The sequence below is a fragment of the Alosa alosa genome, chromosome 11 (genome assembly GCF_017589495.1).
Source record: "Alosa alosa isolate M-15738 ecotype Scorff River chromosome 11, AALO_Geno_1.1, whole genome shotgun sequence".
NCBI classification, from domain to species: Eukaryota; Metazoa; Chordata; class Actinopteri; order Clupeiformes; family Clupeidae; genus Alosa; species Alosa alosa.
This window is the reverse complement of record NC_063199.1, coordinates 2,644,491-2,771,056: the sequence shown is the minus strand read 5'-3', so window position 1 is coordinate 2,771,056 and position 126,566 is coordinate 2,644,491. Positions and strand designations below refer to the sequence as shown.

Sequence of the window (126,566 nt, the reverse complement as noted above, 5' to 3'; positions counted from 1 at the left end):
TGCTTTGCGCAGCCTAAGTAACTAAAAGACCCCGGCCATAATTTGAGGATTTATGATAGTCTGTCTTAAACATTCCTCACCCGTTATCCAGACATGCACGAAAACATTTGAAAACAAAACTCAGCCATAGGTTATTTTGAGAATGACTTTCTCTTCAGCATTGTCCTAACCATTAAAACAAGGCAGATATGACGAGGCATTGCAACAATTATTATGCAAATAATTATTATGCTGCAAAGATTATGCAGACTATTACAATTGACTGACACAAGCGTGCACACACACAAATTATTGAAATCATTTAGACTATAGCCTTTCTACATGAGTTTAGTTAATGATCGGGCTATAATAAGTGGTTAATAGTGGTTGCGTAAACCGGGACACACAACTCAAAATCTGGACTGTCCCGGTTAAACCGGGATGTCTAGTCACCCTATTCTGTGTGGTAGTTGAATAACTTCGCTTTCCAGATTAAATGTCCGTACTGGTTAAGAAAAGCATGTGAACAGTCTCTAAAATAAGGGTAGCTTCCTTAGTATGGTCGTTGAAAGTTCGCACATTCTTTACACCGCTCATCTTTTTTCACTCTCGCTCTTTTTTATTTTTTATTTTATTTATACTATTTGCTCTGCTGCCGGCGTGTGCCTCCATATCATTTATTCTCCACATTTTAGCTAAATTTTCATGTACCACATCAGCATTTTTGCTCAGTGAATCTTTTGTAAATTGCTTTACAATTACCGTCGGGCCCTCATTGGCAGCCTTCGTTATCGTCTGGCTCGCCTCAGCTTGCAGCCATTCACTCCTTCATCTGCATGTTCTTTTAAAACGCGTATCTTTTTCTCTCTCGTTCTCAGAGGTAGCCTCTGCTCTGTTGTTTGCTCTGCTGCCTGAGCCTCCACATAGCCTAAAATCAGGGGCGCAGGAGATATTTTCAAAGTGAGGGGGACCAAATTGTGAACACAAACCCATAGTGAGATCAGACTTCCAGATATCGGATCGCCACCTCTGGCCCACTTTCGACCATCATATTTTAAACTTAAACTTAAAAATGTTAAATTGTCAAAACTGTGAGATGAGCACAACGGGGCAGCCGTGGACTACTGGTTACCACTTCGGACCTGTAACCGGAGGGTTGCCGGTTCAAACCCCGACCAGTAGGCACGGCTGAAGTGCCCTTGAGCAAGGCACCTAACCCCTCACTGCTCCCCCAGCGCCGCTGTTGATGCAGGCAGCTCACTGCGCCGGGATTAGTGTGTGCTTCACCTCACTGTGTGTACGCTGTGTGTGTTTCACTAATTCATGGATTGGGATAAATGCAGAGACCAAATTTCCCTCATGGGATCAAAAGAGTATATATACTTATACTTATACTAACGCCAGATCTGCCCTCAGACCAGCTTCTTGCTATGTGGGAGGTCTCAGCTTTTAAGATTATGCAATTCTACTTTTGTTTTGTTTTTTTAGATTTATTTTACACTGCTTGCGCCAATGGTAGAATACTCTATAAGCAACATGGGATGTTGATATTTTATGAAGCCATGAATGAACAAAAGTTCTATATCCAAGCATACGTGATCAAATAGTTAGGTCTACTTAAATTGTCTGGTATAAACCAAATCAACATGCACTCTCCACTGTGTATGTGAACTTACAACATTTGCCTTCTGACAATAAAATTTGATGCATTTTTGTTTTTTGCTGGATTCATTGAAGAACTCCTCACGTTTGCGACAGGCAGAAGTAACACCGCTAAATTCTCAGCTTGTTTAGGACCCCACACGTATCCTCCGCGTCCCCCTTGCCACTGGCGTGCTTGCCCAAAATGCTTGACTGCATTGCATTCTCCACATTTCTAGCTACATTTTCATGTACCACATCAGCATTTTTGTTCAAAGTCAAAGTCAAAGTCAAAGTCAGCTTTATTGTCAATTTCTTCACATGTTCCAGACATACAAAGAGATCGAAATTACGTTTCTCACTATCCCACGGTGAAGACAAGACATATTTTACCAATTTAGGTCCACAGACAAACATAACATTCAAGTAAACAAAAAAGTAAGTAAATAAGTAAATAAGAGGGCACATATAATAATGAAAAAATAAGAGCAGCAAAATTTGGTTGAAATTGTGCATAGACAGTCAATAAAATACTAGTGCAAAGTCAGGCCAATAAAAGGCTTGGGTAGTTCTGTTTGACCTAAGTAAGAAAGAAAGTGGCATAGTGGTGCAAGTTATGTAAGAGCAGCAGAAGTGTTGTGTTTTCAGGACAACAACACCAAGTTGTAAAGTGTACAAGTGTGCAAGTGTGCAAGTGTGCAAGTGGAGTAGTGCAGGCGGCCATTGTGGGTCCAATGTCCAGGATGTTATGTAGCTGAGGGTGGAGGGGGGAGAGGAGGGAGAGAGTTCAGCATCCTTACAGCTTGGTGTATGAAGCTGTTGGTGAGTCTGGTAGTGCGGGGGGCGCGGAGGCTTCTGTACCTCTTCCCAGAGGGCAGTAGATCAAACAGATTGTGGTGGGGTGACTTGCATCACTCGCAATTTTGGTAAGCCTCTTGCGGGTGAGGTGGGTGGTGTAAATGTCCTTCAGGGGGGGGTGAAGCACCAATAATCCTTCCAGCTGTGTTCACTATGCGCTGCAGGGCTTTCCTGTTGTATTCAGTGCAGCTTCCGCCCCCACACAGCGATACAGCTGGAGAGGATGCTCTCAATGGTGCCTCGGTAGAATGTGGTCATGATGGCTGGTGGAGCACTTGCTCGCCTGAGTTTCCGCGAGGAAGTACAGGCGGCGCTGAGCTCTCTTAAGCCAGTGATGCAGTGTTGGTGGTCCAGGAGAGGTCTTCACTGATGTGCACCCCCAGGAATTTGGTGCTGCTCGCTCTCTCCACCACAGCACCGTCGATGGTCAGTGGCAGGTGACCTCTCCGGAAGTCAACAACAATCTCTTTGGTCTTGCTGACGTTCAGCAGGAGGTTATTGTCCCTGCACCACGTGGTCAGATGGTCGACCTCCAACCTGTATTGGGTCTCGTCGCCCTTGGTGATGAGACCCACCAGAGTTGTGTCGTCAGCAAATTTCACTATGTGATTCAGTGAATCTTTTAAATTGTTTTACAATTAGACCCTCCCACCTTTGTTATGCCCAGCTCGCCTCAGCTTGCTGCCGTTCACTCCTTCGTCTTCATTAACATTCCCGGTAGAATTCTTAATCTTTTTGGCCTCTATGTGTCCAGTTACATATAGTCTGTCTGTTCTTGGTCTTGGATTTTGTGAAATCAATTTCTAAATAAATGTAACTTATAGTCTACTTATATATGTTTTTCCTCTTCATGATGCATTTTTTGACTGATGCGACTTATACTCCGGAGCGACTTATAGTCCGGAAAATACGGTACATAAATGGCAGGAGTTACAGATATTTTGTCTGGAATCATGGTCTATTGTCTGATGAAATGAAAATGCAGCTCTTTGGCAAGAAACAATGTGGGATTAGACTATACTGAAAAGAACCCCATGCCTAATGAGAGTTGGTGGCGGGGCTGTAATATTGTGGGGTTGGGATCCCTGTTAAGGTGCATGGTATCATGAACTTCGAGATAACCAAAGATAACCATCAATGAACCAAAACACAGATCAGCCATTGCCACCTCCGTCCCCTTTTTCTAAATTCCATAGAGTTTAGTAGTGGGGTCAAGAGGAAGATGCTCAAGTGATAACCTAGGAATCTGGACGATCTGGAGAGATTTCATAATGTCCAAAGCGGCCCTCAAATTGGCCCGGTACACCTAATACAAAATCCTTGCATTACTCTTAAATATGTGTATCTTTTGAACTAAGTGTCGTGGAGCACTGAAAGTGGACAAATGTTGGCCTCACTTACTATCTCTCTGACTCACTGGTGATCAAAGGTAGCCATAAAGCACATTATCTCCATATCCAATTATAAATACTGTAGGCCTACAAGCAATTCTGAAGGAGTCTCTGCTAGAACTCAAAGTATCATTTTCAAACTATTCAATACATTTAAACTAGATACAATGCTCAATTGATTTCATAATGTTACTGTTTCTGTACTACAGTGGTACTGTTACCACACTGCACATAGCTGTACATACTGTACATATATGTGGTTTATACAGAATATCCATACTTCTTCTGTTTTTCTCATAATATATTTTGTTAATACTGGTACACTGCATATATCTATATTATTGTTACTGCTATTATATTGTTACTGCTACTACATTGCACATATCTGTACATGTTGTTCATACATTGTTCATATTACATAGCCATTTTTGTTCTGCTCTCATAGGTAACTGCTAATACACTGCACATATTTATATTACTCTAAACCACCTTCTGTAAACCAACTGCATACTACTGTCTACACTGCATTATATTTCTTTTCTTTCTTTCTTTGTATATCACATTGCACTTTTCTGCTCTTTTGCACTTCTGGTTAGACACAAACTGCATTTCGTTGTCTTTGTACTCGTACTCTGCACAATGACAATAAAGTTGAATTTAATCTAATAGCAGCACCAAACAATTACTGCATTTGCAAAGAGCTAAATTATCCACAGGTTGTGGTAGGCCTTACTGTAATTTATACCATATGCCTATCCAGTTACCACTATAGGGCAACAGAAACAACACAAAATAAACAAAATCCTGTTGCTGGAAATATGTTATAACTGTAGGCTATGTACTACCTACATTGCTGGTACATTTTGGAACAGTAGAGCTACATGAACTCTTTTGCTTTGATGTCTTCAGTAGCCTTATGCATGATAATGACTTGAGGTTTTGTAGCCTAATCTACAGTACATGTCCGTCAGTCTACATTCTTTTAGCCTTCTGGAATCCTTCCGAGATACAACCCTTTTGACGCTCTACTACCACTCATGTCGTCGATTCACTGTTGAATTTTGACGTCTGTCGGAAACTGATCAATCTGACCAACAGTTAATGTCGATTTGACTCTCGTTTGCTGTTCGGGTTTGCAAATCATTCACATAGCAAACTTATGTTGTGCTATTTGTTAGTGTGATCACAGCTGTGGATGACGGTCTTAGGCCTACTTTATGCTATAATTACCATACCATGAGCCTATATTATCTTATCACAATTAATTTGTCATCATAATTATCATTGTCAGCATGGCATGTCACACATACCTGCCCCGTTTACACGTACATGGTTATTTTGAAAAACTGAGACATTTCCCTTCGTTTGTGCACTTCGTTTACACTGAAAACTGAGAATTTGCCTCTGAAAACGATTCTTTCTAAAAACTCCGGCCAGAGTGGAGATTTTGGAACTTTGGTTGCACGTTTGCAAACTGACAAAAACGAAGGTTTAGGCAGCCAACTTCAGGTAGGCCTATGCGCCAGAACTTAAATCTGCGCCAAAAGTGCAACCTATGTTTAGCCTGCATTTTCTTTTGGCTATATGGTGATCATGGATGCATTCAGAGTAGCAGTCGCATTTATGTTGGTGCAAACTCTTTTCATCAGTTTGCAATTGCAAATACAGTTTAAAAGAGAAAGAGGAAGTGATTTGTTGCTGTTGTTGCTATTTTCGGGATTCTGATTGGCTAACATGGGCTTGAGCTTCTTGTTACACTGCCACCTACAGATTTGGCATGCTCTTGACGGCATATATGGGTTGGTGTAAACGAAAACTTTTCTGAAAACTGACAGGTGTGCACAATGTTATTTTTGAAAACGGAGAGGGTGAAATCTCCGTTTATGAAAATAGCCGGCCACGTGTAAATGTAGCCTGAGGTCTTGTTTTCATGTAGCCTCGACTACACTCTCCACCAGCTGCTCACCATCCGTCTGCTCTGCTCTGTAGGAAGGCTTAAGAAGGTATTACAAGCAGGGCTGCAAATAATTGTGAGAGAAGTGGTTTTGTTAAAAATTATTTATTTATTTATAAGATTTTCCTTTTTCTCAAAATAAATTTGCTTCCCTCCATTGTACTATTTTTGTATAATAACAATCAAGATTTCTGATTTTCTCATTTCATCATGACGGGCCATATGCCTAGATGCACAAACTTGAGCAGCTTCATGAGCCACTGTTACACTGAAGTCATAGTGGTGCAACTCTCTTTCTACATGACTCTGCTCCAGCTAGTTCATTCTATCAATAAACTAGCAAATGACCAAAGAGCCCTCATTCTTGAATTTCCCCTGGGGATCAATAAAGTATCTATCTATCTATCTATCTATCTCTGCATGATCAACTTGAGAGACTGGCCACACAAGCCAGTGTGTGGGGCAGCCGTGGCCCACTGGTTAGCACTCTGGACTTGTAACCGGAGAGTTGCTGGTTCGAGCCCTGACCAGTGGGCTGCGGCTGAAGTGCCCTTGAGCAAGGCACCTAACCCCTCACTGCTCCCCGAGTTGTAGCAGGCAGCTCACTGCGCCGGGATTAGTGTGTGCTTCACCTCACTGTGTGTTCACTGTGTGCTGTTTGTGAATTTCACTAATTCACTGATTGGGTTAAATGCAGAGACCAAATTTCCCTCACGGGATCAAAAACGTATATATACTTATACAAGCATTTTTGGCTGGCTAAAACAGCATGTCCCGGACTCCCAGTGGTCCTGGTCCACCCGATCAAGGCCAGCTTAATTGCAGGAGGGGTAGTAAAGCTTGGACCCTACAATCTCACTATAGCGAACCTGAGGATCACTGTATGCGAAACGCGTTGTTCGCTCTGAATAAAATCGAGTAAAAGTCAACAATGCGGTAGAGCAATCTTATTTTTGCTATATATGTATAAATACGATTGCTCTACCGCATTGTTAACTTTTACTCTGGTATATATATATATATAGGCTATATATATATATATATATAGGCTATATATATATATATATATGTAAATGAATCTAGATCTAAAAAAGAAAAAACAACCTCCACCCCATTGAATCTATCCTTGTCTGGTCTAGTTCCCTTGCGTTTTTTTCCATTAGCCTATTTACATTTCATCATTGCAGCACTTCCTCTTTTCCTTAAGGGAGCATTGAAAGGAAATGAATGATAAGTGGGAATCCTCTCCGGTTACTCCTGTTACTCCTCCCTCTCTCTCTGCATCGCAGGAAGCTGGTCTCGCCAGGCAGCAAGCCCCCATGTGAGGGGCGACCATGAAATTTAAGTTGGGAAACTAAAACTATAAGTTTAGTCGAGGTCGAATGAAAATGGCACAAGCACGAAAAGCTATTTTCTGATGCATGGCCTGTCCGTCTTTAACGTAGGCCTACAAACTTTGAAAAACAGGAAAGGAGAAAAAAAGAAGTGCTCGTTTCCTACATTAAACCTCCACTGTTAAGCAGATTTCAAGACGGATGTAGCCGATGGTTTGCAACTAACGTTAACACGAAAATGGGTTGGTTGTAGGGTAATTTAACTGCGACGTTTGATTACGCGACTGTTACTGTGAGACATCAGTCACATTTAACCTAAAGGGACCATCTTTACGTCTGTGTGGAAACGATTGATAAATCTGTGAACAACGTAACATTAGCTACATCGAACGAACCGCTGTCAGGCCTCATAGATAACTATTTTGACATGTTATCCGGGTTATGTCATGCCAGCAGATTTGGCATAAGAGAAAGTAAACTTAACCTTAGGGGTAGATGTTTGCTAGGAAAGACATTCACAGCTTTCTGTAAGAAGTAACGTTAGGCAAGATTGCAACGTTAACGTTAGCTGACACTACCAAAGTGAAGGATGGCAACGATTTTAACGGCAGAAGAAGAACAGGTAAGTTGGTTAATGTTAGCATGTCTAAATGGTTAGCTAATATTATTGTATTTAACGTTGGGTTAATCTATTACTGGGTTACCATTTAGTTAACCGATTCCGTTTAAAATCTGTTCCGATTATAGCTGCTATTCACATAGAAGCTAGCTTGTTGATGTCTTTTTTATATTTTGTCACAGTGGTTTCCCGTAAATATTTTCATGTTCCACAGGAGGGATTTGGATACGTTAGAGTATACTAGTCTAGTGTCCTAGTCTAACGTTAGCAGCAATCTAAACCAGTTTGCTGTAACAGCTAGCCGTGCGATGATCGATTATAATTTAGGGAATGCTAACGTTACCTTCCTATAATGTGTAGCGCTACGTGACGTTTCGAGATTTTGCCATGATTGAAAATGCCTGCTTGGCTGGATTTATGGTAATATTATCAAGCTAGCCTTAGCTTACAAAGGTAACGTTGACTTAACGATATAGCTTGGGGCCCCATAAAAACTGACGTTAACTTGTAGGTTAGACGCCATCATGTATGTATCTGTTAACGTTATTGCTATTTCTTTCAAATGCGAACCTAAAGCTGATGATTTTATTCTCGTAACTGGTAAAATCAGTCTCAATATCGCAGCGGATGATATCCGCTGAAATAACGTTAGGATGCGAGTAGCTGATACACTTCCCAACTTAGGTTGTCTTTAACCCATTGGACCAACGGTGCCAAATGGGTTGGTCCTACACATGGGTCCAATAGATAAGTTGCTTGATTGGGCACTGTGGTAATTAGGATCAGCCCAATGCTGGGTAGAGAGTAGAGACAGATTCTGGCCATAGGACATAAGCATTTAAGTGCTACCCACTGTCTATGGTGCTACCTATGGCTGACTTTCAAAAACAAAGTGTATGAATGTCCGTCCTCTCCAGCTCATAGTCAGGTGAACTATGTGTTTTTGTGGGAAGTTTTTGGGGATTATGTAAACTATACATTTTTGGAAAGGTTATTGTAAAAGGAGTCAGAAAATCAATGTTTGCATTTGCCCAGATGTTTATGTGGCTGCCATATTGATTTTTTTTAAAAATGGCTGCCGTAAAAATTTTGTTTGTAATATCTCGGCTTCTGAATAAGCTAAAATGTTGATTTTAACTGCTAAACCTGTATTTTTAGGGTCACTTAAATACAGCAGAAACAGCACTTACAGCAGAAAAAGTAATATACATATAAAAAAAACTCCACTGTACAATAGAGACAGTAGAAGATAAACATGATACTAAAATACTAAACTATATAAACTAAATCAAATATCCACAGAGTGTGCTTAAGGATGATCAAGCATGACAGGGGAGGGACTGAGCCTGCAATTCAGTGTGCATTGTAAGGTGCTCTATGAGAGTCCGTGTCATGGTGATGGTGCAAATAAGTAAGTCCAACAGTGCAAGAATAAAGTCTAGAGACCAGCATAAAATAAATATGGACATATAAGAGAATAATGTATAATGTAGACAAGGTAATATAAAAAAATATATTAGTGCAAGAGTAGGTTGAGGTAATAGGGTTACAGCCATTGGTGAAGTATTAAGTATAAGGTATTAAGCATCAAGTACGGCCACAGTCCAGGCTGAGGGAGGGGTTGTGCATATGTGCTAATATTGCATGTAAACAGTGTGGCAGTAAAACAGTAGGCTAGTGGACAGTACGTACACAAACATGGAGAAGGTGAAGAGACAGACAGACTATGCAGAGAAGTCCATCTCTCCTCTGCCCTTAAGTGAAGCATTGAACAGTTCAATGGCCCTGGGGACAAATGACTTCCTCAGTCTGTCAGTTGTGCATGACAGTGAGCGAAGTCTCCAGCTGATCAAGCTCTTCTGCTTTGTAATAGTGCTGTGGAGTGGATGACATTCATTGCCCAAGATGTTGATCAGTTTGTTCAGGGTCCTTTTGTCTGATATTGAAGTGATGCACTCCAGTTCGGCTCCCACAACAGGACCAGCTTTCCTTACCAGCCTATCTAGTCGCCCAGCATCCTTCTTCTTTGTGCTTCCTCCCCAGCATACCACAGCATAAAAGAGGACGCTGGCAACAACAGACTGGTAAAACATCCTGAGGAGCTTACGGCAGACATTGAAGGACCGCAGCCTCCTCAGGAAGTACAGCCTGCTCTGCCCTTTCTTGTAGAGTGCTTCAGTATTGGCTGAACAGTCCAGTTTATTGTCCAGGTGTAAGCCCAGATACTTGTAGGTGTTTACCACCTCCACATTGACCCCATCAATGGAGACTGGTAGTAGAGCGGGCTTTGACCTGCGGAAATCCACCACCATCTCCTTGGTCTTTGAAGTGTTGAGTTGAAGGTGGTTGAGTTTGCACCCTTGCACAAGTACTCCACCAGGCTCCTGTACTCCTCCTCTTGCTCGTCCCAGATACACCCCACAATTGCAGTATCATCAGAGAACTTCTGCATGTGGCATGACTCATTGTTGTAGCAGAAGTCAGATGTGTACAGGGTGAACAGGACTGGCGAGAGCACAGTTCCCATGTGGAGCTCCGGTGCTGCTGATCAGTGTCAGAGAGACAGTTCTTCAGTCTGACGAACTGTGGCCGCTTGGTTAGGTAATCTGTAATCCAGGCAGAGCCGGACAGTAATGGAGTACATTTATTTGAGTACAGTACTTGAGTACAATTTTGAGGGATCTGTACTTTACTCGAGTATCATTTTTGGGGAGTACTCATGACTTTACTCAAGTACATTTGAGAGGCAAATATTGTACTCTTTACGGAATCTCGGAAATCCTCAATTTGTTTTTTCCCTCTCAAACGTGATTGGATTGTGCAGGCACCACTGATTGGGATAGCCCATCAGCAATCACCTTCAGCTTTCCGCCAAAGTCAACTCCATGTTCAGATTTAGATAACGAAACCATGGACGAAACAATGTATGAAGACGCAGCAGGTCCATCCCGGGAATGTGCCAACCCGTGGCCTCACCTCGCCAGACTATTTCAATTTTCTGAACAATTTCATGATAGTTTTCGCTTCAAGTGTTTCAATTACAAAATAGTATTTTCTATTTGAAATACGTATTTTAAATACATGTATTAGAAATACTGCCCATCCCTGGCAACATGGTAAAAAGATGAAAATGACTTTATTTTACTTTCAATTCCTTTTAGATTCTCAAAGGTATTAAAATTAAAATTTTTCAGGACGTTTCTGTACATAAATGTAAGCACTGTGGCAGTAGTAATGCAGTATTTAGAAAATGTAGGCTACTCTTGATACTCAAGTACTTTTAAAAACAAGTACTTTAGTACTTTTACTTAAGTAGACATCTGACTGTTGTACTTTTACTTGTACTTGAGTAAAATTTACCAAAGGGTATCTGTACTTTTACTCAAGTAATGAAGCTGTGTACTCTGTCCGCCTCTGAATCCAGGATACCATGTGAGCGTCCACACCCATCTGCAAGAGCTTGTCTCTCAGTCTGAGGGGTTGGATGGTGTTAAAAGCACTTGAGAAATCAGAGAACATGATTCTCACAGCACTTTTCCCCTTGTCTAGGTGAGAATGTGTCCTGTGTAGGAGATATGTGATGGCATCGTCCACGCCCACTTTCTCCTGGTATGCAAACTGTAGCGGGTCTAGTGCATGGCGTACCTGGGGTCTGAGTATACACAAGACCAGTCGCTCCATTGTCTTCATCACATGTTGTGTTGATGTTAGAGCGAGATTTACACTTGCATTGAACCAACTCAAGGATGGCCTTTGGGGCTGGGAGGACCTCTGTGGTCACTGGTTTGAGCATGCCATCCGAGTGTTTGAAGTATCCATTTTGCAGAGGATCCAGCTGTGGATTCTGCAGAGCAATGGCTGCCTGTGGCCATACTCCTGTGTCCTTTTTGCAGAAGAAGCACTCTTTCTTAACCAGTGGATTTGTGTGGGATCGTGTGAATGGCAATGAAGAACCAGATGTTGAGGGGTCAGGCTCAGCGGTTTCTGTGCTTCTTTTTGGCAGTGTAGTGTCCTGTAGCTAAAGCATGTGCATTGCGATCTCTTGCACGAAAAATCACTGCAAATAAAATCTATCAACAGGAGCTACTTTGTAATGTGCATGTCTTTGTAATAATTCCCACAATAAATATTAAATGTTTTCATGAGTGATATGGGTCATTCCACGTCAATTGGGTAACCACTGGGTAACATAGGTACACCTGGTAATTTTTTTCAGAATTTATTGAGACCTAAGTGCGTGGGCCCTGGTTGAACTGACGTGGAATGACCCATATATAACTTTTTATTACAAAGATATTGCAAGAAAACAACCAAACCACATGGGGTCATTTTTTACCTACTCATGCACTGAAGGGTTAGTAAAGTGTAAGTAGCACCATTGGATTCCTTGACCCTTACAGTGTGGGTTTAGCAGTAAAAATCAACATTCCAGTTTATTCAGAAGTCGAGATATTACAATTTTAAATTTTATGGCGACCATTTTTTAAACTTCAATATGGCTGCCATATAGACATCTGATCAAATGCAAACATTGATTTTCTGACTCCTTATACAATAACGAAAATGTAAAAAATTTATATTTTACCTAATCCCCAAAAACTTCCCACAAAGGTAAAAATCTGAATATAAGGAACCTGACTATCAGGTTATCTGCCTCAAACTTTCACAAAGTGCGTACAAGCAGACATATTTCCCGGCATGTGCACGGAATCCGAATGAGGAATTATCTGAATGAGTTTGGATTCTTCCTAAAAGTGTTATTGTCTGATATGTAAAATGTACAGTATACCAAGTAGGCTACTATGCAATTCTTTATTGAACGCTTCCTTCACAGACTAGACAATTCGGATGTGACATCATTCCGAATTAGGAGAAAACTGGAATAGCACAGCGGCTAAGGCCAGATTTTTTTCCTGAATCGTTCAGTTTTTGCAGAAAGCACGAAACTTGGTACAGGTATAGTAATACCCCTAGTGATCAAAAATTGAAATGGACCCCAACACATAGCGCCCTCTAGTGGCCCCTATCTTGACTTCAAATACGGCCATCCAAAATATGCCCTTTTTTCTACATTTAAAATGCTATGCTGCTTTTAACACATAATATGACGTGTCTATAGCCATCTTTCAGCATTATGAAATACATAATGAGACAATCATGCATAATTAAAATGGCAGACATGTTGGATTTTAAGGAAGTAGCCATACATTCTGACACTTCCTACAATCAACAGCACCGCTGCTGGAAAAAATTCTAGGGGAAACACTGAGATAAATTAGTACATACACCCAGTCAGAGTTAGATAAATTAGTACATAATCAGTCCAAAACATCCTACTGTCCTACAGCCTAATCCAATTGAGGTGGGTGGGGGCCAATTGGCATATGCTAAAGTTTCTTTTAAGGCTCATAGTGATTGTTTGAAAAGATCCATTTTGTTTTATTGTAGTTTAACATTTTGCATCCCATAAAATGATTATGCCTGTCAATGAAGCTAATTTAAATGCGTAATACCTTATAAGTTTAGCTCCCTCCTGACCCATTAGGGCTCATGCTAGTCAGTGAATCAGCACTTTTAGGACACTGGCTAGTGCGTTCAGTGCCCAGTCCTTGGGTGTGCTTTGTGGTGGAAACACCAAAAGCTCAAGACAGGTAAAGTTGAGTATCGTCCGCATAGTAGTGATAATCAAATTCATGGGAGCGAATGGTCTCACCCAAGGAAGTGTGTAAAGTAGGGGCCCTAATACTGATCCCTGAGGCACACCTGTGGTGAGGTCATGTGCCCTTTAAGGTAGGATTTAAACCAGTCAAGGGCTTTCCTAGACATCCCAGTTCAGATAGTGTAGAAAGGAGAATGTCATGATTAACAGTATCGAAGGCTGCAGATAAGTCTAGTAGAATGAATACTGATGACTTAGCAACTTAGATGAATACTTAGCTACTCTCAATGCTTCGGTCACAGACAGAAAAGCAGACTGCATAGGGGTTGTTCTGATATAGTAAGTCCAAGACTTGCTTGAAGACCACTTTCTCCAAAAACTTGTCGGTAAAAACAGGAATGGTTTTAGAGGTGGTGGCAAATGATACATTTTCCATCTTTATCCTCCTTGACTGATTTTTCTCTAGTTTCACATTTGGCTAGGGTCAGCCAGTACCTGGAGCCTACAAACGTTGCACAGGTAGTCCAACTCCTCCAGAATGGCACACCAATGCGTTCCATTGCCAGAAGGATTGCTGTGTCTCCCAGCGCAGTCTCAAGAGGTGATTCCAGGAGACAGTTGCTTTAGGAGAGCTGGGCAGGATGGTAAAGGGTCCTTAACCCAGCAGCAGCACCAGTATCTGCTCCTTTGTGCAACAACAAACAGTAGGAGCCCTGCCATAGCCCTACAAAATGACCTCCTCCAGGCCGCTGGTGTGAATGTCTCTGACCACACTGTCAGACTTCATGAAGGTGGCCTGAGGGCCCGATGGCCTCTGGAAGGACCTATGCTCACTGCCCAGCACCGTGCAGCTCAATTGGCATTTGCCATAGAATACAAAATGGGCATTTTCACCATTGACGCCCTGTGCTTTTCACAAATGAGACCAGGTTCACCCTGAGCACATGTGACGTCTGAAAATGTCTTGGAGAATGTAATGCTGCCTGCAACATCATTCAACATGACTGGTTTGGTGGTGGGTCAGTGATGGTCTGGGGAGGGATATCCTTGGAAGGGCACACACACCTCTACGGGCAAGACAACTGCACCCTCACTTCTCTTAGGCATCAGGATGAAAACTTCAGACCCATTGTCTGACCCTGTATTGGTGCAGTGGGCCCTGGGTTCCTCCTGGTGCACAGCAATGGCTGGACACACTCCCCTGACTTAAATCCGATTGAACACACGCTGGGACATTATATTTTGGTCCATCCAACAGGTTGCACGACCGACTCTCAGGGAGCTCAGTGATGGCTATGTCCACATCTGGGAGCAGATCCCCCAGGACATCATCTACCGTTTCATTAGGAGCATGCCCGATGCCATCAAGCATGTCGGGGCCATACAAACTACTGAGTACCACCATGAGTTGCTGCGCTGAAATTCAAGCAAAATGGACGAGCTTGCCGCGTAATTTTTTCCACTTAGATTTTCAGGGGTCTTTGAATTCAGTCCTCTGTGGATTGATAATTTTCATTCCCAAAAAGTGGCATCCATTTGTTCCTAACATATTACCCAGTCTATATCAGTTTGAATCCTACCTCACAGGATGCTCGTTTAACGTATTATGGCTTGGACAGCTGTCCGCACCTTAGCTTCCCACCATAGGGGTCCCCCTGGGCTCGGTTCTGGGCCCCCTTCTCTTTGCTATCCACACCACTTCTTTGGGACAGATTATCCATTCCACCACTGCTATGCAAATGACACACAGCTTTATTTGTTCTTTCCACCTGATGACCCCTTGGTCTCGGCACGGATCTCGGATTGCCTCTCAGACATATCTACATGGATGAAGACACACCACCTCCAGCTAAACCTCTCAAAAACCAAACTGCTGGTCCTTCCAGCTAAACCTCATACAGGCATATATGCTACCCCCCGACCGTTGCGCTCTTCAGACAAACATTGTCTAGCTCTGCCACCGGTACGCTCAGGTCAATCCAAACTTTTTTCATCTGTTGTTCCTCGTTGGTAGAACGCGCTACCAGTTCCTACTAGAGGAGGGACATCCCTCTCCATCTTCAAAAAACTCCTGAAGACCCAGCTCTTCAGAGAATATCTCCTCTCATAGCATTACTTACAACTAGCTAATTCTAGCACTTACCACCTATATAAAAACAGCACTCACTGATGCACTTTTCCCTATTGTACTCTACCTTTTTGAATTGTTTTAAATTGTTCTAGAATTGTTGAGAGATTGTTTTAAAAGCGTTAAACTGTTTACCAGGTTGTAAGTCGCTTTGGCTAAAAATGCGTCAGCCAAATGTAATGTAGATATCCAGCGTGATGTTTTTTCCTCATTGAGATCTGATGTGTTATTTTTTTAAGTATAAGTATATATACTCTTTTGATCCCATGAGGGAAATTTGGTCTCTGCATATCCCAATCCGTGAAACACACTCAGCACAGAGTGAACACTCAGTGAGGTAAAGCACACACTAATCCCGGCGCAGTGAGCTGCCTGCAACAGCTGTATTTCGCCGGGGAGCAGTGAGGGGTTAGGTGCCTTGCTCAAGGGCACTTCAGCCGTGCCTACTGGTCGGGGTTCGAACTGGCAACCCTCCAAGTGCGAAGCGCTAACCAGTAGGCCACGGCTGCCCCTTAAGTGTATAATATTTTTGAGCAGTGTATAGTAAGAGTTAAGGTTTGCTCAGAAAGAGAAGAAGGTAGAATAAGAATTTATTGATGATGTAGGTAGTTACTTCAATTAACCAAAATATAGAATAATTGGCTTATTTTCTTACACAGTGGCCATATTGGAATCTTATCCAACCCACTTGGAATCTACAGATTATACTTGATGCCTCGTTTATTATTAAGGTTGTCATGTGATAAAATGACTGTTCAAACTTTGAAATTGTTTTTGAATGTTATTTCTATCATGAATAACAATAGAGATTAGGGATGCACGATATATCTGCGGCCGATATATTATTGGCCGATAAGTGAAAAAATTAAAATATTATTATTGGTCCGATAACAGAATTCTGGCCGATAATTTGCGCCGATATTTTTTAAAGTCCTAATTTAGGCCTACGTAAGGTCCGTCTGGCTACACTGAGCTACTTGAGTTTGGTTGGCTATACTTTTTCCTCAATATAATGTCAGCGGTGTGATTTCACCACTTCAATGTATTTCACCACTCTAACAAAATCTGTGGATATGCGTTCATTTGGGAATCTGTGCATCTCAAAATCGTCTCGTGAATGATCCGCCATTTAACCTTACCAGAGCGGAGCTCAGCCCTATCTAGAGCCGTCTTGTGCTGGTGTGTTTGCACTTTACCGCGCTGATTGGGGAAACAAATAAGCAAACTCGTTAGTGGGACGAGTACATAAGTAGGCCTAGTTCTAAGTTGTGTTTTAGTATTATATTTGCATTACGTTAGCTTGGGTTGTGTATTACTACCTAGAAATATGCTAACCATTCCTGCTTCAGTTCCAGACAGGTCATCATAATAAGTTATTAAAACCTTCGGGGCTAACCCCTTTCATTTCTGCTGCAGCAGGTTGTGCGCAACAGAGTATAGACGGACATAAGATACAGTCTGAGGAGTTGCAGCTTTATTCAGTTGAAACTAAACATAAGTTTCCCTCACAAACTCTGATTTAGTCACTATACTGTAGCTTATTCCCAGCTGAGCCGTTTATGAGCGCTTAGTCCTAAATTAAAACGATTCATACTCTCTAGCCACTCATTCGCAATTCACTGACGTCAGGTTCACTTAAAGGAGCGACACATACTGTAGGGCTAGGCTACTGTTATGTTGTTGACTGCCGCACTATTGAGGACTATTATGAGTTCTGTCCTATCATTTAGTGGTAGGTAAAATTACTGCAATAAAATTATGCTTATTAAATGCTTTCCCCAAATCACTTTTCACAATTTCTTTTCAAAAGTAATATTATCGGTTATCGGTATCGGCCACAACAAACTAATAAATATCGGTTATCGTTATCAGCCCTAAAATTCCATATCGGTGCATCTCTAATAGAGATGGTCTATATTTTCACATTTGGTATCCGCCATATTGGATTTCAACATCAAGTTTGTTTGGAAATCATGTCAATAGCTTCCTTGACCCTAAAAATTGAGTGTTAGAACTTAAAATACTTATCTTAAATACTTATACTTATCTCTATCTTTTTTTATCTTTATACTTTTTAAATTTTGAAGTTGTATCAACAATTCTATTAAGAATGGTAGCCATATTTGAATTCAAGATGGCGGCCACTGGGGGCGCTATGTGTTGGGGTCCATTTCAGTTTTTGATCACTAGGGGTAGTAGTATAAGCCTAACTTTGCCAAGTTTCATGCTTTCTGCAAAAACTGATCGATTCCGGTGCTTAGCCGCTGTACTAGAACGCAGCATAAGCAGAGACTTTCTAATGAGGAGACAGCACTCAGAATATCCCATAGAAATGTATGCGGTTAGTTCATAAGGATAACGCAAAAATGGCAGTCTACACATAGCCGCCAAAAGTTGACATGTGAATTAGGGATGGGCGATATGGCCTAAAATCCATATTGCGAAATATATTGAAGCCTCTTGTGATAATGATGCATATCGCGATATAAAAATGATAATAGAGCAAGGTTGGTGTGTCAAGATTTGTGAAGCCTTGTGCACACGCAGTTCTGCCCAAAATAGATGCCTGATTGTGCTCAAAAATATGGCCGCAGAGTGGAGGGACTCGGGAAAACTTCCAGTTTCTGAACTGGTTGCAGTTCCTTCTCTGGCTCCACGTGAGGGCGCTCGTCCACGAGTGCAGAATGAATGGAGGTCTATGGAGCTGTACCCCTCAAAATCCGCTTTTCTCGGGATACCATTTTTTGTCAAGTAATTTGAATATTGTATTTGAAAGGGGAGGCAAAGAAAATACACTTGGTTGATTATTATATTTTTTAAAGTCACTTAATTGTTCTAAAAAGCCTTTCACACGTGTCAATGACGTCATTCATTAGCACCATGCTAGCGTGTTATGGGCAACAACGACCCAACCTCTAAGAAATCAAAAGGACATAAGTACTCATTCATTCAACTTTTGACCTATATCCCATGTTGAACTTATACAAACTACAATCAAATCTGAGATTTCTCAACGACAATCAGGGGAAAGAGACTAATTTAGCCGTCTAGCTCCATTGTCTCCCATTAATTTTGCACTCATGGCGATCGCCCCCAGTGGAACTCTGGTGGAACTGCAACCACAATTCGGTACAATGGGAATTAATACGGAGTGGCCAGGCTCTCCGTAGACGGGCTCTGAACCTACTGGCTTCAACAGTCAGCATGCTAGTTATTGTTCTTATTTTGATTTGAGTGCTTGCAAAAACGATGACTGCCAAACCACAATAAATGTCTGATCGTGAATGTGTAATTTACGTCCATGTTAATAAGTTCTGACGATATAATGTTGGCAATGCACACATTTCACAGCACTTTTATGTAGGCTACAGTGGTAACAGATAATTTCGCTTCTCAACTGTCAGGGGACTGTGAGCAACTCTTCTTTAGTGCTGCTTTAATGTGAGTATTGAACAGTTTTATGCCATTGAATAGAAACTGTCCCGGTATCTCATTTTGCCCATGTGGAGAGACCTGAGCCTCTTATCAGAGGGCAGAGAGAAATTGTAGGATGACTGCATTCTTTCTTGAGGTGCCTTGTTTTCCTGTGGCAGCATGTGTGTCCTTAATCATATTAAGGATACATAGAGTCTAAAACTCTAAACCATTGAGTGTTTTATAGACCAATGGGCTACTTGCTCGAAGGGCTCTCAATGTGGCCGTTTTGTTTTCCGGTGGAGTGTAAACTGTTGTAACGGCATCTTCTGTTATATTCTGCTTCTTACATCTTCACTCTGACACTGAATATCTTACACTGATTGCCCAATAATAAATATTTTGACACGCATAAATCCTCCTTTATCGCAACGTGTTGATTGACTAGGTCCAACATCCAATCGGGTCTGTGTAGACACTAATTTCATTAACAATAGCTTCAGGTTCAAACACACTTGGCTCCACCGGTTCACAAACAAGCCGCATGCAAATAGCCTATAGAAGCACTGTAAAATGTAGGCCTTCAGTGTAAAGGCTACTGTAAAACCAATGCAAGGACCTAAGAATTGGAGGAATGTGCTCTGTTTTCTTGGTCCTGGATAGAACTGGAGCATTTTAATGAGCTGTAGTTGTGGGAACTATGCAACATTTTCAACTTAATAAATCAATTTAGAAATCATTGTGATGGTTAAATGACCTGTTGTGGCAAAAATGGCGGCTTTCCCTGATCCTAGCGGAAAACCAGCCTTGCAAGATCTGCACTAGCGTCCCGGCAAAGTCTGAATCAGGAAGTTTTGAGAGAAGCGAGAACGAGCAACAGAGAGCAACAGCGATAGATTCATTTTTTAGATGTTCATCATGGCAGAACTAGCGAAAAGAGACGGTTGTGAAATATGCAATCCAAAGCTGTAGGGGGGAGTCCTGTAGAGAAAAATGCAACAACAAAGGTGAGAAATCGGTAAGAAATGACTAGAGTTACAGAGCCTTTAAAGGAGAATTCCGGCCATTTTTCACACAGATCTGTTTCTCGAGGTCACCTTAGCATAGCTTGAATTGCGCTGGCTGTATGTTGTCAGTGAAGGCAGTATTGAAATTCAACATATTTCCTTAATCTCTGACATCATGGTAATTTTGCATGTACAGTAGCTCCTTTCAATTCCACTGTGGAAATGATTGGGTTAAAAGACAAAAAGGCAGATTTTGCTTAATTGTAAAGAAATTGGAAATCCCTGATCCCTGGAAATTCCCTCAGAGAGGCTGTCGTAATGATGCAGAAATGAAAGACATTGGATTTTTTTTGTCAGGCCTTAGCAGTTGAATTTAATGTTATAATCTTTGTAAACTATTCAATTAATATGCAATCTTCAATTACAGTTGCAGTTTAAAGATCAATACCCTCTGAAATACAATTGCATGGTACACTACATGTATGTACTTTTTGTAAAGTCTGCACAAATTTGTGTCCCTTTATTTAGGCTACAAAGCAGTTTCTTGAGGAGATCAATAAATGGACCACGCAGCATGGTGTTTCACCTCTATCTTGGGAGGTGGCCATCAAGTTTCTCATGGCTCGAAAATTTGATGTTTTCAGAGCCATAGAGCTTTTTCACAGCTACAGGGTATTTGTTTATTTCTATGAATTTGGGATTTTTATGAATGTATTAATATGCTTATTTCAGTATGAATACATTATGGTTACAATGAATATGTTAAAACAATGGTTCGGAGTAATTTCACCCTAGGGTCCTTTGCACCATGACCTTGAGCTAAACACCCCCTCAGAAGCTTTTTTCCCTTGGCCGAACAAGTTAGTGTCAGGATAATAACTTAGAGTAGGCGCTAACGGAACCAGCGATGCCCGGAATGGTAACAAACTTCTACAGTAGTACAAATATGTTCTGTACTCATAAAACAAGGCATTGGAATGTTTGTAAGTACACCAGGAGTTTATTTAAATAACACTTCTTGATGGCTTCTACTCTCCTGCTAGCTACTGCTGCATCAACGTTACTTCCGTGATTTGGGAAAAGCCCGTAAAAGTCCTGGCAGCAGGGTAATTTATGAGGTACATCGTTGGTTCCGTTAGCGCCTGCTCTAAGCTATTATCCTGATAGCGCTAACTCGACCAATGTTTGACCAAGGGAAAAAAGCTTCTGAGGAGGTGTTTGGCTCGAGGTCATGGTGCAAAGGACCCTAGGGTGAAATTACTCCGAACCATTGCTTTAAAATATCAAACCTACTCTTTGTTTGTTTGACCAGGAAACACGTCTAAAGGAGGGCATTGTGAGACTTCAACCACAAGAGGAACCTTTGCGTTCAGAACTACTCAGTGGGAAGTTCACAGTTTTGGTGAGTTGTTGTGTACATATGTAAATGAGTAGTGACATTTTAGAATTTCAAAACAGGAAAAAAAAAAATCAAAACCAAATCAGTTTTAACACATTTTGTGTGAATGTACTTGTCATTTTTAATTCAGTAGGTGCCCCTTACCAGTGGTGGTGCGTTCAGTGGTTAGGCCTTCAATGACGAAAACATTTTTTGACCGAAATAAACCCCCCCCCACCCACCACCACCACCAGAACATTTCAGCGTTTAAATTTACAATTTCCCAGCATTTCACGGTGGGGGAAAAAAGCAACAGAGCATTTATAGCCTACACATTTTGTCACATAAGTTGGTGAACTAAAATGTGCAATTATTTGAGTGACTCTCACTGTCTACCATCGCTATAGCTTCACTTGATGCACACATTTTTTTTGTGGGAAATTGCTGATGAATTGGTCAGATTAAGCGAGCATACTAGTTAATGGTGACGTTAGTCATCATATTAATGCAATGCTGTTTGGCGAATGCATTTTTTTCAAGAGAGCTCAATGTTGTTTGATTTTTAATGCCACCAAAGTAGAGGAATTGTTACAGTCAGGCTAGATGTTTTGAACACATCTGTGTTTTGACTAGCAGGTGTTTTATAGGAGGAAGAAGTACAATTGGAGAAACGAGGTTCTAAACTAATCGATTTAAAGTGTGAGCAATTACATCTGATATTTTGGGGATATCCCGTTAGTTGCTTCGAACAGTATGATTTGTGTTCGTTTCCCATAGGCTAAACGAAGCAATTCTAGATATGGAGTCTTGGTTGAGCATGTTCCTTTGATCCAAAAAGTCCTCCAGTTGTGTTACCAATTTATTTTAACAATGACGCATGCACAGATGTTGCATGCATCCAGGTATCTATTAGCCTGACACCATCATACTCAAACTCTAGTCTGAATATGAGTCTAATACTGCTCCATTGGGATGTGATTATTGGGCGTGTTTCAACCTATACAGGGGTTGAAGTTATTGCACTGTCAATATCCTCTACAACAGACGTGATGGCAATCTAAATGTCGACCTTCTAGCAACAGCATTTTTGTAAGAGAGAACCGGGGATGAATGAAACACTTTGCTCCACAACGAACAAGTTCAGACCCTCAAATGTTGTGGGCGGGGCTAAGTTTGGCTGGCATCTAGGCTAGTATCTATACAACTTATCATAGCCTGAGTTGGTGCTACATATCCTAGGTGCTACATTGTCACCACAACACAGTCAGGAAACCATTCTAACTTCAAAACTGCCAAATCCAGTCTTCACTCAAGTTCTCTTCTCGACACCTATTAATCTCATATCGCTAATTAGTTTTAATTAGCTAATTAGTTAGTATTAATACAGTGACTTCAATGACCTAAAGTAAAACATGTTTAATCTTCTATTAATAATGAAATAAGCATAAAATTCACATATGCAATTGGGCCTACAAGTTGACAGTCAGCAGGCATGTCGCAACGTGTGGAGGAAGAATCTACTGCACTAAATCATAGAAACAAGGGACTAATTTAAAGTCAGAACATGAAGACATGGCCGCAACATGCATGTAGATCAGTTCTATGCCTTTTTTCAATAGTGACAGTTTTGTGGCCGGTAGAAAAAAGATTTTGGGCCGGTAAATTTTTCTGTTTACCCACCATTGGCAGACAAGCCAAAAAGTTAAGTCAATAGGACCCTGCCATCATCCTTATCAGCTGCAAAGTGAACAGGTTAGGCCAGGGGTGGGCAAACTTTTTGGCTGAAGGGCCACATTGGGTTTTGAAAATTGGCCGGCGGGCCGCACAACAAACAACCAATCCCCCTGCCCCCCCCCCAAACGAGACAGGCTATAAATTTTTTTTTATGTGTATCATTTAAAAGTATTTGTTTTAAAGTATGAATTGCTTAAAAATTACTGCTAATGATGCTGTTTAACACGCTTTAAGAATAATTCGCGTTTATTTCTCAATGATCTTCTGCCCGCTCCGCAATGGCTAGTCCTGTACCTATGGCTGGGCCCTCTCACAGTTTTTAAATGGTCAGTAGTGGGAACTACCGTTGCCTTCATGATTTCCTTTTAAAAGTTTCTAATAAGAAGGAGACCTCAATTCTCAACAATGACAAGCCAGCTGGAACCTGCCGATCTCTTTCCCTCTCGTGAGCGCAGGCGCATTCCCAATTAAATGGATTGCATAATGTTCACGTTAGATCTGCTGCAAAGGAGACAACTAAGTTAGGCTTATCTCTATTTAACATGATGTTTTGACATCCCGCGGGCTGCAGTTTGCCCACCCCTGGGTTAGGCTATTTATTTACCACCAAGATTCATTACTGGAAGGCAGCAGGCAGCAGTTTGTAAAGATGTGCAATTTAGGACGGGTCTTATTGAAAGTGAACACCAAGTGCACTCAAACATCGGTTTGTGCAGACTACTTTCAAATATTTAGGCTAATGGTTGCCTACTAACTTTATGTTCATGACTCGCATGCACACCACTGGCATTGACATGGGTCCACAATGATGTGTCCAAATCATTTATCTTTATGGTTTAATCTGACATCAGCGAACTTTCTTCGGACGGTTTGTAGGGTTCTCCGATTTAGCTGTAGTGCAACTGTTCTAAGTTTTGCCACTGCTCTAATTGCACAAAAGCTAATGTGGAACTACAGTAGGCTATCCTATAGTGTTTGCCAAACATTTTTTGCATTACATCATGAGAAAATGTCACAACACACCACCATAATATTAAACATAAAAGTCACAAAATGTATTTCCCCAATGCTGAAAAAACCTCAGTATTTTGAAACATTTTGGATAGTGGAGTTGGAGAGAAACAAAGAAATTTCACCAACAATTTCTAAAAGCAGGTTTACTGGCTTAACTGGGTATGTAACTGGGTAAAATCTTTCAAACAATTCTGTACATTGGTCAATGAAAATGATTTGAGATTTATATCTCTGACCAATTTTTCTATACAATTGTAAGTTTTACAGCAGGGGTCTCAAACTCAAATAAGCTGGGGGCCACTTCTGCCAATGTCATCTGATTGGAGGGCCACGTCAGTGTTAAAGAATAATTTAATAAAAAGAATGGCTATTTCCTAAAATGCAATGTCACCTGTGCTAGCAACCTTAGCTTATAAATAAAATAAATATTAATACAAATTATAAAAACAAACAACAAACATAAAAACAGGTAGGCATATGTGTGTCTTTCACACCAAATAAAAATATTTTCCTCTCATAAATTTTTTTAAACCTGACAAACTAGGCGTCAGGGTTAAGAAAGCAACACCATTGGATTTTTACATCAAAATTTCAAAAGGCCATGGCTTGAAAGTGGTCAGAGATAAAGTCCTACTGTAAATGTAAAAATCTTTGAGTATAAACAAAAGTTTATGAAGGGGGTAAATTTACCCATCTAATTTGCCACTGGAAGGCAAGCACCTCAAATTATGCACCTTTCAGTAAATACTGGATGAACATATTTGAGCAGGTTTACTTTCTTTTTTGTCATATTACCCACATAACAAATTAACATGAAAACACCTAAGATGTATTACCAACAATAGTAAACTATTACTAAACCACAAGGCCTACAATAAAGTATCCTGGTCAAATCAGTTCCTATCGCGGGTAATTTGAGTACCCAGAAGTTCGCATCATATTGCGGGTGACTTTGTAGTTCTTTAGAGCCCTATTTCTACTAGCCCTGCTTTCTGTAGCCTACCACGTCCATTACGAACACTCATCACGATTACCACTGCAACCTCCAAGCTATGTTGGGCAGAGGGTCGAAATAAGCATGGTATGCTTAGTGGACACCGTCGTATACACGCAAAGACGCACCTCCATTCACAGACGCACCGTGACTATGATCGTTCGTCTATTGACAGTGATAATCTCCAAAAGGATATTCTCCTTCAGAATCAGAATAGGTGAATAACATAGCCGACCTAAGACTTCATGACACGTGTTTTTTTTTGTTGTTTTTTTTTTCAACATTAGGTGTAGGCCTATTTCTGCTTCAATTTGTGCAAAACTATGGCCTGCCTCGCTTCCGCATCATTACAAATGCATGTCGGTCTTTGTGTTTCTCGCGTGTAATACAAGTATTTCCTTAAAACTTCGCGCAGCGATTTTGGGTTTGAATCAAGCTCTGGATGTCTAGCAAATAGTGGAGCAGAGTACAAATGAGATGAGACAAATTGTCACCGTACTTGAATCTGTCGTCTATTTTAATCAGTATCGTTGTTTGTCGCAATTAAAAATAGCCTCAAGGGCCGGATTACATTATTATTTTGACATGCGTTGCGGGCCGGGTGTTTGAGACCCCTGTTTTACAGCTTGCGGAAGTAGAAATGTGTGTGTCACGCCATTGACCCAAATATGTATTCGTGTCATGGTAGAATCCCTCATTTTTACGTTTGATTTTTCTACACCTGCCCAAAGGGTGGTTTGTCCTCCCTTACTTCCATTAACCATCATATACAAAGCCAGAACTTTTAATAGGTTAGCCCTCGGTAGTGTTAATTTTGTCACCTATTTTTAATTTAGTCTTAGTCTTAGGGCTCTGTCTCGGCGATCTAAAACGCATGGTCACTGGCGAATAGCTTAGGTGTTTGTCCAGTCCACATTGGAGGTGGTTTTGTTATCAAATGTTATCAAACATCGGACGCCTGGCGCAACAAGGTGGTTCTTGTGTTTTTTAATCAGTCATGGGTGTGTTTTGGGTGTAACATCCTTTAAACCAATGAAAATGACATCTGTCATTCCCTTAAACAGCAAGCAGTGCGACTTCAAACAGCGCATCGGTATTTTAATAGTCAGAGGCGCATTTGAATGAATCTGCTTGCACCCTCGTCTATTATTTGAACTCATTGGCAAAGTGAAACTAACTTCACCCTGGTGTCATAGTCAACAACAAAACAGTTATACACAGTTACCGTATTTTCCGGACTATAAGTCGCTCCTGAGTATAAGTCGCATCAGTCAAAAAATGCGTCATGAGCAGGAAAAAAACATATATAAGTCGCACCGGACTATAAGTCGCATTTATTTAGAAATGTATTTCACAAAATCCAAAACCAAAAACAGAGACTATGTAAATGGATTATTGAGGCCAAAAAGATTCATGTTAATGAAGACGAAGAAGTGAAGGCAGCCAAGAGGAGGGCAGGAAGGTAATTGCAAAGCAAAAGATCCACTGAAAGAAAATGCCATGTGGTAGACCAAAATGTATCTAAAATGTGGAGAATACAATGCAATCAAGCATTTTGGGCGATGTGGAGTCACAAGCTGGCAGCAGATTAAATGCTCACGAGAGAGAAAAAGATTTTAAGGTTTTTTAAGGTTTTAAAAGGAGGTGACCGAAGCAAGCAGGCGATAGGCCTATAGGCCCGACGGTAATTGTAAAGCAATTTACAAAATATTCACTGAACAAAAATGCTGATGTGGTACATGAAAATTTAGCTAAAAATGTGGAGAATGCAATGCAGTCAAGCATTTTGGACGATGTGGAGAGACAAGCCAGCAGCAGATTAAATGCTGGAGAGAGAAAAAGGTGCGGTTTTAAAAGGAAGTGCAGACCGAAGCTGCTGCAAGCACGTGATTTTTAGAAATATATTTCACAAAATCCAGGACCAAGAACAGACAGACTATGTAACTGGACACATTGAGGCCAAAAATATTGAGAATTCTACAGGGAATGTTACTGAAGACGAATGAGTGTATAGTGGCAAGAGGCAAGCCGAAGGCTGCTGACAAGGGCCTGACGCTAATTGTAAAGCAATTTACAAAAAATCACTGAACAAAAATGCTGATGTGGTACATGAAAATGTAGCTAAAAATGTGGAGAATGCAATGCAATCAATCACTTTGGACAATATATTGGCACAGGCTGACAGCAGAACAATTGCTTGGCTGGCCTCCTCCGAGAGAGCGAGAGAGAAAAAAAGATGCGCATTTAAAACCAGGGTCTAAATTCCAGCGCGGGATTGCGGGTATTGCGAATAAATTATTATTTAGTATTGATCATAATCTCATCCCGCAAATCTAGCCATCATAATGCGAGAAATTCCCACACATTTTACAGCGCTGTCTGACATTAATATAATGATGGAGCCTGAATGCGGGACTATTGACGGACCAACTCTGACTTCAATTGAACTTTGAACAATTGGATTTGTCACCGCTGAAGTCAAATTATAGCCTACAGTGTAGGTGCTTCAACATCAATCGCTATCGACAGGAAAGGAAAACAAACGTTTAGCGATCAGGAACCGTCAGGAATTTTGCAAACACAGAAGCATGACCGCCTATAACGTGAGAGAACATGGATGACTTCTCCATTTGACGTTTGATTGCGGACGTGAACAGACAGCTACAGACACGGAGCGCACAGTAGGCCTACTTTCACTTTCTGTGCGTATTCATTACGTGAAAGATAATTAGTAGCAAAACGGCGATCAAATATTACATGGCAGTGAGTTTTGTTTTCAAATGTTTTCATGCATGTCTGACGGGTGAGGAATGTTTAGGAGACTCGTAAATCCTCTGCGCAAAGCACATTACCTTTATTTGGCCATGTCTTGTATTCGAGTCAGCTATATAGTCCTTTATTTCTTGCGTTTTATTGTGAGACATAGGCCTACTTTTTGTTTAGAGCGGCATGGGTAGGCTATCAAAAGCAGATGTTCAATTTGAGATTTAATTTACTTTTGGACTGTTTGATTATATTGCTAAATAAAAAAGTGGACTGATGACCACTGAAATCTGTGGGGTATTTAATGGCTTACTATTAAGTTTCATGTAGTGTCGGGATTTTGATTGCCATCCACTTATTGCGAGATAAGGTATCCGCGCTTTCATTCATTCATACGTATGCTGTGCTGCAAGGGAAACCTTATTCCGTATAGCCAAAGAGGTCTAAAATAGCCTAAATGTAGTTATTTTTTTAAATTATGCATGATTTACTTTTTTATCAAATTTACTGCTTCAGCCTCTAGCTCAGAAGGGGGCGGCATGCGACTGGTAGCTTGAGAGCAATGAGAGCAACGTGTTGGAGACTCATGGTGTAGGACAATAACTTTTCATTGGCAACAATACCAACCAACAATATAAAATATTGCGAAGAGCTCTTTTATGAGTTAAATTGAAACAAAATTATACTGGCTTTTATTTGTCCAAATCTGAGGCCCGGCTATAAATAGAATCCTGGCCATAATTTGACGATTTAGGTATGCACGTGTGTTTCAGGCATAGTACAAGCATTAATCTCTGACTGAAAGTGCACAGGACATTTGAGAGCGCTCTCTCGCGGCTGTAGACGTAATGTTTCACATAGGGTTCATGCCAGTTAATATAAATTAACATTTAAAAACATGTTCAATTATATATTTTTTCATATATAAGTCGCACCTGACTATAAGTCGCAGGACCAGCCAAACTATGAAAAAAAGTGCGACTTATAGTCTGGAAAATACGGTAATTACTTTCACTATTGACTAACAGTGGGTTAGCATCGAAAAGATAACACTTACCCCAATAATATTCAAATGACTGAATAAAAAACCTAAGGACATTTATCCTGCAGAGGAGTTGCTGCTTACATCTCGTGACAGTGCGTCTTCAGCTGTGCTTCATATGCACCTTTCGTTATAGACCTTTTTTTTTTTTTTGGTTAGTGGGGTAATGCTTTTTAGATAGTGTAAGATAGCAATTTTTAGATAATGCTCCAAGACCAGACCTTAGGTTAATTGCCACACCCCTGAGCGCATTGTTCAATGAAAGAGACGCGCATGCTAAAAAAGTGTACGATAGGAATACACTTTGCGTTGAGTTTTGATTGGATTAGATTGCCAAGATAGAGCCCTTTGTCTTGTGGTGAAATGTACCTTTTACTGTAGTCTTTGTCATATGTAAGGGATAATGTATAGAACGCCGGTCATTATTGGGAAAATAAGTCCCGACAGTTCCGCCCTGAAGGGACTTATTTTCCCAATAATGACCGCCGTTATATACATTATCCCGCTTATTACACGGCTACTTGCCAAAACAAAATAATAAACTCCCCACGATATTCTTCAGCCTACATAGCCTAGCCTATTTGTTACCGTTCATCGTGGCATTTGCTGAGAAACGAATAGTTCGCAACAACACACGCTGAACTTGAATCAAATATTCTTTAGAACACAGCTGATCAACCGTCTGCTTTCATTTTTGAATTAAGTTCCAGTCCTTCCGTAGTGATATGAAATACCTGAATTGGAAGCACAAACTCCGTTGCCATTGACAGCGGTAATTATTTTTTTCAGAGGTCCTTTCCTCAGAAATAATGACCGCTAGAACTTTGGGAAATCCCATTCAAGTCAATGGAGCGTTCTACTTGCCTTGTGAAGAGCCGTGTAATAATTAGTCATGAAAATATATTGTTTGTCAAGTTTTAGTCGACTAAAAGTCTCATCATTTTAGTCTAGTTTTAGTCAAAAGAGAACTCAAGTTACCTTAATCAAGTTTTAGTCAAAGCATTTTAGTCTTTTTTTTTAATAACAAATTATTTCTGATTACCATTTCACTCAAATAGGGTTTCACATATCTCAATTTTTCCCCAATATTTTATGTCCACAGGGCTTCTCGTCAGTTATAATTACCGTTTAGGAGTTGTAATTTTTCCTTACTAAGAATAGGTCTGAAAGGCTTTGTGAATAACTTTTAAGAGAAAACTCCTAGCTAAAATCTTTTAGTGCGATTTAGGAGTACTCCTAGTGGTAAGATAAAAGGCTTTGTGAATACGACCCCTGGAGTCTAATTGCTGAACGGTAGAAGTTGTTGAGGTGCGTCGTTCCAGTCTTCAGAGATCTATAGCATCTTCCAGAGGACAGAAGTTGGAAGGGATCATGGCTCGGATGTGAGGTGTCCCTGATGATCTTGGTTGCTCGGTTCAATCTGCGTATTGCATACAGATAGTGGACTGACATATACTGACATACAGTATAATAGATGGGGCTTTGGTGTTAGGCCACCTTCTCATGTCCACAACCATTTCTAATAGCCTAATAACCGAGATACTAAAGTGCATGTAAACAGTCATTGTGTGACGGTCAATGTTGATATTGTGGCGGGCCGCCACAAGTAAGTAAATGACTGTTTGAAACGTTGAATATCTAACAGGGGAGCAAGGCAACAATTGCTGTTCGAAACCGATCTAACTATCTTTTCCTGCCTTCTAAGATATCTTACAAAGTCTTATCTTATGAGAAAGCTCTTAGTGAGGCAACAAGGCAGCAACTTTCCCTTTCGAACGGACGCAATGTATGGGAAACACTGATCAGGACGGGTAAGGAAACCGCTATCCAAAAGACTACTGTTTGTCCAAAGTTTGACAGATCTTCCTCGCATAGAGAACATTGCTAATATAGGATTGGACAATAGCAGTCATTATTCAAATCTACTGTGGGAACTTATGTTGAAGCAGAGACTGATCAACAGGATGACTTACAGTAAGGCCCTTTCGCACTGTAGGAACTTTATGCAGAGTTCCTTTGCCCGCAGTTACTATAACTATTTGAGCTCCTACTTTGGGGTAGGGTCTTTTCCCTGTGCATAGGAACCATGACTGATGTGCATGGCAAGGCAGCAGAAGCACCATTTTTAAAAAATGTAAAAAAAAAAAATGTATGGCCCCAGCTGTGGCGCAACTGGCTGGGGCACCTGCACCGTACGCTGGCGACCAGGGTTCGATTCCCGCCCTGTAGTCCTTTCCGGATCCCACCCCTGCTCTCTCTCCCATTCGCTTCCTGTCACTCTCCACTGTCCTATCATTAAAGGCATAAAAAGCCCAAAAATATATACTTAAAAAAAATGTTTAAAAATAATCCACCTTCTGTTTAAATTTGCTTACATAAAAACTGCATGAGAAGACTGCAGAGACTGACTGGATAGAGAACAAGAACATGTTAATTATGCTTTCTGATACCATAAGCTTCAATAAACTTCAGTAGCTAGTAACTAAATAGCAATGCTGTCCATTGTTCATATAATAATTGGGCCAATAAGTCAGAGTTCCTACTGTATGCGATTGCAAGCAGAAAGAAAATCCTAGGAACTGTGTAATTCTAGTTTGCCTCTCCAGTTTAGCAGTGGAGCCCAGAACAGGAGCCATGCCCACAGGAAGCAGAAAGAGTGGGCGTGACCGAAATAGTCATTGACAAATCAACTAATCGAAAAAATAACTGACAGATTAGTCGACAATCAAAATAATTGCATCCCTTATCAACAGTGGATACTTTGGTTGGGCTACATGCTTCATATTTTATTATTTTTTTTACAGCTTTTGTGCTGAAACACTTAAACTGACTGCATCTTAATTTCTTCTTACAGAGTGTGCGGGATCCTTCTGGGGCTTCCATTGCCCTTTTCACCGCAAAGTTGCATCACCCGAGCAAAACTGGCAATCATGTTGTGCTTCAGGCACTCTTCTATCTGTTGGACCGAGCAGTTGAAAGGTAAAATATTTTTGTGTGACTGGTTACAAGAGTTTCTTTTGCAGCACTTATGGTAATTGCAAACCATGTGGCACCACATTATTCAGCATTATGACAAAATTATTTTCTCTTCTATGTATTACAGCTTTGAGACTCAAAGGAATGGACTGGTCTTTATCTATGACATGGCTGGCTCAAATTATACCAATTTTGAGTTGGACCTTAGTAAAAAGATACTCAACATGTTAAAGGTTAGTTGAATCAGTTACAGTCTTGATAATTAAATAATAAATGGTAAATAATTGATAGCTTTTTTTGCAAAATGTTAAGAAATCAATGAACTGTGAGTGGATTTTTTTTATTATTTTAGAAATTAGAGCTTCTGTTGCAATTTGTCTACTGCCTGGTAGTCTCATTTTCTTTATTCACATTGATTGGAATCTATCCCAGCTCAATGGCTTGCTGGTGGCAGAATTTGTATCTTTTCTTAGCAGTCGCAGCTGATGGTTGAAAGAAAATTATTAAGTGCAAAGTTGCAAACCGAACAATGTTGAAGGGGTCTGGGCGTGCCAAACATGCACAGACGGTTTGAATCCACGGGTGTCGTTTGAGATTTCTTTTCTATTAAGCACTTATTCATTTGCTTAAATGGATGAGCTCTCTGCTTCTTAGATATTCACCAAGAAGTGGGGTGAATGCCATTGGTTCTCACAAAACCAATGCCACATTTCTCCCATACAGAATTTGAAAACAAACTCACTTCAGCTTACATCAGACCACTTTGCAACAGTTTCCTCCTGTTGTTATCTAATGTTTTGTAGTCCCTGATGCCTGTAACTCTATAGCCAACTATATGATCTATCACCATGCACTTTTGTGCCATTTAAACAGCAGCGTTTTGTAGGGCAATAGACAGACACACTTGTGTTTCAGACTGTTCAGAAGGTCTTTCACTACATAGTTTTCTGCTTACAAGCAAAACTTCCAATAAAAGCTTACAAAAAGCTTTTTCATCTATTAACGCAATATACAAGCTAACCTCCCTAGCCTTTCTCCTTTGCTAACATGGCAGAAGCAAAAATTACAATAATTCCCAGAGAGAAGAGAAAAAAAGCTAAATAACCGATTAATCCAGGTAGTGGTGTTCACTTGGCAGATGCTCTGTGATATTAAGACTGAAAGAAGTTGCTGAGCTCTTCTTCACTTCACTTCACTTGTAAGTAACATTAGCTAGTTTGGTGTGTTTGATTTCCTTGCAGTAGCTTGCTGTTGTAGCTGTTTGTAAGGCTAATGGCTGTTGGCTGTATCTAAACGATTTAGCTCGCTGGTATTAGGCAGCCTGGATAAGATCCTTGTGAGAGTTGTCATCTGCCTGCCATAGCTACCAAAACTCACCTGGTCAATAGCTTGCTTGCTTATGAGAACTTCCAAGTCTGGTGTTATACTTTGTTATTTTACCTAGCTAGCAATTCGCCCAAGTTTATTGCCAGGATTATTCTGTTTCAGGTATTTTGTGCAGCTACGCCAACCTCCTCAGAGGCAATTTTACAATAAAAAAGTAACAACTTTAAGACCTCACAAATTACACTGTACAGTATCTAATTTACTAAATTACAGACATAGTTTTTGATACAGCCTCCAAAGGCTTTTCATTTTATTATTCTTATTCTGATAGTCTGACCATATTAAAGATTAATACAATATGTCTGTTGGCAAATTAAGTATTATTTTCATGAAACAAGTTCATGGAGCTCATCTTTATTCTGGATTAAGTCAAGGTTTATCTATTAATCCAGTTGCACCAAAATATTCAGGCCCACTTTTAAATAATTATTTTAATCTAGGTTTTAGTTTTCACAGTAAATGTAGATTTATCTTGTTTCACCACTACGTTAAACTCAGACACACATCTGTTTTGAATTCACCTTAAACTGGGGGTAGTTTAAATATCTAAAATGGCATTAGATGTTAAGACGTTGTCAGACCACACCGCTATGAATACAGTTATAGGAGCTACCCACTATAGAAGCTTTTTTCAGTTTGCACTGTCAATAGGAATGCAGAGGTGATGTAGCACATACAGTACATTAATAGATCACTGACTGATGGAGGACCAGACTTTGTACAATTTGTGTGTCTTTCCCCCCTTAGATTTCGCTATAGACCAGGTTTTTCTTGGTCAGTGGCGTAATGCTTTAGATAATGCGCCAAGACCACACCTTAGGTCGCAAATTGCCACACCCCTGAGCGCATTGTGTAATAAAAGAGAAGGGCATGGCGAAAAACTCGAGTGTGCGATAGGAATACGCTTTGCGTTGGGATAATAATACGCTTTGCGCTGGGTTTTGCGTCGCGAAAATAGGGCCCTATATCTTTATAATCACATGTAGAGCCATCGGTCTTTCGCTCTCTACGGTTTAGATCAGCTGATTAAAATGTTCACCTAAAGCATGGCTATGCTGCAGTTCCTGTTGTCCAATCAGCTGCTTGGTGGGCTTTCCGTTTTAAAGGATACGGACATAAACTATCTCACATTCCTTATTCGATGCTTCGGTTTCTCCATCAATCATCATTGGCAGGTAGCAGCAGGCACCAAATTTGTCTACGAGGTTGGATGACTCAGTTTTTTTGCTACTGTGCATGGAGGACAGACCAATTATAAGTTCTGTCCATCACTGATGGGCTTAGAAGCATTTTCAGCAGTGCAGTACAGTACTGTGATAATACTGATAACCATGGTAATTTTGGTCACTATAATCGTGATGTTACTTTTTCATACTGTTACATCTCCATGTAGCCAGCTACAACATTGCCTACTAAATACTTCTTCCCTCCATTCGATCTCCAAGACAGACTAGCGGTCAATGTGGGCAGCCGTGGCCTACTGGTTAGGGCTTCGGGCTTGTAACCGAAGGGTTGCCGGTTCGATCACCGACCAGTAGGAAAAATGTGTACTGCTCTCCCATGCCCACATCCACGGCTGAAGTGCCCTTGAGCAAGGCACCTAAACCCTCACTGCTCCTCGAGCGCCGCTGTAGCAGGCAGCTCACTGCTCCGGGTTAGTGTGTGCTTCACCTCACTGTGTGTTCACTGTGTGCTGTTTGTGTTTCACTAATTCAAGGATTGGGATAAATGCAGAGACCAAATTTCCCTCACGGGATCAAAAGAGTATATATACTTATACTTACTTATACAATCAATAAGACATCAGTGGTGGGAAAGACAGTCATTTCAATGTGATATTACAAATCTACACATGCTACTACCTCAGTCAGGGAAAATGTGCTTTTGTTAAGAGGAGAGGAATATAAAATGTCTAGCCTAAATGAAGAGGCACTTATCAGGAATCAAATAAGATATCAGGTTGGAAATTTCATATGATAGCCATAAGACATGAGGGAATGTTTAGACAAAAAATGGAAAAACTCAGAGACCATGGTATCAAGGCGTGAACTGATATGCAATGACCTATAACAGGGATGGGCAACTTTGATGATCGAGAGGGCCACACAATTTTCTTGTCGCTGTCAGAAGGCCAGATGTGACCGCACACGTCCACCACTGGGATATCAGGAATCAGTAAATATATATACAGTAGCCTATGTCTGTACGGTTTATTAAACCAACATGCATTAATTAAATATTTTCTATACTCAAATGCATTTTTAATAGGGATGTAACGATTACCGGTATAATGGTAAACCACGATAAAAATGTTGACGATAACAATTACCGTTTTCATTTCAAATATCATAATTATCCCGGTTAATTACCACAGTGTGGAAACTGTGTATTTAATCCTTCCCAGCTTCATCCAAGCCTGCTTTTGACATACAGTAGGCCTGGTACAATGAAACAAAACTGGCACCCTACTGATTCTGTTGTCTAATTGATGGATTTAACTGAGATTCGGATTAGGCTACACCTGATTTTAAAAGGCGGAACATTTTCACAGCAAAACATGCACTATATCATGTAGCCACTCTGTCTTTGTATGTTCTCACCCACATTAAATCCATTCCTCTCACGTTATCAGGAGAATAAAGTAGCCTTAAGTTTTATTTCAAACACTTAATTTGGTCTCACTCATTGGATCCAAATAACAGAAATATCAAACTCAGAAAAAGTTAGGGTAGGTTAAGGTAAGCTATAAGCACATAACCAGCTAAACATGACACTTTTTGAAACTATTTCAGCTTGTCTAGGCCTATCAGTGCTTTCTGAACATATTGAACACACTTCAATATATAAAATACCGCGATAATACCAAAAACCATGATAATTTTGGTCACTATAACCGTGGTTAAATTTTCGTACCGTTACATCCCTAATTTTTTTTAATATTGCTTCTATTCACCAATGAACTTGAAATAAACTAAAAAATATTACACATTCACAATAAACATTTTTTCCAATAGTGACTCTTGTAAAAAGGCTCTGTTGTTAGTGTATGTTTACCAGGGTTCCCACTCTAAGTAAATGTGAAATTCCATGACTTCCCTGACAAAAATCCTGAATTTCCATGACCAATCAGGAATTAAAAAAATGGGCATTGAAAAAACAGGTAGGGCTAACTACAACCACTCAAGCAAGAAGTAGTAAGTATGGAAAAAGCTAATAACTCAATAAACACCAATGCTGCGTGTAAATATACAGTTTGTATTAATGTATTTTGTCAAGTCAATTTTAAACTCCTACAACAAAGCTCCCTGATATTCCATGGCTTTGCCCCCCAAATATATAATTCCCTGACGTTCCATGTCTGGAATAAGCTTTATTAAAATGCTTATGGTATTCTTGAAATTCCATTACCCGTTGGAACCCTGCTTGAGGTCAGCTACGACAGCGGCTCTAGCAGCGCCGATGTAGCCTACTTTTAGTTTTCTTCGTGCATGGTGTTGGTGGTGACTTAAGTTGAAATCTTTCACGGCTGATTTAGTTTCTAAGCATAGCCTACTAAACACATAAGTTGAGCAGCTAAAATGTGAGCAACCGGTAGTGAGAAGTGCAATGCTGGTCTGCAGTACGCCAACTTGGTGACCGATTATATCAGGTTCTGCATGGACTTGTGTGTGCCTTCCCAGACCATCCGAATATTTCCAAACCAGAAGGAGGTTAACAACGCTGTTCACCTGAGCCTGAGGGAGCGGACCGCAGCTGTCACAAGTATACACTGACATCTTTAACTTGTCCCTGTCCTGGTGCACAGTGCCTTTGTGTTTAAAAAAAACAACAACAATAATACCAGTGTCAAAGAAAAGTTCGGTTTCTTGCCTTAATGACTACCGGCCCATCGCCCTAGCATCCGTGGTGAGGACGTGCCTGGAGAGACTGGTTGCAGCTTACATCAACACACACCTCCCTGCTTTCCTGGATCAACTCCAGTTTGCATACAAGCACAACAGGTCTGTGGATGATGCCATCTCCATCGCCTTGCATACTACTCTAGCTCACCTGGACAAAAATAACACCTATGTCAGGATGCTGTTCATTGACTACAGCTCTGCCTTTAACACTGTTGTACCATCAAAACTGGTGTTAAAGCTCAGAGACCTGAGTCTGAGCAGCCCCATATGCAGTTGGGTGCTGGACTTCTTGACCAACAGGCCCCAGTTAGTTAAAATAGACAACAAGAAATCATCCACGCTGATCGTCAACACCGGCGTCCTTGAAGGCTGTTGCCTCAGTCCTCTGCTATACAGTCTGTTCACTCATGACTGGCAAGGCAAGAAAACAACAGCATCATCAAATTTGCAGTTGATACTACAGTGATTGGCCTCATTAGCAACAACAATGAGGCCTCCTACAGAAAGGAGCTGAGAGACCTGACTGTATGGTGCCACAACAACAACCTCTCCCTGACCATCAGCAAAACTAACGAGATAGTCATCAACTAAAGTTGATGTATCCTCAAGAAGGCACAGCAGAGACTGTTCTTTCTCAGGAGGCTAAAGAGCTTTGGGGTGAGAGAACAAAAACCCTGGTGAACTTCTATCGCTGCACTATTGAGAGCGTCCTGACTGGATGCATCACAGTGTGGCTGGGGAACCTGTCTGCTCACTATCTCAGTGTTGTCAAGGACTGTCAGGATTACATCCAAAATCATTGGGGCTGACCTTCCTCAGCTTCAAATGATCTACTCCACACGCTGTCAGAGGAGGGCTGAGTCTATCATCAAGGATGCCAGCCATCCAGCTCACTCCCGCTTCTCTCTGCTTCCAATTCAGAGACAGTTTTTTTCCACAAGCTGTCAGAATCCTAAATGTCCCATGTCATGAGGTTTTATTTATGCTTTGCATGCAAGTATGGTGTATGTGGTGTGTGTATATGTATGTATATTGTGTGTATATATACTGCTCAAAAAAATTTAGGTAACACTTCAATCATACACTGGATCGGTACTCTGATGCTGTTTGGTTCTGAGCACAAGTAAAACTTTTGAGGCTTGCAAAAAATTTATATATAATGTAAATGTGTGCATGTATGGATATACATGCACACATTTGGCTGTGTGGTACTGTACAGTCCTTCTTCAACTCCCTTTATTTAAGGTCCCCCCTACTGCCCCCCTGTGTTTATTATGCAACTGTGGTACAAAAATTTTGCTATATTGCAAAGTATATGCGACAACAAAACTTGAAACTGAAACTGAGGAGGACCAAGTAGAAGCCTACTAGGAAGTGTCTGTGGCAGTTTGAGGATAAAAAGGGTGCATTAAAGGGTCAAAATAGTAGCAGCTAGGGTGTAAAGCGTCACCAATACGTACTGGTAGCCGATTTGAACTTTAACGATGCGAGTGCATTGAAAGGCAAATCCCTGGATCGGTTTAAATGTACTATGAACTGGTCGATGGCCCGATTTTAAAATGACAAATCAGTGCAGCGGAAGACCTACCGTTACCTTCAAAATCATATACCCACCCTGATTCGCTAACACACATCAACAGAGTGCCTAGCCTTCTCCAGCGAGGGTAAATAGCCTCACTGCTACAGTGGCAACAAACTAGTTGTCGAGTTTAGTGAAACACAGCATGGACTAATAGCGTGTGTGACGTTATTGTGTTGCAGTATCCTGAATGAAGTCATATATTGCATAAGTTAAGACACCCATGATAAAGTTGACTAAAAAGAGGAATGAAAATCATCTTTTGGAAATTGATCTTAATAAAAAAATGAGGAAAATCCAACCTTTAAGGACACCAATTTTCTTTGTGAATGAATCGTGTATTGTAAATAAATAAATGTTATTTCTTAAAATACAGTGGAAAGTAAGGAACCCCCTATGTTAAATTCCCATAGAGGCAGGCATATTTTAATTTTTAAAGGCCAGTTATTTCATGGATCCTGATAAAGTTCCCTTGGCCTAACCCTAACCCTTAAAAATTTGGGCATATGATGAGGGAAAGAGAAAACATGGCAGCTGCAGGTTTCGCGGCTTCCATTTGGTGACCACAACCTCCCACCAAGGAAGTAGGTAAACAGGTCCATGTAACACTTATCAGTTCAATTTTCTATTAAAAATTGGAAAATTTGGATTAAAAATTTTTTTTGCTCGTCAAATAAATGCATATTCAGGATTTTGGAGTTGTCCTGATTCTGTATTTGTGTAACGTTGGATAGAAAATGGATAATTGAAAAATCTGAAAGAACTTTGTTTCTATTTGTGCCAGGGGCTGCCTGAGAGGGGCAGGGTCCAAGCGCTCGACTCAAATTAAAGCTGATTGGCTGCTGAGGGCCGAGTCCCACTCCTCATGCTTGCATTCAATAGACCTTGAAGTTCGCCTACAAAAAAGAACCAAAGCTGCCATCTTTGCCTATATAAGGAGATCCGGGTACTAATTGATGCTAACTAGTTAGCTCCGAGATAGCAAAAATCTAAGTTTGCTGTCTTAACGTACCAAAGATCTCAGGAGCCACTCGAAGGCAGAGGACAAAAGTGTGTTGAGCAAAACGTCTGCATTTCAGACTTCTTAGTCCCCGCGAGAGTAACAACAGGTATGATCATTCAAAACCCCCTTGTTATTTTCCCATAGGAAAAATCGCAAGATACCGGATCTCAAAGATGGCAGCTTTTTTGTAGGCAAACTTCAGAGGTCTATGGTTATGGGTCGTGCAGAATACAGAGAGTCTGCTCCCTGCTTGAGCATTCAGGCTACTGGCAGAGCATGTAGTACCGTGAAGGAGGGCTGTGATCGATCCTGGTAACAACATGTGGCACGTGTGCGACCGCTGCTAGCCAACTGTGCATTGTCTTAGTATGCTGTGTCATGTTGTGAAGTGTTGTGAAATAGACTTGGTTGTTTATTGGTCACTGTGAGAAATCCCCTACCTACAGAATAAGCAATTTGACCTGAAAGGGTATATTGAAATTTGTTGGCATAAAATTGCAAATTTGGCAGATGGGGACCGTTAAAATTGTTCAGAGTAGCCACATATGTCTGCAGACATGGTTTGTTTTGAACAGCCTTGTGAACACTAAAATCAGCTATAGCCAATTATGGTAATAAATGGTAAATATTAATAAATGGTAATATTCTGCCTAATTGATAAGTTGCAAGTTTGTTCCTCTGTTTGAGATGTTTTTTTCTTGTTTAGGGGGCGTTTCCGGCAAGACTGAAGAAAGTGTTCATTGTTGGGGCACCAGTTTGGTTCCGTGTTCCTTACAACCTATTGAGTCTGCTGTTGAAGGAAAAGCTAAGAGAACGGGTAAGTGCACTCAAAAGGAACAGATGTCCTGTTTTTATGAAGCAACACATTATAAAATATAAGAGAAATTAGGGATCCAAAACCTGCTTGGACCTTTCTATGACTATGACTGCTCTTGGGGACCAGAAAACCTGACCATGATTGCATGCAAAGACAAATATTTTTAATGATTGCTGCTATTTAGAAGTCTGTTATTGATATATGTGAAGTTTTAGCCTGTACTTCAACAGCTTTTACTTACCTGGGAATATTGGGGCATGTGGCATCATCTGGAGGCACTTATTATATCTTCACATATGGACACTAGATGAAGTACATGCTATGACGGAAATCCGTCAATTGGGTACTGTAGAGGCCATATCATTGTAGATCCCAAAAATATGCGTCTCTTCAGGCGCATGTGGTTGGCCTAATAGAAAATAAATAAACTATGGCTTTTATTTTGAAACTTGTCTTCACGGTTCTCATGTCATTCACGCCATTGCCTTGGAGAATAAAAGTAGCCTTTCTTGTGTGAGCGCAGATAGATGAGTCTGAAATGTCAGCTGGAATAGTGATGTGAGGCGAGGAGAGAGGTGCCTAGGGATGTCACAGGTGGGCTAGTTTAAGCTTTCAAATTCTGTTAGACAAAGACGTTGGGATTAGCAAAGTAAAGGCATAGGCATTTTCTTCTAATATATGTTGTGGACATTAGAAGACCTCCAAAAAACGCTAGCGATATTAGACATAAATATAGACATGTCATAACAAGTTAATTCGATGAAGAATATGTGCATATTGAACCATTTAGATCAGCGAAAGGTAAAGCAAATAGGTAGACTTTATCAGTATGGCAAAGGCAACTGTATAGCAAAATAACTAAACAGTTGTAAATAACTAAACAGTTGATTAATTGCTCCTAAACTGGGCTGGCACGTTTTTCACGTTTTAAGACTAAAGCAGTTACATGTAATGTACATGAACATTAACAACTTTAATCTGTAAGTACATTTCAAATCAATTTTACAAATAAAAGACTAGTCTACCTTCTGGCGCTGCAAGTGCCTGCACACGCTACATTACACAATAATAACACAAACACAAACACACAGCGCCTTATTTATTTATTTATTTATTTATTTTTTTATTTTTTTCTTTAATCCCTGGAGTACAGTTGGTGAAATAACAGTCGTTATCTTGTATACCATTACCATTTACATTGAAAGCTATACTTTTAATGTTAATGCCACATTAGCTTCATGCTGGAGCAGGAACTGATGTTTATCTGACAGAGTTGATCCATTGCTCTACTCTCTTGCAAACTAGCAACAACAACAATAATCCTACTTAAAAGCATAAGGGGGTCATTTTATGTCAAATCAGATAGAAAGGTTATAATAAGCACTGTTGCTGAAGTCAGTGCATTGCCTTACTTCCTGTTCCGATAGCGTCAAATCGGTGGACACATTTGACTTCTTGCAGCACTGTGCGGATCTGGCTGAATCTTACAATACAAACATGCATCACGTTCAGTCTTACTTAATGTCTACTTTCTCCCCCCTTTTTATGGCAGACATTTTAGCTCTGTTATCGTTTGACTTGCATGACTGAGGCTTAATTTTAAATTTTGTTTCAGGTGCAGATGGTCAAAATGACCGATCTTCCTCAGCACCTTCCACGGGACTGTCTCCCTGAACATTTAGGAGGAATACTGCCACTGGATGCTTGTGGCTTGAACAAACAGTTACTAGCAACCCAGAATGGAAAGTCTGACCCTGTGGATGAGCTGGTCAGCATCCCAGTGGATTGTGTCTCCATCCACACTGCTGGCCCAGAGGCCTTGAGACTTCAAGACCTGATGGCCCATGTGGGGTCGTTGCAGCGAGCTGGCATCCATGCAGAGTATGAGGAGATACGCAAGGAGCCCCCACCTGGTACTTTCCACTGTGCTCTGTAAGTATGTTACTTATGCCAGTGGATGTGTTGACAAGAACAAGCCCATGGATTTGATATGCATACATACTGATGAAAAAAAAACCCCACAATATTTACTTGGCTGCATAGTTACTTTGGTACTTATTACAGCATAGGAAGTCACTCTGGATAGAAGTGTTGTAACAACACATTATGTAATAACACTGTATTATGTAATAACTTGACAAAATGTAATACATTTTCAATTCATTATATAATAACTGCCGCATTTTGTAATAATCTGCCGCATTATGTAATAAACTGCTTGAACGCAATATGTAATAAATGTCACCGCATTATGTAATAAGTTATTACATATTGTGGTTGTTAATACAAAATGCGGGTGTTGCGAAATTTTTTTTTATAATATGGTGCATTATGTAATAACCAAATTTGACAGCTGCATTGATAAGAACAGCATAACAATGTGTATTTTAATCAAAATTCATTGTAATCATAGGTGAGGAGTTGTGAAAGTGTTCAATATATATAGTTTAGATAGTTTAGAAACAGTACCGTTCGTTCACGTATACAGGCTGGCATCATCTTGGGAAAACAGTCACGTGACAATTCAGCTTGCTTTGCTCCAGTCCAACGCTATGGTCCAACGTCGTGCAACGGAAGTGACTGTTTTCCAAAGATGATGCCACTAATGTCGGGGATTCACTGTTCACTGTGCTTTCTGTAGAGGCGTAGGCCTACAGAAAGACTAATAAACACATTTCTTATTCAATAGCACTATTGTTTTATTTCTTCATTCAGAGCTCATGACAGCCAGTCAGCCTTTGCGTAAAGAAATAGTCTATAGCCTGATTTTGAACACTTTCACAACTCCTAGCTATACGATTACAATGAATTATTTGTAAAATACACATTGATATGCTGTTCTTATCAATGAAGACGTCAATTTTGGTTGGTTATTACATAATGCACCATACTATTACATTTTCATCCATTTTTTTTTTTGCAACACCCGCATTTTGTAACAATAACATTGTACATATTGCATTCAGGCAGTTAATTACATAATGCCGCAGATTATTACAAAATGCGGCAGTTATTACATAATGACGTGAAAATGTATTACATTTTGTTTAGTTATTACTTAATGCGGTGTTTTTACATAATGCGTTGTTACAAGTGTCTACCAAATAAGTACAATACACAACCCCAATTCCAAAGACATTGTAAAGTGTTAATAAAAACAGAATGATTTTGCAGATTGATTTGTGATAATTTGCCAATCATGTAAACAAATTATAATTAATTGAAATATATAACATAGACAACATAATATGCTGAAAATTACATTTTACTGAAGTGTATGAAGAATATAAGCTCACGTTTCAAAAAAATTGGAATGGCAGTATAAAAAGCTTGAAAAGTTTTCTTATTCTAAAAACACCTGGAGTGACATCTAGGTTAGTTGGCAACATGGATGGGTATGAAAGGAATATCCCTGAGAGGCAGTCTCTCAGAAGTAAAGATGGCGAGGTATGCGCCACTCTGTGAAACACTGCATGGGCAAATGGTGCAGCAATTTTAGTCAAATCAAGTGACCTTTACAGTATATAGTGCATTTCATACAAAGAGGTCATTCAATGTGCTTTACATAAATACAAGCAAACAGGAATAGCTACTAAAAGCATAAAAGGGCAATAGTCCAAGAATAGTTAAAAAAAAAAAAAGAAAACGAAAACATCAAACACACAAGTACATAAAACACCAAATGTACTGGTACATAGTACATAAAACACAAAATGTACTGGTTTTGGAGCAATACTTGCTGCCATCCAGATTTCTTTTTCAGGAAATATTTCATTAAGATAATGCCAAACTGCATTGTGCATGTATTGCAATAGCATGACTCCATAGTAGCAGCTAAAATATTCTGTGTGCATCCCAGGCCTGTCACATTTGCTGCATCATTAAACTAAAAATATGACAAAGAATAAGCCGGCTGAAATCTTACAGTAGGCAAGAATGGGACTACATTTCATTCTCAGAACACCAGCAATTGGTCTTCTCAGTTCCCAAAACATGTATTGACTGTTATAAATTAAGAGGTGATTCAACACAGTGGTAAACATACCCCTGTCCCAGTTTCTTTCAAATGTGTTGCTGGCATCAAATTCGAAATATAACGAAGTGCAAATATAACCAAGCCTGGGTTTTTTAACAGAGCCGCATACAATCAGGACAAGAATCGGTATGCAGATGTTCTTTGCTTAGACCAAACACGTGTTTGCCTCAAAGCCCGAAGAAATGAGGTATGTAGATCAAGCCTTTATTTCTGTTCAACTTGGAATTTGTGTTGAGTTGCTGTTGATAATTGCATTTCTGTATTTCTTCACTGTAGTGATAGCCCATGTATTTATGGACCATTCCATATCAATTCAAACAGACATGATCTCAGATTTCTGTCCAAAGTGTCTACTATGTTGTATTACTATCATCATAGCCATATATCTTATTCCTTTCTTTAGATATGTCTTTTCAATCATGAAGAGACATGCCTAGAACATTGCAGCCAGAACCAGTGTTTCATGCGCACCACTTGAATTCCTCGATTGTTTTCTTTAAACCATATTTTTTCTGGAAATGGGCACACTGGGGTAGGCTTATCTGTAGATATCTAATATGTAATTGAAATTCCCAGTGATGAGGTCCGAGTGGTTAAGGCGATGGACTGCTAATCCATTGTGCTCTGCGCACGTGGGTTCGAATCCCATCCTCGTCGGTTGCATTTGCGAAGGGGCAGCCATGGCCTACTGGTTAGGCCTTCGGGCTTGGAACCGAAGGGTTGCCGGTTCAATCCCCGACCAGTAGGAAAAAATGTGGGCAGGGGAAGTGGTTGAGCCCTGCTTTCCCAGGCCCACATCCACATCCAATGCCACTGTTGCAAGGCAGCTCACTGCTCCGGGTTAGGGTGTGCTTCACCTCACTGTGTGCGCATTGTGTGCTTCACCTCACTGTGTTCACTAATTCACGGATGGGATAAATGCAAGTCAACAGCATTGCACCAAAGTGCTTTACATAAAATAATAATATATAATAAAAATAGTAATAAAATATGAATAGTAAGGAAGATAAACTTAAAAACTCAAAGATAACAACAGATGACCCATTATTATTATTATTAATATAATAATAATAATAATAATAATAATAATAATAATAATAATAATAATTATTGGGGAAGAGGTGAAGGGGTCAGGGAGTGTTAAAAGCTAGGGAGAAGAGATGGGTCTTTAGGTTGGATTTAAAACTACTGATAGTGGGGCAGGATTGGACATCATCAGGAAGGCTATTCCAGAGCTGGGGAGCATAGACAGAGAAAGCTCTGTCACCTTTAGATTAAAGGAAAGCAGAAGGAACAAAAAAGATTTAAAAGATCAGAGATATTGGGGTGCTAAGCCATTTAAAACTTTGTAGACAAAAAGCAGAATTTTCAAATTAATTTTGTGTTCCACAGGAAGCCAGTGCAGTGTAGCCAACACTGGTGATATGTGGTCACGTTTCTTAGATCCAGTTAACAATCTGGCTGCAGCAGTTTGGACGAGCTGGAGTCTATTTAGGGTGTATTTAGTTAGACCTATATACAATGAGTTGCAGTAATCAAGCCTTGAAAAAATAAATGCATTGATAAGAATTTCTAAATCACTGTAAGCGAGGAAAGACTTTGCTATCATTCTTAGCTGGAAAAAGCTTCCCTTGACAACACTTTTGACTTGCTTATTAAAAGTCAAAGAGGAGTCTAGGAAAACACCTAGGTTCTTAACAACACTGTGATGGTTAACAGATAGAGGGCCAAGAGCCTTGCTTACAATGTTGACCGTGTTTGGTGGTCCAAAGATGATTACTTCTGTAATATTGTCATTTAGCTGTAAAAAAATGTTAGCCATCCAATTCTTAATGTCATTGAGACAAAGAAAAAGGTTGCTCAATGAGCAGGAATTTTCAGGGGCCACAGGTATATAAAATTGGGTATCATCTGCGTAGCAGTGGCATTGAATATTCTATTGATTAAAAATGGAGCCCAGGGGAAGTATGTATAAAGAAAATAATAGAGGCCCTAAAATAGAATGATGATAAGGCATTACCTAGATGCACTGAAAAAGATCTATCAGTTAGATAAGATCTGAACCAGTTTAACATAGTGCTTTGCAGACCATCTTCAACTTCCAGGCGTTTTAAAAGGATCTTGTGGTCGTTGGTGTCAAAAGCAGCACTAAGATCTAGAAGGACCAGGAGGGCACGAGCCAGAGTCAACGGAGAGCAGTAAATCATTATGGACCTTAAGTAAAGCAGACTGTGCTATGAAGTGGTCTAAAACCAGATTGAAACTTGTCAAGGATATTTGAGTTTAAATAGGAAGAGACCAGCGAGCGAACAACTTTTTCTAAGATCTTTGAGAGAAAAGGCAGTTTAGATATTGGCCTATAATTTTTCAAATCCAAGGGATCAAGGCTAGGCTTTTTCAGGAGAGGTTGCACAATAGTGTGTTTAAAACCAGAGGGAACTACACCATTTGCCAGAGAACTGTTAATGGTGCTCAAGACAAAAGTGCAAATGGCTACTTCTTTGAAAAGGTGAGCTGGATGAATATCAGAGTGGCAGGAAGAGGGCTTCATATGAGAGACCACATCTGACAGCTGTGCGGAAGAGACTGGTTGGAACTGTTAGAGGCGACCAATTACAGACTGATACAAAGCAGGATCAGAATTTGAGGGTGAGATATGAGACTTTATGTTGTCAATTTTGTCAATAAAGAAATTGAGAAACATCTCACAGGTTTCTGTTGTAGCAGGCAGAGAGGATATTGTGGAAGGAGGATTAATGATAGAACTAATTGTGTTAAACAACACTTAAGGTCTGTGAGCATTGATGCAATGCAAATGCAGAGACCAAATTCCTTGTATACGCAAGTATACTTGGCTTATAAACCTGATTTACATTTACATTACTGTCCTACTGACCTGTGATGCTGATCAATAGTCAAATTGGAGAAATTCATATTCATACCAGTCTCTCTCCTTTTATGCCCATAGCAGCCAATGACCCAGAGGTATTCTTTGCAGCATGAGATGGTGCATTGTCATGCATAAAGATGATTTTGCTACGGAAGGCATGGTTCTTTTTTTGTACCATGGAAGAGTGTGGTCAGTCAAAAACTCTACATACTTTGCCGAGGTCATTTTCACACCGTCAGGGACCCTAAAGGGGCCTACCAGCTCTCTCCCTATGATTACGGCCCAAAACATGACTCCGCCACCTCCGCCGTCTCAGCCTTGTTAGGACATGGTGGCTATTCACCAACCATCCATTACTCCATCCATCTGGACCATCTAGGGTTGCACGGAACTCATACGTAAACAAAACTGTTTGAAAATTAGTCTTCATGTATTCCTGAGCCCACTGCAACAGTTTCTGCTTGTGAGCAGTGTTGACTTAAGTTCCTGGCTGATGAACTCACGTTTCTAAGCATAGCCTACTAAACACATAAGTTGAATTTGAATGTTGTGATAAGATCAGCTGTTTCCCACCTTGTCTGAACCTTTCCCACCTTGTCTACGATTCTGAGTTTTCTTTACCAACCTCTCTCTGTGTCTCTTCCTCGCTCGCAAGTGAAGAAAGCTCGACTCCCATTTTTTATATAAGAAGCGCCGCTATCGGTGAACCATATCATTACAATAAGGATCCTGTTACGTGGTAACCATGTGAAACGAACATTTTAATGACATTTAAAAATTGATCCGCGGGCCGCACTGAGTGAGGAGGAGGGCCGCCTGCGAGCCGCCAGTTGCCCATCCCTGATCCACACCAAACTGGTGCACAGTCATGTTGGAACAGGAAAGGGCCATCCCCAAACTGTTCCCACAAAGTTGGGAGCATGGAATTGTCCAAAATCTCTTGGTATTCAGAGTTCCTTACACTGGAACTAAGGGGTCAAGCCCAGCTCCTGAAAAACAACCCCACACCATAATCCCCCCTCGACCAAACTTTACACTTGGCACAATGCAGTCAGACATGTACGACAGTTTGGTGTGGATGAAATGAACTGACCTCGAGTCCTGACCTCAACCCTATAGAACACCTTTGGCCAATTGTGTTAAAGCAACACCAAAGAGTTTTTTATACCTTAAAATAATGTTTTCAAAATCGTTTCAGTGGTTCATCAACTCGTAACAGGGTGAACGGCAATTCTGCATTCGCTTCGCGGCCCTCTATTGGCTATAACCGCACTATGTAAGTTTGCCAGATCGGGTAGCGGATCTGTAGTTCGATGGAATGAGACATAAGAAACTACAAATTTGACTTGCGCCTGATGTCGCAATACATCGATACTTTATAAGTCATGCAAAATATTCTACCTTGTCTGTGGACATCGTTATTTGCAAAGCCTGTGCTGGATAAACAAATAGCATGCGTGCGACAGAGGGAAAGTTATTTGGTGTTGCTTTAACACTTTGCTATCCAAAGGCAAGGCAAGTTCATTTATATGGCTCATTTCGTACACAGAGAAAAAATAAAATTGTTTTAATGAGTAACCTACATTCAAGCCAACATTCAGAGCTTCTACCTCTTGAAGAAAACAATGTATCATCTTCCAGTTTCTTCAGTGTATTTCTTAATGAAATATACACTTGTGGGCCACTGGTTAGCACTCTGGACTTGTAACCGGAGGGTAGCCGGTTTGAGCCCTGACCAGTGGGCCGCGGCTGAAGTGCCCTTGAGCAAGGCACCTAACCCCTCACTGCTCCCCGAGCGCCGCCGTTGTAGCAGGCAGCTCACTGCGCCGGGATTAGTGTGTGCTTCACCTCACTGTGTGTTCACTGTGTGCTGTTTGTGTTTCACTAATTCACCGATTGGGTTAAATGCAGAGACCAAATTTCCCTCACGGGATCAAAAAAGTATATATACTTAGATACTTATACACTTGTGCAAAGTTTTGAAATTGATCACTTGAGAACAAAAATATATATTTTTTTCAGATTTCTGAAGATTTATTTGAACTTATTGATGAACTTTCAAATAAATCAATTGGGCACCAATGAAGGGTAGGACAGTCATTTCAATGAGAGATTCTAAACTTTTATGAACCAACCTAGTGTCTAGCTATAGTTTAGTTAATTCACCCTACACCCTCAACAACAAAATTAGATCTGACTGAAATGTTTGTATGATAGTGATGAAACGGTAGACCCAAATCTGAGACCATGCTGTTGAATCCAAGATCTTTGTGTTAAGTATAATTTCATATCAACTCATCTTATTTCTCACTGTTGATATTTCCTAACAGAGATCAGACTACATCAATGCAAGCTTTATGGATGGATACAAACAGAAGAATGCTTATATTGGCACGCAAGGTGTGACCATTTCCTTTTTTTTAACTAGCTGGAAATTCATTCAAAATGTAATTTATTTGTGTGTCTTCTTTGTTGTAAGTCTTTAAGCTTGACTTCCCCTCCATAAAATATAAAGCACATGACCATACACTTTTTATGACTAAAGAAGACACGAGGGAATTCTGAAGCAGGAGTCATTTTATTGCCTTTTACAGTGTTATACAATAGCAATAGCAACATCAGCAATACAGTTTCTTTTGTTTTAGGTCCCCTTGAGAGAACATATGGGGATTTCTGGAGGATGGTGTGGGAACAAAATGTTCTTGTCATTGTTATGACTACAAGGTAAGTACAAAAAACTATAAAGCAAAAATCTGAGTTAAATATCTATGAGATGATACAGGGGCCCCAACCATGTTTTTTTTAACCAAGATGTTCTTTTACAGGTGTCATTCTGACACAATCTACCAGTCCATGAAGGTTGTAGCAATAAGTAACCTCCAGATGTAATAAAATGTAGGTCTTTTATTAAGGCACACACATCTTTACAGGTGAAATAGGGGGTGTTGAGTGCCTGTCACTTTAAGGTTAGGGAACCCTTGCAATTTTAACACCGTTAAAATGATGCTGATATATGTGTGAATCATGCCATTCATAATGTTTTCTGCGTAGTTAGTTAAATTAAAGGTTCGTACTTCTCCTTTTGAGTCTTGGAAAACGTTTCCATTTACATCGGGATTTTGCAAACATTTAATGTCAGAGTCAATAAAATGAATAGATCACGCACAAGTAATCTAGTTGAAATTGACAAGCAACTAAGCATGCCGGTCAGTCTGAGACATGCCGATTTTATGCCAGTCAAATGCATTCGCGCACCACAATTGTAACAACACCCAGCTGAGTTTGCGAAGTTTGAAGAAGCTAGCAACCAGGCCAACACTCAGGGCTGGATGTAGGGCTACAAAGAAACCGCTAATAGGCTACTGAGTTTTTCTATGCAGCATGGATGTACTGTGGAGTGGGTAAGACTGTTTTTAGTGGCAGGCTAACATATACTGATGACTTGCGCTAGCTTAGCACCTGCGAACTCTGCAACTAGAAGGACTGGAGGATATGTGTTGAACGGTCTCCACTGATAAATATCACACTTGCTAACTTGGAAATGAGGTCCTATGTCCAAAATCCTGAACCACCCCTTTAAAACCAGAATTTGCTAATATAAATATACCATCGGAAAGGTCATCAGTTTCAACACATTTTCATATGTCCATGATGTCAATTCAGAATTGAATTCACTTGGGTCATGGGATTGGAAATTGTCAGCAGTCACCAAGAGATGGAGACCATGAGATCTACCTTTTACTAAGGGAGTCTTGATGTATCTTCAGCCTTAGGCTAATACATGTGCAATGGCATGAACGAAGATCTGTCTCTGTCTGATGTAAAACACGTACACACACACACACATAACACACTGGTCTACAGCTGGCAACAGCTCTCTGATTACAAATCACAATGGCATTTGATCAGTGGGAATGGTGGGAATGCCACACACACGGTTTGATATGGTTTGAAATGGACCTGGTCTTACATTGCAGCTGGTAAATCAGTCTGCTAAATAACTTATTGACTTTCATTTGAATTTAGTAAGCTGAATTTGGAACTTTGCACATCTCATTTTTTTTTCCAGTGAGCTAGAGGCTATAAGTGGTTCACACTCTTAAAAAAGTGACTAGACAAAGTCTTGCAAAAGGAGCAACTTGTTTTAATATGGAGCAAGAGCAGACGTTTCAGCCATCTGGCTATTCTCAAGGCTCGCAGTGAATCAACCACAGACATGCAATTAACAAGTACCCAGTGGGAAATACAATTGTTTTTTTTTTTTTTAAGTATAGGCATTTGTTTTTTTTTTTTTTTTTTAAAGGAAAATGAATGGGCATGCTTACAGTAAACATGAGTAGTTTATGTCTTCATTCATCCCTTTGGGGAAAAAAGCTTTTAAGTTAAAAAATCCAAAATGATTTTCTGTAGCAGTTTTATTTTTTTTATCTAAGTCCCTGCCTCTCTTTTTAGGTAAAACTCTCTATGCCCAGGAATTTCAGATCAGAAATGGAGTGCTTGGCAGATTGAAAATGTCAGGAAACAGACAAAGTTTCATCACATCTGATTGCACTCAAATGTTCCAAAGTTCTTGTTCGTAAAGCCCTGATCGTATTGCCTACATACAACCATGGGCAAGGGCAAATTAAAATATAAACCACATGAGTAGATTTGCATGTGATCAACTGCTTGATTTTGTATGTTTTATGTGTGTAAGACTGAAGCTTAAAGTAGTGTGAGCATGACGTGCAGCTTTTGCAGGGAAAGTGCGTGGCAGTATCAGCATGGACCAGCCTACAGGATCTCTAAGATTTGAGCTTCTAAAAAAGACACAGAGAGGCAAATCTTGAAAGAGCCCATTCAGTTGATCATGACTTTTAATTATGTGCCAATGAGAATTAACAATTGGTTGGATGTGTACCAGATAGGGCTGTCACTTTACGTTCGAAAATTGATTGCACAATCGATCGGACCAACCAACACAAGTTTCGAAAACTGAAATAGGGAATCGATTTTAACCAAATATGTACACTATTAATTTTAAACGAATTAAACAAATGAAAAAGATAGATGTAACAAAACTCAGGAACAAGCAGAAAACCGGAAACAGCTTTTTCAATCGGCTGCTGTGCTGCTGGTGTTTTGCCAAAAAATTGAGGACAACGCGATCAACCTGTGCGACATGAGAGATAATGAAAGTGATAGGCCCTAATAACTTGAGGAGTTTGATATGGAAGCACCGGGGTTTGGGTATATCAGACTATGGAGAAGGACAAAGCGGTATGCAAACTGTGCAGTCGTGGAGTTCTAACGAGGCTTAAATTTGTATAACATTTCTAATTGGAAACGCAGCCACGCTTGAAGCCTGCAGTAATGTTTTTCACTGATGTTATGGCAGTCCACTCTGCTTATTGTTTTTCGAGAATGTTGCACTCCTGTTTGTCATTGTGCCGCTAAACTTCACGCCATTGTCGCCTTCAAGCACCCCTTTACGCTCGGTCCTAATGCCTGTTAGTTGTTCGTGGATTGTCCTATATTTGGTGTTGAAAATTGAAACGTCTTTAGACATGAAAAATCGATTTTACAATCGATTAAATTAACAATTATGTCTCAAGAATCGAACAGGATTTTTTCACAAAAGTGACAGCCCTAGTACCAGAGGCACGTACTTTGTTTAGTGCTGTATCAAGCCAACTGTTGGGATATCCTCTAGAGCTAAAATCTCTATGTAGAATTTTTCTCTGTGTCTTTCCTGTTCAAAGAAGATACAATGTGTCCATCAGTAAGGGAAATGCCTGTAGGTGTCTAAAACGTTCACACTAGTGGAACTTGCTGAATAGGTGTACTTAATGGATGGTCTTGGGCAATTCATATACAAGACAAACAATTCAAATTCAGATAGTGAACCATGGAAAATCACGAAACAATCATCAATGTATATCTTGAACAATATCATCTGCTATAAAAAAGTATTTTTATTGAACACATACTGTCTTCCAAAAAAACAAGATATAAATTGGCATAGTCAATGGTTATAGTAGCACCCATAGCTGATGCCACTGATCTGAAGGTTTTTTAGGGCTAGGGTTTTTATGGTTATGGTTCAGTCCACATCAACGGGACGGACCATCCTAGCCAACCTAGACCGTGCCTAGGTTGGTTAAGAGTATTTCGATGTTTATTGTGGTAATATGGTGGCAACATGGGGTGTAAGCTAAGGTAAGCTAACTGGCTCATTTGTTTTGTGTTTGTGACGAACTGTGCCTAGGTTGATGGTGGTTGGCTAGTGTTTTTATGGTTATGGTTGAGTCCACATCAATGGGACGGACCAACCTCGCCAACCTAGACCATGTCTAGGCTGGTTAAGAGTATGTAGGATATTTTAATGTGGTAATATGGTGGCAGCATGGAGGGGAGTGTCTCCAGGACGCTGGTTTCACTGTTAAGCCTTCATGAGGTGTTGTGGGCCTAACTTAACGAAACATCGGTGAATGAGGGTGCCCATTTGATAACCCCAATGGCATGTCGCATACTATATACTGCTGTTGGATGGGCCATTTGTCTTGTGTTTGTGACCATTGGTTGGCAGATTTGTGGTTAGCGTGCTTTTTTTTTTAAGTTAATTTGAGTAGGGGCTTCTGAATGTGTTTTAACCTTGGATTTTGGCACAAGGGATTATAACATCTAATCCTGTGTATTAATGTAATAAGACTATTGTTTCCTGCGACAATTGGGCAACCTGGTGGATTGGATAGATTTTTGTGGACCTGAAGATTGAGCTTGCTGGAGGAATGACTATTTCCTTTTGAAATTTGCTAGTAGGATCAGAAGGCAAAGCTCTATAATAGGCTAGATCTTGTAATTGTAATAGAGCAGTGTTTCTCAAAGTGTGGTCCGTGGACCACTGGTGTTCCGCAAGCTATCTCAAGTGGTCCGCGAGCAAACGTGGTAATTGCTATAGTTGCAATATTGAACCAACTTGTATGTAAATCCAAAAAGTTCTGCAACACTGCATATGTAAGCTACGCCAGTTTAAATCATACGAATCCTCTGACACAATAAGCAAGGTGCAAAAAGAATAAGCAAGGTGGTTCAGTGAGTAGGCCTATTGTGTAATATACTGTTGAAGTAGGTCTACTTTTTTTGTTTTTTTTAGCTAGGTGGAACGTGATTTTTTTATTTTTTATTGGTTAAGTGGTCCTTGGTCTGAAAAAGTTTGAGAAACACTGTAATAGAGCCTCTTGATCATACAGGGTTTTTGGCATAATTACTAAAGCCACCTCCATTATCAGCTGGCTTCACAACAATGTTTTGCCAAAATGCAACCTAGGGTCTTTTTGTGAATGTACCCGAGTCAGACTTTTGTTTAAAAGCATAATTAGGACGGAAGCGTTATTTTTAAAACTCTAAGAAGGCTCTACACAACATGAAACTTTGTAAAGCATCACCAGGGTCTCTACACATGAACTCGAGCATTGAGAACATTGTTTGTGTACAAAGAGTTTACTAAAAAGAAAGGTTTTGGCAAGATGGCGGCGAGCGGAAAAAACAACTGCTAAAGTGAGTTGTTTTGTAAACTCTGTGCTCAATATATTGCTGAATGAACACTAAAACTCATGATGTTGTATCGGCTGAAACTTCAGTTTATTGATTATTATGATTATGATGGTATTCACATGCCCAAAATGCTGGCATAGTGCCACCGTCTGGCAACAAAAATATTAGCTATTTCACTGGTCTTACCTATACCTAATTTTATACTATGGGGGGGGAGAATCATGCATTGAAATCAATGGTTCCCATGGGTGAAAACTCATGAAATTTGGCACCCATATCATCCCTCACAGTCTACTCTGGGACTGAGATTTAGACCCAGGTGTGACCCAGGGACTCCATAGCGGCCTCTTATGTCATTGAGTCTTGTGGTCAGCAAATAGTTTTACCCTCACACACAAAAGTTGGTAGAGATATGGACCTTCCTAAGACGAATGAATATAAGTGGACTGTATCACTGGGTACAAATGTCATATGGAGAGGGGAGAGCTGTCCTGAAGATCGATACACATACAGAATATGTTCTGTAATTGGTAAAAATTTCTAACATATTGATTTTCAGTATGTTAAAATATGTTGTTAATGCTGAAATGGTTGTCTAAACCATTAAACATGGTATGAATATTTTTGTGGTATTAAATCAGCTCGTTTGAATATTTTATATCTTGGCCTTATCTTACTAAATTTTGGAATGTGTCTGAAATATACAGGACGGATGAAGGTGGTAGAAGAAAGTGTGGTCAGTACTGGCCTTTGGAAGAAGGTGGGCAGGAGGTGTATGGCCACTTTGCAGTAATCAACCAGAGAGTGGATAAGCATTCCCACTATAATAAAACCACTCTAGAGCTGCACAACACTGAGGTAAGGTCAAGACCCTTTACATAAGCTAATAAGGGACTGTAGTTGCGGTATATACAGCTTTACTGCCCTTACATTACATTTTTTTATTTTCAACACAGATATACGTGCTCCATGGGCATCAGTCCATGATGTAGGCACCTTGCTCTGTTTTGAGCTCAGGAAACAAAAAAATGTAATTCAGCTAGGGCTGGGCATTATGACCATTATTTTTCCTGTACCTGAAATCAAAATAATACATGACTTGAAAATAATTTCCCTATTAAAATTGTAGGCTACACAGTTCCCTAGTAACAAAGAGTGTATGTGTCTTATAGGTCATTAGTATTAGTATTTAAAACCAGCAGGCCTACCAAGAAAGGTCAGTGGGTGGCAATATGACTACAATATGGTGCCAACGCGTGTATTGATTATTTTTTTACTGAATTTTTAATAGGCTGCAAGAGCCTACTTTGTAAGTGTATATTGATATTTTATCTACAACTGTACATGTAAACAACAGGGAGCAGGACACATCAGGATTACATTCAAAAGTGAACTGTTAGGGTTCAATCTTTAATCTTGCTTCAATCTTAAATGACCCATTTTGCATTGCAACAAAAGTAAAAGTCGTCTTCAAAGTTTGATGGGCTTTTCTTGGCTCATGCTGCTCACATCGAACTCTGTTCGATAACTTTTGTGTGGCTTGGTCTGAAGATCATATTTACTAAGTTTTGTGAAAAGACTATGTGAGGCGTGAAACTTTTTAAAGGTTTTTGAAAAAATCCAAATTGGTGGAAAATCTATCATGGCGCAAATTGACGTTGAACTCGGTTTGGTGAAAGGATTCCAACGATACCTCATTTTTGAAGATCGGGAATACGAGTCAAAGGTTACGTGTGTGAAGGCACATCCAACTTTGACCTGTTGGTGGAGTTACAGCGCTCGAGGTGCCAACATAAAACTTGGTGAAATTAATCATGGAGCTGTCCCCAATCAGTGTACCAAATTTCACAACTTTTTACCAGACGGTGTTATGGGCTGTCATAGACTTCCATGGCGGAATAATACATATCAGCAGCTATAGGCCAAACGGGTACCTATCCGGCAGCTACAGCCAAACGTTATTCAGTGCGTATTTTTGAGGAGCCTATGAGAAGACGTGCATATTGTGGTTGTTTATCCATCATATGACAAATAAAGAAAATTGTATCGTTGTTTCGTTGTTGTTTGTCCCGAACAAACATAGCCTAAACATGATTAAAGACAATAAATTACAGCGGCATAAAGACCTTGTCTCGTTACACTATGGGTCTCCAACACGTTGCTCTCAACCTATAGCCGCCCCCTTTGGAGCTCGCCAGAGGCTGAAGCACTAGGCTACTACATTTAAACACAATTATTGCCGCGAGGCATTCCAGCCTACGAATTTAATAAAAAGTAAACCATGCATAATTTAAAAAAAAAAAAACTCAATTTAGGCTACTTCACTATGCAATAAGGTTTCCATTAAAGCACAGCGCACGTTCAATGAACGAAGGAAATTGCCTTGTCTCGCAATAAACAGCTGGAAATTCCAACACTTTTTCAACTACACGAAACGGTGATCATCAAATACCCTCTAGATCTACGAAGGCTAGGCTAGGATTTACTAGCCTAGCCTCCACCATTTATTTGTATGGAGGGCGGGATTTAGTCACTCTCTCCAGTTATATATAATACCTCCATGGTCTATTACATGGATAACTTTTGTGTGGCTTGATCTGAAGATCATATGTACTAAGTTTTGTGAAAATCGGACAAACTATGTGAGGCGTGAAACTTGGTCCAAGGATTCCAACAATACCTCATTTTTGAAAATCGGGCCAACGGGTCAAAAGTTACGTGTGTGAACGCCCGAGGTGCCGACATGAAACTTGGTGAAATTAATCATGGCACTAACCCTAATCAGTGTGTCAAATTTCACAACTTTTTACCAGACGGTTCTATGGGCTGCCGTTGACTTCAGTGACGGACGCGTAATAATAAGAAAAGGTACAAACACAATGGGGCTTCTCTGCTTGGCCCCCAATTATGTCTGGGGTAGGCGATAGGTGAGGTAGCCTAACCTAACACCCGGGAGTGTGTGCGCATGCTCGAGAGAGAGAGGGAGAGACGAGATGAGTGTGTGTGATGAGTCTTTGGTGTATTGCTTACGTGCAATTTTACATGAATTAGTTTACTACTTAAAATGTAGACTACTTAACATCATATCGACTCACGGCATTAGGCTACAGCCGCTGCAAATACCATACGTTCTAACTAGCTAATCCATTAAATCAGCTAACATCAGTGTTTACGTTGCCTTGTGTTGGCGGCTACGCTTGGTGAGCTGGTGTTAACAACTGAATGCTTTCGGCTTAGACGTTGAATCGTCGTTGACGTGCTGTTATGGTACGCTAGTTCTGCTGGAGGCCAATCAAATCACGGGTCATGTGATGTACGACCTTATATTATAATCCATGGAGCCGCTGAACAGGTGTTTGGTCTTGTTTGCCCGGGTGCAACTGAAAGTCTAAGTATATAAAAGTATACAGTAAGTATATATACTCTTTTGATCCCGTGAGAGAAATTTGGTCTCTGCATTTATCCCAAAATTAGTGAAACACACACAGCACACGGTGAACTTCTCCGCCCATATTTTCCCTACTGGTCAGGGATCGAACCGGCAACCATTCAGTTACAAGCCCAAAGCCCTAACCAGTAGGCCACGGCTGTTCCCAAAACAGCTGTTTTCAAGTCAGACATGTACGTAGTGTTGCTGTTACACTGAGCCCAGAACTTGATGCCAAACTTTTCTGGTTTGGCAGGCATGCACATCCATAGCTCTGTTCTGCCTTTAAATCCCTTCATGGCTTTATCAATGGAGAGGTCACGACCATGCTAGTAATACATCCCGAAATGCTGACGTACCATCTCCACAACAGATGCTACTTTTGCTATCGGGTGATAATTAGGATCAGTCCATGTCAGTCGTTCTACAGCATTATTACAGTGTAGATATTGGGATAGCTTTATACCTGTTGACAGTCATGACACGCTGAAAACCGCTGACATTTGCCAGTCTCTTTAAATCGTTCGTGTTTCTTTTCCTAGTTCGGAAAACATCAGAAAAACCCCGCAAAAATGCATTCCTTAATCATGTTGGTTAGCCTGATATTGCTGGGTTTCGGCTCTACCAATCTGAGCATCTCTTACAAAACCCGGAACCTGTTCTAATGGTCGTCAAAAGATGTCTTTATTGATAGAATGGAGTGGTCAAAACTCATCATTAAGGATTAACTAGTTCAATGTGACACAACAGACAAACTTAAGCACAATTTATGTTTCATAGGTAAGATTTATTTAGAGCCTACACCACCTATACAAATGGACTAGGCTAGTACATTGTAAGCATACATTTATATTTGCTTGCATGGTGTTTCTATGTAGCTCTGCAACTTCAGGTCACCACCAAAATGGTAGCCAGTTGGAAAAACAGCGTCTTGTCAACTAATGGTAACTCCAGACAAGTGCACTATGCATTAATTTACGCTGAAGGTGTGCCGTCATTAACAATGTCACAAAAGAGTGACACTTTTTTAATGTTTCTATTCATTATCAGCTTTTGTTGAAACATGAACTAAGGTGGTCAGTGATTGAGCAGTGCCTTATCAGTGAACATCTTTCTTTTAGCCAAAATTGTGAAAAGACAAGGGATGTATTCTGAATTTGCTAGACCGAAATGTTCTTTGTATGTGAACTTTGGAACATAAGATGTAACAGTACATTATAAATTGCCATCTCTGGGCTGTTTTGAAACTTTTTTGATAATTGCTTGTGTTTTGTCCAGAACTGTGAGCAGCGACAAGTGGTGCATTTCCAGTATCTAAGTTGGCCAGACTATGGTGTGCCAACCTCTGCTGTAACACTCATCGACTTCCTAGCTGCAGTCAAGAGGCACCAGAAGAATGCTGTAATTACCATGGGTACACAATGGAGTGGACATCATCTTGGGCCTCCCGTAGTTGTCCACTGCAGTGCAGGAATTGGCAGAACAGGTTGGTTTTCGTATTTATTTTTAATGAAAATGGATTTGAGGGTAATATTTTAAAGGGGCCATATTATGCAAACCTCACTTTTCTGTGCTTTTGTACTTCCATTTGGGTCTCTGATGCGTCTACAAACACTTCAAGTGCGAAACAAAACCGTGCATTGAGTTTTTGTGGGTTAGTTGAGAGATGTTGATGTCAGAAACCATGCGCTTCTGTGAGCTAGTCAGATTTTCCCCCTATTGTTGTGTCATAGTAGGGGAAATTTGAATATTACTAACCCCAGAGCCATATAGAGCGCATAAGCGCACACACACACAAACACACACATAAAGACACATACACACACGCACACACACACAAACACACACATAAAGACACATACACACACGCATACACACACACACACACACACATAAACAAACACACACACATAAAGACACATGCACACACAGTAGACATGTAGGTATACATACGCAGGCATGCACATGGACACACATAGGCACGCACGGACAGACTCACACACATACACACACGCACACACAGGCATGCACACAAGCACACTGACACACACAAACACGCCAGCACATGCACACACACACCCATGCACACATAAACACACACACACACACACAAAACACTCACATGCAGGCACACACACACACACACACACACACACACACACACACACACACACACACCATTATCCCCACACACCCACTCACAAGCGAACACACACACACACACATGCAGGCAAGCAGACAGACAGACACACACATACACCATTTTGTGGTATGTATTCATGCCAACAATGTTAATAAAATGATCAAATGCATTGAGTGACACTCATCTCAAACTCATAATTCTCTTATTTTCACCGGAACTAATTTGGCTAGTAGAAATTCTGATTGGCTAGTACTGTAACTTTAGAAAGTTACCAGCCACATTGACTGGTGATCAAAATGTTAATTTAGAACCCTGATCAAGGCCAGATTATCTCTATGAATGATGTCAATGAAGAGTACAAGAGAATTATGTTGGAAAATAATGCCAGCACTTTATCAGATAACTATAAGAAACACCTAACTGCCCTGGTTACTGAGAAAATACCATATGCAGTCTCTCTGTCTCTCCTTGTCCGTGTCAAACAGACACACACACACCAACACAAAGATGTCATTAGGTAAATAGCATCTAAAGACCAAGTTCTGCCAGTAGAAATTGACTAATGACCCATTAAGTGCCAATGCCAAATATAAGTTGTGAAAAGCAAAAACCTCACTTCAAGCTGAACGCAAAACTTGACAGCCCTGATTTAGTCAAATTTTAATTTTATGTCCTCAAAAGCAAAAGTAGCCTATTTATTCTTCCTGTTTAATCAAGATATCCAGATCCATGATTTATGCTCATCTACTGTCATTTACTAAACACAAAGCTGGCAATCATTAACATTTTTCCCCATGCAGTGTGTGACACTCGCTGAGGAAAACTTCCCAAAAGAAAAGCTTGTCTGCATAATCTATTAAATTAAGAGGCGTGACTCCCCAGCATTCCCGTCACCTAGTGTAGAAAAGATAGTTCGGGATGGGTGTGAACACTAAGGGTCATCCGATTAGAATGAAAAAAGAATGAAGGTCCAGACAGCCAGTTTCTTCTTATTCTTGTATTAAACTGTTGGCAGCACAAGGCACTTACATTGCATAATTATTGTGTGTGGTTCTGTAAGTTAAGCACACAGAAAATCGTATCCATTAACATACTATGTAATGTTTCCAATACATATTAAATTATACAGTGTACAAGCGCCCTCTTGAGGCCAAAAAAAGACAGCATATCACCGTGCCTAAGAAACGTGATTCACACGTGTAATCAAGCTGACCATCATACAACGGTATATCTGTTAGCCTACACTTATAACCATAACAATAAGACCTTTGTAGTAGCAATAATAGCATGGTACTGCCTCAATACAAGAAAGACATACAGTAGCCCTGTATAATAGCGAAAATAATGTTCAAACGAACTTAGCAAACTTACATTATACTTTGCATTAGCAAAGGGAGCTAAGCTGATTTACAAACGGTTTAATGCAGCTTCATTATCAAAGTAAATCAACATCATCATTACAAGCATGAAACAAAGATACAATTATGAATGCAAAGGGTTACTTACTGAATAATGGACGCACACAAACTAGAAGACAACCTCCTAAGCTGCTACTCCATCCCCATACTCTCGGTGCTTAGACTGAAAAGAACGTAACTACGTGACACAAGTCACATGACCCATTTTAATACCATATAAGGTCTGGAAACAGAACTCCACTATGTGGCCTTTTTAACAATGCCGCCCCCAAATTTACCTGGTAAATTTGGAGGACATAACACTCTAATCAGACCTGTAGGGAATAAAGGTTAGTGGGCTGAAGACTAGGCAGGTACCTCCGGATGAAATGTGACCAGAAATGGTCCGCCAGGACTTGGCTGTGGCGCCAACGTTTCCGTGTCAGCATTTCAGAGGCAGGGTAGACTACTTGGGGTAGGGATGAGTCCAGCCGCCCCATCAAAAGGCTGTTTTGGGTAACTGGGTCCACATCTGCGACGTCAGCTGATACATAGCCAAGTGGTTTCGAGTTCAGTATACCTTCTATTTCTGTAAGGACTGTCCTTAACACTTCCTCTGTGACGGACTGACCACCAAGTGTTGTATGGAGGGCTGCTTTCAGAGATCTAATCTCTCGCTCCCAGGTGCCTCTGAAATGAGGGGCTCCAGGCGGATTAAACAGGAACTTGATTTGCTGCTTAGCAAGCAAGGACTGCAAGTTGGGTTGTAGGGTGGTAAACGCCTCCGTCAACTCTCTCTGGCCACTCTTGAAGTTTGTCCCCTGGTCAGACCACAACTCATAAGGAGTCCCTCTCCGTGAGACAAACCGGCGGAGCGACATCAAAAACGAGTCATGCTATTCAGCAGGTCTAGGTAGACTCCTCTTGTAGTCAAACATTTAAATATTATGCCCCATCTCTTCTCACTACGATGACCCACACGGATGGTATATGGGCCGAAGCAGTCAACACCAGTAGAGTAGAAGGCTGGTTTGAACAAACGGAGGCGGGATGGGGGCAAATCAGCCATTCTTGGAACCTCTGGTTTTCCTCTCCACATCTGGCACTGTACACAGTGGTGCTGATGTCACTTTATGGCCTCTCGACCTCTCAATACCCAATATTTCCGCCTCAGCTCTGCAAAAACTCTTTCTGCCCCAGGGTGGTGTAACTCCTCATCATAGTGCTTTATAAGAAGAGTAGTCAGGGGGTGTTTGGGGTCTAGTACTACGGGGTGTACCACTTCGTGATCCAGTGCCTCTCCCCTGCGCAGGCGACCACCAACCCTCAGGAGCCTGTCAGTATCCAGTTCAGGTGACAAGGTGAGGAGTCTGCTTGTAGATGGCACTGGTTTCCCTGCAGAAAGAGCTTTGATCTCCTCAGCGAAAGTGACTGACTGAGCATCTTTGAAGAGGCTGATTTCCGCACCTTTATAGGTCTCCGCTGGAGGATCTCCTAGCTGTGAGGCCGCCCCATGAAGGTCCTGTGCTCTGGCCTCGACAAGGTCATGGAAAGTCTGGAATTGTGTGATGTCAGGCACACTGCTATCCACCACCATGTGCGCATAGAACACCTGCTTCCTCTCCTCCTCATCACTAATGTTAGATGCGATCTGGGGAGATACAGGCCAGGTGTCAGGATGCTGCAACAAAAAGGCTGGGCCTTGACTCCAGCGTGATGGCTCTGACAGCTGCAGGAGGGTTTTACCACGGGTAAGATCATCAGCTGGATTAGAGTCTGTGGGAACATAGTGCCACATCTGGAGGTCTGTAAGCTCCTGGATTTCAGCAATCCGTGTGCCGACAAAAACTTTATATCGACAAGATGTAATCCAGGTCAGTACAGTGACTGAATCGGTCCACATGTAAACCTGGCGTATGTCCAATGTGAGCTCTCTTCTGAGCGTTCTTGCAAGATGAGCTCCTGTGAGAGCTGCACAAAGCTCAAGTCTGGCCCTGCCAACAGACACTCGTTAAGGTTGCAACCTTGGTACTGGAAGGAGCAGTTAAAAACTACCCGATGTTTCCCGTTACCCAGCAAACTAGATGATGTGGTATGTACCATGACTCAGGGGACTGGTCCACCATGTCGGCTGGCAGTCTGGTGACATAGCCAGACTCCTCCAGTTTGCGGATCTCTTCATTATACACCTTAGCCAGCTCTGGATTCTTATTCAGGCGCTTTTCAGTCCCTCGTAACTGTGGCAGGACCGCTTGAGGGGGAGCCTTTAACTGTATTTTGGTTAATTTCCTCAGCAGCGGTGTTGCATATCTGAGGATACCATCGACATCCACTCTGATTGTCCTGGACTGCAGCAGCTCTACCGCCTCTTGATCACTTCTGGAACGGGTCTTTCTCACTCTTATAAGGCAATATGTCAAGTTGCCACAGCTTCTCGATGTGCTCACGCAGCTCTATAGAGGGCGACGTCATAGCTGTGAACAAGCACTGCTGTGGAGACAAGCGGTGTTGGAGCAGTTTCGTGGGTCCTTGGAGTGTCCAGCCCAGCCTGGTCTTAATGGCAGCTGGTCCCCCTGGTGGTCCCAACCGTACTGGCTCTAATGGTGTGATCAAGTGGGGGTAGTCTGATCCTATCAACAGCAGTGGCTGAACATTGTCGAGGGGCTGGAGTGGGAGGTCTCGAAGGTGATGGTACTTATCGCAGAGCTTGGCTACTGGATGGCTGTGACTGGCAAGCCCTAGCCGTTCAGCAGTAAAGGCACCCGTTATCTTGAACTTCCTCTGCGGCTGTGAGGCGTGTGAAAGCGTGAAGGTGATATTCGCTCCTGTTATGACCTGTGCATCATTCTTCACTGAGTCTGGAGACTTTGCAGTGAGTTCAGTGTGTGCATTGGTGGACTGCGGCGTGCTTGGAGGGGATTGGGCTCCCATTAAAACTGTGGTGGTATGTACCGCCGACTTACGAACCTTCTTATCGTTCCCCTTTCTGGCTGCTTCCCCACTGTCTGCACGGCCTGTCTTGAACTCTGTACCTTGAACGTCCAGTTCGAATTTTAGCCAGTCAGCAAAGTCCAACAATGTAGGCACAGGTCGCCTCTTTGGGTGGATATGCCTCTTGAAATTGCTGCGCAAATCGTGTGGTAGTTTAGATAGGAGCCTGGCAACATGAGCGCCACAATGGAGTTCAATTGCTCCCTCATCACCCATCTGAGCCAGCATTCCCACCAGGGCACGTACTCTCAGTTCAAATCTGTGGAATGATGTGAGATCTCCAGTGCGGATATCTGGCCCATCCATTACCTCAGCTATCCTCCTGAGTGACAACTTATGGGGCTGACCATAGTGCTCTATCAGTGAGCGCATAGTGTCACTATAAGGGTGGTCTGAGTTGCAGTATGAATCAGCTATTAGCAAAGCATCCTCAAATTTCAAGTGGTCCACCAGAACCTGATATTTAAAACGCTCTGTGGCATCTTCTGGTAGTAGATTCTCTAGGGCCAGCTTCAGTCTTGTAAATAGACGGGGATCATCGCTGGTAAACTGTGGTATGGATGGCTTAGGGCCTCTGTATATTTTTTCTGTCTTGGGTGGAGAAGGGGAGCGAGAATGGCTACTAATGCTGGAGGGTGGAGAACGTGGCTGTTGTGGTGAGTAATGTGTCCTGCTGTGCTGTACAGGCCTATATGAACGTTCATCATGAGCGCCAGACCTGTCTTGCCGCTGGCGTGGTGGAGGTGGATGTGGAGCATGTAAGTTAAGGTGTTCCACACCCTCTGTGAGATAATCAAACACACATGGTTCTGCTGTCTGATTGACTGGAGCGGGTGGTGGTGGACCTTGGTACCACATGGCACGGGCAGGATGCTGATACCTTGGTGGCTGCGTGTGATGGACATTGAGCGGGCTATAGACTGGCGAGGGTGGCCTGGGGGCAGATGCATTATGCCTCACTGGCAGGGCTCGAAATTAACGATGTCCCGACGTCCCGGGGACCATAAAAAATGCTTCCGGGACACAATAGAATGATGTCTGGGACAACTCTGGGACAGTAGAAAAAATGGCAAAGCAAATTTCAAAATAGGTACTTTTTTCCTAAACTGTTCACATGGGAATCTAAACGAAAAGAATAAAATACAGAATCTGGCCTATACAAAATTAACCTGGCATGACGGGCAGCTGTCAAAAGCAGCGTTAGCCAGCTGATCTGTAAAGAAGCGGTTTTGTACACGCAGCCTTACAACACTGTTTAGGCTACTGCTCTTCAAATCACTGTAGGCTACAATGTTATTTTTGGTACAAATATAGTAAGATACCCAAATGGGCTGGGTGCTTGCGTTTCCTTAGGAATCTGCCGTATTGGTTAAATTAATATTGTGACTTATAGGCCGACACAAAAATAGGGCAAGGGCGGTAGGCCTAATGGGTCACTTTCCGATATAGAGGTTAACAAATGGCATTTGTTTTCATGACACTGAACATTTTTGACTGATAGTGTAGGCCTAAGGTTACACTGGTGTTCTAAAAAAAAAACGAGATGACAGTCCTCTCTGACTAAAACGGTACGTGTTTTCTGTCATTGACAGACAAACGTCACCAATATCATGCTGAGCTAAATAGCCTACTGCAACTGCGATTTGACAAAACGATAGTGTTGCAAGGTAGCCTATAACAATGAAAACAGTTATTGAAGTTAGCATTTGACGTTTCGGGCTGTGGCAGTTCTAAGGGTGTCCAAACCGCGCCCGCCATGCACTTTAATCCGCCCGCCCCGAGCATTTATTAGTTTACCAAATTATTAAAATAGGCCATTTCGCTATTTTTCCAGCAATAGACGACGTTGTGGTTAACTTTAGGCTACTGCAAACTGCTTTACACTCTTCTTAGAGAACGTTTACAATGTCAAAACAGCTTGTTACATCGAGATGCATATTCTAACTACGTTTTGCTAATTCATTTAATTGGGAACGCATTTGAGGGTGAGAGCGTGGCAGGAGAGTAGCCTATCTGACAGCTTTGTGGTAATTTCCCACGCTAGGCTACTTATTGTTTTCACTGAGATCTGTGGCCATGACATCACACCAAACTGACATTGAAATTAAAGACACGTGAAAATAGATTATTGACGGAATGTTTTACAACCCTGTCCGTCAAAACGATGGACAATGAATGTCTAGTGAAAATGAGTGTTGTGTGAAACAGCAGATGATTAATGAAATGGTGTTTTAATAAATTGTTCAGAACTGACATGGTGGACCAGAACGAGTTAATTAAGTGATGCAAGTTACTGATTATTATGCTGTTTATTATGTAGAATGGTAAAAAACAAGAACTTGAATTTGGGACACTGGTGTTTAAGTCCGGGACAGTGCCAAGTAGAATTCGGGACAGTGAGACAGCTGCGGGACACTGAGAAAAAAAGTTAATTTCGAGCCCTGCTCACTGGATAGGAAGGCAAGCTCTGATATGCTGCTTGAGATGTGAATGAAAGATGCTGGCGTGGTGTAGCACCAGCTGCTGGCTCATTCTTCATCTTGTCGGTCAGGGCCTTAACTGCCTCCATAAGGATCCTGTTCTGCTCACTCAAAGCTCGGATCGTGCTGTGTGCGTCTGCACCTGAAAGAGTAGGTGTAGATTCTAAGGGAGTATACACAGTACTTCTGTTGGCCCTGCCAGCTCCTCCTCCAAGTGTAGGTTCAGTGGCCTGACCTTGCGTTGTCGCATGCTCCGCATCCTGAGCATCATCTGCTTCCACAGATAACTGATCACCGAACTGACGACGATGAGCAGTATATTCAACTTCAAATTCATCCAGGTGAGCCGGTGGGCGGATGGTGCGGCGGTGCATCGATGACTCAGGGTCAAGCTGGTCTTGGCCTCCAAATATCTTGTTCCTCAGTAAACACCGATCCCGGGTTTCGGCACCAAAAATTGTAGAAAAGATAGTTCGGGATGGGTGTGAACACTAAGGGTCATCCGATTAGAGTGAAAAAAGAATGAAGGTCCAGACAGCCAGTTTCTTCTTATTCTTGTATTAAACTGTTGGCAGCACAAGGCACTTACATTGCATAATTATTGTGTGTGGTTCTGTAAGTTAAGCACACAGAAAATCGTATCCATTAACATACTATGTAATGTTTCCAATACATATTAAATTATACAGTGTACAAGCGCCCTCTTGAGGCCAAAAAAAAGACAGCATATCACCGTGCCTAAGAAACGTGATTCACACGTGTAATCAAGCTGACCATCATACAACGGTATATCTGTTAGCCTACACTTATAACCATAACAATAAGACCTTTGTAGTAGCAATAATAGCATGGTACTGCCTCAATACAAGAAAGACATACAGTAGCCCTGTATAATGGCGAAAATAATGTTCAAACGAACTTAGCAAACTTACATTATACTTTGCATTAGCAAAGGGAGCTAAGCTGATTTACAAACGGTTTAATGCAGCTTCATTATTAAAGTAAATCAACATCATCATTACAAGCATGAAACAAAGATACAATTATGAATGCAAAGGTTTACTTACTGAATAATGGACGCACACAAACTAGAAGACAACCTCCTAAGCTGCTACTCCATCCCCATACTCTCGGTGCTTAGACTGAAAAGAACGTAACTACGTGACACAAGTCACATGACCCATTTTAATACCATATAAGGTCTGGTAACAGAACTCCACTATGTGGCCTTTTTAACACCCAGCAACTCCTGATGATGCATTCAATCGGATCTTTCTTATATGTGATTAGAAGCATTATTAGATTAAACGACCATAGAGCCACCATAAGCTAATAACTTTTTCACTAGTCTTATAATACCGGTACAGGCCTTGTAATAAATAATATTGACAGATGCAGTAATAATTCCTAGCAAACGTTTCCTCTGCACTGTAGCCTGAATGTTATTCTTCTTCTGTAAGTCGCTTAGGATAAGTCTGCTAAATTAATAAATGTAAACTTAGCTGCTGCTCCTTTTCTCATCATTTATCTTATCTATTTAATTTGGAAGGACTTGCATATCTGAGTAAATAATAACTTTTTTCATAATTCGCGTGGATGATTGTTCTCAGTTATTTCGTATTATTGTAGCCCATGAATTAATGTAACATGTTTAGATGATCTGGACGTGTTGAAAGCATCCTTTTCACGAACATGAGTTTGAAAGATCGGAAGGCTCATGACATAAGAGCATTCTTTTGTGCTATGTAGCACGAAGCATTCAGCCCCTGAAACTGGATTCAGCTAGTGTATGGGCTCAGGAAAAGTCTGATAACCATTGTCTGTGAGCAAAGTTTAATGCTCCATTCACAAATCCCTTAGCCTGACGTAGTCATACTCAATTCTAGTCAGAATATGAGTCTGATACTGCTCCATTGGGACAAAATTATGGGCCGTGTTTCAACCGATACAGGGGGGAAATGCCTCTGCATTCAATTGGATAGACCTAACCAATCAGAGCAACGAAATAACTTACCGTGAGGTGTAGGAAGAAAACACACAAACCATCCTTCTTCTCCACAAATGCCTTGACATTGTTTTCTGGTCTTTTGTAAAAGTTGGTGCCGTCAATAACCCCTAGCCCCTATTCTGTTGAACACTGATATGCTACAAACATGTTAAACAGCTGGGAAAGGCTGTCGCAAATCCCTCAAACAGGTGGTCAATCAGAGATTTCAAACGAACGAGGGAACATGTCGCAATGCAACAGTGCTGTTTTCCCTTGATGAAAGTGAAACCACGAGTTTTCCCACATCGACTTTGGCCAAATTTTCAGAAATAATTGTTTTCAGTGATAAAACCTCATTAAACTAGATGTACCGCAGAGCGGTACAAAATATGACCGCCGCCCAGTCCAGCACATTTTTTCCACAAAAATAAATCACGCTGAAAGGCCTATGTGATTCTGTCTCACTAAATTGCATTATCCACACTCTCCATTCTCACTGGTATCTGCTAGACAACAAGTACCAAAACATCATTAGTTCATAGATTTCACATGTAAAGTTCATTTTATACAACCCCACCCCCATCTTGCCTGTTCATAATTCTGAGAAATTCTTGAATTGTGTGCATGTTTGCGTGTACATGTTTATGTTTCAAATCAATGTTTATGTGTCAAAGTCAAAGTCTGCTTTATTGTCAATTTCTTCACATGTCAAGACATACAAAGAGATCGAAATTGCGTATCCCACGGTGGAGACAAGACATATTTTACCAATTAGGTCCACAGACAAACATAACGTTCAAGTAAACAATATAAAAGAGTAAAAATAAGAAGGCACATACAGTGAAGAAATAAGAGCAGCAAAATTTGGTTGAAATTGTGCAATTGTGCATACAGTAGACAGTCAATATAATAGTGCAAAAGTCAGGCCAATAAATGGCTGAGGTAGTTTTGTTTGACCTAAGTATGCAAGTGGCATAGTGGTGCAAGTTATGTAAGAGCAGCAGAAGTGTTCAGGACAACAGGACAACAACAACAAGTTGCAAAGTGTGCAAGTGGAGTAGTGCAAGTGGAGTAGTGCAAGGCAGCCATTGTGGGTCCAAAAGTCCAGGATGTTATGTAGCTGAGGGTGGAGGGGAGAGAGGGGGGAGAGAGTTCAGCATCCTAACAGCTGTGAAAGCTGTTAGTGAGTCTGGTGGTGCGGGAGCACAGGCTTCTGTACCTCTTCCCAGAGGGCAGTAGATCAAACAAATTGTGAACGGGGTGACTTGCATCACTCACAATTGTGGTCGCCTTGCGGGTGAGGTGGGAGGTGTAAATGTTCCAGCTGTGTTCACTATGCGCTGCAGGGCTTTCCTGTTGTATTCAGTGCAGCTTCCGCCCCACACAGCGATACAGCTGGAGAGGATGCTCTCAATGGTGCCTCGGTAGAATGTGTGTGCGTGTGCGTATGCGTGCTTGTGTGTTTGCCTGTGTATGTGTGTTTGTGCATGTGCATGCATGCGTACATATGTCTACTGTGTGAGTATGTGTCATACGTATGATTACTGTGAATGTATGTGTGTGCATGTGTATCACCATATGCACATGTGTGCACATGAAATGGGTTAACATGACCCCTGGAGGCAAACATACAGAAACAATTGGTCATCCTAGGCCCTACGGTTCTCAAGATATTCACAGAAAACTGTGTCTGCCCTACCCTCCTTTCGGGGGGTCCAGTACAGCAGGGGGGCTACAGATCAAAACAAAAAACGATGGTTCCATGCTATTCATGTGGGGTTACATGCCCACCAAGTTTCGTGTACCCCGGTCTTTCAGTGTCCTGGGAATCCTTGTTGGTGTACGGTCACTAAATGTACACATAAATTATTTTATTGTAAGGCCCCCCATGAACGAAAAATGTACACAAAACTTGGCATGCATTCGGAGGGTGTCATAATGATCCTACACTTTCAAGTTTGTTCAGTTTTGACCATGTCCGCTAGAGATATTGTGATGAAAACACCTAATTTTTTGCTTTTTAATTTTTAACTAGGTGGCGCTATACATGAAATAAGTGGTAATGGGATGGGTTGACATGCCCCCTTAAGACCAACATACAAAAAAAGGTGGACCTCCTAAGCCCTACGGTTCTCGAGATATTCACAGAAAACTGTCTCCAGCCACCTACAGGCCAGTTGGTGTATAGTAACATAAATTAATTTATTGTGTGGCCCCCCATGAACGGAATTCCACGAAACTTGGCGTGCATTCAGAGGGTGTCATAATGATCCTACACTTCCAATTTCGTGCAGTTTTGACTATGTTAGGTCACAGATACCTCGCGATTACAACATCTCATTTTTACTTTTTGTGTTTAACTAGGTGGCGCTATACATGAAATGAGTGGTTATGGAATGGGTTGACATGGCCCCTTGAGATCAACATACAAAAAAATAAATGGTCCTCCTAAACCTTACGGTTCTCGAGATATTCACAGAAAACTGTGTCTGCCCTACCCTCCTTTCGGGGCGTGCAGTCCAGCGGGGGGGCTACAGATCAAAACGAAAAACGATGGTTCCATGCTATCCATATGGGGTTACATGCCCACCAAGTTTCGTCTACCCCGGTCTTTCAGTGTTCCGGGAATCCTTGACGGAAATTTGGACATGCGAAAAAGAAAAGAAAAAAAAAATCTGACTAAACCTATATGATGCTGCGCGGCGGTCATAATAATATGCATTTTCCATATGGGGTCTTAAAAGCCAAGTATCCATCTAGCCACAGCGTTTTTGTTTCAAACATAAGCATAAGTGCTCAGATGACGTGATAGACCAGGCGCTGTTGCTCACGTAGGGCCTCATTACAGAAAAATATCCTAACTGCTTATCCTATCTTAACTTAAGTTTCAAAGATAGGACACAGCCATGAGTTAAGGAACTGCTTCTGTAATAGGAAGATATCTTCCTATTACAGAAGCAATTCCTTAACTCATGGCTGTGTCCTATCTTATCTTAACTTAAGAAATCCTAACTGTAACTGCCAGTTAGATTTTTAAATCGGCAATCATCCGGTCATGCCTGTTTCTATGATTAGAATGTATACCAGACTGCCTGTATCTATGATTAGAAGGTCAGGTTGCAAAGACTGTGTTCTAAAGAATCTTTGACAGTTGGTTGCTCAAGATGGGAACCATAATATCAGAGAGAAATAGGTTAGGCCTATATTCATGTGGGAAGCAAGTGTGTCAATATTGATTCATTTGATGTGCAGGATAAAAAGATGAAAAACTAAAATACATTAGGCTAATTATGGTAAAAAATAGCCTAAAATTCTGTTATAATGATTAATATTGTTGTCATTTTAATATTGTCATTAATATGTTATAACTGTTATAAATGTTCACTTAATTAACTTATTCGGTGTAATATGCTTTAACAGTCATGTTCCTCATCTTGTCATAGGCTAGGCAACAACCCAACAAGACTGTTGCAGTCAGTTTTTTTTATGGCAGTTATTTTGAATTTAGGACAGGGTCTGTGCCATCCTAAGTTAGGAAATTCTTGAGTTGGGATGGTTCTGTAATGGCCCAATTCCTATCTTAATTTAAGATAGGATTTTTTCCTAAATGCAGTTAGGAAACATGCTTCTGTAATACCAAAAATCCTAAATGCCATCCTAAACTGAGATAAGATAGGATTTCATAGTTAGGAAGTTTCTGTAATGAGGCCCCTGTCCATCATCGTAAAGCCCGATTTGATTGGTCCGCCCTATTTGGGCGAGCATACTTGCTCCACAAGGAGCAATGCCAGACCGAACTTCCCGACCTCAAATGTTGTGGGCGGGACTAAGTTCGGAATGGCACCCAGGCTACAAATCCCTGGCTTTGTTTTAAAAATAGAAATAAGTGTTAAGCTTTAAGACATCCTTACGTTATTAACTTGTGAAAATATGTAGCCTGTATGTCGTTTAAATTGTGTAAAATCACGTTTAAAAGTGACTAAGATTTCCTGTAATTTTCCTATTTAAAACTTGTCTCCTCTCAAATTAGACAGTGTATTAAGACCAACGGAAAATGAAATGTGGCGATTTTCTAGGCTGATTTGACAAGAAACTATACTCTCATTCAGGCGAATAATTTCAATATTCTCAGTTAAATCAGAGACTTTCTAATGTGGAGACACAGCACTCAAAAAATACTCCATAGAAATGCATGGGGCTAGTTTGTCACGCCAATATGGCCGTTGTCTACACATATCCCACCCCTTCCTCGGCAAAACGTTGACATGTGAATACATTGAGCCAATCATATGGTGTGTTGTGAAGACATCGTGCCAATCATGTGTTGTGATCTCGCCGCTGGAGTAAGATTGGTGTCGGAAGCCTTGCGACGCCAAGAAGTTCGACCCAAAGACTGTGCCCGATGAGTGCCCATAAAACGTTGGTATATGGCCGCCGAGTGGAGGGACTTGCCTAAAAGGACTTTGGTTAAATATAGAGTTGACATGATTTGTATATCATAGCATTCTTTTTTTTATTCACATTAAAGATTATTAAACTTCAAGAGTGCTGCTGCTCACTGGGTGCTTGACTAGTGTAATCATTTAATGTTGTTTTTATGTGTTTTAATGATTATTTTTTTAATCACTTTTAAACTATTGCCCTTTTTATGTGTTTTAATTATTACATTTTACAACTATTGCCCTTGTATTATTACCTTGTGTGTTTTGTTTTTTCCCCTTCATTTTTTTATTTATTTTTAAATTTAATTTCTAAACTTTTCTTTGACTCTTCTATGCCTTCTCTATGCTTTTCTATGCCTTCTATGCTTTTATTATATTTTTATTCCTGTTTGCTTGTGTTGCTATGTAAGCACATTGAATGACCTACAGTATATAAATAAAGTTTGACTTTATTGACTTGACTTGACATTTTACAAAGTGTCCCAACGTCGGATTTTGGGTTGTGTTGTGACAATCAATGGAACCCAGCGAAATCCTTATTTGATTGATCGTGTACAACTTCACACCGGGCCCGGGTGAGACACTGTGCCAACGGGCCTTATACCCTCATCATTTACTGTGGCACTTAAACACATTTTCTTCACATGGTGCACGTTCCCCGCTGTCATAGATGGCAGGCACACACTTAAACTGATACTTCGATGGTCATGTTTAACATAGCCTTATAGCTTGACGTTATTTTTAGTTCTGAGATTAGCCTACCTCAGGCGCGTCACCAAGAGTTCAAAACATTCAAAGCTTATCCTTAAAATCCTTCTGCACACTTTCAGTCAGAGAATAGGGCTTTCACTATGCCTAAAACATGCATTCATCTGTGCTCAACTATCTGGCTACAATGAAACATTCTCCACCAACCTGTGAGCCTAGCTAGTCACATCAGTAGCACGCTGAGGTCCTTCTCATCTGTTGTCATCAGCAACAGGAGAGTCCTCCACTGATATCCTGCTCATCATTGCTTTGATTAATAGCGGAGTGGCAGTGGAGAAGTGTGGAGAATTCCCGGTGGGCCAGTTGCGTATTTGGGCTGGGCCCAGGCTGCTAGAATGTGCATTATATTGCTGTTTTATATTTTTTTTTGCTCTGCTCTCCAACAGCCTGCACTGTGCAACTCCTTTCGTTTTTAGGATGGTAATTACATTCATAGCCTTACTGTAAGTCTTTCTTCAGTGATTTAGCAGTTTCCAGAAGATGACAATCATGTAAGACCTGTGCGTGCTCTCGCTCTCTCGTGCACATGAAAACTGTGCGTGTTGTAGTTTAGGCTATATATCAACTGCTTTCCTTTTGCAACCTAATCACTTCAATATGTTATTGACGTTCTATACAGAGGGTTTAGAGAGAAAGAGAAGTGTTTAGCCGCTTCACAAAATAATAGGCTGTGTCAGTCTAGTTAAAATGATATTCGGGGCTACGTTTGGCATGGGCCCCTCATTCCCCCGGTCCCGACGAGACTGATCCGAATTTATTTTTCATCGCATCAAATTCTGTCCTTGGTGTGTAAAGTAGTGGTGGGTCGGTCGCGAACGAATCAGTTTGTTTGAACGGGTCTTTAAAATGAACGACCTGAACTGATTCGCCTTTCCAGTTCTTGTTTGTTCTTTCGTTCGTCGCTGAACGCACACTGACCTAGTGCTGCTGTGAATGCCTATGGCACAGCTTCCTAGGACGAGAGCCAAACCAATCGTATGCTGTTGTCTGTGTTGTTTCTAAAACATTCTCATCGAATTAGCCAATGAGGGGCATGAAAGCATAGCAACCGTTTCCATGAAAAAAAAACAAATGGGCTAGTGAGCCTAGTGGGAGAGCATACGATAAAAAAAATAATGATAATGGTTTACATTAACAACTCCATTTTACATTTCAACATTGGCATTTACATTTAAATATCTGTCTAATGGTAAATGCATGCTGTCTTTTGTATTTTCTGTGTCATGTCAGGTTAATAAATGTGTCTTAAATCTGTCTCGTTCGTTTGTTCATTCGTTCGTTCTCACGCCAAGACCCCCACCTGTTTCACTTCGGTCTGTCGTTCTCGTTCAGTCAGTCACTCGTTCTTGGCTAGAAACAGAGTGATTATGGCTCTGTAGCCTAGGCAAAATGGGGACTTGAAACCTTTTCATCAATATAATCTTTCTGCCAAGCCTTTAAACATGTTTGTCGGCATACTGGGTCTTTGTTCCTTTATGAATGAACACATTTTTTAAAAAGAAATTAGTCTACTCTATTTACCGTCAATTTAATGTCAAGGTAAATGAACACATTAGCTACTGCTGCGTTGTCTAAAAGTACACATAATCATGAAGTTGCAGCTATGTATTTGCCGCTACTACTACAGTGTTGTGTTGACCGTTTGCACAATTGTTTGTGAACGAAGAGCTGTGAACCTGCATTCCATGATTCACCACTGAACTACGTTGTACCGGAAATGCGACTGAACGAACGAACGAACGATTCAGAACTAATCATCTTGGCGAACTGAACGACGAACTGAACTGTGTCATGAGAACGAACGATAAAATCCACCACTAGTGTAAAGACAAAGAACACATCTTTTAATTACCCACGTGATTTTTTATGAATATTTTGTCCAAAAATTTGGACTTGGTGTTAGTGGGAAACTCATTGCATCATCGATGCATTTTAAGCCCCCACCCCAAAAAAACAAAACAAAACAATAAACAGCAAAAAGATGATGTCCTTTTTAATGGTCTTACTACACATTTCAGTACCACACGGTTAACAGGCTTTTAACTAGTTACTCTAGTAGCTCTTAAGGATTTGGACATTTATTTTACTTCTTACTTTGGATGCTATGTGATTTGATGGATAGTAGAAGAGATGCTTGCTCCTCTCCTCACTAACAATTTCCTCTCTTTCTCAGGTACTTTCTGTGCTTTGGACATCTGCTTGTCTCAGCTGCAGGATGTTGGAACGCTAAATGTGTTTCAGACAGTTCGCCGGATGAGGATGCAGAGAGCCTTTAGCATCCAGACCCCAGAACAGTATTACTTCTGTTACACAGCCATTATTGAGCATGTTCAAAGACAAGGTTTGCTCATAGAAAGCCAGTGATCTCGCCAGAGTTCCCCTCTCACATTCCACTGGACTAATAGAAGCTGCTGAAAGCCTTTTTAAGGTTGCTTCAACTACTTTACGGAGCTAAGTGGCATTTCTTGAATGAAGATGGCAGTGAACTGAAAGCGCTTGTTTCAGCGTAAACCTGCAAATTGGAGGAATTGGAGTGAAAATGATGTGAACTTCTCCTTCACTACTATAAAGAAATGTCTACTGTATCTGTAATGCTGTGGCATTGAATGATGGGTGGTATAATTATATGATTTTCCTTTTAATGTGTGTTTGTCACACATGTAACTCTATACAGGTGATCATGTGTTGCTGCTAGCCATATGTATTGATGGTAAAATAATTATTAAGCAGCTTCCATTAGTTAAAGGAAGCTTTAGAGCAACACATCGCCATAGGCTTTATTCATATTTTTCATGTACCTCTCAGAAAGTGCCATGAATATCTTTGTGTGTCTTGTTTTTATTAAACAATACAACATCTTTATTTTGGCACACAAACAGTATAATTAGGTTGTTGTAGAAATTATTTATCAGCTGTTCCTGACTCCATCGAAATATATTGTGGATTGGATATTCCATTGACTTAGTACAAGGATATCCTTTTTCTGAATTGCTACTTATTTTATTTTGTTTCCTTGAAAGAGAAATGGCCCAATTTTAACCAACTATAATCAACCATTTAGCCACTAATTTTACAGAATAGATAGTGTCACTGCTATGTGTTCTGTTAGTCAAATCACTTATATGTTGTACCAAACTCACTCTTTGTTTTCAAGTATATGCATGTTTAAGGACATTCGCTTTGCTGTAGGTGAAAATTACACAGCGGATATTTAATCCTCAGTAGATGTATACTGTCTAATGCAAGGTATAAAATGAAATGGGCGTAACTATAATTGTGTTGTTTGTTTTTTGTAGTTGCATACTGTGGTGACACTGCTTGTTTTTTTCCCCCCCTGGTACTAGGTGGCACTAACCAAACCATATTTTGCATATCATGTAGAGTAAAAAAATTATAGAATCACTCAATCTTGAGGAAAAAAATATGGAAGCACAAACCTAAAACATCATAATTAGGGGTCCAAGTGGGACTCCTATTGTTTTTGTTCTGATTTTTAATGAAATTATTTTTTCGCAGCAGAACCGTTTCTACAGCCATTACCGTAATAGGTACAGACTCACGCATGATCAAACAGGAATTACCCATTTATGTCCGTAGGGGGCACTATAATAATCACATTTAGTAGTACCATTCAGTTTCACTGTGGTAGGCCCATAAGTGACATCACACATTTTGTGGAAAGATGCATCATCATATGAGAATTGCAAAAATGTGACTAAAACAGTCGCTCGTTTCAATTTGAGACCTTGCAAGTCAGAATTCGCGTTTGTTTTTTTTAAAGTCTTAAGTCCAAAGTAGCCTGGGCTATTCGAAGCGTCAGTTTATTGCACATACTTTTTATGTCATTTTGAATAGCCACTACATACCCGTGTTTGGCGTGTTGTTTCATGCAAGCAAACTGCATACAAGGAGTCTTTATTGTTGAGGTCAGACATGATTATCATCCAAACATCTGGCACCTTAACCCGTGATTCAGTGTTGCCAAAACTCTGCTTATCCTCTCTGGTCCTGCGCTGTGCTGTGTGAGAGGGGGAGTGGTTACGGTAGAGCAGAGAAAGCCAACGTGTGCTTCTTTTACCAATATATTTAACAATATCTTTTGCATTACTTATCCAAACGACGCCAAACTTGACACTGCGCTTACTCTTGCCCGTGGTAAGACACCTGTCAAATATGACACCTGTGTGGTTAGTAAGTAGCGTAGCGAAATACAGTTTCTGTCGTGTTTTATTTGGCATTTTGTAAAATCCCATTGATTTCTGTTGGAAGACTCTTTGCACGTTGATATTACTGCGCCACCGTCTATGCTTCAGGTTCAAATATTTAGCGGAAGTTTATACGCGGTTGTGAGGTGTCTGAATAAATAGTTCCAAAATAGCAAATAAGACGGCTGGAAATCATACATTGCGCCGATATATTTGCTTTTAATAATCAACGAACACCACTAACCACTCGGTGAGTTGCACAGTTTTGAAAACGAACGTTAAGGGTTGTTTTAGGACATGTTTGAGTAGCCTACAGTATGCCTGTTGGCAGCCACTCCGAGTAGTCAAAGGCGATTCAAAACGAGTCAGAAAAGTCGAGACAGGACCAATAGTCAAAATTTCGGTGTCCACCACTCTAGTTCATCAAAAACAAACCAGAAAAGGGACTCAAAGTGCTAAATACCGGAATTTTCCTTTAAAGACATATTTGATTATGTCAAATCAAATTTTAAAAGATGAGGCAACACAATGTCTTCAGAAATATAGCTGAAATACATTAAATGAAATACATTAAATTTGTTTAGGAGTGTAAGAGCGTAACATTGTTTACGCTCCTACACTGTTCAGGATTCAGTGCACCCACCCGTGGTCTGATTGGCGAATAGATTATTTGTAAATCAATATTGTAAAATAAAAGATTTTAAGGTCCGCCTGCCAGAATAATTTGGCTGGGCCAAATAATTTCGGTGGCGGGCCAGCTTGCTGACCCATGTCGTAGATCATAGCTTAAACGTGTTTCGTGATGACGACAGCCGACAGGGAGATTTAAAAAAAAAAAAAAAAAAAAAAAAAAAAGCAAAACGCGCATTTAGCCGACCGGGAGTTCAGAACTGTGGTTGTTTATTATCTTCATGACTACAGGAGGAAAGCAGGCAGAAGCCTACTAGGAACTGTAACAAGTGAGGGTGTAAAATTAAACTTCTTTGGCGGCACAAATGATTAAAAAAAATGAACGCGTTATGCTTGGTCCTTAATTGCATCGCGATTAAATGTTAGCCCTACACATTCTTCGGTTACCCACCCCTCCCAAACCAGGAGTGTATTCTTACTCATGTTTTCATGGCCTTCTCTGTCAAGATACGAGTCCAAGGAAAGCCAAACTTTCTCAAAGTCCCTAAGCTTGTCCTTCAGAATGATTCTGTCCTCAGGGGGCACGGTCTATATGTCCAATCTTATCCAAACTGAATAATTCTCTCCATGTGTAGATTGTCAGTCAGCCAGTGCTTGAAAGAGGGCACTTCTTTCTTTTTCTAAAAAGGTAAGATAAGTTTTTTTCTCTATTATAACACAATATGCCAGAAGACACGGTTGTGCTACTCTTAACTCTTCAGATATACCCAGAATTATTAAAACGGGGTCAGGCTCTATCGGGACCTCCAAGATCATAGAGAGAAAATGGAATATGTCGCACCAGAACTCTTGTAATTTGGGACATAGTGTAGCATGAAGTATGAAGTAAGGTAGCATCCATGCATTCACATTTCTCACAGAGATGAGACTTATTTAAACTGTATTAAGCAATGTTGAGCATGAATGGAACAGTCATGGATATACTCCAAACTGTCCTCCCAAACATTTGGTAGTATTGAGACACCTAGTTCCTTTTCCCATTCTTCTTTTAAATGGTCATTATCTGGTAGGCTCATGCCTTGTAAAGTCTCATATATTTGAGAAATGATGTAGCGTGACTTAGCATACAGTTTTGTGCAAACCTCTAACTTATCTGGCTTTGCCTTGTCGAAATTAGAAAGATGAGCTCTGACATCTGGAGATATCTGAAAAAAATATTCTTAGGCAGGTTATGTTTCTCCTGAAGTTGCTGGAAAGATACAAACATCCCTCCCATAGAAAGGTCGCCAACATTTCCGATCTCCATTGGCTTCCAGATAAGGTCCCGTCCAAAGTGGAGGGGGCAAAGGAAGGATTTGCTGCAATAGGTAGCAAAAATGACAACACGCTGAGCTTGAAATGCTTTCTCAGTTGTTTCCATATCCTTATTGTGTCGTAAATGCCATCCTTATTGTGTCGTAAAAGCATGTTCTATTGAGCGGCACAGGTGACTATATAACTGCCCTAATAGAATATGGTAGACAGTCTTCACGTTCCATCTCTAGCCCATCATAAGGCGACTGGGTGTCATCAACCAATGAGCAACAGAGCGTACTCCAGTGGCCCAATAATACAATATAAAGTTAGGGAGTGCAAGCCCTCCATTGGCCCTGTGTTTGCGGAGATGATCCCTCTGTCCTAATTTTGTGAGATTTATAATTCAATATAAAGGGCAGAATTCCATATAAGAATGACAGAGTCCAGTAACATTTTAATATCATTGATTCTACCCAGCAAAGAAATTGGGAATGTTTTCCAGAATTGAAAATTGCGTTGAAGCTTGTTTAACAAAGATCACTGTAGGCTACTTCTTGGTGACCACTATCCCCAGGTAAGTTAACTTGTCTGATGTAACTCAGAAGGGAAGCTGGCTGAGCCATTCTTGATCCTCAACTCGTATTGGTAGTAGCTCACTTTTGTTCTAGTTTATTCTGTACCCAGAGAAAGTGCCAAATAGATGAAATACGTCAGTATCGCTGGAATTGTTAGCTGTGGTTGGGCACAATATAGCAAAATATCATCTGCGTACAGGGAGATTTTATTCACTGTGTATTCTGTCTTATAGCCATGATTCTCGGTATGTGACTGAATTTGATGCGAAGCCAATTTGATGGTAAACAAACTTATAGATGATAGGTAATAGGTGAATCGTTCACCTAGCATAGCTATACAGCATAGACGTAGCGATTCGCTACGAAAACCAGCCATGCAACTTCAAGAACAGTGGCCCGACAAATCTTGCGAGAATCGTGAAACATTACCTTGTCAGTTGCTCTTTGGAGATAGTTTGGTACAACAGCAGAGTAAAATACAGTTATATAATCAAAAATATTTAAATTTTGATTTCAATTTAATTTTACTTATAGAGCGCCAAAACATTACACATGTCTCATGGCGCTTTACAGAGTGTTAGACAATCCCAACTGGGCTTTGAACAGGCAATGGCATCACATTCTTCTCAGTCATGTGATGTGTTCAGAAATATCAGTGGAAGAATAGACTTGCATAATAAAAAGATTGCATTGTGCCAATTTCAACTGAGCAGGAATTTAACTTGCATTAGAGAGGATTTAAATAATAATGAGGATGATTACACAATTTCTTAATTTAGTTTTTTTTATTCATTTTTTCATGTTTGCAATACCAAGAGAACACTAATTTCTGAGAATAACAGTAAAAGGATAGCAGACTGAATGTTGAGAGGACATGTTACTGATACAAAATCACAGTAGGCCTACTTGTAAAACAAAAGTTTTACAAGTTTCATGTTATAGCGTCACCACAAATAAGCCATTGGGAGAGATGCAGTAACCGAATGCGCTGGAGTAGTAGTGCAGACATCCCACATGCATAAGCGGCATATTGATGTTGAGTCTGGAGAAAGGAACTGTAAGGGCCATTTCATACTCTATGCAAGCTATGCAAACACATCGAGCTACGCAAGGAGGGTTTGACGCATACTTGCATAGCAAATGTGTTGTCCAATTTTTTGTAATGCGACACATTGAGTGTGAGTGTCATGTCATTCGTCTCTAGTGGGGTCACATCGACCACGTAGCTTGCGTAGACTATGAGAGGGCGCCTCAAGACATGCGTGAGCCTTGCGTTGTCAACTGTTGTCCATGTAGCTAGGTTAGATGAAACTGGGAAACTGTTCTTGTCAACTTCAGATTGCTTCTATTCTCGCATGTAAATCCGTGTGCACAACACGTTGTCTGCACCAAATATCTATCAAAGAAGAAAAGGTATGTACATAAAAATGATTTCTAGAGTTAGCATTTTTCTTTGTTTTCATAATATAAATACAGTGCCCTCTACATCTATTGGACCCTGGTAAAATTTACTAAAAACAGTTATTAAAAGTCATCTTTTTGTGATTTATCATAATCTCACAATGAAAACAATGAGGGAAAATCCTATCTTGAAGGAAAGCTAAATTATTCTGAGAAAAAGGAATATCTCATAAATAGATATAATAACATAAGCTTTTTTGCATTTATATTCAACTTCAGTTAATCAGAGTGTCTGTGAACTTTCAGATGTAATCCATGACTTCCTTTTTCACAATAAATAAAATGCATTATTATTATTAGGGAAAATCCTTTCCTGTCATTTAATTGCAAAATGTAAATGGCAGGAGGTACTGAATCCTACATTGACTTTCCATGATATAATTGTCAGATGAAATGAACATTGCGCTCTTTGGCATGAAACACTCAAGGTTTGGTGTACACAGATGAATGACTACTGAAAAGAACCCTATGCCTAATGATTATTATGGTGGAAGATCTAATATTATGGGGTTGTTTTTATTCCAAAGGCCATGGAAACCTCATTAGGGTGCATGATACCATGAACTCCAAGAAAAACCTGAACATTTTCAAAGTCAATCTCTGCCATTATCATCTCCCCTGATGTATTCAGATTTGTATGTAGGACTGGCTGTTACAATCCCAAAGAATCGGCTTTGCTTGGTCTGTTTATCCTGCTGTGTGTGTGTTTGTGTGTGTGTGTGTGTGGTCTGCTAAAGCAGGCCCACCACAGGTTGATCAATTCTGGGTGTGTGTCCCAGAGTCACTGGCCTCCCCTGGCAGTTAACTCTTGCCCCAAGTGGGGGTCCTTCCTCTTCAGCCATAGCCAGTGGCTACTTCTCTCCGCTGTGTCTGCAAGGGCTTTTGTTATTCTTCGGTTTGCCTGACCCCTGGTACCCAGCTCCCTCAGAAGTTTTACCATGGAGTTGGCCACAAAGCCCCTGCACCCCACTTCGATTGGACCCATCTTGATGTTCCAGCCATGCTGCTCTGCTTCTGCTGCCAGGCTGGAGTATCGCAGCATTTTTCGCTCATGTACCTCCTCCACAGTGTCCTCCCAAGAGACTGTCAGTTCTACTATGAAGGCTGTCCGTTGATCCTCAGACCATAGGACAAGGTCTGGTCTCAGGCTGGTGCAGGCAATTTCTTTGGGGAAGGTAAGCTTGTGGATTACATCGACAAGCATTTTCCATGCCCTGGCTGCACTCAGGGTCATTGATGGGTAATTTTTGATAGCTTTTCTTTTTGTTTCTAGTTCTGATGCCAGGCAATTCAGAACCTGGTTATGCCTCCAGGTGTATCTGCCTTGTTATAGGCTGATGTTGCATCCCACTAAGATGTGTTTGAGATTCGCGGGACATTGAGCAAATGTTGAACAGAGGGGACAGGTGGGACCCAAACCAGCGGTGTAAGTTAGCAGGGGAAGGGAGGACATTGTATGTGGCACAAATGAGAAAGCTTATGCTGCTTGCTTCTTTGTACCACAGGTCTCTGCAGGTGATGTTCCTTTTCACAACATCCTCCCACCTTGTCCAGCATCCTTGTGAGGCTTGAGATACCACTTTGGCAGTCCTGCCAGCTTCTTCTTGCTGGCGCACCTCTTCCACCACTAGTTGATGCCGCTCTGCTGGTGTAGCTTTCTGCCAGGTCAGCCTAGGTATTTCTAGCCCAAGGCTCCCTTGCTGAACCTGACCCACAATGTTGTGATGTCGTAGGGCTGATTTTGCTTCTTTGACTGGTCTTGTCGGGTTCCACTTCCTTCCTGTGTTGAGGATGACGGTAGCCTCTCACCACTGTGTATCGGGATTGTTTAAGCATCATCTCACTGATGCACTTGTTCTTATTGTACGCTAACTTTAAATTATTTTAAATTGTTCTAGAATTGTTGGGAGAATTGTTTTAAAAAGCTTAAACTGTCTATCGTGTTGTTAGGGAGATTGGGAGTGAAAGGGCACCATTTCCATACAGGGCTATGCTATGAGGTATCTTGGTAGCCCTAGCCATCTCCTCACATAATCGATCAGCCTTTCCAGTTTGTGCCCATGGGATATAGTAATTTGCAGTAAAGATAACCTCAACATCATCTATCCTAGGAAAAAATAGCGACCAGCCTATGATAACCTAATTAAATGCTCGACAGACCGGATTAAGTTGTGTGGCAGGCTGTAGTTTGTCCACCTCTGGTCTATGTGCTTGAGGCCAGTGATTGTGTCTTCTTTCAGCTGTTGGATCTGCTGTGCGTCTTTGAGGTTTGCATCATACCAGCGCCGGTCCAGAGGACCGCTGGTACGATTTAATTTTCAATGCAGAACCTGCCATTGTTGTTGATTTTGCCCTTGATTATTGAAATGCTGCAAGACTTGGATGGTTTGAGTTCCATTCGTGCCCGCTTGATAGTCATGGAGTTTGTTGAGGAGTCGCTTGGCACAGGCTTTTTTTGTAATTTTGTAAAATGAGCACACATTCTCTCGATATACAAAAAAAAAAGACCTGCAGTGACATCTCCTGGGCTCCGTAGTCTTTGTAGATGATTGAACTATAGAAACATGCCACACATGAAGAAAAAAAATATTTTTTGCCATGACTAGATTAAACTCGACATTTCGAGAATAAAGTTTAAAAATATCATGTCGACTTCCATCTTGACGTGTCGAAATTAAACTTGACATTTTGAGAATAAAGAGGCATGGAAAAGCAGTTTTAGAAAGATGAATTTTGCCATGTTAACCTATGGAGACTGACAGCCTGTGGGTCATGAAGGGCACTTATTTGGATGTGCGGTGGCCTTACTCACGTAAAAACACTGAAATAACATTTTGTACTAAACAGTATATCATTGGAAACGTATTATTCTAGCTATTAAATAGCATAGTGCATGGTATTTCCATAACCGCGAGACATAGCTACGTGCGTCACGATGAAGGCAATGAGGACATTCACCAAGACGTAGCAGCAATCTATCTGAAATAACACCTATTTGAAGTAGGCCTACCATTCATGGTTGTCAAATATTGGAGTTGTGGGAAGTGTACATAGCTTAAACTGTAGGTTTAAACTGTATTTCGAGTTTAATGTCGACATGTCAAAATTAAAGTCAACATGATATTTCAATTTTATTCTCGAAATGTCGAGTTTAATCTCGTCATGGCAAAAATATTTTTTGTCTTCATGTGTGGCCCTAATACTCCGTCGTAGGGGAGCGAGGCATCAAGGTATGTTCAAATCAAATATTTCTATGAAATTCTGCCTTCTAAGAAAGATTGTTTTGCTGAAATTTGAAGGCAGCAAAAATGTATCTTTCATGCAGCTTTCAACTAACGTCCAAAATTCTATTTAATTGTGAGCAGCTAGTGCTGAAGTCGAATGTTATGTTATTCTGCTTTCTTGTATCCTGGCAACGGCGGTCTGTGTTGCTATCTTTCTAGGCTGTTCGAAACAAAGTTTGTAGCTGGTACCTTGATGCCTGCTACGGCAAGAGATTTGTTAGAGAGCTAAAGGCAGCGAGACAGCAGACAGCTGCCTTCCGTTTCGGACAGACCCAATGAGCCAAACCACAACGGAATGGAATGCACACAAATGGACCCCCCTCTGGAATCTGCTTACAAGGGTCTTTCTCCCACTGAGATTTAATTAAATTTAACGTTACTGGACGTAGGGTGTAAATTTTATTGTAAATGTAGGAGATCCTGCCTATAACATTTGGAAGAGGCATAAAGGAGTTGGTAGAGGTGGGAGGAGTAAAGAATTGAGGGTATGATGTGCGGAAAAAGCTGTAATCTGAAAAACTGTTCTAGTTTATGAATGTTTCTCAAGTGTTGGAAAATAGTCATCAAAATATAGCTCACTAAATGTTCTAAGATCCATACAGGTTAGACTATACAGACCATGCTCTGTCTATCAGTGAGGGTGGATAACAGGGTTTGTAGTAAGAGGAACCAAGGTGGAAAGGCTTTTTGGGCCACATTTTTTTAAATCAGGCTCCAGTTCTCAATGATGTTTTAGCACTATATTTTCTGTCTATAGATAATAATAAAAAGGCCTTCAATGAAGCAGGCCTACAGGATAACTATTATCTTAAATGTTATGTCCTCCACCCCACCCCCAATGTTCCAAATGTTCCATCCATGAAAAAATAGAGGACTGCTTTAAAAATAGAACAAATCCAGTGAGACAATGTTTTTTTTTTATCTTCACACAAGGTGTTTATATGCTAAACCTATAACTCACCAGTATAAGTTCATCTCCTTGAAGTTCTCTTGACCAAAATGTTTTTGGGCCATCTCCATCCACAAGTGTCTGCTTGCAGTATATCTTATTTTCCGACTCCCAAGTGGCCAAGCTCTGTTAGGGCCAGAGTCATGAAAAGATCAATTTTACCCACTCAAGGACAAGAGGAGAGGCATAAATGCCTCCAATCATGAAAGGCTAATTATATGATTACAATAATAATAATAATTTAATTTCATCCAAGTCACTTTACAAAAAGTCAAATCAAAACATTAAAACATTACAGTTGATTTAGAAGACTAAACAAAGTTCAACTGATCTGTTTTCCATCCTCAATTTTCAGATCTTGCTGACTGGTTGTACCATTATAATATAGGCATTTTATCTTAGACATAGAATTACACTTGTAAAAACTGTTGTCATATATAAGACCCATCAGGAGACAACTCGAGTGGCACCATGATTAAACTATCTGCAATTTTGTTTTTTCCTCAATTTGACCATTGTCATTATTTGTGATAGTGGAACTGTGACTGCTGATGTTGTTACTACTGATATGGTCATGAGGGTCGCTACAAAAGATGCTTTACACACTACTATGTAGGTCAAAAAAAAGCATGGCTGTTGCAGTATTTTTTTTACTTTACTTTATTGCTACATTGAAAAGTTTGCAGGAAAAGTACTGTAAGGCATATCTGCTTGAATTATGTAATGAAGTACATACATAGAGTCAAAAGATGTAGGCTACTGTATGTCACATATTAAAATTAAAGAAGAAAGTACAAAACAAGCAAATTGGTACAACTGTCCTCAGTGTCCTGTAACGTGACTAATCTGAATCTTTTATTTTTAAATTTAGAGATTCAATTGTCTCTGGGGTGCCAGGCAGTATTTGCTGCCAATTCAAATGTAGTCACCGTTAGAGCTTAAACTATCACACAAATTAAACACAAACACGCTTTTTATAAGTTTCAAATCATATATTGTGATAGTTTAAATTAAACCAAAAAAATATTCATACACAACTTAAATAATCGATATCCCTCCATACAATCAAAACAAAAATGCTATTTAAAACAAAAAGGAAAGTATGAGAGAGTCTGAGTCACTGAAGGAAAGTGAGTTGTGGAATATGTTGAATTAGTTGTATACTGGTGGAAGGGAAACGTGAACTCGGAGATGAGTGTTGAGTTACCAGCGGAGACTAGCCAGGGAGCTGCAGAGTAGGCCTACGACTTGAACCAGGGATCTTCGCAACACCGCTGACAAGAGAAAGGAAAACATCTTGCCATGCTGCCGATCCATTCCGTGCGGCGCAACACAAAGTAGTTTGAGCCGGTCCTATTTTGCTCAGGATCCGCACTGCTTCATAGTAATTCCTCAAAGGGATTAATCCACAAGGGTACGATCCAAGGAATCCAATGTAACTTATCCAGTGTGAATGTTCTGTTTTAAAATGCTCCCGCCATGTCTCACATGCCCTCGGTAACTACCCTCTCCGATAGAGCTTCCTGTAATTAGCGCTCTCCCCGCAGGTTAGGCCAAGCAGCCTTTTATCGTCAGCTGACTGCGTGACGTTAACCTAATTGGCGTTTAAGCCACCCGGTTGGATAAGCCTAAAGTAATACATTTTTATTATAAAGAATATGGAGCGGTCCGCTACACTCTTCCCCCCATGGAAGGACAACCCATGGTTGGTTAAACGTCAGCTAGTCAATTGAAATCTTCATCGGAATCCGACAATAGAAAACTCAATACAGACTGCTGTTTCCAGGCGATCCCGGCCTCTGTTGGTAAACACTGGTTATTCTGTGGTCTAGTGAAATCTCTGACGTCCTTTCTGACCACTGGAAAAATTGGATGTACGAAACGTTCAGGAGCATGAAAGGATTTCTTACGCTTCTGACGCTTTGGGTAACATCTCGACCGTCCGCCTGGATTCAGATGGTGGCGAATGGTGTCTCTCGTCCATTACTCCATCTCTTGGGAGGTAAGTTACTTTGTTTCTTTTGGAACTTTGTCGTTGGCTTCGCTTGTCTTTTCCAAACTGTTGAGGTTGAAAAGCATTTAACACAGGTCTATTATGTATAGCATTAGACACATGTGAAAGTGGAACAAAATGTTTCCTTTTCTTGCAAAATTGACACTTCTCGCAGGCTTCAATAAATGCGTTGATGTCACTCCACATTTGTGGCCAGTAAGCCACCTTACGAAGTCGCTTAAATGTCTTAAAGATGCCTTGATGTATGTTATCTGACAAAACATGGTAGGCTTGCAGAAAAGAAGAAACTAGAGACTTTGGAACAAAGATACGTTGAAGTCCTGACGAAGTCTTGCGGAATAGCAGCTCGTCCTGAACAACATACTTCGATTCTGACATGTTACATCCTTCATCTAACTTTCCAACAATGTTTTGTATCAGCTGATCATGTTTCTGTTGTTCACAAATCAAGGAGATGGAGATTGAAAAGTCTTTAAATTCAACATAGCTCTTGCACGGAGGAACAGCGGAGAAAAGAATGAGACCTCCCCGTAGATCCACAGGAGATGTCGCGGAATTGGCGACACAGGCCCAACAAGCGCCAAGAACTAGCTTCACCAGACTGCTGGCACGGTTCAAGGGAACGTTGATCCAAGAGAATGTTGACCATGGAAGGTTTCTCATGGAGATCAGCAGTAGTGGTTGGCAGTAGCGGGGTGCTCTTGTCGACAGCAATGCTCAGCTCACCTTGCGTCACATCGCTGTCCAGGTGGGCAAAATCTACAGCACAGACACGTCCGCGAAGTAGACTTGAAAGTTGCTGAAGTTGATGTTGCAACTGCTCCACCTTGCTGCGAATGTCAGCAATTTGGTGCGACGTTTCTTGCAGTTTGAATTCTAAAAACATCGTTTGAAGCTTTTTTAACACAAAGTTAAATCCACTGTCTATACAATTGCTCTCTGCTAAGGTTGCATGAAGCGCTGCAAACTTTTGCTCAATTTTTTCAATAAAAGATACAAATCTTGCTTCCAAGTGGAATCTGTTCCGCGTCATCTGTTTTGACAGCAGATCAAGATGATTCTTCTGATCGTCCAACTTGTTATGAAGAACTGACCAGCTCTCTAATGGGTTAAGCGTAAATCCTAATTTCTGCCCAGAAGTATGCACACCGACACCAGGTGGTAGTGGAACTTCGGAAGTGGCAGATTGAGTAGGCCTAGGCATAATAGCGCTCTCCATTTCTGAATGTAAGGAACGCGAGGAAAAATTCAAAGGAACACTTGTGTTTCAGGAGACAACTCGTAATCTAGCCTATGCAACAATGTTGTGCACTAGATAGAGGTGATTGGAGACAGCTTTAGTTAAAGTGACGTGAAGTGCTAAGGAAGCGTTCAGGGGAAATAGGCATAAGAACCATAGCATATAGCAACTCTTAACAGCAAACCCCAATATTTAACAGTCCATAACACATATCACATTTCAAAATCACAGATCAATAAAGCTCAGTCCATTTATCATGAAGTCTCACAAAATCACGTTTTTTTTTTCCTCTTGCATGTGTTTTTGTTTTATCCACATAGGGCAGAGAGTTCTTTCAATGTTCAAAAAGGCTTTTCAGTCCTATAATCGTATCCCAGTCTTTCTGTAGCGCAGTTCAGCAAAACACCAGTGTAAGTTAAGGAATGTTCGTTGCTTCTTTGGGAAAAAACGTCTGTGTGGTTAGTTAGACAGTGTCCCGCCTGTTAACTATGTTCAGGTCCCATCTGGGGTGCCATTCTGTAACGTGACTAATCTGAATCTTTTATTTTTAAATTTAGAGATTCAATTGTCTCTGGGGTGCCAGGCAGTATTTGCTGCCAATTCAAATGTAGTCACCGTTAGAGCGAAACTATCACACAAATTAAACACAAACACGTTTTATAAGTTTCAAATCATATATTGTGATAGTTTAAATTAAACCAAAAATATTCATACACAACTTAAATAATCGATATCCCTCCATACAATCAAAAACAAAAATGCTATTTAAACAAAAAGGGAAAGTATGAGAGAGTCTGAGTCACTGAAGGAAAGTGAGTTGTGGAATATGTTGAATTAGTTGTATACTGGTGGAAGGGAAACGTGAACTTCGGAGATGAGTGTTGAGTTACCAGCGGGGAGACTAGCCAGGAGCTGCAGAGTAGGCCTAACGACTTGAACCAGGGATCTTCGCAACACCGCGACAAGAGAAAGGAAAACATCTTGCCATGCTGCCGATCCATTCCGTCGTCATAACACAAAGTAGTTTGAGCGGTCCTATTTTGCTCAGGATCCGCACTGCTTCATAGTAATTCCTCAAAGGGATTAATCCACAAGGGTACGATCCAAGGAATCCAATGTAACTTATCCAGTGTGAATGTTCTGTTTTAAAATGCTCCCGCCATGTCTCACATGCCCTCGGTAACTACCCTCTCCGATAGAGCTTCCTGTAATTAGCGCTCTCCCCGCAGGTTAGGCCAAGCAGCCTTTTATCGTCAGCTGACTGCGTGACGTTAACCTAATTGGCGTTTAAGCCACCCGGTTGGATAAGCCTAAAGTAATACATTTTTATTATAAAGAATATGGAGCGGTCCGCTACAGTCCCCTATACGCTAATGGATTAATTTAATTTTACAGATGCTTGCATTCAACTTTTTACACAAAAACACACATTAAGATCAAGTCTAGGCTACATTTCTAAATATACCTCAAGATACCTAAAACCTCCAAGTCTTTGAGACTTGGGTCTTTAAATGACACTAAAGACCATGACCCCAAGTTTGGCGGCGGTCTCACCGGCAAATATGGTAGAGCATGCGCAGTATTGCATGAGAGAATTGTCAGCGGGAAGGTGTGATCAAACGCAAAAAGTGGGTTGAGCCAGGTTGGATTCAATTAATGAAAGGTTTGCTTAAAGCTGACCAATAGCAGTGTTGAGAAATACCTTTAAATGGAATGCGTCAGATGACATTACAGTAGCCTTTGAAATCTCAATATTACGCATCTGAATTTACATATTCAAATTAACTGATTAATTAAAAATTACACAACTATAGCTAATCATGCAGACATGTGGACTATTACGGTACATACCATCCTGTTGAGAAGGGGCCTATATAACACTCCACATTTAGAGTTACATTTTAGCAAACAATGACGATAGCGCAAACTCACACAAGGCTGCTTCAGCTGGCTCATAGCTCAACAATATTTTAAGGCTTCTGAAAAACTCAATGCCAGGTCAGCAAAGATTTGTGTAGATAAATGTTAGGATGGAATGAAACCTTGGATTTACTGATTTACACTTGGATTTGCATTACCTGAAATCATATTTCAAAACATAGCACTCAAATTACTGATTCTTAATACCTAGTTTAATTTAATTCTAGCTGGCAATTAGTTACAAACAACAATGCATTTGGTGGTTGTGTGATAGGTAATTACAGTAGGCCTATGTACATTTTGCTATACTGCAGGGAAGTGAGACCCAAGTGTGTACACAGGATGGTTAAAGGTGTGAAGTAATATCCAATCATTCTGACCAGATCTGAACAGGACCTACTGTATGCTTCAGACCATACTTTGGTAAAGACCATACTCAGACCATACTCTAAAAACACATGAATTGTACCTCAAGAGTTGAGGTGAACTGAATACATCAATAGAAGACTTCCACCGCACAAGTAGTGTGTTCAAGTTGAATTCTACTTATAAAACAGATAGTAATAATCCTTGATTATGATTGGTTGAATCGCGTTCAATGCCGTTGTATATTTTCCCGATATAGCGCGGCTGAGACCGCATTTCGTTCTATAATGCGCTTAGAATGCATAACGGTTAAAAGTTGCTGAGCAACAATTCCGATAAGAATCTCCTAGCGGTGAAACTATTCTGACTCCGCGGAAGAATGGACATTTGTAGATGAAATAGCTTTTAAATTTCATGATTACAGTATTTGTTTATTTTGTATTCATTTTTAATGTCCTATGTGTGGTAGCCGTTTTATAAAAGCAATAAGCCCCGAGAGGCCGTTATATATCGTGAATATAGCACAGCTGAGGGTTGTTTAACAGCACTCAGCTTCGCTTCGCTCGCTTCATGCCTAACAACACCCCTCAGCTGTTCTATATTCACGATATAGAATGGCCTCTCGGGGCTTATTGCTTAAACATGGCCGCTTTACGAATTATGGAGGCCACTGTGCTCTTGATGCCGTTCCCAATCTCTATGCCACAACATAATCCTGTCTCTGAGCTCTACAGAAAGTTCCTTTGAACTCATGGCCTTGTTTGCAGTGATATGCATCGTCAGCTGAGCTAAGGCACAAACCTTATGCAGACAGGTGTGTGCCTTTCCAAATCATGCCTAATCAATATACTTTATCACAAAAAGACCCCAAAGGTGTGTACATATCAGAAAGATAATCAAGGAAAAAAGGGAAGCATCTAAAGTACATTTCTAGCAATGATCTTAAAGGTCTTAAAACTTGTCATTGTGATATTTATTGGGGGCCAAGCAGCTAAGCGGTGGTAGTGTAGGGGTTAAGGAGCTGGGCTAGCGTGCAGTAGCCTAAAAAGTTTTGGGTCCAATTCCCAGCTTCCAATGGTGTGCCCTTGAGCAAGGCACTTAACCCTAACCCTCCGGGACAATGTAATCCTTGTAATATAGCTGGGATATGTAAGTCACTTTGGACAACAGTGTCTGCTAAATGAATAAATGTAAAAAAAGAGATGAATGACACAGCAATATAGGAAGATTGGTTTGTCTGCCTTGTTTCCTATGTGTTGGTCATGCATTGAAATACTATAATACGTTCTCAGAGGCGGACAGAGTACACAGCTTCATTACTTGAGTAAAAGTACAGATACCCTTTGGTAAATTTTACTCAAGTACAAGTAAAAGTACAACAGTCAGATGTCTACTTAAGTAAAAGTACTAAAGTACTTGTTTTTAAAAGTACTTGAGTATCAAGAGTAGCCTACATTTTCTAAATATTGCATTACTACTGCCACAGTGCTTACATTTATGTACAGAAACGTCCTACATGGAGTTATGAAAAATGTTAATTTTAATACCTTGGAGAATGTAAAAGGAATTGAAAGTAAAATAAAGTCATTTTCATCTTTTTACCATGTTGCCAGGGATGGGCAGTATTTCTAATACATGTATTTAAAATACGTATTTCAAATAGAAAATACTATTTTGTAATTGAAACACTTGAAGCGAAAACTATCATGAAATTGTTCAGAAAATTGAAATAGTCACTTCATCCATTGTTTCGTCCATGGTTTCGTCTCTTATCTAAATTTGAACATGGAGTTGACTTTGGTGGAAAGCTGAAGGCTATAGGCTATCCCAATCAGTGGTGCCTGCACAATCCAATCACGTTTGAGAGGGAAAAAACAAATTGAGGGTTTCCGAGAATTTTATTTTTCCTTTTTTTTTAGAAGTAACGGGTGCTCACGTTTATGGATAGAAATGTAGTGGAGTACAATATTTGCCCCTCAAATGTACTTGAGTAAAGTCATGAGTACTCCCCAAAAATGATACTCGAGTAAAGTACAGATCCCTCAAAATTGTACTCAAGTACTGTACTCAAGTAAATGTACTCCATTACTGTCCGGCTCTGTACGTTCTGTGGATAAACCATGGTTGGAAATAATGTTGCCTAATTGACAGTGTCTAAATGCTAAGGTAAAGTTTTGTAGCCTATGTTTTAGAATAAGTAACGATTTTTTTCTTGTGCGCACAGCAGAGTTGTGTTTCTATCTCCATTGCCACCATAATGATATCGGGAAGCTCCATTGTCTCTACCCAGACATCCCAACCTGCAAAAAGCCATTTCAGGGAGGTATCACGAAGCCCCCAAAAAAAATAAATAAATAAATAAATAAATAAATAACAATACTAAATAAAATAAAAACTTTAGCCTACTTAGATAGTGAAATACAGATTAATATGTTTGTTCAATAATGTCTAGTCAGTACACCAAATAGGGAAGGCCTATAGATAGTAATTGTGAAAATAAAATATGTAGATCTTGCAGTTTGGTCTTTTCATGTAGCCTTGGCAGCTATCTAGTAGTGATGGGCAAATGAAGCTTTGGCGAACCACTAAACCACAGCAGTGTGAACCTAGCTGCAGGGGCGCCTTAATACCACCCGAGGCCCCTGGGCTATATGTTTTTTAAAAGGCTAGCCTACTGCACGAAAACAAGCGTTGAACTTTTACAACACTGGTAGCCTAAGTTAAAAGATGGGTACACATGTGGACGTTTAAAAGCTTTTCAAAAGTGCATGTGTTTGTCGTGTCGGGGGGTTCCCCAGGAGTTTTTTTGAAATTCTGTCTACTTAACACACCAGTTTAACGCAGTTTGGGAGGGACAGAAATACTTTTAGCCTACAGAACAAGCTGGCTCATGTGACGTGAACATGGCTACCTTATGCATTATCACTACACTACATGGAGACATTTCTCCCGTTAACAATGGAGAAAACATAACATAGACTATTATATGTGCGAATGGGTTAGCACAAACTTAGATGTTGGTGAACGGAGATGCAGATCACTAATTCATTTATTTGCGCCACAGCCTATGTTCTGCGTTCACTCCAATGAGACAAGTGAAATACATGTTTTTAAAGCCGTTTCATTTCAGGCTATTTGCTTCTGATATTTACCTGCTATGCCTTCTGTTTTCATGGACAGTTACAGAAATCCACGTCATACGTTTATATCGCTTCAATCCTACCCACGTTATCTCAGAGTTTGTATGATAAGTTTGTCAGTCAGTTTCAGCCTCTCCCTCTAGCTCCTCTACACCCGTTAGGATTTATTACGTTTTGTTACATTTTATTTACACTCTAGAATTGGAGAAGACAAAGGGGGCCTCTGCATGGATGCAGTACGATGTGCTCAATTATTTAGGCTAGCTCCAGAGTAGGCTATGACGCCTCGAATACGGACACGCTTTTTGTATGCTTAAATCCTGAGACTGGCAGTTGATCCAGGTGGCCTGAACACCTGCCATAGGATTCTAATTGCTTAACGGCTCTATTGTGATGTCACAGCCCAATGTTAAGTCTATGGGGAAATTTTGAGTAGTTTTTTAATTAATAGTTTAAAAAGTATAAAAGTTACAAAGCTGTGCACATGTCCTAAGTAAGACCTACGTAACATAGTTTGAATGAAGTTTCTACGTTAGAACGGTTGAAGCTGCATTAGCTACATTAGAAGAAGAAAAATAATAAGAACTAGAAATGCAATTCCAAGGAATTACCAGTGCATGAAAATGCTAAAGTTGTGATGTAAAATATCATATAGTGTATAATATGTATAGTTAAAACAGATAATACAGAGATGGTTACTACGGTGATGCTAGGATAGACATGGTGGTTGCATAGCTTAATAAAAGTTGATAGTTTAAAAGTAGACTGTTTAAAAGCTGAATGTAGATAGTTTAAAAGTTGTTGATAGACAGTAAATAGTTTAAAAGTTGTTGATAGACAGCTAGTTTAATAGATAGTTTAATGATAGTTTAAAAGTAGACCATTTAAAAGTTGAAGGTAAATAGTTTAAAAGTTGTTGACAGACTGGAAGTTTAATGAATGTTGATATTTAAATAGTTTAATGGCTGTGTATAGGTAGATATTTGACGATAACTGAAAGTTGGAATGGCTCTAATGTTTGCTAGCAGTTATGCTAAGATTTTTAACTATGCTAACCATGCTACTTAGCTAACGTTTCATAGCAGTGTTAGCAATGCTAACATGCTAACCACGCTACTTAGCTAACGTTTTCTAGTAGTTTTGCTAAACATGCTAGCAATGTTAACTATGCTAACCATGCTACTTAGCTAACTTAACTAACGTTTTCTAGCAGTTTTGCTAAACATGCTAACTATGTTAGCAATGCTATAGCTAACCTAGCTAATAATTTTTAGTAGTTATGCTAACTAGCATGCTAACAATGCTAACATGTTAAGTGTGCTAACCATGTGACTTAGCTAACCTAGCTAATCATTTTTAGTAGTTATGCTAACTATGCTAACTAACATGCTAACATGCTAAGTATGCTAACCATGTGACTTAGCTAACCTAGCTAATCATTTTTAGTAGTTATGCTAACTATGTTAACTAGCATGTTAACAATGCTAACATGCTAAGTATGCTAACCATATGACTTAGCTAACCTAGCTAATCATTTTTATCAGTTTTGTTAAAAATGCTAACAATGAAATATTAACGCTTAACTATCTTAACCATGCTAACTAACTACAGTGGGTAGGAGTCATAGTTGATGACAAGTGTTGACATAGTTGATGACAAGTTAAAAGTTGTTGATAGACAGCTAGTTTAATAGATAGTTTAATAATAGTTTAAAAGTAGACTGTTTAAAAGTTGAATGTATATAGTTTAAAAGTTGAATGTAGATAGTTTAAACGTTGTTGATAGACAGCTAGTTTAATAGATAGATAGTTTAATGATAGTTTAAAAGTAGAATGTAAAAAGTTCAGTAGTTTAATGGGTTACATTGTTTGGGTCAATGACGTGACGCTCATTTTTTTGTGTACATATGGGTTACATACATTTAAAATTGTTAAAATTTTAAAATAATTTGACAAATTATTTTCAAATATCATTTTCATCAAACCCTAATCTTAAAGTTTTGGATTTATTTAATTTTGAAAGAGTATTAACTGAATTTGGGTAAAATTGTCAACACGGTGTAACCACAAAAACATAAACCAAATAATTACACTTGCTGAAAAAAATGTGAAATTCTCTCCAAACTCCCTTCTAAAATAATCTGGCATGATCTTGCACAAGAACTTTTCTATATTTAATACAAGTAATGAAACCCCATTGTTCTGAATGTTTGAATTAATATGGGGAATCATGTCCGTCACATCAACCACTTAAAATGTCAAGTGGTGTAACCACCATTTAAGGAGCAATTTTGTATGTATTATGTCAGAGAATCATGTGACAGGAAATTATGTCATAGAGAAGGACCCTTCAAGACCCCAACTGCTATGAGTCAAGGTTAGCAACTCTCTTAAAGTAACATAATAGTGTTTTTAGGCCATGGCCAGGCAAGCTTAGGTTACCTGTCAAATGGTATGACCTTTTAAAAATGTTGATAAATCAAAATAATCATACAATATTCAATTTAATGTAAAAACTGTGTTTGAATATTCACATAAAGGTGAAGTGTGTACATAGTTGTCCATAATAATGCCTGCAAATTTTGCTTTTAAATAGAAATGTCAAATGCATTTGACTCTTTTCTGTTTGAGACCAGTTTGATCAGATTCAGGGCCAAGAGTATGTAATTTTAGGTGCTAATTATATTATTTTTATAATTTAAATAGTGACTAACTGTTTAGCATGAACAATAGCTTTAAAAGGGTTTAATTAGATTGCAATTTAAGCGATTTTTGAAATGTCAAAGCTTTTCATTTTAAATATAAACTTCATAATTCTTTTTTAATATTTTATTATGATGTATGTAAACAGTATGTTCAAATTATAAATAAATAATATAAATACATTTATTATATATAAAATGTGCCTCTTGTCCCCCAATGGATGCCACTTACAAGCAAGAAATACTTGTCTCTCCACAGAGTGCATGTGAACGCAGATCCTGCTGTTGGTTGGTTATTAAGAAATTATACCCACTCTTTCACTCACTCTTATTCTCTCTCACACACACTTTGGGCCCTAATTTAGCAATATAAAATGCATGGTCACTAGCAAATAGCGTAAATACATTTAGGGGTTTGTCCAGTCCACATTCGGGGTGGTTTTGTTATCAAACGTCAGGTGCCCTGCGCAAAAAGGTGGCTCTTATGTTTCTTAATCAGTCATGGGTGTGTTTTGGGCTTAACATCCTTTAAACCAATGAGGAGGACATCTGTCATTCCCTTTAACAGCATGCAGGGCAACTTCAAACAGCGCATCAGTATTTTGATAGTCAGCGGTGTATTTGAAGGAATCTGTTTTATACGCTAAGACCGTTATGGAACAGGTATTGCACTAAGAAATTCTTTACTAAAACCGAGTAGAGTATAGGCTACACACATCTGCACTTGTCTATTAATTGAAAATATAGGCAAAGTGAAACTAACTTCACTGTGGTGTCATAGTCAACGACAAAACAGTTATACACAGTTAATTACTTTCAATATTGACTGACAATGGGTTACCAGCAAAACATAGCCTGAAAAAAGCAAAACTTCCCCCTATAATGTTCGAATGACTGAATAAATAACCTAAGGACATTTATTCTGCAGAGGAATTGCTGCTTACTGTACATCTCGTGACAGTGACGTGTTTCATATGCGCCTTTCGCTATAGACCGGGCTTTTCTTGGTCAGTGGCATAATGCTTTTTAGACGGTATAAGATAGCGATTTTTAGATCATGTGCCAGACCACACCTTATGTCGGTAATTGCCACACCTCTGGGCGCATTATTTAATAAAAGTGAAGTGTAAGATAGGAAAAAACGTTGCGTCAGAATAATAATGCGCTTTGCGCCAGGTTTTGCATCGCGAAAATAGGGCCCTTTATCTCACTCTCTTTGAAAATAATGGGTTCAAATAGATGAATGAAGTTTCTTCATTGATGTTATGAAATGATATTTGATATGGAATATGATGAATGACATAAATACATATCAAAATATCCCATTCAGTTTACCTTGATGCCTATTTTCTGTGTCAATTTCTTGTCCTATTGCTATAAACGTTTTACGGTCAATTGGTGTAACCGATTTATGTCAATTGGTGTAACCAGTATTTTGTCTAAAATACTAATAATGTACCAAAAAAAATAATATGGATAGTGATTTAATACTCTACTTTACTGTAATAATGGTTGTTTAAACCATTTTTACTCAAATGGTCAAAGAATAGACAGAAAACAAGATGTTTACAGCATATGGTCTTGCTCAGTACAATGAAAAACCAGTATAATTTAAATTTAGAAATAAATATAATAAAACATATTCTCATAGGATATTACAAAATAAACTAATAATTTCATGAGAGCAATTGCATGAACTCTAGGAGGTGTGAAATATTAGATATTTGTAATTTTTGTGGTTACACCATTTGACAATTTAACAGGCTGTTAGTTCTATCTTTTGTTAAAAAATAGCATACACGTCATATTAAATAATATGAATACAACAGAAATACAAAGTATACACCTCAGGCATGTTTTGTTTTAAAGTTTTAAAGATATTTTTAATTTTCTCATCTTACCAACCCTTATCTGTCACTGACCCGTTTAACAGTGGATTATTGTAGTGAGGACTTTTATTTTGAAACAATTTTGGGCAGAGGAAACAGTTGAATAGGATGTGTAGTCTTAATTGACCCAGATTGTATGCTTAAAGCCTGAGGCTGCAGGTGGCCTGAACACCTGCCATAGGATTTTAATTGCTTAATGGCCGTATTATGATGTCATAATCGGCAATGTTAAGTCTATGGGGATTTTTAAAACGTTTTTCTTTAATAGTTTAAAAAGTATAAAAGTTTCAAAGTTGAAAAGACATAGCAACCCGATCTGTTTGAAGACCTACGTTACAAAGTTTGAATGAAGTTTCTAAGTTAAACTGTTCAAGAGAAATTGCGTGCGGAAAAAGTGGTAAGCGGAATAATAATAAGAAGCCTAGGAAGAACAGTACAGTGCATTTTCATGCACTGTAATTAAAACATTGGTTTACCGGTATACACAATTGGTTGGTAGAGCTGTTCTATTGAACTGTGAAAATGTCCGTTTTCTTTTATTTTCGCAATTTAAACTGAGAAATAGCCCTTCTCTCGTCTTTGCCTAAGTATGACTTAAGTTAATCTTAAGATCATCATAAGTTAAGTTCATCTTAAGATCTCAAAATAGACATTTCTTCTTACAGAATCTATTATTTTGCTCCTTATTTTTCTTAGAGAGGATTAGGAGGATCAGGGATGATTATAGTAATTTCTCAATAAGAGCCGATTTATTTGTAAGACAAAAATAATTCATTTGTAAGACATTTTCCTCTGGGGTTTATTTAAAATGTCAGTATAGCTCAAATGTATGTAATTTTCTATCTGTTTAGCTTAGGGATCTTACTCTATAGTGTTATTTGTGTTTGCTAATATGATTACATATTCACTGAAAGAGACATTTTCCAGTCCTTCAAAAAATCTTCTATTTGCATGTATTGTTTTAATAGTCTGTCCTTCAGTTTTATGCCTTTTTTACAATATGTCATAGAGGCAATCAGATACTCCCAAGGGCTACACAGAATGTTAAATTCAATACATCAGAGTAGCTGTATGCTTTTCCCAGAGTCATCCTCAGTGAGAACAGATTAGCCATGGCCTAATTTTCCTTCATCCATTTCTGGCTCTGAGTCAACATATTCTCCTTGCTGTACAGGCTCTTACAGTGCATAAGGAAAGTATTCACAGCGTTTCACTTTTACCACATTTTGTTACGTTTCAGACTCTTAAAATAAAAATGACACTTGCCATTGAGCTCTGGTGCATCCTACTTCTATCAATGGTCCTTGAGATGCTTCTAGAGATAGATAGATAGATAGATACTTTATTGATCCCCATCTATCTATCTATCTATCTATCTATCTATCTATCCATCCATCCATCAACAAAAATGCACAAAAAAAATCAGGCTGTGTGTGTTTCCTGGAAGTCTTCATTTTTTAATTAATATGAATTCTTCCAGTATTGGGATGACAGAACTGTCCATGTTTGGAAACTTATGTGATGTGATTAGTTAATATTAGCTTGTCATTTCATATGTTACTGAGATCCACAGTAAATTGATAGTTATCAGAAGCAAGTCTAAATTTTCCATAACTGTATTACAGCGGATTTAAAAACCTTTAGTACAGGGGTCGAAATTAACTTTTTGGCCTAAATAAAATTAACGGCCAGACATATTTTTTAACGGCCAAAACTAAACAATGCCTTTCATACAGTAACTAATTTGAAAGTATCCTAGCCTATTATAGGCTACAGCTTTTCAGAACACTGCAGAAGTTAACAAGTTCTGCTGCATGTTCCATTTAAATGAACTTACCTTCCCAATGTTCAGAGGTCCAATCATTTTGTAGCCTATAATCAGACAGTGTTGAAGCGGAGTGAACGTATTAAGTTGCTCTTGGTCAGTAATCAAGAATCTTTGCTATAGGCCTTAATCACTGCACTGCAAAAATGTGAGGGTGCCAATGGGTTTTGACAGACTGAAGTAGCCTATTCTTGCAGTTGATAAGCAGCCATTTTCCACACGCCAAAGTAGCACAGTACCTGCCATAATTCACCCGCCAATACAAAAATATAGCCTAGGTACTCGCCATTGGCGCTTGGTGGGTGCTAATTTCGAGCCCTGCTTCAGTAGGCTATACAACAGTTTTATGTTTGCCCTGTGCAGAGCACACAGACTAATTTACATTCTATCTTTTTATATGAGACTTGGAATGAGAGAGATGGAAGACATTAACTACATTAAAAACGGATCATTTGCTATGTCACATCGTTGATTTGACAGAACATTAAGAGCACCTCCATTTCTGACATAGACAAAACTCTTTCTTTTCTCTGTGGTAGGTAAGCTGTTGAAAAGACTGTTTCTATAGCAACCTGCTTATTAAAAAGACTCAATTAGTCAAAGTCACTCTCTGAGGCTTGAATGCTTTCTGCTCAAAGCTAAAATGGTCCAAAGTTTCCTGTGTCTTTGTGGCAACATCTTTTAAAATATCTTTCTTTATCAACAGAGCTTGTTTTCGTTCTGGTAAGATTTGTCTGATTGTTAATACTGCATTACCAGGAGAAAGTTTCTGCCAGTGTGCTAACCCACACATCCACTCGTCAACAGATTAGAGGACACTTCTAACCTCTTGTCTGCGTAGTTCAGCTCTTTCCTCTATGCCACTGGTCCTTTTATGTGTAATCCATTTTGCCACGGGCTTGGTTTGGACCAGTCCCAACACAGTGAGGGACAGCAGGGGGTATGCGGCACTGTAGCACTAGGCTGAGGTTCCATTTATCCAACACAAATGATGGCGTCTGGGTCTAGAGAGCTGTGATAAAAAGTCCTCTCCTCTTCAGACTTAATTTACATTAGCAGACATAGCCAGCAGCTGGTTTTTCATCAACAGAGCTCTGATCTTGTTTGGCACGGCACTGTTAGGTCTGTCTGCCTATCTGTCCTCAGGCTAACAACAGTGAAGATGAGTGTGTTTTTTACTCATAGAATCAGGTCATCCCAAAGCCTCTCACTTGGCTGGAATTCATTTTAAATGATATTCCTCATCATTCATGTATGCCGATAAACAGATAGCAATAATAGATACCAATAATAATGTCCACAATGACATGATTGCATCAAAATGATTGCATTTTATCAAGTTCTAATTGCTCTGCAAGGCGTTCAGCCTTACCCGACATAAGGCATGATGTTGAGACAGTGGTGCACTACAAGCTTTGATCTAGAGAGGAGTAAATCTATCACATGGCTGCAAGGTGGTATGATCAAGATGCACAACCCTTTTCAGTATACAGTAACACCATCTTAATCTCCAGTCCCTGTCAAATTAACCTGTAACACGATGACAACTATGGAGTGCTACAAAAAATAGTAAATCTGTAAAAGAATAAGAAAATAAATCTGAAAATACAAAGAGGAATACATTAAAGAATAAATAAGAAAAATAAAAAAGTAAAAAAAGAACATTTTGAAATATAAATAGATTCCCCTATTGCATTTGCCTTTTCTGCTTGCTTTTGTTTTTTGTTTTGCGTTTGCTAACCGGTTTTCCCTATTGCCAAAGTCTGTATGGCTACTCCTTTTTCCCCATTGTCATTACTTTTCCATCGCCACTGCTATTCCTTGAAGGGCCATTCTGTGAATCAACTGGCTTTGGGTGGGCCTTCATTCTAAAAAATGTTGCGTTGATAATTGGCCAATTACCCAAAACTATCCCAAAGTTATGTCTGTTTTCTCTCTATTTCACATTAAAGTTCAGAGGAAATGTAGTCCTTAACGTTCCAGTGGTGCTTATCAAAGCAGAATGGTAAATTTGTACACTGAAATATGACATTGAGGAAATGCCTTCATTACCACTTGTTACATGGTTTGCTCCTTTGTCTGCGCTCTAATCTGAAATCAGTTGCATATATATTGTTACACAAATGCTTGACCCACTTAAACTATTTCTATGGTAGACAAATGTGTGCTCCTTTGAATAAAGCCTTTGTTAAACAAAACAAAACAAACCAAAGGCAATGTGAAAGACAAAAAAAAATCATGCAGCTTTTGGTATGCCAGTCTATATCCCGGGCTGCCCTATTATTAGTAGTATTTCAAATAGTGCCCTACATCAAGCAGATATTTTTACTTCACATCCTCCACAACTACAAAAATAATCTTATTTGACAATGGTCAGAGGTATTGCAACATTTGATTTGTGGTTGGCTGTTTTGAATTACAGCATCCATGTCAAAACATAGAACTCCTTTCAAAATGATAAACAATACGTCATGTATGTAAGCACTGGATTTCCTTTTGGTGTTGCAGTTATTGCTGTTGTCACTTTGTGGCCTTTGATTCCACTTGCTGTACATACCTTACATTTTCTCCCATCAACAGTCTCCTCATCAAACTCTTCTCCAATGTGGAAGTTGATTTCTGTTGTGCGGACAGTTGTAGAGGTCTTTATGTAGAACTGTTCTCCATTCTGGCGGATTTCCACATGGGGCTTAGAGGCAGCTGCCACTGCCACTTTCCTCAACATGGCATTTACACCTGTATGAGCACAAAAACCCTCATCAGACTAAGACCATCACTGAATTCTTATCCTCAGTCCAAGCATCAACAAAAACAACTGAATGCTGGATGAGGAATATACTTACATGCCCCTGTTTGGTTGGAGCTACTGTTCTGTGCAATGCCAATCTGTTTCACATACTGCCTTGCTCATATTAAGTGTATATTCCATGATGTTAACTTATTTCGTATAGTAGCAAACTGGTTTAACCTGTTGAGGAGTGAATTCTTTAAGACAATGCCATTCTCCAGAGAGTGAATTATTTTCCTGGCTCCTTCTAGAATTCTACGCAAACGTTCTATAGTTTCAGTGTTCTTAAAATTGTTTAATGGCAGAAAAGTCCCTGAGGGTAATTGTTGCGTCATGTTATAGAACCTTTTTCGAAAACGTTCTAATCACATATTTGTGATTGTACTCCCAGGGGCCCAGCTGCATCTGATCACATATTTGTGACCGTACTCCTCAACAGGTTAAAGCAAAAAGGATAACAATATCATACTCTAGCTTTGAAGGTTTTGCCTAAGAATATGGACCTAAACACCATCAAATTGAGTACTTGCCCAATTAAATAGTGAAGTTGATATGTATGTTTCTTGGTCAGTTGTATGGTTTTGCTTCTGCCTTATGAGCTTATAGGGTGAGTTTTACAGTATTCTGTATAAAGTTCTGATTTGGAGAAATGATCTGGTATGGAGTAACCTGCATGGTGCATCAATAGTGATCTAAATAAGGCTTTAGTGCAGATGACATTCAAGGATTTATTCATAAGCCATACTGTACACGACCATGGACCACAGGACAGAGACAACAAGGAGGTGCCACTACCCTTGCACTTGCTTAACTATATACTACCGGCTACACTGCACTGTGTCACAATACTGTTTACACTGCACTACCTGTCTATACTGTTCACATTGCTGTTTGCACTTTTGGTTAGATGCTAACTGCATTTCATTGTCTCTGTATTTGTACTCTGCACTCTGTTATTTGGAATGACTTGAGCTGCCACATATACAGTAACAAATGTAGCTTGCACATTATGTTTTTTGGCACAGTTGAGAGACATAGGCAACCAGATTGTGTGAAATAGGACCCATCTTCCATTAATATTTTCCACAGATAGTGACGACAACTATATGACTAGATATGACACATATATGATTTCGATATCTTGGGTTTCTCTAAAAAAAAAAGATCTGAAAAGTGTAAATACATGCATTTCATTTTTTTAAACACATCACAAATCAGAGTAGGATGCATTTTAATCATTATTGAACTTAAGAGGAAGTTTATATTTCTTAACATTGCAGTAGCATTTATCAAAGTAGAACGGCAAATGTGCAAAATGTGCACTGAAATATGGCATGAACGAAATGCCTTTATTGCCACAAAAATGACTTGTTAAATAGTTTGTGGTTTTGTCTCTGCACTAATTGGAAATCAGTTGCATATATGTTGTTACACAAATGCCTGACCCACTTAAACTATTTCTATGGCAGACACTCTGATCAGTGTGTGCTCCTCTTGAATAAAGCCTTTGTTAAACAAAACAAACCGAAGGCAATGCGGTAGACAGAAATTCATACGGCTGTTGGTATGCCTGTCCACAACCCTGACCTACATGCAAACAATTAATATTGATATTTATTTACTTGACATCCTCTACAACTACACAAACATTTTATTTGACACTGGTCAGAGCTATTGCACCATTTAGTGGGTGGTTCTTAGCCACCATGTGAGAGAGCTCTATAATGCATGCCTACTCTGGTTCATACAGTGATGCTCGCACAGCCTTTCTTGGTAAAGGCTGGGAAATGACAGGAAAAGCTTACCCAGGGCTTTCAGAAGTTCATCAAAATTCTCACTGCTCTTTATCTTCCAGGTCCCTGCAAAGTTGGTCATCTTGTGGGAGCTGACTGCAGAAATGATTTTCAAAAAAATTATTTTCGGGACTCAGCTGTTTGCTCCTGTCTGAATGTCTCTGTCTCTCCCCCTCCGTCTGACTTCAGCTCTTGCACTCACTCACCCTCTCATTTAGAGCACAGCCCCTCACTAGCAGTCATCCTCTTTTCCTCCTCCCTTCTATCCATCGCTTGCCTTGTTCCCCTCTCATCATCGTATCTCTCTTCCAGACGAGCCACAGACAAATGCCTGCCCCCCTCCCCCCACTTTTTTTAATGGGTCTCTGCTCAAGGTTTCTTCCTCTTCTCAAGAACAGTTTTGGCAAAGCACATGGAGAGAATGTAAGCTGTGTAAGATCCTGAATAACTAACTAACTAAAATAAATTAATAATAATGTATTAAAACATTTCAGATTTTTTTAAAAAACTGATTGATATAACATTCCTATTTCAGTATTAGAAAGTAAAACCCATTAGAGTGGAATCTATTCTATATAGAAGAATTGGAAACACAGAGGGTTAACAAGGGCAGCATTCCCCACCTCTTGACTTTTACAAGTAGACCTCTAGATTGACTAATTGTGTTCCTTCACACACATTTTAGATGTATACTTATCTGCACTGTACATACATTAATACTATGTAGAAATCACTGAATTTGCACCCAGCCACAGTGCAATATTGTCTCCTTTTTCAAATGTTAAATGATTTAACCTGGCACATACACAGTTTGTTTAGTGTGTTAGTGTGTAAATGTAAATCAGGTTTCTAGGCCAAGTACTTGCGTATACAAGGAATTTGGTCTTTGCATTTATCCCACCCGTGAATTAGTGAACACACAGAGCACACAGTAAACAAACAGTGAGGTGAAGCACACACTAACCCAAAGCAGTGAGCTGCCTTGCTACAGCGGCGCTCGGGGAAGTGTATTCTCCATATATCTCTGTTCACTCCCCCATCTTTGTATATCCCTCTCTAGCCTTCTGCATACAGCATCTGGGACTTGAGGATATGGAGTACTGATTTTGAAGATAATCCTCAGTATTGTGCTTCTACGTTTCAACACTGCAAAAACTGCTTATCTAATAAAATCTAACCAAGTGTTAATAAACTTATATCAAGATCAACAAATCTAGTTGGTATTGTTTTCAGTATAAAGAGACTTACCTAGCACTTTCCTGTAAAATTATTTGACTTAATTTAAGAAGACTTTGTCTTAAAAACAAGCAAATTTGGCTGCCAGTGCATTGACCAAATTGGTCTTCTCTTGACTCCTTAAAATAAGTCTTGTTAAATTAAGTCAAAATGTTCTTTCGAGAGAGCACTAGTTAAGTCTCTTCATACTAAAAACAATACCAAATAGATTTTTAAAATCTTAGTATAAGATTAATAACACTTGGTTAGATTTTATTTTTTGCAATGAAAAACGGATACCCAATAGCCTATTGGTTTTCTGAGATGGATTTAACATTGCAGAAAAATATATCTGGTTAATTTCACATTTCTTTTCTACAGCAGACGACTCAAGTATTTTTTTTTAGTCGCTAACAAGCGTTTGTCTAACCAGTTGTCACATGTTCAAAACAAAACACTCTAAACACAAGTAGCACAGCATCTGTCTTTTGTGGCCATACCATTCACACTTTTCATGTCGTTTTCACACAATATGCAGTCAGTGAACACATTTCCACAATGCTTACATTTTCTTAACAAACAAGCTATACCTCCCAACAAAATTATGGATTGTTTTTGCAGTATTTACGAATGTTAACACACAATGTCCCACAATAGCAAAAACAATATTCGAAACCTTAAGATTCAGTATAAAAACCTCTGCTTCTGCTACCAAGGGGTTTTAGCATCACCTTGGATACTGTAATATCAGATGCAATGTTGATGAAAACATGTGGCCTATACCTGAAGATCGCAGAGATTAGATACAGTAATTTTGTGCTTTTTTTTAGTCCCCACCCCCCTTTTTTTATCTGGGCTTTTTGCTGTTGTTTTTTGTTCAGAATGCTCTTGTGTGTTTCATGGATATTTTGTTCACTGTAAGCAATACTGTAAAACTTTTTCTGTTCTATCATACTGTAAACAGTTTTTCTACTGTACCTCCTGTAGTAAACAGTAAAGGAAAAAAATGATTTGCTTTTTACTGGAATGCTTTTGAATGTGAACATTACATGTGGACATACATACCAAGAAATTTAGTGTAAAAACGGTGGATTGCATGTTTTGCATGCAAATACGTGTAAAACTGAAACATAAAAGTCTATGCCGTTTTTGTAATGTCAACAATAGCCAGTATTTTGAAACCTGGTGTACTTTGATTGACTGCATGTACCTTGTGAAGTGAAAACAAGTGTTATTTTTTGTGTCGGATTTCCAGTGTTTTGGTAAAGTTAGTTAGTGCAGAGAAAGATGTGTTGGTATATATTTAAAAAAATGTATTTTTTTAAAAATAGACAACCCAGTCTGTCTGCAGTAGGTTACAGTTTTTTTTTCAATCGCTAACAAGTGCTTACCCATACTTCAGATACTTTTTCTAAACTCTTAACACAGACTCACACCTACAAAACACAACTGGCCAAATGGATCATTTTCCTCTCAAAAACACAGTAACCTACTGCAAAAAGACTGGGTTGTCTATTTTTTTAAAAATACATTTAAAGCAACACCAAAGAGTTTTTTGTACCTTAAAATAATGTTTCTAAAATCGTTTAAGTGGTTCATCAACTCATAACAGGGTGAACGGCACTCCTGCATTCGCTTCGCGACCCTCTATTGGCTATAACCGCACTATGCAAGTTTGCCAGATCGGGTAGCGGATCTGTAGTTCGATGGAATGAGACATAAGAAACTACAAATTTGACTTGCTTCTGATGTCGCAATACATCATACTTTCATAAAATCATGCAACATACTCTACCTTGTCTTTAGACATCGTTATTTCCAAAGCCAGTGCTGGATAAACAAATAGCGTGTGTGCAACAGGAAAAGTGCTTTGGTGTTGCTTTAATAGAGAAACATCCTCATCTGCTTTAAACAAACTAAATGTAAAAATAAGATAAGTTATCTTAACACCCTAAATACTAGCTCTACGAGGTGTACTGTACATATTTGGAAGTTAGACCTACCATGTGTGGGTAGCACATATTTAAGTAGATAGGTATAGATACAAAAAGTAATTGTCTTAATGTTAATTAACTCAGAGAGTTTCACTATTTAACTATTAGTTTTTTTTTACCTTGTTCATGCCATGTGTATGTATACACGCTGGGCTTGTCAACCAGATAGCTGATGGCAATTGTCTGCCTAATCCTGAACTCATAACAAAATGGGTAGACGACTTTAGCAAGTGGCCAGAGATTCGTTAGCAAAACATATATGGCTAAGACTAATTTATTAAGGTATGGTTCGCAGCCCTTGGGTAACAATGACCGTGCATACCTTGACAGCTCAACATGCCGGTCTATTAGCTGCACCATTTTTCTGACCCCATGTTGCGCACGCACCCAACCTAGGCTCTGGATATTTACAAAAATTGAAGGTGTCTATTGTGTTGCCTTAAAGATTTTCTCTTAGTAAACAGTGTGCAAACACCAATTTACAACGTGGTGAATGATAATTATATTACTGAAACTAGGGACACAAGTAACAAACAAATTAACTAAGAAATTATCACAGCTACATTTTAGCATAAATGTTTATTACAAAAGCCTGTCATGCTTATTTACTCTCTAGAAGTTAAGGTAGATTTTACAAACCATGAATCATGAAATATATATTAAACAGACATCTTCATATTGTATTATGGTGGAAATGAAAAACAAATGTAAATTCTGAATACATTTTTGACACACATTTACCCCTAAAATCAACTGATTAACCTGTCATTAAGATAGCTACTAGTTTTAGAGTCTTGTAGAAGCATGTTGGCCACATCAAAAAACTTGTGATCATACGCCAGCTTATAGCATATGTAGATATCCTCACAGTGCTGAAGTAATTTCTTCAGGTTTTGACTGGCATTTGGGGGCCTGTGTTGTGTCAACCTAGAAACAACAATATGCAACATGAAATTCAATTTTACACAACCATAAAAATTTTCATCATGAAAAAAGTAAATCTCACACACACACACACACACACACACACACACACACACACACACACCAGTGGTGTGCAGGTTGCCTGAAATTGAGCGGTCATCACATACTTTATGAGTCATAAAAAAATATTTTAATGATATATGGGTAATTTGTGGCCAGTGTTCGTGAGCATTTGATAAGGGATGTCATGGATAAAGGGCGCCTGCCATGGTAGATTCGCACATTTGTATGCGCATAAAAAAAGTTACCTTAGTTCGTCGTGTCTGTGACTTTAAACAGTGTATGTGCTTTAACTTCAGTAAAGCTTTTTTTTTTTAGTAAAAGTTTTACATAGCTCAATAAGGATACACTGCATGTTAGGCTACATTAACCAAAAGCGCACTTATATATTTTTTAAATAAGCGGGTTGGATCGCGGATTGGGTATAATTTTTTCTTAATTAATTTAATTTGCGTTTCAATTTGCAGTCGGGTTGATTTAAATATTGGGCGAGCGCGGGCTGCTTGTGATCGGACCGACGCACCACTGACACACACACACCCACCCACACACATACACACACAAACACACACTTACTTTTTGGAAATCTCCTCAAACAGACTGGCCTGTAGCGGTCTGTAGAGCTTAAATTCTTCAAGGAATAAGAAGTCCCCTTTGAGGATGATCTTCTGGTAAAAAACCTCTGCCCAGTCTGGACTGTAATCATAGGCTTCTGTGACTACAAATACCTTGTAGAAACAAAGTAAAACAGATCAACAAAATAGATTATTTCAGATAAGATCAGTTAATATGGAGCGAGATAGCTGTCAAAATATTCGTGTCCATAGATTTGATACACGTGCGTATTTGTCTGTAGTTGTGCATAAAATAAATATTTGTGAATTCTCGAATGAGTCCAGTCGTGCATAAAATATATTGTGTGTATTTTATCCATCAGAATAAGGATAAAAAAAAATATGAATTCAAAAATTACAAGTACGAAATCAAACTTTACAGTTGGCTTTCTTTGGTATGAGTACGACTTCGCACAAGTGACTCAACTGTCAAAATATGTCATCGCCGCATTCACGACTGCGCATGCGCTGAGACGAATCCGACGAAACGGCGCTAACATTTGTGGTAGCTACCTGTGGAGTTGAACTAATCGTCTTTTTTTCCCTTCGTTTTTTGGCTTACGATGTCGGGAAGAACCTGTTGTGTGTTCGACTGTTACAACAGCAGTGGGAAAATACAGATATGGAACAAAAATATATAAGTTCACCCGCCGTTATTACACAGCCTGCCCCTGTGTAACACCATACATAAGCACTACACAGATTCCCAGGGCGAGCCGAAGACCAAGCTGTTCGTCAGAAGTGGATTGTGAACATCAACCGAAAGGATTTTGTTCCGAACAAACATATCACTGTAAGTTTTGTTTAACAGTATTAATCTTAAATCTTGCCAGTTGCCACAATGCCGCATGCTGTTGTCTAGTCTTGCATGGCGAAACATCAGCTAACTTTAACGCTATCTATGTTGGTGCCAAATATTTGACGTAGAAGTAAAACTGTAAAGTAAGTGTGTGCTAGGAACTTCGGTAGTCGCCAGAATAATACACACAATATATTTTATATACGACTGGACTCATTCGAGAATTCACAAATATTTATTTTATGCACAGCTACAGACAAATACGCACGTGTATCAAATCTGTGGACACGAATATTTTGACAGCTATCTCGCTCCATAAGTTAACAGCATAATTGACTAGTTAATGCACAAAAAGTGCACCCACAATTTGTTCATTGTTTAGAAAAAAAATTTTGAGGACTTATTTCTACCAAAACAAGAGACATACAAGGATACAAGGAAGTTTATCGTCACATGCATATAGTTACTGGAAGTAAGAAATGCAGTGAAATTATGTCTAGTGTCAGCCTATTTGTGCATTTGGGGGTAAAGTGTAGTAGAAGAGGGGTTTAGTAGATTAAGTGGCAAGGGCTGCATAAGAAAGGTGGGGAGGATTGGGATGGGGGGCACCAACAAGGAGCACCCAAGAGCAACAGGGGCAAGGAAAAACTCCCTTACCAAGGAAGAAACCTTGGGCAGATCCACGGCTCAAGGGGCTAACCCAACTGCCAGGGGTCTTGGTGTGTGTGTTGGAGGGATGAGGGAGATGGGATAGTGTGCTGTGTATGTGGGGAGAGGGCAGTGTGCAATATGTGTGTTTGGAGAAGCTTCTGAGTGTGCTGTAAGTATGTTGGGGATGTGTGTTGGAGAAGCTTCCTGATGAAATAAGGCGCTGTGCATGTAGGGGAGAGAGGGGGTGGCCTGGGGATAAAAACTGAGAGTCTCTCAGTTCTGGCTTTGTAAGTAAGTAAGTAAAAAGTAAAAAGTGCAGTAGAAGAGGGGTTTAGTAGATAATGGCAAGTAAGTGGCAAGGGCTGCATAAGCCCTTAATTTAAAAGACAGGCAAAAATCTTCAGTGTCAAACCCTTCATAGATCATAGGCTACATTATTTTCATTTTGTCACACATTAGCTGGGTAGTATAGACATTGGAAATAGGGGTGAAGCCACACCCACTATCAAAAGCTTCAACCTACTACTCCCAAACTCTTTTTAATGTGTGCCGTAAAAAAATGGCGTGTCCACAATTATTCATACCCTTTTAAAATAATCACTGGAAACATCTTTATTTGCAATCAAAGCTCTCAAAATGGTTCTTATAATACGTACCAAGCCGCTCCATGTCTCCACAATGATTGTAGACCACACCTTTTTAGCTGCGATCCGGTTAGCATCATTAGCAAGCTGCACGAATTTGTTCAAAACTGTTCCATTCAAATTTACTGCTAAGTTCTAATCATCTCAATCCCGATGCAAATGGAAAAGTACTTTCCAAGACTCAAACGGGCCTGTCCCAAGAAGAAAAGGTATTCATTTGAAACTTAAACACACGTGGGGAAACTAAACAGTCTAACCAGTAGAGTATGATAAACTAGCAAATTAAGCTACTTTGTTTACAATATTTCCAGGCTTCAACCAGTGCTGCTTTTCATTCAGACTTATGTGCACATTTATTTATTTTAGTGTTTTTGTTGCTATTTCTTTTCCCTGTTTGCTTTGATTGATAACTGAGGTGATTAAAATCAGAGGAAGGTTCAGTTTAAAATAAAAGGGTTGAAATTTAACTTTTTTTCCCTTTTGGTCCTTATCTGAAATAGATTAAAAAACAAAATCAATAATTATCGATATCGACTGATATGAAATACTTATATCGTGATCTAGTTTTCAGCCATATCGCCCAGCCCTAGAGTGAACATTTCAACCACCAAAACACCATCCACATTGTGGAGAATAGCTATAGAAATGTATTAGTTTTGGGTGTTTTTTCAGAAAATGGGACCTGGTGAACTTCTCAAAGTAAACGGTAACACTAAAACAAGGGGCAAATTGAGAAATTTGCAGAGAGACCTGCATTGGACCATTTAAACCACACAATGATCCAAAACATACAGCTAAACAAGGCAAGAAATTGTTAACCGAAAACAATACCAACATTTTAGAGTGGCCCAGCAGTCCAGACCTCAATCCGTCAAAAAAGGGAGCCAGGCCAGAGGGATAGCAAATAATCGCTCTTGACTCAAAACCCAGATTGCTGTTAAAAAGGTGCAGTCTAGAATCATTGTGGAGACATGGAGAGGCTTGGTAGGTATTAAAAGAACCATTTTGAGAGTTGTTAATGCAAATAAAGATGTTTCCATTGATTATTTAAAAAGGCTATGAATAATTTTGGACACACAATTTCCATAAAAAATGCTAAAAAAGATAAAAACTATTATTTTTTTGATTCCATGTTTCTACCACATTGTCTTACAACCTTTTGGCATGTCGCAGTGTCATTTTCAGTCAGAACAAACATATTGATGAAGAGAAAATCAACATTACTGTACATCAATATTTGCTAGGGGTATGAATAATTTTGTTCTTAACAGTATATATGAATCATCATATGAAATTTGCAACAATGTGACTCAAAAACAGTCTCAGTGATAAAACAGATTTTGATGATTTTGATGGGATTTTCTTTCTGGGCTTGCCATCACGTTAATCAACATATGATTTTAAAATTGCCATCATAGGCTAGCTCCTTCTCAATTGTTAGTTAACTTGACCTACTTTTGAACAACTTTGTTCGAGATTATCTTGTCTCTCCATCATTCAGGATCATGCCACTGTTGTGAAGGAAGGCCCACTTAATTCAAAATACTAATTACAAAATATCGATACGGCATCATATACGGGTTTTTTCTTTTTTTTTTGTCTAGGCCCCAAATATAACACGACCCCACTTCTTCAGAGATATTTTGAGAAAAAAAAAAAAAATGTATCATAGTCAGGTCAGTACACTGTAGTGGGCAGTGCTTCAACTTGGCCAGCTTCCCTCGTGGTCCGCGCACGGGATCACGCGGCATCACGCGACTTTAATTTGTATTTTTCCAGTGACGCTGCAACAACTGGCAGAGGTCTCAAGTGAGCAGGGTGTCTCATAAAAAGAAATGGAGCTGGAAAACCCTACACAGACTTCACTACAGACTTTAGCAGACTGGTTTAGAAATAATTTAATAGCCAGAAATATGCCTGCCCTGCCCTAAAAAAAAGAAATATTTGGTTAAGCAGTGAATCCCGTTTGCAGCCGTAGAAGAAACGCAGGACAAATTAAACATTCTGGTTTTCTCCGAGTGCAACGATGATAGACAAACATCATTTGGACAAAATATAGAGCATATTACCCTCCGTTGCTCAGCCAAATGCCAGGACTGTTAAGTCCTGTTATCACGGAGTTACAGGCGATAAACGATTTTTGATGGTCACAAGTTTACTTCATTAGCGTTTATTTTTTTGATTATTAAAGAGTGTTTTTCATTTAAAGGCTTGACTTCGTGCTTATTCAGAAGAGCATTTAGTGCTCTCCCCAATCCCAGACGTTCACATTGCATGCAATGGATGCAACCGCAAGATACGCTTGTCATAGGCGCCGATACCTTGGGTGCTCCGTCTCTCGGGCACCCACTGAAAACATCGAGCACCCACGTGTGCCAGCTTACAGTCCCGGCTAAATTTACATTAATTTAAAATCAAACATCGCAGTTTATGTTAAATTCAGCATCTCTCATAATGTGATTGGATATGTTGCTGTCCCTACTCCATATACTAACCACCAATGAGAGCGTCTCTCATATGAAAATTCCTGACACTTCCCACCTGAAGAATTAACGCAAGGCTTTGTCGGGTCTTCAGCCCTGAATATCTAAAATGTATATAGCCCTGAATATCATTTTAAAAGTAGTCTGACAAAGCTTATCGTTTTGTGACACAGCTAAACACTGGTACCTCATTGAACGTCTATAACATAGCCTAGGTGGTCGCAACTCACAAAAGTAAAGCAGATAGAAAGAACTCACGCAAATCTAGCCTACAACACGCAGACAGCTTCATGCGCAGGGGAGAGAGCGCGCGCACAGGTGCTTTATGATTGTTGGCTTCTGATGTTATCTTGCTAATTCACTGAACTGCATTAGGTGACACAAATGGTATTGCCTTATAATCTTAATATCTTATAACTCCTTGTCTGAGCGACTACCAGGCCTAGGGTTTTTAAAAGTCAGATGTTCCCTGACAAAGACATTCAAAAATTAAGAATGTTTATTGACTTGAAAAATACACTAATTTTTGCAAACTCCCTTCATTCAACCCTTGAAGACATCGCGGTCTGGTGCGCTATGTAGATTGTTTCTCGTACCATTTAATTTCTCAGAATTTAGTCTACTAGGCCTACAATAACGTCATCACCAAATACATCTTTTATTTTTAGTTGATCAACCACAAAGAGTAGCATAGGCCTACTGTGCAGTGTGCACAGTGCACTGACGACTGTAGCAGCCCAAGGTAACGAGTTGTTGTAGATAAGAGGCAACCCCTTGTTTCAGATAGCCTGGACAACATGTTACCTGGGTGTTGCCTACGTTATTAATTAATGGTAGCCTACAATAGTTAATTGATTCACGTAACATATTAGTTGGCTCAAAGAGTAGGGAATCACTCTTTCACGCGTGTGTTGCTTTTGCGGGATCGAATCCAGTTTAATGCTAGTTTTCAAAACATATATTTTTTTACATGTCTTTTGTCCGAGTGGCTGTAATGTAGCCGCGCGCTCATGGCGTATGAAAAGTGACTTCAAACCGCCCTAAAACAACTTGTTTGTGAATGTCTGACAACTGCTGCAGCACATGCATGCATAAAGGAAACCAGTAGGTGGAGAAACCAGAAGGCACACAACACCGAGCGATTTTAAGGCTATTTCAGCATAGGCTACTCAATGGTGCTATTTCACGCGATTATAGCGACCCCCACTCACCGGGGTTAGGTGGAAGGTGTTAATAGACGATTGGCGTAGCCTACAGTGGACTAGGACTGTCAAAATTGCTCAAAAATGACGTTCGAATATCCCCTCTAAAATAAACACATGTATTCGAATATATTGGAATATCTAGGCTATATTATTTGTGCATTATGTCAGTGACGCGCATCATGTCATCTGTTTTTAACTTTTTGTATGGTTATTGCTTGCAGGGGGGATCCCAAGCAGCTTTCAGCCTTAAGGCATTTCCTAATTCACCCGACACTGATATTCAAAATGTTGAAACTATTTCGGCATAGCCTATAAGCAGCTTAATTAAATGTAATGTTAGTTGTAAACAAAACGGGCTACTTGGTGAGGCTTGGCTTCACAGATCTTTCGTGCCTTTAAATGGGCCTATTAACTGACCGCCCGATTCACGTTGGCTGGGGAGCAGGGGGCCATCAGACATTTTGTTCCCAAGGGTCTATGAATTGTTAATCCGGCCCTGCCCCCAACATAACATAACTTTCCACCTCTGAGACAGCTTAAAAGAAGTCTAGAGGACTCCTAACTCATTAAGACCTACTTACTGTAGGCTCGCGCAAAACCACAGGCCTTTTTTTTTGGGCAAGCCTGCATTCGAGGCAGGCCTTCTGTTGAAGAATTTTATATAAATCCTGCGCTAACAGTAATCCTCCTACCCCCACTACCACAGCTGTGGATAGTATGGCATGCTCACACTTTATGTCTCCTTCTTCCAAACTAGGCCTATAGCCCAACCATTTATGTCTTCAAAAAATAACAACTTGCCAGATATGCCATCATATCTTTGGGCTTCATTCAGCATTTTGTTTTTCCACTGGAAATGACTCTTCTACATTTGCTGCCTGCTGCATCCTTTCTGTTTGTATTGTTTAGAAAATGTTTGACGTCTTGAGTTAATGCTTTAAACATTGCTGGTAACCAGCCACAAATAGCCTACAGATTCTGGCGTGCGTACATTCTCTATTCTCTCCAAAATGTGCCCGTTCTATAGGCTGGCCAAGTGCGAAAATAACCTGTCAAGCAGTCAATTGACTACATTGCAGTCAATAAGTAGGGCAAATTACGAAACCAAAACGTGGGTCATAGTTGTCTAAGCCTCTGCTGTGAGCCCAAACCCATGAACAAAGACGCATTGATATCTGCAATAGAGTTTTTTTTGGCGAAACAAGCTCACAGCCAAACGAGTCATAGCACTGATGGGAGAGGCAACTGGCATGTGATCTCCCCACGGGCCAATGGATGTACAAGTTTTCTCCTGTGCCTACGATATTTTATCCAGTGTTTTGTCAAGTTGCAAAATGCTATTCATTTTAACGAATTTTTATGATAGTATGAAGTACTTTTTGTATAGGGTACTATCTTAATTGCTTTATAGTCAATACTTGACCAATGGCTATTGCATCTGTCTATTGAAAGTGAAAATGTGGCATGTGATCTACTGTGTAGGCTTCATAAAATAAAATAAACAGATTGCTAATGGCCTACAAGCTGATCTGGGGTGTGTTTCCCGTACAACTACGGAGGTTAGCTTTTTACTAACAGGATGCATCGTTCAACTAACCAACATGTAAGTTACGACTGTTTCCCAAAACTGTCATACTTACATAGTACTGTAAGTTTGGACCATGATAGTTTCCAAACTTCAGTAGTCTGGACTAAGGTAGTTAATGACGTGTAGTAGCACGTGAATGGGCACCTGCACATACTTCTGTGGCGCATTGCGTTGCACAGCAGTTACCAGTCCCCTGTCCAAGAGTTCGAATCTGGGTTAAGATTTTGATATATTATATATATTATAGTACAATATTGATATCGTTGTTTACCTAAGTTTATCTTTTGTGCAGATCATATTATCAAAATCAGAATCAGCCTTCTTGGCTTGGTTTGCGTAAACTAACAAGGACCCCCCTCCCCCCCTCCATGAAAATCAAAGGCTACATATTCTCAGCTGACATGTCAAAAAGTGCGCACCACCTTATTATTATCTGCAGGTGTGTGACTTTTACTTACATGCACATGGCTGCAAATTGACTTTTAATTTATGTATTTTCTGCCTTGGGCATTTTAAAATATGGATGTATGGTGGTTAGAAGTGTAAATATCAATTAGAAACCTAAATATATTTATAATTATTAATTTGCAAACAAAGAACTGGCGTCAGTGACGTCTTTGACATGAAGATCCCTGGAACTATGCTTCTACTAGCATTCTACCACAGGTCGAGAGGTGTAGTTGTAACTACACAACTTTACGATAGTGGTTGCGAACGTTCGTTGCTACTATGGTTTTGGGAAACACTAACGTAGTGTAACGATGCATTGGACGTTCCAAATATGAATGTAATTCTGCGGCATAAAGCAGATGTATTTGTTTATTGTACAGAAAAATAAAAATGACATGTCAAACAGTCAATTGACTACATTGCAGTCAAGAAGTAGGGCAAATTAATTTACGAAACCAAAACGTGGGTCATACTGTAGCTGTCTAAGCCTCTATAGCGTAGCCTGTTAAAAACGCCGCAGAAGCCTACCCAAGCTTCACACAGCTTCACGCCTCGTAATGCGCGACTGAAGTGGCCTTTTGAAAGCGAAGCCCACTGTATATCGATCTATAAATTGCAGGAACGTCTGTCTCTCTGTGTGTGTGTCTGTGTGTGTGTGTGTGTCTGTCTGTCTGTTATTCACATATCTCTCGAACCGATGGTCTGATTGATTTCAAACTTAACAGGTGTCTTGCTACGGGCACGAGTATAGTGCTGTGCCAAGTTTGACGTTGTTTAGATATATCGGTAAAAGAAGCACACGTTGACTCCCCCTCTGACACAGCACAGCGCAGGACCATCTCAGACAGCACAGCTCATGACCAGAGAGATAGAGAGAGGATAAGCGGAGTTTTGGCAGCACTGAATCACGGGTTAAGATGCAAGATGTTTGGATGATTATCATGTCACGGATTTTGGAAGAACATGCCAACAAACACGGGTATGTAGTGGCCTGCCTCCTTCAACCCCCTCCAATTTGCTTACAGAGCCAACAGGTCTACAGAGGATGCCATCTCAAACCTCATGCACACCACCTTAACTCACCTGGAGGAGGGGAATGGGAATTATGTGAGGATGCTGTTCATTGACGTTAGTTCAGCATTCAACACGATAGTACCTCTCACCTTGGTCACAAAGATGAAGGCCTTAGGACTAAACACCACCCTGTGTCACTGGATATTTGACTTTCTCACCAACCATTCACAAGTGGTTAGAGTGGGGGGTCTGACATCTGACACATTAACCATCAGCACTGGTGCTCCCCAAGGCTGTGTTTTGAGTCCACTGCTGTACAACATCTACACACATAACTGCAAAGCCATCATCAAGTTTGCAGATGACACAGTGATCTTGGGCCTGATTAGTAGCAACAATGAACAGCTCTACTTGGATCAGGTTGATGAGGTGGCACAGTGGTGTCAATCTAACAGCTTGACACTGAATGTCAATAAAACCAAGGAAATGGTAGTGGATTACAGAAGGCAGCAGCAGAACTACAGTTACACCCCACTAATGATCAGCGGGCAACCTGTAGAGCAGGGGTCTCAAACACCCGGCCCGCGGGCCAAATCCGGCCCGCGACGCATGTCAAAATAATAATATAATCCGGCCCTTCAGACTATTTTTAATTGCGACAAACAACGATACTGATTAAAATAGACGATAGTTCCAAGTACGGTGACAAATCTCATTTGTACTCTGCTCCACTATGTGCTAGACATCCAGAGCTTCATTCAAACCCAAAATCGCTGCGCAAAGTTTTCAGGAAATACTTGTATTAGGCTACACGAGAGAAACACAAAGACGTGCATTTGTAATGACGCAGAAGCGATGCAGGCCAAAGTGTTGCATAAATTGAAACAGAAATTAAGCAGAAATAGGCCTACACCAAATGTTGAAAAACGTTTACGTGTGATGAAGTCTTAGGTAGGCTATGTTATTCACCTATTCTAAATCTGAAGAAGAATATCCTTTTGGAGATTATGATCCATCGTCTATTGAATAGAGGTGCGTCTGCGTGTAGCTTATGCGACGGTGTCCGCTAAGCATACCATGCTTATTTCGACCATCTGCCCAACATAGCTTGGAGGTTGCAGTGGTAATCGTGATGATAGTGTCCGTAATGGATGTGGTACAGACAGCAGGGCTAGTAGAAATAGGGCTCTAAACTACAAAGTCACCCGCAATATGATGCGAACTTCTGGGTACTCAGATTACCCGCGATAGGAACTGATTTGACCAGAATACTTTATTGTAGGCCTTGTGGTTTAGAAACCATATACATCTTAGGTGTTGGTATACATCTTAGATGTTTTCCTGTTAATTTGTTATGTGGGTAATATGAAAAAAGGAAAGTAAACCTGCTCAAATATGTTCATCCAGTATTTACTGAAATGTGCATATTTTGAGGTGCTTGCCATCCAGTGGCAAATTAGATGGGTAAATTTAGTTTTACTCAAAGATTTTTACATTTACAGTAGGACCTTATCTCTGACCACTTTCAAGCAATGGCCTTTTGAAATTTTGATATAAAAATCCAATGGTGTTGCTTTCTTATAGTTTGCCAGGTTTAAAAATGTTAAAATATTTTTATTTATAAGCTAAGGTTGCTAGCACAGGTGTCTAAAACTAGATAATAACACTTGCACTTTCTGTTTGCAGTTTTGTGTGGTATTTGAAAAAAAGAACATTGCATTTTCAGAAATAGCCGGCCCTCCAATCAGATGACGTTGGCAGAATTGGCCCCCAGCTCATTTGAGTTTGAGACCCTTGCTGTAGAGAGTCACAAGTTTTAAATACCTTGGTGTCCACATTACTGAAGACTTAACATGGACTGTTAACACTCAATATGTTCTGAAGAAGTCCAGACAACGACTCTACTTCCTTCGTCAGCTAAGGAAATTCAAAGTTTCTACATCCATCATGAAGGCCTTCTACACTTAAGCGGTTGAGAGTGTTCTAACTGGTAGCATCATCACCTGGTATGGGAACTCCACAGTTAGAGATTGTAGTACTCTGCAGAGAGTAGTTCGCTCAGCTGAACGTACTATAAGAACTCAACTCCCTGCTCTACAAGATATCTATTCCAGAAGAGTACTCCTAAGAGCCCAAAAGATTCTGAAGGACTCTTCTCATCCTAACAATGGATTATTCCTACCACTGAAATCAAGAAGACGCCTATGTAGTCACAAAGCGTCCGAAATTTAAATCTCAAGTCTGGTTAGATGATGCCTCCCGCTCACTCAGACAGGCCTGCCGGAGAGCTGAAAGAAAATGGCTAAAAGACCGTCTTACAGTCTCCCATGACATTTTTAAATCTACTTTATCATCCTTCCAGGCAGCCGCCAAAGAAGCCAGAGCTAAATACTTCTCTGATATTATTAATCAACATGCCAACAGACCCAAAATTCTGTTTCACACTATTAATCAAATCACCAACCCTCCACTCTCACCGGCTCCCTTCACAAGTATTGATGCTTGTGAGAAATTTAAGAAATTTTTCATTGATAAAATCGAAAACATCAGTGCACTGTTCTCGCCCCCTCCCCTGCCTTCCCCCCCCAGTTAAGGTGTCTTCAGGCCCTTTATTTACTTTCAGTCACTTTGCTGATGTATCGCTAGCAGATCTCAAGGACATAGTCCTTTGTATGAAACCCACATCTTCCCCTGGTGATGTTGTCCCCTCTCCTATCTTGAAAGATGCCTTTGATGTGTTGGGCCCTTCCATACAGCTAGTTATCAACTCCTGTTTGACATCTGGTGCTGTCCCTGCCTGCTTTAAGCATGCGGTGGTCCAACCCCTGCTTAAAAAGCCCAACCTGGATGCAAATTCTTTGAATAACTACCGCCCCATCTCTAAACTCCCTTTCCTTTCCAAGGTACTGGAGAAAGTAGTGCTGGCCCAGTTGCTTCCCTTCCTGACTGAGCATAACATCCTTGAGCCCTTCCAGTCAGGTTTTAGAACACTCCAAAGTACTGAATCGGCTCTGCTAAAAGTCACCAACGATCTGCTTCTCACTCTAGATTCAGGTCAAAATGCAATCCTGGTTCTATTGGACCTCAGCGCAGCGTTTGATACTGTGGACCACAACACCCTCCTTACCCGTCTTGAGAACTGGGTAGGCATAAAGGGGACAGCACTACTTTGGTTCAGCTCCTACCTCAGACACAGAACCTTCTCAGTATCCCTTGGTTGCTCCTCTTCCTCCTCAGCTCCTGTTTCTTATGGGGTCCCGCAAGGCTCCATTTTGGGCCCTTTGCTGTTCTGTTTATACATGCTCCCCCTTGGTGACATCATCCGGCAATATGACATCTCTTTTCACTTCTATGCTGATGACACCCAGCTATACCTGCCCTTAAGATCTGATAACTCCATTCAGCCTCTTCTGGATTGTCTCCAGGATATTAAGTGCTGGATGAATAATAACTTCCTTTAGCTAAATGATAATAAGACAGAGGTCATAATTTTTGGTCCTTCTAAAGCTAGACCCCTGATTGAAAGAAAATTAGCCCACCTCTCCTCTTTTGTCAAGCCACATGCCAAAAATCTAGGTGTCATCCTTGATTCAGAGCTCTGTTTTAAAAGGCAGATTAGTTCTGTTATCAAGAGTAGCTTCCATCAGCTGAGAATTATTTCCCATCTCAAACCCTCTCTGTCTTCCATGGACTTAGAAACAGTAATTCATGCATTTGTTACATCCCGGTTAGATTATTGCAACTCCCTTTATCTTGGTCTCCCCCAGTCCCAACTTTCTCTTCTGCAATTGGTACAAAATGCAGCTGCTAGGATGCTTACTGGCACCAAGAAATACCAACACATCACCCCTGTTCTGGCATCCTTACACTGGCTCCCCATTAGCTTTAGGGTCCACTTCAAAGTCCTTCTGATTGTTTATAAGGCATTACATAGGTTGGCTCCCTCATATATTTCAGACCTCCTCCATCCCCTCTCAGCATCCAGGTCCCTTAGATCTGCCGACAAGGGTCTTCTCTCTGTGGCCCGCACCCACCTCAAGCAAAGAGGCGATAGAGCTTTTGCGGTAGCAAAAAAAAAAGCAAAAAGACCCACCTTTACTCCTTGGCCTTCCCTGCTTCCTAGCTGTCCATCTCTCTCCTCTCTTCTTCATATTCAAGTGTCTTCTGTACTGCTGCTATTTATTTGTTTAGGGCTGTCTATTTGTCTATTGTATTTCTGTTTTTGTCTTGCTTCTCTCTGTGCTTGCCTTTTATATTTTGCTTGTTCTGATTTGCTTTTATTTTTTAGCCATATCCTCTGTGCAGCACTTTGGTCAGTGGAAACTGTTTTAAATGTGCTCTATAAATTAAATTTACTTACTTACTTACAAAGCCAGAACTGAGAGACTCAGGAGAAGTTTTTATCCCCAGGCCACCCCCCCTCTTCCCTACATACACAGCACCTTATTTCATCAGGAAGCTTCTCCAACACACATCCCCAACATACTTACAGCACACTGCCCCCAATACACAGCACATTCAGAAGCTTCTCCAACACACATATTGCACACTGCCCTCTCCCCACATACACAGCACACTATCCCATCTCCCTTGTCATCCCCCCAACACACACACCAAGACCCCTGGCAGTTGGGTTAGCCCCTTGAGCAGTGGATCTGCCCAAGGTTTCTTCCTTGGTAAGGGAGTTTTTCCTTGCCCCTGTTGCTCTTGGGTGCTCCTTGTTGGTGGCCCCCCCAATCCCAATCCTCCCCCACCTTTCTTATGCAGCCCTTGCCACTTATGCAGCCCTTGCCCCCCCCCATAAATGCACAAATAGGCTGACACCAGACATAATTTCACTGCATTTCTTACTTCCAGTAACTATATGCATGTGACGATAAACTTCCTTGTATCCTTGTATCATTGCTTTTCAAAATTACATAAAAAGTATGTGCAATAAACTGACGCTTCCAATAGCCCAGGCTACTTTGGACTTGAGACTTTGAATTCCGACTGCAAGGTCCCAAATTGAAACGAGCGATAGGCTAATGGTCCTGAATTTAACGTTTCAGAAGACAGCTAGACAAGAAGTGGCAGACAGAGCGATTTCACTTATGCTACCAAAGACTTCTATATCGTTAAGCTATTCAGTAGGCTAAACATAGCCTTACATCAAAGCTTTAGGCTTATGTCATTTCGATCAGCTACAGACAACGAATGGCAGACAGAGCGTGTAAGCGTGATGTTACTTATAGGCCTAGGCTAGCCTAGCCTACCAGAGATTGAGTCACATCGTTGCAAATTTAAAACGATGATGCATCATTCCACAAAATGGTTCGTCTTCAGTATCAGGAAGTTATTCAACAAGCACTTTAACAATAAAAAAAAAAAAACAGCTGTTAGGCTTGTCATTCAGATCTGTAGAAATGTCACATGCAGCCATGCATAAATTCTGCTTACTGCACATTAATTATAGGCTAATATATTATAATATTCAGTATTCATTATTGAATGCTTAGCTGGAATGATGTTTTTTCCCTATCATCATATTTTTAAAGCAGGCCTACCTGCGGGCATGTAATTGGGCTACGGGTTTTCTACAGGAATGACATGCTTGAAAGGGCACTGCACTAGTTTCACAGGAATGACATGCTTGAACGGGCACTGCACTGGTTTCATATATTTAAAGAAGAAAGAAAGACCCTTGGAATAAAAATGTCTACTTAAATGGTTTCAATGTCCCTGCATGCACCCCTCATTTCATGTGACCTTAGTTCAGAAATGTTCTAGATTTTGGCTGATTTGGCATGATATGACCTACATGGGGAAAAACATGGGTCAATACCTGGTAGCAGTGGGGCAGTTCCAGGATGACGGTCAGCAGCTCTGATTGGCGCAAGTTGATGACACGTTGACTGTGGCCATGATTGAGAAGGTGAAGCTGCAGAGTGACAAGCTTAGCCATTTTCACACAACGCACTGCCTGGCGCACACACGAATCCTATAGACACCAGGGGACAGAGAGGATGAGTGAAATATTAAAAAGGACTGCATAGTATCCCACAAGTTTTTTACAACCAAAATGTATGCCCACCCTCGTTGTTACAGTGTAACTTTTAAAAGGCAAAGTCAACAACTTTAATATTATAATAATCAGTTGGCCTCTCTAGAAATAGTTGACCAGGCTCACAGGATTTCATG

The 126,566-nt window shown here is 40.1% G+C and overlaps 3 protein-coding genes across 5 annotated transcripts in view; 1 reads left to right on the top strand and 2 right to left on the bottom strand.

Moving 5' to 3' along the window:
• The first annotated feature begins 7,086 nt into the window (after positions 1–7,086).
• On the top strand, positions 7,087–77,943 carry ptpn9a (protein tyrosine phosphatase non-receptor type 9a). The gene is made up of 13 exons (XM_048256485.1): positions 7,087–7,779; positions 20,513–20,656; positions 21,297–21,386; positions 31,764–31,888; positions 32,013–32,118; positions 40,462–40,572; positions 42,188–42,504; positions 44,708–44,795; positions 49,829–49,898; positions 50,144–50,222; positions 55,742–55,892; positions 59,740–59,947; positions 76,843–77,943. The coding sequence occupies exons 1-13, from the start codon at positions 7,747–7,749 to the stop codon at positions 77,031–77,033; spliced, it is 1,713 nt and encodes a 570-aa protein (XP_048112442.1). The 5' UTR covers positions 7,087–7,746; the 3' UTR covers positions 77,034–77,943.
• A 4,208-nt stretch (positions 77,944–82,151) lies between these two features.
• Positions 82,152–107,044, bottom strand: LOC125304037 (cellular retinoic acid-binding protein 1). 2 transcript variants are annotated; one of them, XM_048258095.1, is made up of 4 exons: positions 106,758–107,044; positions 104,722–104,900; positions 87,082–87,195; positions 82,152–82,771 (listed from the first exon to the last, which is right to left on the bottom strand). In XM_048258095.1, the coding sequence occupies exons 1-4, from the start codon at positions 106,825–106,827 to the stop codon at positions 82,721–82,723; spliced, it is 414 nt and encodes a 137-aa protein (XP_048114052.1). In that variant the 5' UTR covers positions 106,828–107,044; the 3' UTR covers positions 82,152–82,720. The 2 variants fall into 2 exon arrangements, with proteins under 2 accessions (XP_048114052.1, XP_048114053.1); XM_048258096.1 differs by lacking the exon at positions 106,758–107,044 and adding an exon at positions 105,008–105,111.
• Positions 107,045–110,514: 3,470 nt separating this feature from the next.
• Positions 110,515–126,566, bottom strand: part of spg11 (SPG11 vesicle trafficking associated, spatacsin) — a 76,041-nt gene continuing 59,989 nt past the window's right edge. For both annotated transcript variants that reach the window (XM_048256460.1, XM_048256461.1), the window contains exons 38-40: positions 126,211–126,366; positions 111,515–111,666; positions 110,515–110,881 (exon numbers count right to left, since the gene is read on the bottom strand). In XM_048256460.1, the coding sequence (XP_048112417.1) occupies positions 110,704–110,881; positions 111,515–111,666; positions 126,211–126,366 (486 nt within the window). In that variant the 3' untranslated portion in view covers positions 110,515–110,703. The remainder of the gene's footprint in view (positions 110,882–111,514; positions 111,667–126,210; positions 126,367–126,566) is intronic.

Excerpts from the sequence above, each read along its gene's own strand:
- LOC125304037 (XM_048258095.1), bottom strand. The coding sequence starts at position 106,827 with ATGACCAACTTTGCAGGGACCTGGAAGATAAAGAGCAGTGAGAATTTT. Across the intron at positions 104,901-106,757 it reads TGAACTTCTGAAAGCCCTGG|GTGTAAATGCCATGTTGAGG; the intron begins GTAAGCTTTTCC and ends GTGCTCATACAG. Across the intron at positions 82,772-87,081 it reads AAGGAGATGAACTTATACTG|ATATTTGGTGCAGACAACGT; the intron begins GTGAGTTATAGG and ends CTTCTTTGATAG.
- ptpn9a (XM_048256485.1), top strand. The coding sequence starts at position 7,747 with ATGGCAACGATTTTAACGGCAGAAGAAGAACAG. Across the intron at positions 42,505-44,707 it reads GGTACTTTCCACTGTGCTCT|AGCCGCATACAATCAGGACA; the intron begins GTAAGTATGTTA and ends GTTTTTTAACAG. Across the intron at positions 49,899-50,143 it reads TGCTTATATTGGCACGCAAG|GTCCCCTTGAGAGAACATAT; the intron begins GTGTGACCATTT and ends CTTTTGTTTTAG.